Source organism: Zalophus californianus, chromosome 12, assembly GCF_009762305.2.
Source record: "Zalophus californianus isolate mZalCal1 chromosome 12, mZalCal1.pri.v2, whole genome shotgun sequence".
NCBI lineage: Eukaryota > Metazoa > Chordata > Mammalia > Carnivora > Otariidae > Zalophus > Zalophus californianus.
This window is the reverse complement of record NC_045606.1, coordinates 4233506-4377684: the sequence shown is the minus strand read 5'-3', so window position 1 is coordinate 4377684 and position 144179 is coordinate 4233506. Positions and strand designations below refer to the sequence as shown.

At 49.2% G+C, this 144179-nt stretch overlaps 1 protein-coding gene across 12 annotated transcripts; it reads right to left on the bottom strand.

The window, feature by feature from the left end:
* Nucleotides 1-24359: 24359 nt before the first annotated feature.
* On the bottom strand, nucleotides 24360-127584 carry IKZF1 (IKAROS family zinc finger 1). Of its 12 annotated transcripts, none has more exons than XM_027573846.2 (8): nucleotides 127566-127584; nucleotides 112454-112507; nucleotides 104982-105101; nucleotides 59118-59378; nucleotides 53793-53960; nucleotides 49495-49620; nucleotides 44953-45087; nucleotides 24360-27632 (listed from the first exon to the last, which is right to left on the bottom strand). In XM_027573846.2, the coding sequence occupies exons 2-8, from the start codon at nucleotides 112491-112493 to the stop codon at nucleotides 26923-26925; spliced, it is 1560 nt and encodes a 519-aa protein (XP_027429647.1). In that variant the 5' UTR covers nucleotides 112494-112507; nucleotides 127566-127584; the 3' UTR covers nucleotides 24360-26922. The 12 variants fall into 12 exon arrangements, with proteins under 12 accessions (XP_027429647.1, XP_027429648.1, XP_027429645.1 ...); XM_027573847.2 differs by lacking the exon at nucleotides 127566-127584 and adding an exon at nucleotides 126655-126994 and having other exon boundaries at nucleotides 44983-45087; XM_027573844.2 differs by lacking the exon at nucleotides 127566-127584 and adding an exon at nucleotides 126655-126993.
* Between the last annotated feature and the right edge of the window lie 16595 nt (nucleotides 127585-144179).

Genomic DNA, 144179 nt, shown 5'->3' with positions numbered 1-144179 from the left:
TCTCTGAGAACTAAACCGAAGGAAGGCAGCCACTGTTTTGCCAGGAAACCGTCACAGTACTGCTTGTCTCAGTACAGACGGGAGACTGGTCTCCTGTGTTCTCAGAGAATCTGCCGCATCTAGGCAGGCTTGGAGCACTCATGGGGGCTGTCAACAATTTTCCAGCCTTTCATCTCCTGTGTGGGTGCAGGAATTGTAGAACAGAGCTGCCCAATAGACATACATAATGACAACCACATACAGGACTGTGAATGTCCTCGTAGCAACCTTACAAAAAAATGAAAAAGAACCAAGTGAAATGAACACCCAATTATGTCATTCCAGCATGCAATCAAGGTAAGGATTATTTATGAGATATTTTATGTGTTTTTTTTCTCATACTGAGTCTCTGAAGTCCGGTGAGCATTGGTCATTCATAGCACTTCCCAGCAGAAGTGACCACACTTGCATGCTCGCCGGTCAGCCGTGGCTAGTGGCCGCCACATGGAGGGGCAGGGCCGAAGCGTCATAGCATCAACCTACGCTTGTAATTAAGCTAAGCAGTTTCCCTTAAAACCCTGTGTGGCGTATACACAGGCAGCCTTTTGCAGTAGGAAATCATTTCATTTCCACACCTTTAGAGTGAACATTGAGAATCTAGCTTCTAAAATTAGTGAGCTTCATGGAACCTGGTTTCTGATCTAACACTCTCCTAACCATGCTACTTGAGCATTGCTGCGAGTCTTGATGTTGATCTTTAAACACACCTGGTTGAGGCTCCTGGGTGGCTCAGTAGGGGGAAGCGTCTGCCTTCCGCTTAGGTCATGATCTCAGGGTCCCTGGATTGAGTCCCGCATCGGGCTCCCTGCTCAGCATGTAGCCGGCTTCTCCCTCTCTCTCTGCCCCTCCCCACCCCACCACCCCACATGCACGCTCTCTCTCTAATAAATAAATAAGAAGTCTTATAAAAAATAAATAAACACACCTGGTCTTTGTTGTCAGGCATTTTGCTTCAGCCCAAGCTCACTCTGTCACCTAAAATCATGTGGTGAGAATTACATGATAGAAATTATTGTCAGAGGAAAAGGTAAGTAGTGTTTTATCTCTGAGTAATTTAGAAGTATTTACTGTATACTGAGGGAGCAAAAAAAAAGAGAGAGAGAGAGAGAGAGAGAAGGTATATGAAAATAGAAATGCTTGAAATTAAAAAATGTCTTTAAAATTGATCTTGTAGTTTGAAACTCACAGTATTGTTTAACATTGCATTTAGCTTACTGTATCGCGCCCTTACATTCTGCTTAACTTGGGACAGATGGCTGCATGTTAATGCATGATCATCAACCGTTTCTCATGAAATCAGTCCTCGAGAATAAATAAAAAATTAGTGTTCAATCTACATTGATTAAACATCTAACTAAATATGTAATATATGAATATATGTATATTTAATTATACATATATACATTTTAAATATACATGTGTCCCATTTAAATTAGGGTAACAACAAAATGCATATGTGTGATACATAAGTATGTATGTATGTGTATATATGTTTCATGAACTATGTCAGTGCAAAATGTGAATGCAAATGTTAGTAAAGTAGAAACAGGGCATAGGTCAGAAATGAGACATGGGACTTTCACATCATAAGAGAAAAGTAAAATTCAAATGAAAGAGGAAAAAAGATTTTAAAAAAGGCTATTTTATTAATAATAACAGAAAACTTGAGGTGTCAGGAACAGGATGAAACATTGTGGTGTTCACAAGAGATGGGAAGAACGCCTCAGTTAATAAACAGAGGCTCATAGATTGTGTAAAAAGGCAAAGTTCAGTTATCTCTAGAGAAGGAACAGAGATGTTGGAAAGAAAGGGATGGCGTGGGATGGAAGCGGGAAGGGATAACAGTTCGAGAGTAGGCGCAACACCGTTAATCCCAGATTCAGGGTAAAACGCAATCAACTGGACTGGGAAAAACATTTTATGTGGATAAAATTTACTACCTTTCATGCCAGTCATGAACCTTTACATACTGAGCCCAAAGCATCAAAATGAAAAACTAAAAGCTAGAAGTTATTAAAACACTAGCAAAATTCTAAAACCCTGATGAGCGCCCAGTGCCGCAAGAGTTTGGGGGGCAGGGCACTCCACACACTGCTGGGGGCGAATCAGAAGTCTGGCCCTCCTGGGAGGCAGTTTGACCAAACCAAACGGTGATTCCACTGAGAGGCATCTATGCTACATGAAGAAGTTCGTGGAAACCTTCTAATGTATGAAAAAAATGGCCAGCCTAAATATCCAGCCATGGAGAATCGTTAAATCCCCTCCGTGGGGTTGTATGCAGGGGTCTGAAAGTCTCAAGCAGCTATATGTTTATACACTGATGGGGGAACTGCTCCAGGCACTGTTGGTCACCGAAACATGCAAACTTCATGATAATTCATACATGATTATGTGTAAGTACAGGAATGAGAAAAGGCCCCACCAGGATAGACAAATAGCAATTAAGGGGGCTCACCCTCTGGGGGTGGGAGTTGGGGGGTGAGGGGTCTCCAGGTCTGACGTGACATGCACAACACAGTTGTTCTGATTGTTTTACTCTTTCCATATTTTTTAAAACTCAGTGAAATCGTATTTTTAAAGTACCGAACATAGCTTTGTCCACTAACTAAAGCTTTTTTTTTTTAAAGATTATTCCAGCTGCCATCGGGTTTGTTCGCAGGTACTGGAGAGACAAGGAAAGAGTCCCGAGAGCCCTGATTATTAATTCCTCTTAGAAAACGTTTCACATCGCATATGGAAAACAGGGCTGAAAAATAATGAACGGACTGAAAATAAGTCTTTAAAAAAATCGTTTGAGAGTGTTGATGTTTTGCACATATATAAGATGGTATTTAGAACTAAACCTTTCAGGATCAGAATCCATAGCAAATAGCCATTCATTCAACTCCAAATTGAGCAAAGCTGTCAAAATTGCTTCAAAAAGTAGCTGTGAGGCCAATAGAGATTTCATCTGCATTTTAAGAAACTGAATGTTCAGAAACCCACTTTATGCAGAAGTCTGGGAGCAAGCAACATGTATGAATAACATTACACCTGTGACCACAGAAGTGGATAAATTCTATTTATCAGAGTTTCGGGTGCAGATAATGTCGAGCTCTCACATCTGGAAGAAATGGTGCAGCCACACACATGCTTCTGACCCAGTGCAACACCACAACCCCCAAGGTGTGATAGGCTTCTGGAGACATCATTTCACAAAATACAGAAAATTGCTGTGGAGCTAGGGCATGATTGCAATTTAAGGGAAATGGTGCAGATAAATCTATTTTAATGGATAAGCTTAGTAGATGCAAAATAAATATGTCAGTACTTCATTATTTATTCCTTTCAACTGGTCTAAATTAGAGTGGAAAATGCACACGGTATCCAATCTGCAGTTATATACATAGAAATGAAAAAAATAATTGTTTCTCCTAAGCCATTTAAGTATTTTGGAAAAAACTTCCCACTGTATAATTAATTTCAAAGGCTCTTTCTGACTCTTTCAATTCCATCCCATGATCTATTGTACACTTCTTGGATGTCACACATTCCCTAGGCCATCAAGCTGCTCACCACTGAATGGAGTTCACAAATTCTCTTTTGATTAAGTGTGTCTCTTTGGACTCTGAGGGCCAGTATTTCTATTCAGCCAAAAATAGGTTAATGAGATAAGACAGAGCTATCTGCCTGGCGTCGCTGCCAGACAAAAGGGCGGTTGGTGGTGGACCCAACCCAAGGACCCCCAGAGGCTATGACACCCCCAACTTGGTAACTCCTGGTTTATTGAGCAATGTTATTAAGTAATGAGCAAGCCTCGCCTTTCTTGCTGTCTACACAACAGATAGGTTAAGAAGGGGAACTAAAAGTTTTACTACTTAAGACGCTCCTAAAACTTTACTCCATTGGAGGGATCAAGTCAAAGATATATACTCTAGAAATGGGGAATTCCATATAGCATTTCCTTTCTTGGATTCAATGTGCTAATTTATATAAGACACAGTACACACTTTATAATATGCTAGAGAAAATATGACATTTAAAAATATCAGGGAAACAGGTTCCTGATAACTTGATACATGATGTTATCAGCTTAAGATAAACGAGCTCTAAGATTAGCTATCAACTTGAAACAGGAGAAACTGTTCAGATAAAGCTGAATTTTGCGAAAGAAAATAAACCAACACACTTTCTGACGTAACCATAAAGGTAGGTATGGGCGCAGGGTCAAAAAGTAAAACTAAAACTGGCTCTGTTGAGCATAAAACTCTAGCAATTAAAATTGCGGGGGCTCGGGCATCTGGGTGGCTCAGATGGTTAAGCATCTGCCTTCGGCTCAAGTCATGATCTCCAGGTCCTGGGATCGAGCCCCACGTCAGGCTCCCAGCTTGGTGGGGAGTCTGCTTTTCACTCTCCCTTCTCTCTGCCTCTCCCACTGCTTGTGCTCTCTGTGTCTCTCTCACTCTAAGTGAATAAATAAAATCTAATAAAATAAAATAAAATATAAAATAAAATTGCAGGTGCTAGAATTTAAGAATCTTTGTGTTTCTCATCTCTTTTAATGTTCTCTGTGTTTTATCTTGTGAGGATAATGTTTCCCACATTAAGTATTATGATAAGGAGTAAATGAGAAATATGTATTTGGAGCTATCAAGGACATGTCAAAACATTGCTTCTTATCTTCCTTCTGACTGAGCCAGCCAGGGGCCCCAGAAATAAAGTCTTTAAACTCAGAAAACAGCTTCGCAAACATCCTGAGACTAGAGTTGGTTTTCCTTAAGGACACCTGGGATAAATTCCCAGCTGGAATTCCCAACAGATTTGCCCACTTCCAACCATTAGGACAATTTACAATAGTAAATTAAAACTGAAAGGTGGATATCAGTCTCCCAAAGTCCTTCTGGGAAGAAACAGGAAGAACAAATGACTCACCTGCCATCACTATTCATGGAAAAGGAAGAATGGCTCAGAAGGCAAAGCCAAGAGCCAGAGGAACTTATTCTCAGGCCTTGAAATTTAAAACACTCCCAATATTTGACTGACAGAGTCTCAGAGCCACTGTGGATCAGTGACCCTGCGTGCCTCTCATGTCTCCCATATTTGAATGAGAATGTACTCAGCTGCTGTCCTGTGCTTATCCTGCCATTTATGTGGGAGGTGAAGGGGCAGATCCCTCACTGGTCCACACATCAAGAGTAGTTGTGCCCTGGGAACTGCATTTAATGAACCATCCTTAAGGGCTTTATCTGAACCTGGGCTTGACAAAGATGATAAGATTTGGGACTTGAGTTGTTGCATGAATGGGATAAGGCACACAGGAGGTGAATATATCTTACAGGTGTCAGGATAGAACCACTGGGGCCAGAGGGCGGCTGCTGGTGGACAGACACCAGGATCCTGATTTGTTTTGTTCATGGTTTCCTGGAGTGTGAATTGCTTCTAATGAACCAAATATAGAAGGAGATGGGATGTCATGTCCAAAGTTGGTTCACGGAAAGATCGCAGTTTCCCCTTTTATTCTCCTTCCCTTGCTCTCTCACTTGCTCATTCTGATGGTGTCCAGTGGCCGTGTCGTGAGCTGCCCTATGGAGAGGCCCACATGGCAAGGACAGAGGGAGATCTCTGGTCCATAAGGAACCGGAGTCCTTCACCCAACTTCCCAAGAGGAACTAAATCTTGGCAGGCATGTGAATGAGCTTGGAAGTGCATCCTCCCCCAGCTGAGCCTTCACATAAGACGCCGGCTCAACAAACTTGAATGTGTTCTTGAGGGACACCTTGAGCCAGAAAACCCAGCTGAGCTGCATTTGGATTCCTGACCCCCAGAAACTGTTGGATAACAAGTGTTTCCTGTGTGAGGCTGCTAGGTCTGGCGATCAGTTGCATGTAGCACTAGATAACAAATAAGAACAGTAAAATGGCATTTCACACAGGACCCAGGGCCTTTGGGGCAAGACATGCTAATCACATTAAAAACAGCATCGGAAGCAACAATGAGAAAATACAAAATGGAGAGTACAGGGAAGAAGGGAGGCACTATTTCAGGTCAAGCTGTAACAAGTGTCATCTCAACGCGCTGGAGGACGTCCCAGGCGTGTGACTTTGTGTGAGTATGGGCAAAGTTCTTTCCACTAAATTATGGATTTGCTCTCGACTCACACCTCTCAGGATGGGCAAGAACCCTTGTCTACAATTTCCAAATTCAAAATTCTGTAAGGATGTTTCATTTAAGACGAAGCATATAGTCAAACCAGCGCAGACCAGCTTTTGGGCAAAACTCAGACAATGTTAACGTGATAGAGCAAGCATGGTAGGTACCATGTAGGAAATCTGCTTGGGATACAGGATACCGGACTCTTTTTCCAGTGGTGTATTTAGCCGCCATTCACCTGTGGTGATACAGCTTTAAATTAATTATAAGATGAAATGAAATAAAACATTCAGTTCTTTCGTTGTGGTAGCCACATGTCAGTTGCTGAATAGCACCATGCCTGTGGGTTCTACCCTGGACAGGGCAGAAGTAGAACATTTTCATCGTCACAGAAAGTTCTATGGCACAGTGCTGGTCTAGATAATGTGGAGTCTGAGAGGGGTAAAGAGGAAGGGGCTATAACACGTATGTGAAATGAGATATTACATGGTGTGGGAAATGCAGCAGGGTCCTCTCAATGTTGTTAAAGGTGACAATGGTATTTATATGGATTTTTTCAAATAACTCACCAATTCTCTAGGCAAAATTTTTTGGACACTCTTTCTATGCCACTGATAATTTCTAATTCCTCCTTTATTAGTCTTGGGGGACTTTGGGCAATCCCGACCTTTTAGCACCTGGATCCCTGGCCATTCACCATGGGGATGGTTTTCTTTCTTGAAGACCAGCTGGATTTGAAATGCTGCCCCGGGAAAGCATGGACCTGCAAGCTTGGGTGGTTCTCTGCACGAGAAGAATGTTGTAGAGCAAAGATTAGGTAAGGTAAAATAAAATAAAATGTAAGACAAAGCATGAGATGATCTTAGCTTTTCCATCCTGCTCTCCAAGGACAGAAGACTTTGCGTGCTCCCACCTTGCGATGCCCCTCTGAGTGTAGACCAGATGGCCCAATGTTGGAAATTCCCTAGGATTTGGCCTAATGTAAGGCGTGCCTAGAGGCATTCATTCGCATCAATCTTTGGAATCATCTGTTAAATACAGTGGAAAATGATGCTGGCCTCTCTCCAGAGGGAAGGCAGCCCACACGACCAGGTTAGTGTGGAGTTGTGCCTGATGCCTGGAGCCTCTTTCCCTGAAGACAGACGGTGGGCAATTTGAGGAAGTGGTAGTACCCTCAATCCCCACCTAGTGTGTGGGCTCAGGTCTCTACCCTAGGACCCCATGGCACCTGAAGACCCAGCTGTGGAGTTTGACTGGGCTTTGTGTAAAATGTGGGGCCAACAGAGAGAAGTAATGGAACGGAACAATATATGCAATGTGAGTGCTCCTGGAGTTCACTGGCCGTGGGCTCCATGGGGCTCTTCAGATGGCCCCTTCTCCTCACATCCCACCTGTCTCCATGGTGCAGACACTGCTGACCTCAAAGCACAGGATGCTTTCCCCTGATCCCCGATCCAGAAGCTCCTGGCCCCCAAAGAACTCTTTCCTGTGCTGTAGAAGTTCTTCCTCCTCTGCCTGGGTTGGCTATGGAGGGAACTGTAGCTCCCTTTAGGGCAAGTCTGCCCCCACCCCAGGCCCCTGGCCAGGCTGTGCTGAAGGCTGAGGAGTGACTAGTCTCCTGTCATTTCAGGGTGCAGGTAGGGTGGGTGCTCCCACTGCTCACAGAGCAAAAGAAGGGTCTGCCTCAGTCGACAGGCACTGCTGGTGTTTTCCCGCCTCACCAATGTCAGTGTAGAAACTCTACTAAGCATCCCACTACATTTTCATAATAGCAATCATAATAGCTGATTGAGATATTTCCTATTTTCTAAAATTTTGGCTCCCCCATTCCCCTCTTCAAGGACTTCACTTGAACATGTAATAAGTTGCTGAAGTTTGGACCCTCTTTCTTCTATGTACTTTATTTTGCATAGTTTCTATTGCTATACTTTTAGTCCACTAATCCTTTCTCAGGCAATGCGTAATCTGCCCTTATTCCTAGCTAAATTTTTGTCATCCCACACATTGTAGTTGTCACCTATGGAATTTTTATTTGCACCTTTTATTTTTTTTAATGTTGACATTTTTTTAAAGTTTTTACTTGTTTTTTAAGTAATCTCTGCACCCAATGTGGGGCTCGATCTCATGACTCTGAGATCGAAAGTCTGTTGTATGCTCTTCCTATTGAGCCAATCCAGGTGCACCTGTTTGCATTTTTTATATCAACTATGTCACTTTGTCATCTTTTGAACATATGGAATAATGTGTTCTTATATGTTCCGCATACTAATGGAATAAATGATGGGTAATGTATTACCTGGTTATTCTAACACCTATGTCAGTTCTTGGCTTCCATTGATCTTTATGGATCATGTTTTCCTGCTTCTTTCCATCCCTGATAATATTTGATTGGACGCCAGACATTGCAAATCTTACTTTGCTGAGTGCTGGGTATTTTTCTCTTCTTATAACTCTTCTTGAGTTTTGTTCTAGGTTAATTTAATTTACTCAGAAATAGTTTAATTCTTCCAGGTCTTGCTTTTAAGACTTGCCAGGTGGGAAGGGAACAGGGATCAGTGGAGGGTTAATCATTCCTCACTTCTGAGGCAAGGGTATTTTGTATACTCTTCCCTGATTCCTTGTAAACCCTGCCTAGCAGGAAAGGCCTATTCCCAGCCCGGTGTGATTGGTTAGGGAGTGCTCCTTCTGATCCTTTTGGATGGTTCTCTTTCCACCTTCAGATGGTTTCCTCCCATGGATGACCAGTCAGGGAAAGCCTCTGTAAATCTCTGGGATTTCTGTCTCTACGTAGCCCTCTCTTGTCTGGCACTCTATCCTGAGTCCTACACCTGCCTTGCCTTCATAAGAACCTTCACTCCACTCCCCTCAACTCAGGGGTCTGCCAGTGTCCCAATCTGTGCTGCTACCTGGATGCTCTGTCCAGCCAGTGAGTTGAGTCAGTTATAAGACTCGACTCACTGGTTGTCCCTCTTGCAGGGATTACTGATAGTCACAGCTTTATGTGTATTTTCTTGAAAACTATTGTTTCCTGTGTTTTGACCACAGTCCCTTGTTGTTTTTGTTGTTGTTTGTTTGTTTGTTTTTCCAGACAGGGAGGTAAATCTGGTCCCTGATAATCTATCTTGGCCACGGATAGGCATTTAGATACCTTAATTTTTCACTCTTCAAACTAATTGAAGTGGTACTGGATGATTCATATCAATTTAGTTGCCATTCAAAAATACAAGAGATTAGTCATGAGGGAAGTGAAGGCTTTCAGTGGACTGATGCCTTTCTTCCTAGAGATGTCATAGTGGAAAACGCTTACGGAAGTTGAGTGAGGACGTCGGTACTCTCCACGGTGTGCCCATGTCCCTCCCTGTCTGAAGGCTGAGGCTGACCCAGTGCTAGGCCAATCTTGATAATTAGGTGACGGGATATAAATACCTCAGAGGGTGTGAAACAGAATAGAGGTTGAAAATGGTTGGACTCTCTGAGTGTCTCCAATGTGCTGGGCACCATACCTTTCCCATGCTGTCTTCATAACAACCTTTTAAGGCAGGGACTGTTCTCATCCCATCTTCACAGATGAACACATGGAGGTCTGTAGACAGCAAATAACATGCCCGAGCTACCCTAAGTCCGGAACAAGAGCCCAGATGGCCTAGCCCCAGTGCCTACTCATTCACCCACACTGTAGGGGGTCCTCTCTGGTTGTGGTCAGTGGACACTGGAGTGGTGGCAGAACAACCAGGGTTCCTGAGATCAGAGTGCACCGCCCCCAAATATGCCACTCTGGGGTAAGGATTATTTGGAGCCGAAGGCAATTGAGAAAAAGTAGTTACAGGATGAGCTCTCTGCCCTTCCCCACCCTCCTGAGAGCAGAGCATAAATTCTCCCTGTGAAGGCGTCTTCCCCCTGCCCAGAGAGTCCTCATCTGCCACCAGCTTCCCGTCATATTTTCCATCTTACAAATCACTGCCCCTGCAAGTTCAGTCTCTTTTCTTTGTCTTTCATCTTCCTTTGTCCAAGAAGCACAAACTCCTCCAAGCCTAGGTATTTATTTCTTTATTCCATGCCATACAAAACTTTTTACCCCAAATAAAATCGTAAACCTTTTCTCCTGTTGATCTGTCTACTGCCACTTTACTCCTCAGACCCAGCCAATGAATTTCAGAAGGCAGAGAGAAATGTTTCCTCCCCTGCAAGACATCAGAGATCTCAGCTCCAGGAATCTGGAGGCCAAAGGGTAAAAAGGGCCAGCAGTAAGAAGAATCATCGTCTGGGCTACATTCTTTTTTTAAAATTTAATTTAATTTTATTATGTTATGTTAGTCATCATTAGTTTTGATGCAGTGTTCCATGATTCATTGTTTTCGTGTAACACCCAGTGCTCCATGCAGAATGTGCCCTCTTTAATACCCATCACCGGGCTCACCCATCCCCCCACCCCCCTCCCCTCTAGAACCCTCAGTTTGTTTCTCGGAGTCCATAGTCTCTCATGGTTCATCTCTCCCTCCGATTTCCCTCCCTTCATTTTTCCCTTCCTTCTCCTAATGTCCTCCATGCTGTTCCTTAGGTTCCACAAATAAGTGAAACCATCTGATAATTGACTTTCTCTGCTTGACTTCTTTCACTTAGCATCATCACCTCCAGTCCCATCCTTGCTGATGTGAAAGTTGGGTATTCATCCTTTCTGATGTCTGGGCTACATTCTTATTGCAAGTGAGCTCCGTATGCTCCTTGCCTGGCTCAGGGCAAAGCTCAACAGAGGTCAAGGTGGCTCCCCAGGTAGACACAGATTAAGAGCATCCATCAAGGCTAGCGGGGTTCTGGACCAGAGTGAGGATGAGGGAGATCCCTACTCTTGGTGTTAACAGAGTTTATGCAAGAGTTGATTTCAGGAGGCATCATGGCTGAATGAGATTTAAAAGAGTCATTTGAAAATCAACTCATAACCAAATGATTCTGATATTTACCTGGTTGCAAGCCAGTTTCCACACTTACCTGGCTGAGCAACCGGGGTATGTTTTTACTGTCCCAGGGCTCAGCTTCTCCCTCCTGCAGTCAGGGAGCCGGGCTGGGTGTGGAGTGGCTCACCCCTAGCCCCCAGCAGGTGCAGCACGGCCTCTGGGAAACAGAAGGTTGGTTGTCAAAGGCCTTGATTGTGTTCAAGCCCACATTTGTTCACCACTAGATGGAGAGCTTCTCCCACCTTTCCCCCAGGGCTCCCGGAAGGCCCTGGAGGCTGCAGGACATATCCCTTTCAGTGTGGATACAATTTAAAGGAATTCCAGCTCGGATATTAAAAAATATTCCGGTAGTTAATGGGCTAAAACCTCAAATTTTGGGTTTCTTCACTTTTATCTTTTTTAATGTACTGCACTTAAAAAATGCTTCATTAATCGGACTTTCAACAGGCTCTGGCCTGTATTTTTCACAGGAGATTTCCAGCAGAACCTTCACCAGTGCTTGTTTTCTATATAAGTTGGAAGTGGCTGAATTCCTTTTCAGTAAGCTGTTCTTCCCTGGGTCAACCACACATGATAAATGGTGAGGCTGGGGGAGGTGAGCGCCCGGCTTCCTTTCAGCCAGCGTGCTTTTGAAATTTCTGTTACCCATGAAATTCCTATTCTCGAGTCCTCAGCGCAGAGACAAGCACACACAAATTGGCTGATTGATCTTGTGTAGGTACCTTCTTCACATATAGTTTCTCACTCTGGGTCGAAGAGGAGGTTGGTCGGACTGAGTTATTAACCAGAAGGTCCCACTCCAGCCCAGTACACAAAGCCTGGGATTAGGAAGGGCTTTGATGTCCTTCTCGTGGCCCCGAGTGTGTAACTGTCTGGCACACACAGCCTTGTGTTTTGTAGCCTGATGTCTGGTGGAATCTTCCAGAGCTGTCCCGGCCCTGGGGTCCAGCGGGGACCAGCACAGTCTGCTGAAGGAAGAAGCAGAGGATCTGAGCTGGCACTTGTCTTCAAGCCCAGACGCAAGGAGCAAGGACGGCTGGAGCTCCAGGGATGGGGGTGGGGGACCTGGCGAGGGGAGGGTCCCGAAATGCAAATGCCTCCCGGAGCCCTGCTGTGTGAATGTGTGGAAACAGTGGCTTTCACAAGGAACATTGCTCTAAGTGCAAAGGAAATTAGGCAAGCAGTTTATTTAGGAGAAGCAGAAGCAAAGAGGAAAGTGATTTGCCTTCTTTTCCTCTTTTTCTCCTGGGAGGAGAATGATCCTGCAAGACTGTACCAGCAGGGTATAATGAGCCGTTCCCTATTTTGCTGGAAACCCCACCCTCCCACCACGGGCTCCTCAGTTTCTGTTTTGCAGCTTGCTGCTCCAGGAAGGGGACTGGAGGTCACAGAAGCAGCCAGCCAGGGCTCTGACGTAGCACAGGGAACGGGGTGGAAGTCAGGCAGGTCCCCGGGTTCCAAGGCACTGGGTGGAGGGGGAAGCAGTCCCCACTTAGCCAACACCATGAAGGCCCCAGTGAGTCAATGCCATCTCCCTGGCTGGCAGAGTGGAAACCCTGGTCTCCAAAGGGGAAATGAAAGTTGCTGCATAATTTGAATATTGAAGGGAGCCTTTAGGATTCGTATCCCAGGGCAGGCTTCACGGAGAACAAGCTCGTTTACTTGGGGAGGGAATCAGTGTTTGTCGGGTACTACCTTTTCTGGGCACCGGGCTGGATGCTGGGGGGCTCATCAGCAGTCCATGATGTGGATAGCGTTCATATCTGCGCTGTCCAATATGGTAGCTGTGGCCACGTGTGGCTTACCGAGCACGTGGAATGTGGCTGCTGCCACTGAATTTTCTATTTCTTTACATTTCAATGAATTTAAATGTAAGTAACCATGTGCGCCACTAGGCTACTACTGTACGCAACAGTGATGTTCTATGTCGAACCACTGTTCGGGGACCGACACAGGTGGGCTGTGATGTAGGCCCCCAGCATCTCTGTGCTACAGGGAAGGAAAGGGAAGCTCTGTTCCTCCATGCAAACAGTCAAGAAATCAGATTTGCTCTTTGCTTCTGTAAGACATGCCTTTTCAGCTACTCTATGTTCACACCCTCAATGCCGCCTAAATGGGGGTGTGCATGCACTCAGAGTGCCTGCTGCTGACCAAGTCATCCTAACGCAGAGGAATTATTCTCCTTCTGTTTGCTTCACATGATTCTGTACATGAGTCCCAGCCCCGGTGACCATGGTGTGGTGACAAGTGTGGCTCCCACCATCTGGGGGAACTCAGGGGAGCGAGGTCCAGGACTCTCTTTCCCATGGTCTCTAAGATAGGAGATAATGGCGCCTTTGTCCCAGGCTTGATGTCCACATTGCTCCTGCCATATTCCTTGCTCTCTGTGTCCGACCCATCGAATATTCATCCAGTGATGGTGTCTCTGGGTCTGCTGGAGGAGGGCTGCATTCAGCCACCCAGTGGGAGGGCTGTTCTCGTCCTTCATGAGGAAGGCCTGGCATTGAGCACCATGGGAGGTGCTGGTGGGGGCTGTGGGCTCTGGCATGGTGGTTTCCTCCCCCCTCGGATAGCAGGGCAGAGTGGAAGGCTACACCTTTTTTTCTTTTTTCCTGTGCAGTTTTTTTCCCCACTCAGCTTTCTACTACTTCTGATTCTCTTTCTGAATCATTAGTCTTTCTCAACACATGTCTTCATCCCATCATTCAAATTCAGGCACGCCCCGTGGATGTAAATTTTCAAGTTTCTTTATCCTGTTTTTTCCCAAAACGATTCTCTCTGACTGCCTCCCCCCCAGCCTCTGAACATAAAGTGTTGTAAGCAAGAGTTACATCACTCAAGTGAAACAATTTTGAGGGCTCTTCCTCATAATTGCTGGTTGCCAGAGGTGGGGTGTAGCATGGGAAAAATGAGTGAAGGGGATCGAAAGGTACAAAATTCCAGTTATAAAATAAGTAAGTCACATGGGTGTCATGTGCAGCTTGGTAACGATACTTAACACTGTATTGCATAGCTGAGAGTTTCCAAGAGGGTAGATCTTAAAAGTTCTTGCGACAAGAAAAGAAATTCTGTGTGTGGCGATGGATAAAAAATGTGACCAGGTCTGAACTGAAAAGTCTAGGTACTGAAAACCAGAAATGTGAATAATACCTAACAGCAACCTGTCGTGGGGAACTGTTTGGAAAACAAAGAATAATTTATTAGCATAACTGATACCTTTCCTTTTCCCTTACATGCAACATGACGTAGTAGATATATTATTAAGAAGTTGTATTACCTCCATGTTGGTGTATTGCTTTTATTTTGTTATTAAATTGAGATATCCTGGGTATCAGGGGTCCATGAACGCTGTGTGAGTTGGGGGAAATGACGCAACCTGTCTGAGACGTAAGGTGTGATGGGAGCTTGCAAGGATCACAAGGGCACCGTGCCTGGTATCTGAGACCGACTCAGCACATTTCTTTCTTTCTTTTGTTTTCCCCACGTGTTTTATGGTTGGTCTAATGGTGTTTTTCACCAAGGCCTGAACCAGAAAACAAATATGGAAATGGTGTGCTGCTCCATTTCAAATGTCAGCACAGGTGTACAGGACCTCAACCTGTTCTGAATCATCCAGGCCCTACATCAGGTCCTATGTCTCAATGTCGAGTGGAGGCATAGGCTGAGGATGTGAGCATCCTGCCTCTTTTTCTCCTTGCCATAAAGAGAATGAGACACCCCCAAATTCACCTCTGAAATGCTCCAGCTACACCCCTGCTGGCAGCAAAAGACATGTTCCTGAAACAATTCTTTTTTTTTAAATTTTTTATTGTTATGTTAATCACCATACATTATTACATCATTAGTTTTGGATTCCTCCTGAAACAATTCTACTCTCATGGAAAGACCGACTTGCAGAAGGCAGGAGACAGCCCATCCAAGCACCCTTCTGTGGCAAAGGCACCCATCAGTTCCACTGGGGGCTAGGGGGGCACTGTCTGGGGCCGGGAGCCTGTGTTCTCACCCTGGCTTCACTGCCGGATGGGGACATCCGCCAAGTCATGGAGCCACGCTTAGGTCTTCATCCACAGCCCAGGATGCTAAGGACCACCCAGCAGGGTGATGGGAGCAGTAATAGAAGCACACAGAGTCCCCAGCACAGGGCCTGGCGCTGCAGGAATAGCCTTGCTGGGCAGTGGTCCAGACCTCAGTGCTGGGGCATGGCCGGGGGCGCTGCTCCTAGAGCAGGGACATGCTAGGTGCTGTTCACCATGCCCTCCCAGAGCAACATGCATGTTGACAATAAAAAAGGGGTGGTGGGGATTTGGGGGAGTTAAATCCATTTATGGGAATCTGGATTAAAGAACCTCTATTCCATTCTTCTTGGAGCCTTACATTTTTTTTTTAAAGATTTTATTTATTTATTTGAGACAGAGAGAGTGTGTGAGCATGAGCAGGGGGAGGGGCAGGTAGAGGGAGAAGCAGACTCCCCACTGATCAGGGAGCCCGATGTGGGACTCGATCCCAGGACCCTGGGATCATGACCTGAGCTGAAGGCAGATGCTTCACCGACTGAGCCCCCCAGGCACCCCTCTTGGAGCCTTTCAAATGCTACCATACAGTGTTACTCTCTGAGAAGGGGCAGGAGTGTGTGCCTTTTCCCAAAACACTCTGTCCCATTCTTCTTTTTGTATTATGCATAATGAGCTTTAGGAAGTATGGCTCAAGGGTGGCTCTCTGTGACCTTGAAAAAGTCACTCTGCTTCCCTGGCCTTAGTTTCACTACCTGAAACTGATGCCCACACCCATCTCTGCCCTTCCTCCCAAGCAGCCTGGCAGCTCCAGGACCAGAACAGGGCTTATTTTCCACCCCTCTCTGGCCCCTGCTTAGTTTTGGTGCTGAGAAGACACTTCTGGGGCTAAACATGGTCCCCCTCCTCATGCTTATCCCCCACCCCACAGGGGGATGGCCAGAGGCCACAGGCCCAGAAAGCCGTCCCAGGACACTCTAGCCAAACTCTGGACCAAAGCCTTCCTCAAACACTGTTTCCATGTTCGAGCCTCTGCAGCTGTACACATACTGTCCCTTTGCCTTGAATTTCCTCACCATCTTCCTTTACCCCAATAACCCCTTCTTTCTTGCAGGTTCTCTGTGTCCTTGCTGATTTTCGGCCTGCTGGATCTGTCTGGTTCTGAGAGCCTCTGACCGCAAGCATGGGTTCATCTCTTCTCCCCGGCATTTCTGTCAGTTTGGCCTCACATATTTGGACGCTCTGTCATTAGGCACCTACATACACATTCAGGCTTGTTACATCTTCTTGGAGAACAGACCCCTTTATCATTAGGTAAGGCTCCTCTTTGTCCCCGATAAGTGTCCTTGCTCTGAAGTCAGTTCTGTCTGAAAGTTTAATATGTTACTCCTGTTTTCTTTGGATTAGTGCTAACAAGGTGTCTTTCTCCACGTCTTTCCTTTTAGCTTACATGTCTTTATAGTTAAAGGGGTTTTCTTGCAGACAACATATAGTTGGGGCTTGTTTGTGGATCCACTCTGATAATCTCTGTGCTTTAATTGGCGCATTTAGTTATTTTTTAAAGCTTTTATTTATTTATTTAGAGAGTGAAAGAGCTCACATGTTGGGGGAGGGGCAGAGGGAGGAGAATCTCAAGCAGACTCCCTGCTGAGCGTGGGGCCTGATGTAGGGCTTGATCCCAGGACCCTGAGATCAAGACCTGAGCTGAAATCAAGAGTCAGATGCTTAACCGACTGAGGCACCCAGGTGTCCCTTTAATTGGTGCATTTAGACCAATGGTACACAATTGGATTAGTGTCTACTACATTCTTATGCTTTCCATTTATTGGCTTCCTTTCTTCCTTTCACCTTCCTTTCTTCCTTCCTTCCTTCTGCCTTCCTCTGGTTTTAACTGGATATTTTGCATGATTCTGCTTCTTCTCCTCTCTACGTCTATCTCTCAAGATTTGACTGAGATGCACTTGGTCCAGGGGACCCCAGCAGGCTTGCCTTCCCTGACTCTCAGCCCCTCTTGCTCTATATCAGCAGCTTCCCCTCAGGACCACTCAGTCTGTCCCCTGGATGGGAACCCCTGTGAGGGCCCAAATGCCAGGATGCAGACAGGACCCTCCTGGAGAGGCTCAGGGAACCCAGGAGCCTGGGCCCTGGGTCCCATTGCCTCATGCTTGTCTCTGGGGAGAGTGACCCTGGCCCTGAAGCAAGTGGGAAGATGGGAGGGGGCTTCAGAAGGAGGAGTCATGAGGTGGGGTCCAGGTCATCATTTAGGGCAAGATAAGACCTCAGGAGTCCAGGGAGTAGAAGTGAAGGTCCATTTCACATACCACACAACATTCCTAGAGCTGTGAATGCCTGACTTTGCTTGCTGTTGGAGATTTGGGGGTGATGGAGGCAAGATGTCTGCCCTCCAGAGGCTCACAGTCTGATGGAGGAGGTGGACACCTGACACACAGAATCCTGAGAGCTCCCAGCATGGACTTATTCAAGGATTCCAGGAACACAGAGACCTGGTCTTGAGAAAGTTCCAAAAACCAGGTCAGTACAGTGAGCTCAGCCTTGTTGCATGACTAGTTCAGCAGTGGCGAGGCTGGAGGGACCACATGGTGAGGTAGTGGTCAGGCTGGATGCCATTCTGGAGAAAGGGGACTTGAAGCCTAGACCAGCCTCCCTGACCTCTCAGGGTTGCAGTCATCGTGGCGGACTTCCCGAACTCACAGTGGATATAAACACGCAACCGATTTCCCGCTGGGTGGCACACCGCAGTTTTGAAACGGCATCCTGATGCTTTCAGGGATAGGATCTGGGTGTGGGCAAGGGGGCCACAGTGGGTCTTGGGAGGGGCAGGGCCCAGAGGGAGGAGGCCCTGAAAGGGGAATCAGATGAAGGCCCCAAAACCACAGACCCTCCTTGCTATGGGGCCCGGCCCGCCCTCGCCCACAGGAAGCGGGAGGGAGATGTGATGAGGAAGCTGCCACAGGTGCCGGGTGGGCTGAGATGCCCCGGAGGTGATGCCGCCACAGTGTAGCAGCCAGCAGGCCTCTGGAGAGCCTGGGCCCACCCTGCTGGGCGTAGGCGTGGGTGCATGTGCCCGGGGACACCCGGGGAGGGGACCCCTGCGTGAGAGGCCCAGGGATGGGCAGCGCAGAAGGGAGGCCTAGAGCTGACACACGGAGAGGCAGATAGAGTATCTTGGGACAGTTCACATGCTCAATGTCACATCTAGTTGGTTTGACAAAACATGGGAAAGAAGAAGTGAAATTTGTTAGCTGTACCGAGATCCATGTAGTTCACTTCAGGGGACAGTTTTGGTACCAAATTATCCTTGTTATGCAAATTTCCTCCCCAACTGGCTGGTTCCCAGTTGTGCACGGGGACCTTGGTGGCTACATCTGCTTCCCGTTGTGCCGATTCACCGGGTAGCCACAGCCCATCTGCTCCGCGGGCCAGCACCCCGCTGCCAGGGAGGAGGGACACTTGGGATGGCTCTTGAGCAGGGAGGGAACATCAGCCTGCTCCCCGGGGCGACCACTGGCCCCAGAGGAGGGCAGCCAGGAGACTGAGCTCAGGGATGTCAGCCTTGCTCCTGTCCTTGACCTTGCCAAAAAGTGAAAATATCAAGGGGACTTCACCATGATATCTGTACCTGTGTCCCTGGGAAAATACTGCCCAGAACTTGGCATTTTTAAAGCAGCAGGTCCAAGCTAAGGCCTGAGGCCCGCAGTTTACAGGGCTCCTGGTTTCTTCTCTGCCACCCCTTCGTGGGGGTGCTCCCCGAATGTCCCTGTGAGTGTCCTGGACCCTCAGCCAGCAGCTCCTTCTCTGCCCCTCCTCATTTTCACTGCTTCCCTATACCCAGTTGTGGCCTCTCTTCCTGCACAGAGAAAATCTGGGGTGCTGTACACAGCTGGTTTTCCTTTTGTGGGCTCTTCAAAGCCGCTGCCCTGCCCCCCCGGTCTCCCTCCTCAGGCACATGGCTCATCTGTCACTTTCCTTACAGCCAGCCATCCACATCCTGGTGACTCTCAGGTCTTGGACCTCTCCCTACAGCTCACCTGTTCTCGTCATCCGGTCGCTTAGAGAAGACCAAACCTCGCTCCCCTCTTCAAACCGTCTGTGGTCTTAATGGCTTCTCTAGGATCTGAGACTGTTATTCCTTCAATGAGCAACGGATCAAATCATCTTAAATAGGGGATTGTGTAGCCTATGTTCATGGAGCACCGCCTTCACCCAAGGGGCTGTGGTAACAAAAAGCCACAGACTTGCGGGGATTAGAAACAACAGAAACTACTTCCCAGAGTTCTGGAAGCTGCAAGTGTGAGATCAGGGTCAGACTCAGGGCCCTCTTTTGTGTGATGGCTTCATGCTGTGTCCTCACATGGGGACAGGAATCTCTTTGGGGCCCCTTTTATGAGGGCACTAATCCCTTTCCTGAAGGCTCTACTGGGATTTCAGCACACGGACTTGAGGGGACACAAACTTTCAGACCAGTGCAGACACCTAGGCTATTCCAGGTAATCTTGTTGACCCTGAGGATGTGGCAGTTAGTACATTAAAAAACAAACAAACAAACAAACAAACAAAAAACAAACCCAGGGGCGCCTGGGTGGCTCGGTGGGTTAGGCATCTGACTCTTGATTTCGGCTCTGGTCATGATCTTGGGGTCGTGGGATTGAGCCTCTCATCGGGCTCCACATTCAGTGGAGAGTTTGCTTGAGATTCGCTTTCCCTTTCCCTCTGCCCCTCCCCACTCTCGTGTTCTCTTTCTCTCTCTAAAATAAATAAATAAATCTTAAAAAAATAAAATCCCAAACCACCCCGTTCATGGAAATCGCATTCTAGTGGCAAGAATCCAAGCCCTCCCATCTTTGCTTCCCTCTTATCTGGATCCCTTCCAAGGTCAGCAGCTTGACCCCTGCTGGAAGGACCGCCTGGGTCCTCCCTGGTTCCCACTACATCTCCCCTCCATGCCTCCATGGCTCCCTATCACCTGGTTGGTCACCTTGTCACACTCTTCTGGAGGCAGGAGCTGAGCACGCTTCTTTTGGCTTTGCTGGGCTCTGCTGCCTACTGGGTCTCCTGTCCCCCATCCTCCACAGGGTTAGGGCTCAGTCTTCCGGGGGGGTGCATGAACTTAAATGCTGCCTGAGTCCAGGGGAGCACGTTGGTCTAATTCAGGTCAAGGGAGTTAGCAAGACTGCTATGCTCACACCCTGAAGCTATGTCCTTTAATCTAGGTTTTATGTGTAACATAGCAATTTATTTTGGTTTTCCACTCTCTAATCCTCTTGTCTCTGAGTTGTTTCAGACTCAAGAGGGGAAGAGAGAGTCATTATTAATTAGTCTTCCTCACTAAAAAAAAAATAGGTTTGGGTGGAGGAAGAGGGTTAAGCTGTAAATTGTGTTGGGGAGAAATGGGTTGGGGAGTCAGCTTCTCTGGTCTGGGGGAGCTGGTCTCACGCCTGGTGGGTGGACTCCATGCAGACCTCCAGCTCCAGAATGATCAGGAGCGGGTCTCTGGAAACTGCGTTTTTAATGACCACCCAGGTGATTCTGAGCTGCATTTGAGAACTAGGGTCACAGGGGATCTCTGGAAGCCCTGGCACCAGGGTGGGGATAGGGTGGGTGAGCGAGGAAGGCTTGAGGCAGCTGGGGATTGGGAATTTGGGTTCAGGGCAGGAGGGGCCAACGAGAGGACAGGAGCCTGGCTGTGAGACAGCAATGCTATCCTCAGAGCCAAGGGACTCCATTTCCTCCTGTTGCAGAGGGCTTGGGAGGCAGGGTGTTTGGGGAAAGGCAGGTAAGACTGTCAGGAAGCAAGCAGAGCAGGGAGTGGTGATGCTTTGGCAGCATCCCTGAGCAGGTGGGGCCGAGCCACCTCCTGCTTCTCCAGGTTCTGGTGCAGAGGAAACCCAGAGACATCAAGCAGATTCTGGTCTGCGGAGGAACTCACCGTCCCACCCCTAGTCTTGTACCAATCGCTGGGTGCCCCTGAGTTTCCTCTTGTGCCTTGCTCTCTGTTTGGAGTTGAGAAGCCATACCAAAAAAAAAAAAAAAAAAAAAAAAAAGCACAGGACTTTTAGAAACTGCCGAAGGGATTCTGTTCCTTGAGAATCTGTATGATTTTGATGACAACGCACGCTTCCACCAAGGAGTCACAAAACCTCCAAGACATTCGATTTTGATAGAAAATATGACTAACTAATTAGCAATGGGAACGGGGATCTTCGCCTTCTGGACCCACAATCCTGATCTTCAGCTCCCCCAATTTCACACTAACATTTAAAAAATAGGGCAACTTTTGGGGCACCTGGGTGGCTCAGTTGGTTAAGCGTCTGACCTGGGCTCAGATCATGATCTCAGAGTCCTGGGATTGAGCCCTGCTTCAGCTCAGCAGGAGTCTGCTTGTTCCTACGCCCCTCCCCTGCTCACGCTCTCTCTCTTTTTCAAATAAATAAAATCTTTAAAAAATATATATATAGTGCGACTGTACATTCATGGCACTCATCGGGAACAGAAGTGAAGTGCGCAAGAGCAGCAGTTTCCAGTGGGAACGGTAAAATGCATGCAGGAAACCTCAGGAGCAGCCCTGGGGCTCCCCAGGGGAGATAGAGAGGGTGGGGGCGCTCAGGGGCTGCTGCGGGTGGGCTCGGAACAGTGGCAGGTCATCAGGAATGCATCACTTCCACTCAGCCTCTTCTGGGTCCTTTGCACCTGCGGCCAACTCTTCGCACCTTGCTGCATCCCACCTGGAATCCGGTGCTGTCCTCCTGGGGCCCACCAGGCACACCTCACTGCCACCCCACAAAGGGGGCACCCCCTCCGGGTCAGCCTTCCCAGAGTGGGTCTCATCATTTGGGCCTATCGAGTGGAGGCACCGCTGACTCGCAGTGCGCAGGGACCAGGGAAGGCACAGGGACACTACAGGTTCAGTATCAGAAGGATGTGCTGAGAATAAAGGATAATGAAAACCAAGAAATGGAGTCTCTCGTCCTACTGGTGGCTCTTGGAATCGAGATTTGAAACCTCCCTGTCACCTATTGGCCACATCTGGGGCTCCAGGATGAGCCTCCAACGTGTGCAGCTGAGAGCCGGGGACGTCTGGGAGGGATCAGCGCCAGCTTTCCTCTCGATTCCTTCAGGTTTTATTTATTAAGCTTCATAAGGATGTGAGCTGCCAGGATGCACACAAACACGTTCCTCACGCTCACCATTAAATGTATCCTTTTGAGTGACTTTTTTCCCCTGAGGCTGGGCTCAGCTTATCTGTAAGTAAGTACATATTCGTTATTCTCTGGATCTATGATCCCTGTGAAATAACAAGGCAAAGCTGTAAAATGGTGGACCGGATTTCTAAATGGGCATCCGGTCACATCAATCTGAGCAACACACTCCAGCAGTGAGCTCACCTAAGGAGGCTGAACACTCCCTCAAAAGATGCTGCCTTGTCCAGGGCTGGTTTTGAAAGTCTCCTTTGGGAATTGGTGGCAGGCAGGGGCTGATGGGGAAAGAGTACGACCGTTTATTTCACTGGAGTTTCACCTTGCTCGGATCAAATGTTGCACCATGTAGACCCGGTTACCCCATCTCGTTCACTAGGTCTGAAGCCGTCTGATGTCTGGCTCTCTCTCCAAAAGGGAGATGAGCCTTCTGGCACTGCCCGGCCCTGACCTAAGTGTGCAGCTTTGCAGGGTCAGGACCCTGACAGGTGGACACTGTGGTTAGCCACTGTCTCCCGCGCCCCCCACCCATGGACTCGCCTCCCGTGGGATTATGCAGCGGGCTGTAAAGAGCATGGGGTGCACTGATTGATGCTCGCCACCTCCACCTGCCTCAAATCCACATTTTGAAACCAAAGACCGAGACTCAGCACCCCAAGCCCAGGGCAGCCGGGGACGGAAGGCGGTCAGTGTGCCGTGCTGAGCGCTACAAACACTTCTGAGGCCCACGGTCACGTGGTTCCCAGCTGCGGCTCAGCCGCCCCCAAGGCCCGCCCACCTCTGCTGGAGGGGAGGAGTCGGCAGCAGGTGGCTGCGCCTCAGGGCCCCGGACTTCACCGGACGGGACAGACAAAGTATTTGTTGCATTTATTTGTTCTATCACTACAGAAGAAGCATTTCCAAATGTGTACAAAAGGATCCTCTATTCCTCCAGGGGTACACTACCCCTTGTTCACAGCTAAACAGAAATAATTTAACATCACCAGAGAAGGCCAATGGGAAATACAAGGGCATTTTCTCATTTACAATCCTGTACACGTATTTTCCAGAATGGCAGACAAAGACCTAAAGCTGCACCGGGATACAAGCAAATTGTACCTTGACGATCCCCACGGACAACATTGTAAAAAAGTGTATTAGAAAGTATTTGAGACAATATTGCATATTAATACCTGGTTACATCTGTTCACAGTGAATGAGACCATACCCACGGGTGGATGTGCTTCTTTCTTCTGATGCCTATACACCTTAAATAGATCTGACAGTGGTTCATTTTAAAGTTAAAAAATACACAAAACACAACACACTGAACTGAATGAAAGCTATCTGGATTTTAAGTAGAGTTGACCCTTCCTTATTGCTGAAACTCAAGAAGTGCAGGTAAAGAGAAATATATTTGCTTCATGATTTGTCTCTGCAAGTCCATCTCCTCCCACTTCTGTTTTGGCAAGAATACCACATTGTAAGAGCTACATGGTAATCAAAACAAAACAAGAAAAAAAACCCCACAAAAATAGAAAGAAACCCACCCCCCAAAAAAAACCCCAAACTCACATCTCCATAACAGTAGCTTCCTTTTTCAATGAAGATTCTAAGATTTCTTTATGTGGAGGATTCTCGATTGGGAATGGAACATGCTGGTCTCTGAAGTGACTGGTGCTGCGATACACCCTTTGGTGACAAAGCAATGACAGTGCAAATCTTTTTAGTGATTCTTCCGATAGGACAGCCCATGCTCTCGGGTCCACGTCACAGAAGGGACCTGGGTAGTAAGGAGCAGGTGTCCAGGTTTTCTGTCGAGGGAAGCTCAGTGACTCAGTGACGAGGACAGGAGGGGCGGGGCAGCAATTTCTTACTGCAATCAACACATGGACCCACGACTAGCGACCCTCCTGTCTCCGGTGTTCATTTTAAAGACCAGTGCATAAAGCCTAGGTACCCTTCAGGACACAGCGTTCCCAAGACGCACACTCACACCATCCAACAACAGAACAGACCACAGAACAAAAAGGGGGTGAAGTCATGCAAAATCCTACTTTAACCAGCTAGAAGAGAAAACGTTAACAGCTTTTGGTACAGAATAGGACCACCTTTCTAACATAATTTAATTACTTGTTGCCATTCCATGGGACCTTACCTTAAGCACAATAATCTCAAAGAAAAATGGTGTTACAATATAAAACCACAAGAAAAGGTGTGTAAATAGATGGTTACATTGGCTGGAAAAGGCAGTGGAAGGGGGGGGAGGGGATGGGGAGCATTTTAGGAAAGAACATCTGTGGCCACTATTTACAGTTCTGGGTTAAGCTTTGTTTGAAGCCACGGGGGTGGGGAAAAGTAACTCCTTTCAACCAACTGGCTGTGTGGGATGGATGGAAAAGAACAGGGCAGGTTCACCTGGCCGGCAAACTGGAAATCTCAGAAGTCTTTCACCTCGAGCATGTTCATATGGCTGAAGCGTAGCTTTCTCTGTGATTGTGTGTGGAATTACTGCTGTCAGCCGCCCTATCTGTCTCTACCGGACTCAGTGCATCCGGGTGCCCGAGTCTCAGTCACTGCGACTATGTTTCCAGTTTCAAAACACCATAAGCAAAGAAACCCGTGCCTCAGGTATGACATGTGTGGACTCCATCCTTTCAACAAAACTCATGAGAAGATTTGCTTCTGAAGAATGAAAGGTACTCATTCACTTATAGGATTTACAGTGAAGACAAAGGAACACGGGTCAGGAGCTAGACTCCCAATGGGGACAGTGCCTTTGCTCTTTGGGAGGCTTCCCAGACCTTTGACTGGTTTAGAAGTTGAGCAGTGGTTCTCAACTCGGGGTGACTTGCCCCCCAGGGGACATTTGGCAACATCTGGGGAGATTTTTGGTTGTCAAATGAGGGTGCTACTGGCATCTACCAGGGATGATGCTAAATATTCTGGAAGGTGCAGGGGAATCCCCCACCCCAAAGAATTATCCAGCCCCAAATGTCAAGAGAACCGTGACTAAGAAACCCAGATTTAGACTGCATGCAGAGGTGCTTATGGACAATTTTTCTTTTTTTTTTTTTCATGTTCACATTGGTTCAGTTTTGGCAAAAACACGTAAACATTGGAAATGGTACGCTCTTCCTTGCCTAGGTGGTTGGGATTATTATACTTAAAGACAGAATTAACCTTGAGGGCTACCCCTTCCAGTGGGGCCCGGAGTCACCAAACATCTCAGGGGAGTTCCCGGCAGCGTGGCTGAGGAAGGTTCTACCTCCAGCACCATCTGCCTCTTTCCCGGCAGACCTCGCTGGCAGGTTATGCGGTCGCTCTGCACGTTCCAAGCCCCCCCCCCCCCCCCCCCAGTGAGAAAGGATGGCTCCTATATATGGGTGGGCACATAGGGGCTGCTCTGTCCTTCTGGGGAGAGTTTCAGACTGTTGCAAAGTTTAGTTTCTAACAGGTAGGTTCTGCGTGCTAGGCACAGGTCCTGGGCTTTGCTCATCATAGTTCCTTGCTCTAAAAATGACTGATCATTCTGCACGCTTCCTTTATGGATTTTAAGACAAGAATAATGTAGAGTGAGGGCAGGGAACGAAATGTACCGACAAACAAAACAGTGACGTCGTTGAAATGGGGTCTAGGTTGGGCCTCTGAGGGGAAACAGGCTTCTGGCTGTCGGTGGAACCAGCCGAGGAAGGAAGGAGTGTGGCATTTGGAATGAAGTCTTGGAATGTTACCATTTGAGAGGTTCAAAGGAATTAAGGTCGGCATTTCAGGATGGACGTTAAAACTGCAGTGCCAGACTCTGGGCCTTGAGAGGCACAGACGCCAGAAGGCAGAGGACAGAGGTCTCCAGATCGGCCTCTGTGAGTTTGGAGTTGGGGGTTCCTTCCACCTGCCGGCAAGCCGGAGAAGGCTGAGCATTTCTACAGTGGTTTGGAAACTGAGACGGAGACTACCAGGTCCTCTGACCCCTCCCCACGCCCTTTGCCCGGGGAGTCCAACATTTCTCCAACAATGTACTTTTTGTGCAGGCTGTGACTTATATATAATCACATCTTTTAGAAACTGCAGCCTTCCAGACCGAGATGCATGCGGTCAGAGGCTGTGGTTTGGGTTTCTCAGCCCTGCTGTGTTGGGGGGCACCTGCCAGGCTGACCCGGGGGGCTGTGCTCACTGGGTCTGGGGCCGTGGATGCTCAGCCCAGAAACCAGCTCATTCCTTCCCAGGCTCTGACCTGTTTTGACGCAACTTTCTCTGGAAATGAGCACTTCTTTAGAGGAGGGGAATTCTAGGAAGCACCAGGGGAGGGGGATTTCCGCGAGCAGTCTCTGAGCACATCTAGTAAGTAACACAGCAGTTTGGGGGGGGGGGGGGCGCGGGGCGGGGGGCTCCCCATGTAACCCTGCATCTAACAATAAAAATCTCCTTGTTTTCAAAAGCAAATCAAACCCCAGCCAAACGACCGACTTAAAAAAAAAAAAAAAAAAACCAAACTAAATGAAAAACCACCTAGAAATCAAAGCACAACGTTCTGGTCCAGTCCGGGGCTACTGGCAGGAGGGGAGGGCCCGGGGGCCCGCGTGCCTCGCTCGGCCCGGCTTAGCTCATGTGGAAGCGGTGCTCGCCCCGCGTGATGTGGGACGAGAACTCGTACCGGTCCTGGCTGTGGTAGCCGCACATGTTGCACTCAAAAGGATCACGGAAGCCGTGACAGCCCATGTGGATGGTGTACATGACGTGGTCCAGGAAGAGCACCCGGCAGTGTTCGCACTTGTACACCTTCATGGGCTCCCCGCTCGTGCCGATCACCCGGAAGGCGTCCTGGGAGCTCTCGGAGGCCGCCCGCAGCACGTCGTAGGCGGGGTGCTCCTCCTTGATGGACAGGCCGTTGCGGGCGTGCGGGTTGATGTGGTTGGTCAGGTAGATGAGACTGCTCCGCTGCTCCTCGTTATTGCTCTCCGTGTCCGTCGAGTCTTGGCAACTGTTGCTTGGGGACGCCTCCCGCTCGGAGGACACCGACTTGGCCTTGGAAAGCAGCAGCAGGTTCTCCACGGCGCTGTCCTGGGCTGAGTGGTTGGACCGCGGGGGCCCCTCCGCGTGGGGCTTGTGGAGCTGGTACATGGGGTTGATGACTGGCACTACCTCCGAGCTGCCGGGGGGCGTCTGCACCAGCGGGCGCAGGGACTCGGCCCCCAGGTAGCTGATGGCGTTGTTGATGGCCTGGTCCATCACGTGGGTCTGCATCATCTCATTCTCTTTCTCGTAGCTGGCGCTGTTGTCATAGGGCATGTCCGACAGGCACTTGTCCCCTGTGGGGGGGGGGCAGGTGACAGTCAGTGAGGCCGCAGTAGCTCTGCGCATGACAGCGACAGCTGAAGTCTACACGCGTGCGGGAAGGGGCGGGGGACATCCCCACCTCAGGCTGTCCCAGTGCTCCGGCAGACACGCCACACAAACGCCTCCCAAATGGGGCAGGTGGAGATATCTCTGCCTATGGTCACCTAGCACAGGGACCTGCCTGGAGTCTGCACTTAAACAGAAATGACGGGACAAATGAATCCGTGAACCAGAGTCAGGGCGGGTCAATATAAACAGCACACCTTCTACCTAAATACTCACCCACCACCTGTGTCTTTTCCTCTGGACGGTATAATCGAACATTACTATATTTAATTTAAGATTAAGATTTAAGTGATGCATTTTCAATAGAGCCTTCTAAGTGATTTCCAGTAACTAGTGAACTTCTCATGAATTTAATTAAAGTACATCAGTATACAATTACTCATGATAGTATGCAATATACTTATTTAAAATAGTATTAGATGGGGGGTGCCTGGGTGATCAGTCGGTTGAGCCTCTGACTCTTGATTTTGGCTCAGGTCAGGAGCCCAGGGTCCTGGGATAGAGCCCCATGTTGGGCTCCACGGTGGGTGTGGAGCCTGCTTGGGATTCTTTCTCTCCCTCTCCACCCCTGCATGCAATCCCTCTTCCTCTCTCTTAAATAAATAAATACATATTTAAATAAATAAATAAAATAGTATTACATGATGGAATTTCAAATTCAGAACTTTAATACTCAGAATAAAATTTAATCAAAAGATACAACTGGAAGGTTTATTGAAAGCTGACTTTGGGCTCTGAAAGTAAAAAGATGCTCAGGGGCCACATGCCACAGAGGTATGTGCGGGGAGGCTGGGGGCAAACCAAGGAAGCTCAGGGGAGAAGGTGTGCCATTCATCCGATCTTTCCAAAAATTGAACGGTGCTCAAGGAACCACTACTGAGGACTCTCAGCTCACAAGCTTCACCTCAAGAAACTTCTGGTCTAAGAGCAGGGTTGGCAGCAGTAGGCAAGCTTGTTGCTCCCTGGGAATGGTGAACCCTGAGACCAGCTCTGGCTTCTGAGTAAAGATTTGCATCAAGATGCACCTTCTCAGAATACCGGTTATAGGTCCAGTATGAACAGGGCTGCACAAATAGCAGGTCCCAGGCTGGGAAGTCTGATGAAGAAAAGCTTGTGTCACACGGGCTTCTGACCTAGAAGAGTCAGCCAGGCAAGTGGGGCTTGTGTCCCACACTGGGAGCAGCAAGGGGGAAAGCAAGGGGAGAAGGAGTCCCCACACCCTCCACACTGACACCTGACCTCAAGGTCTCCTGCTAGCTCTTAGCCACAGGAGGACAGACTCCCTGGTAGTTCAAAACTTATGAACTAATTCTTTTAGAAAAATGTTTCTGACCACTGATAGTTGTTCAGGGATCAGACCCATCATACTATAAAAGTATCTTTAGGCCTCATTTCTTGCTTGCAGAGGAGATTTATCACGAAACGGCTCAGCCTGCATTCATTCTAATCTACTGGTGGTCAGGAGGGGCACATGCCCTGATAGTGGAACAGTGTGATCCTCAGATTACAGAAAGGAAAACTGGCTGGTGACCAGTCACACCCTCTTCAGAAACGGAACATATGGATGGAATCTCTCCACGAGGTGGTCGGCAGGGAACACAGAGGTGGTGTTTCTCTCCCTTAAAAGTTCAAAGAAGTAATTCAATAGCGTTACTAACACCACACAGTTTTCCTCATTTTTGTGTTGAGGTGCTAAATATCTTGTTGCTCTAACCCCAGAACAGAAGGTTTGTAGGGACCCTGGTAGGGACAAGATGAGGCACAGATATTGAGGCTGATTTAGGTATGTATCAAAGTGTTTATAGCACCACCAAAAATGGTGCTTTCCCACCTCATCATCCTGCTTCTTCTCAAAGTCATGATTCTCTGGTTTTCCAAGCAACCATTAAAATCCATTGTTTTTAGAACTTGGTCTCAAAAACAAAATGGACAGAAGAAAAAATCCATATATTGCAGACTACTGTGGCATATTGAAACTACCCACAGAATTTCCCTTCCCTAATACTCCACAAAGTGAGAAGAAAAAAAAAAAAACACACCATTCACTTTGGCAACCAACTAAATAAAAGAACGCTTTCTAACAAAATAGTTAAAAAAAAAAAAATCAAGGACCAAGGAAAGACAATTCTGTCCTAAGACATACAGTAAAGGGTGTCTGCTGATCTGACTTCTAAAAAACCTTAAGTATGAGTCAACAAAATCCTCAGCACTTTCCCTAATATCCTCATATCTGTAGAGCACCATTTAAAATAAGCATCTTCTTCCACTTCTGACCCAAAAGCAGTGAAAACCTCTGCTAGCAAGAACCAGGTGGCACTGGACAGGTGAGCAGTGAAGTGGGCTCTCCTGACAGGAGTCAGGTCCTCTATGGGAGGAAAACAGCCTGAAGCCCCTGGTGTCCCCCTGTGGGGCTGGGAAGCACTCTCCAACCAGGTACAGTGATAACTGGTTTAGGACATTTAAACAAATCTCAGAATGGGAGAGAGAGCAAGGAGAAAGTTTTTTAACAAAGACTGCACTTTGCCTCACCTGAACTACCCACTCCACCCCATCCTTGGCATTCTTTCAGGATTTAGAAAAGTCGATAGCTCTCACAGGAAAAAAAAAAAAAAGTCTCACATACAGTGGGAAGGATGTCAAAACGTCAATCAGGCTATATTAGCCCAAGTAGAAGAGCAAGATGAAAAGAAATGTCATGGTTACAGTGAAAATATTTTCTAGCAATACAAGGGAGGAAAGGAAGTAAAACAGACCAATAAGCCCATCCTAGGAAAAAAGCTTAACTCAAGGAATAGAGGAAATATCTCGTAATTACTTTGTGACATGGGCTCCATAAAAAAAAGTACTGAAAGACAGCATGGTAAAACAACAGAATGAGATGAGAAAAGATGTCAGATCTCAGGACACAAAATGAGGTCCCAAACAGTTTTATTACAGAATGAATCCATGGATTTAGAAGCATCAAGTAATAGAACATAAGCTACTAAAAACGGAATGATTGACACAGAGGAAAAACACAAGATAATAAGTGTGAATGAATGTGAAAAAAGACACAAAAATTAACAAGGAAATGCTAACAGATATGGAAGACAAATTATCCAACACAAGGACAACTGGTATCCCTGATAGAGATCAGAAAGATGGAACAAAGGATGTCTCTATAAGGAAGAGAATTTCTCAGAAATAGAAAAAATGGGATTCCCCAACTTAAAATGGCAGGAAATTTTTATTCAGAATACAAAATACCAAAACACATCCTAGTGAGGCTATTTAACTCTAAGGTTACAGAAAGAACTCTTCAAGCATTCAGGAAGAAAATGGAAATCACCTTGCAGAAAAAAATATCAGATTGGCCTTAGACATCTGCACGGCAACATTCAACAAGCAATGCCATCATGGCACCACACACTCTGTCAAGATAGAAAGGCAACAGGTAGACGTCCTTGAACACAAAACAACTGTGGAACTAGAACACCTATAGCACCTTTTTTTTTTTTAAGAATATCTTTATTTATTTGTCAGAGAGAGTGAGAGAGCACAAGCGGGGGGGGGTGGCAGAGGGAGAAGCAGGCTCCTCACTGAGTGCAGAGCCCAACATGGGGCTCGATTCCAGGACCCTGAGATCATAGCCTGAGCCAAAGGAAGATGCTTAATTGACTGAGCCACCCAGAGGCCCCCTATAGCACCTTTAATGTTAAGTCCAATCAGTTAAGAGAGTAATCAAAATAAATAGAAATAGCAGTAAAAGGACTGAGTCTGAGCCTTGAATCTATTTAAATATAGAGTTAACAGTAAGCAGCTAGACTTCTGGGAGAATTAGGATTATGAAATAGAATGTGAATATTAGGAAGCAGGACGATGTAAAAATAATATAACTGAAAACAGGGGAATAAAATCATGTCCTTATTTCCCAAAGCTACAAGTCAGTAGATACTGCCTAAATTGAAACAAATGGATTAAAACATTGATTTGAAGGTCTTCATGTTTTAAATAATGCAGTGCATCTTTCTAATCTTAGAAAAATCCTTTAAAAATAATATCTTTTTGTGAGAAAATATTTACTTGAAGATCAGCGATGCCTCCAGTTTTATTTGTTTTTTTGTTCGCCTCTTAATTTTAAGACAGCTATAAAAGTGATACTTTCATTTTGAAATAGCATCTGTAATATGACAGAATCTTTATAGAAGTATTTATTTCACACCTGTCTGTCAATCCACCTGTTCATCATAGTAGCCCCTCACATGCGTATATATGGATAGAAAGATACTTAGAATAATGCTCAGCTACTCTTAATATTGGCAATTTCTGGATGTTGGGGTTTTTGGGTAATTCTAGAACAATCATCTTTCCATTAAAATTCCTTATATTAACAGTGTGTCATTTTAATAATGCAACAGGGTAGTGTTTTTCTTTTCAAAAAAAAAAAAAAGAAATACTCCAAGATAATTATAATGGATAGCAGGAATATTAATCATTGTTATTTTCCCCCTTTCTCCTCTTTTGTATTTAAAAAGCTTTCTCAGGGCACTTGGGTGGCTCAGTTGGTTAAGCATCCAACTCTTGATTTCAGTGCAGGTCACGATCTCAGGGTTGTGAGATCGAGCCCCACATCCGGCTCTGTGCTCAGCGTGGAGTCTGCTTGCGATTCTCTCTCCCCCTCTCCCTCTGCCCCTCCCCTCCTCTCTCTCTCTAACAACAACAACAACAAGAAACAACACTTTCTCCCCGTAACTGCCCCTCCCCTCCTCTCTCTCTCACAACAACAACAACAAGAAACAACACTTTCTCCCCGCAACTGCCCCTCCCCTCCTCTCTCTCTCACAACAACAACAACAAGAAACAACACTTTCTCCCCGCAATTGCCCAGCAGACTAAGAACAATGAGTAGCATTGCTATGTAACATTATTATCCCTTTTCTGTTGGGCTTCACTGATCCTGTTGACCTCTATCTGATGATCTTGAGGATGAGATCTTTGATGACATAATTGGTGAGGAATGTTGCCGGCAGAATCAATACTTACTTACAGTCAAGCCAACGTGCAAGGTAAAAATTTTAATCATAGATCATGTATCAATTAAGCAAAATTATAGGCCATTCTGAGCAATATACCACAGGAAAATAATGTCACCTTACATTTTTAAGGTGCTTTCTCAAGTGGAAAGCAGTGCCACACCCATTCTCCCTTTTGATCTTCAGAATAGCCCTAGGAAGGATGCAGGGCAGGAGGCATCACACCCATTTCACAGATGGGGACACTGAGTCCAGTGACGTGCTCCAGGTCACCAGCCAATCATAGCTGGAGCTGGACCTGAACTCAGGTCTCTTGAATGCAGACCTGGAGCTCTTTCAATGGCTCCACCCGTGTGTATGATCATGTATGGTAACAGCTGCATTCCTACACACTTTCTGAATTTATATAAAGGATAAAGTCAGCATCTAGAAGTTAAGAGGGACCTTAAGAGATCCATCTTTTCCCCTTCTTTCCTTCCCTCTTTCTTTCCACCCTCCCTTCCTTTTTTTTTTTTTTTTTTTTTTTTTTTTAATTTTAGTGATGGAGAAGCTGTGACAAGTCAGGAGTGGTTGACTGAAATCCCATCACATTGAAGTGAGGACAAGCTAGGCATTTGGGGGTAGAAAGAGGCATTATTTTAGAAATAACTTATCAATCACCAAACTCTTGGGAAAACACCTAACAGAATACACAGCTGTTCCAATCTCCGTGCTGCTGTCCTTGTCATACTGTTGCCATCACACTTCTCCTGTGCCCCCCTCTCCCCCGGGGACTTCTTTCTAACCTTGGCTTGGCTTGATTAGAGGTGTGGTGTTTTTGTTTTTTTTGTTTGTTTGTTTATTTGTTTAAACACAGAAGCATCCAAATCTGAAGACAATACCTAACTCGTGGCCTCCTCCCAGGTGGCTATAGGAGACGTTCACAGGTAGTCTCATTTGGTTGGAAGCCTCAAAAAGCTAATATGGGCTGCAAAGTTTCATTGAAAAGAGTCCTCAGCAGGACTTGTCCAATTTCCCAACGTGAAAGAGAAGTCGTGCCCAGCTTCCCAAAATCGGTGACCACTAACGACCTCGGGCACACTTGCTATTGGGTCTTTGCTCCATCTCCCCTCCTGGTTACCTGGCAACTGCCCTCCGCCTCACCTGCCGCCTGCTGACCACCGCCCACTGTGCACCGCATCCGCCCACTGCACCCCGAGCCCCACCCACTGCGCACCGCACGTTGCCCATTGCGCCCCAAGCCCCGCCCACTGCGCCCCGAGCCCCGCCCTCTGCACACCGCCTGTCAGCGCTGTGTTCTCACCTAGCCCACTGCGACTTGAAATCCCATCACAACAGCCTATTCTGGGCTCAGGACCTTGCTCCCACTCTCCTCAGGAAATGCAGGGTCTCCTCATTCCCACAGTCTAAGAGCTCACATTTATGTGGGTGACTCCCCACAGGGCGTCTCCAGCCAGTGCCCTGCAAAAGTGTTTTAAACTGGATCCTTCTTTCCCCCAACTCTCCCATCCCCAACATGCGAAAAGCCTCTAAAATCTAATCAAAATGGAGGCTTAAGTGCAAGAGGGAGGCTGGAGCCTCAAGAACTTGGCCTCTCCTTTGTCCTACCCCCTTCCTGCTGTCCCATCTGTCCTCTGAAACCCCAAGCCTCATTAACCATTAACCCCATTCTAGACCTATGCTCTGCCAACACACATTTTCCAGGCTCCCATGTGGCCTCTACACTGGAAAGCCCTAGAAGATGAGCAGATCAAAACCAGAACTCTCTTTTTCCAGAAACTGGCATTATCGTTTCTGTAAATGGCATCCTCCTCTACCAGCACCACCTGACTCACGGCTTCCACCCCCCAGTCCCTGCCCTGACCCACACGCACGTCACCAAACCCCTCTGCTCTCTGCTCCATTTCCCACTCCTTCCCTGCCACCACTGGCCCTCTTCTTTTCCAGTCACCTTCTGGTACTTGTGGTCTGATTTTCTAGCAGGTGGCTCCCATCAAAACTATGCCAGTGCTTTTTCCTGCCTCCTGAGTTAAGGAGACGTTTCCCACCTCGGCATTCAAAGGCCATTGACTCTGTGGCCGGAGCTTACTGGGACTTCATTTTTCTTGCTTCCCCGAGGGCACATGAGGTAGCCGGGAATACTCCCTGCTCCTCGGTCAGGTCCCACACGTCTGCTCCCCGCTCCAGCCCCTACAACCGGCGCCACCATTTCCCTGTACTTTTATGTCTGTTTAGAACCCTGTCCCTTTCTTCCACTTTTAATAATGTGCTGAAACCCTAGTCCCCTGTCAAGGTCACTATCAGCTTCAAGAAGCTTTCACTTTTCATCATCTTTCCTGACCATGACCCTCCCCCACGGTCCTCTTCTGACCATGACCCTCCCCCAGGGTCCTCTCTCCTGACCATGACCCTCCCCCAGGGTCCTCTCTTCTGACCATGACCCTCCCCCACGGTCCTCTCTCCTGACCATGACCCTCCCCCACGGTCCTCTCTCCTGACCATGACCCTCCCCCACGGTCCTCTTTCATGACCATGACCCTCCCCCAGGGTCCTCTCTTCTGACCATGACCCTCCCCCACGGTCCTCTCTCCTGACCATGACCCTCCCCCAGGGTCCTCTCTCCTGACCATGACCCTCCCCCACGGTCCTCTCTCCTGACCATGACCCTCCCCCAGGGTCCTCTCTCCTGACCATGACCCTCCCCCACGGTCCTCTCTCCTGACCATGACCCTCCCCCACGGTCCTCTCTCCTGACCATGACCCTCCCCCACGGTCCTCTCTCCTGACCATGACCCTCCCCCACGGTCCTCTCTCCTGACCATGACCCTCCCCCACGGTCCTCTCTCCTGACCATGACCCTCCCCCAGGGTCCTCTCTCCTGACCATGACCCTCCCCCACGGTCCTCTTTCCTGACCATGACCCTCCCCCAGGGTCCTCTCTCCTGACCATGACCCTCCCCCACGGTCCTCTTTCCTGACCATGACCCTCCCCCACGGTCCTCTCTCCTGACCATGACCCTCCCCCACGGTCCTCTTTCCTGACCATGACCCTCCCCCACGGTCCTCTCTTCTGACCATGACCCTCCCCCACGGTCCTCTCTTCTGACCATGACCCTCCCCCACGGTCCTCTCTCCAGACCATGACCCTCCCCCACGGTCCTCTCTCCTGACCATGACCCTCCCCCACGGTCCTCTCTTCTGACCATGACCCTCCCCCACGGTCCTCTTTCCTGACCATGACCCTCCCCCACGGTCCTCTCTTCTGACCATGACCCTCCCCCACGGTCCTCTCTTCTGACCATGACCCTCCCCCACGGTCCTCTCTCCTGACCATGACCCTCCCCCCCGGTCCTCTCTCCTGACCAGGACCCTCCCCCAGGGTCCTCTCTTCTGACCATGACCCTCCCCCACGGTCCTCTTTCCTGACCATGACCCTCCCCCACGGTCCTCTCTTCTGACCATGACCCTCCCCCACGGTCCTCTCTTCTGACCATGACCCTCCCCCACGGTCCTCTTTCCTGACCATGACCCTCCCCCACGGTCCTCTCGCCTGACCATGACCCTCCCCCACGGTCCTCTCTTCTGACCATGACCCTCACCCACGGTCCTCTTTCCTGACCATGACCCTCCCCCAGGGTCCTCTCTCCTGACCATGACCCTCCCCCACGGTCCTCTTTCCTGACCATGACCCTCCCCCACGGTCCTCTCTCCTGACCATGACCCTCCCCCACGGTCCTCTCTCCAGACCATGACCCTCCCCCACGGTCCTCTCTCCTGACCATGACCCTCCCCCAGGGTCCTCTCTCCTGACCATGACCCTCCCCCAGGGTCCTCTTTCCTGACCATGTCCCTCCCCCACGGTCCTCTCTTCTGACCATGACCCTCCCCCACGGTCCTCTCTTCTGACCATGACCCTCCCCCACGGTCCTCTCTTCTGACCATGACCCTCCCCCACGGTCCTCTTTCCTGACCATGACCCTCCCCCACGGTCCTCTCTTCTGACCATGACCCTCCCCCACGGTCCTCTCTCCAGACCATGACCCTCCCCCACGGTCCTCTCTCCTGACCATGACCCTCCCCCACGGTCCTCTCTCCTGACCATGACCCTCCCCCAGGGTCCTCTCTCCTGACCATGACCCTCCCCCAGGGTCCTCTCTTCTGACCATGACCCTCCCCCACGGTCCTCTCTTCTGACCATGACCCTCCCCCACGGTCCTCTTTCCTGACCATGACCCTCCCCCACGGTCCTCTCTTCTGACCATGACCCTCCCCCACGGTCCTCTCTCCTGACCATGACCCTCCCCCACGGTCCTCTCTCCTGACCATGACCCTCCCCCACGGTCCTCTCTCCTGACCATGACCCTCCCCCAGGGTCCTCTCTTCTGACCATGACCCTTCCCCACGGTCCTCTCTTCTGACCATGACCCTCCCCCACGGTCCTCTTTCCTGACAATGACCCTCCCCCAGGGTCCTCTTTCCTGACCATGACCCTCCCCCAGGGTCCTCTCTTCTGACCATGACCCTCCCCCACGGTCCTCTTTCCTGACCATGACCCTCCCCCAGGGTCCTCTCTTCTGACCATGACCCTCCCCCAGGGTCCTCTCTCCTGACCATGACCCTCCCCCACGGTCCTCTCTCCTGACCATGACCCTCCCCCACGGTCCTCTTTCCTGACCATGACCCTCCCCCACGGTCCTCTTTCCTGACCATGACCCTCCCCCACGGTCCTCTGTCCTGACCATGACCCTCCCCCAGGGTCCTCTTCTGACCATGACCCTCCCCCACAGTCCTCTCTTCTGACCATGACCCTCCCCCAGGGTCCTCTTTCCTGACCATGACCCTCCCCCAGGGTCCTCTTCTGACCATGACCCTCCCCCACGGTCCTCTTTCCTGACCATGACCCTCCCCCAGGGTCCTCTCTTCTGACCATGACCCTCCCCCATGGTCCTCTCTTCTGACCATGACCCTCCCCCAGGGTCCTCTCTTCTGACCATGACCCTCCCCCACGGTCCTCTCTTCTGACCATGACCCTCCCCCACGGTCCTCTCTCCTGACCATGACCCTCCCCCACGGTCCTCTCTCCTGACCATGACCCTCCCCCACGGTCTTCTCTCCTGACCATGACCCTCCCCCACGGTCCTCTCTCCTGACCATGACCCTCCCCCACGGTCCTCTCTCCTGACCATGACCCTCCCCCAGGGTCCTCTTTCCTGACCATGACCCTCCCCCACGGTCCTCTCTTCTGACCATGACCCTCCACCACGGTCCTCTTTCCTGACAATGACCCTCCCCCAGGGTCCTCTTCTGACCATGACCCTCCCCCACGGTCCTCTCTTCTGACCATGACCCTCCCCCACGGTCCTCTTTCCTGACCATGACCCTCCCCCAGGGTCCTCTCTCCTGACAATGACCCTCCCCCACGGTCCTCTTTCCTGACCATGACCCTCCCCCACGGTCCTCTTTCCTGACCATGACCCTCCCCCAGGGTCCTCTTCTGACCATGACCCTCCCCCACGGTCCTCTCTTCTGACCATGACCCTCCCCCAGGGTCCTCTCTTCTGACCATGACCCTCCCCCACGGTCCTCTCTTCTGACCATGACCCTCCCCCACGGTCCTCTGTTCTGACCATGACCCTCCCCCAGGGTCCTCTCTTCTGACCATGACCCTCCCCCACGGTCCTCTCTTCTGACCATGACCCTCCCCCAGGGTCCTCTCTTCTGACCATGACCCTCCCCCACGGTCCTCTCTTCTGACCATGACCCTCCCCCAGGGTCCTCTCTCCTGACCATGACCCTCCCCCAGGGTCCTCTTTCCTGACCATGACCCTCCCCCACGGTCCTCTTTCCTGACCATGACCCTCCCCCACGGTCCTCTTTCCTGACCATGACCCTCCCCCAGGGTCCTCTCTTCTGACCATGACCCTCCCCCACGGTCCTCTCTTCTGACCATGACCCTCCCCCACGGTCCTCTTTCCTGACCATGACCCTCCCCCACGGTCCTCTCTTCTGACCATGACCCTCCCCCAGGGTCCTCTCTTCTGACCATGACCCGCCCCCACGGTCCTCTCTTCTGACCATGACCCTCCCCCACGGTCCTCTCTCCTGACCATGACCCTCCCCCACGGTCCTCTCTCCTGACCATGACCCTCCCCCACGGTCCTCTCTCCTGACCATGACCCTCCCCCAGGGTCCTCTCTCCTGACCATGACCCTCCCCCAGGGTCCTCTTTCCTGACCATGACCCTCCCCCACGGTCCTCTCTTCTGACCATGACCCTCCCCCACGGTCCTCTTTCCTGACAATGACCCTCCCCCAGGGTCCTCTTCTGACCATGACCCTCCCCCACGGTCCTCTCTTCTGACCATGACCCTCCCCCACGGTCCTCTTTCCTGACCATGACCCTCCCCCATGGTCCTCTCTTCTGACCATGACCCTCCCCCAGGGTCCTCTCTTCTGACCATGACCCTCCCCCACGGTCCTCTCTTCTGACCATGACCCTCCCCCACGGTCCTCTCTCCTGACCATGACCCTCCCCCACGGTCCTCTCTCCTGACCATGACCCTCCCCCACGGTCTTCTCTCCTGACCATGACCCTCCCCCACGGTCCTCTCTCCTGACCATGACCCTCCCCCACGGTCCTCTCTCCTGACCATGACCCTCCCCCAGGGTCCTCTTTCCTGACCATGACCCTCCCCCACGGTCCTCTCTTCTGACCATGACCCTCCACCACGGTCCTCTTTCCTGACAATGACCCTCCCCCAGGGTCCTCTTCTGACCATGACCCTCCCCCACGGTCCTCTCTTCTGACCATGACCCTCCCCCACGGTCCTCTTTCCTGACCATGACCCTCCCCCAGGGTCCTCTCTCCTGACAATGACCCTCCCCCACGGTCCTCTTTCCTGACCATGACCCTCCCCCACGGTCCTCTTTCCTGACCATGACCCTCCCCCAGGGTCCTCTTCTGACCATGACCCTCCCCCACGGTCCTCTCTTCTGACCATGACCCTCCCCCAGGGTCCTCTCTTCTGACCATGACCCTCCCCCACGGTCCTCTCTTCTGACCATGACCCTCCCCCACGGTCCTCTCTTCTGACCATGACCCTCCCCCAGGGTCCTCTCTTCTGACCATGACCCTCCCCCACGGTCCTCTCTTCTGACCATGACCCTCCCCCAGGGTCCTCTCTTCTGACCATGACCCTCCCCCACGGTCCTCTCTTCTGACCATGACCCTCCCCCAGGGTCCTCTCTCCTGACCATGACCCTCCCCCAGGGTCCTCTTTCCTGACCATGACCCTCCCCCACGGTCCTCTTTCCTGACCATGACCCTCCCCCACGGTCCTCTTTCCTGACCATGACCCTCCCCCAGGGTCCTCTGTGCTGACCATGACCCTCCCCCACGGTCCTCTCTTCTGACCATGACCCTCCCCCACGGTCCTCTCTTCTGACCATGACCCTCCCCCACGGTCCTCTTTCCTGACCATGACCCTCCCCCACGGTCCTCTCTTCTGACCATGACCCTCCCCCAGGGTCCTCTCTTCTGACCATGACCCTCCCCCACGGTCCTCTCTTCTGACCATGACCCTCCCCCACGGTCCTCTCTCCTGACCATGACCCTCCCCCACGGTCCTCTCTCCTGACCATGACCCTCCCCCACGGTCCTCTCTCCTGACCATGACCCTCCCCCAGGGTCCTCTCTCCTGACCATGACCCTTCCCCACGGTCCTCTCTTCTGACCATGACCCTCCCCCACGGTCCTCTTTCCTGACAATGACCCTCCCCCAGGGTCCTCTTTCCTGACCATGACCCTCCCCCAGGGTCCTCTCTTCTGACCATGACCCTCCCCCACGGTCCTCTTTCCTGACCATGACCCTCCCCCAGGGTCCTCTCTTCTGACCATGACCCTCCCCCAGGGTCCTCTCTCCTGACCATGACCCTCCCCCACGGTCCTCTCTCCTGACCATGACCCTCCCCCACGGTCCTCTTTCCTGACCATGACCCTCCCCCACGGTCCTCTTTCCTGACCATGACCCTCCCCCACGGTCCTCTTTCCTGACCATGACCCTCCCCCAGGGTCCTCTTCTGACCATGACCCTCCCCCACGGTCCTCTCTTCTGACCATGACCCTCCCCCAGGGTCCTCTTTCCTGACCATGACCCTCCCCCAGGGTCCTCTTCTGACCATGACCCTCCCCCACGGTCCTCTTTCCTGACCATGACCCTCCCCCAGGGTCCTCTCTTCTGACCATGACCCTCCCCCATGGTCCTCTCTTCTGACCATGACCCTCCCCCAGGGTCCTCTCTTCTGACCATGACCCTCCCCCACGGTCCTCTCTTCTGACCATGACCCTCCCCCACGGTCCTCTCTTCTGACCATGACCCTCCCCCACGGTCCTCTCTTCTGACCATGACCCTCCCCCACGGTCCTCTCTCCTGACCATGACCCTCCCCCACGGTCTTCTCTCCTGACCATGACCCTCCCCCACGGTCCTCTCTCCTGACCATGACCCTCCCCCACGGTCCTCTCTCCTGACCATGACCCTCCCCCACGGTCCTCTCTCCTGACCATGACCCTCCCCCACGGTCCTCTCTTCTGACCATGACCCTCCCCCAGGGTCCTCTCTACTGACCATGACCCTCCCCCAGGGTCCTCTCTCCTGACCATGACCCTCCCCCACGGTCCTCTCTTCTGACCATGACCCTCCCCCACGGTCCTCTTTCCTGACAATGACCCTCCCCCAGGGTCCTCTCTCCTGACAATGACCCTCCCCCAGGGTCCTCTTTCCTGACAATGACCCTCCCCCACGGTCCTCTTTCCTGACAATGACCCTCCCCCACGGTCCTCTTTCCTGACCATGACCCTCCCCCACGGTCCTCTCTTCTGACCATGACCCTCCCCCACGGTCCTCTCTTCTGACCATGACCCTCCCCCACGGTCCTCTTTCCTGACCATGACCCTCCCCCAGGGTCCTCTTCTGACCATGACCCTCCCCCACGGTCCTCTTTCCTGACCATGACCCTCCCCCCGGGTCCTCTCTTCTGACCATGACCCTCCCCCAGGGTCCTCTCTTCTGACCATGACCCTCCCCCACGGTCCTCTCTCCAGACCATGACCCTCCCCCACGGTCCTCTCTCCTGACCATGACCCTCCCCCACGGTCCTCTCTCCTGACCATGACCCTCCCCCACGGTCCTCTCTCCTGACCATGACCCTCCCCCACGGTCCTCTCTCCTGACCATGACCCTCCCCCAGGGTCCTCTCTCCTGACCATGACCCTCCCCCAGGGTCCTCTTTCCTGACCATGACCCTCCCCCACGGTCCTCTCTTCTGACCATGACCCTCCCCCACGGTCCTCTTTCCTGACAATGACCCTCCCCCAGGGTCCTCTCTCCTGACAATGACCCTCCCCCAGGGTCCTCTTTCCTGACAATGACCCTCCCCCACGGTCCTCTTTCCTGACAATGACCCTCCCCCACGGTCCTCTTTCCTGACCATGACCCTCCCCCACGGTCCTCTCTTCTGACCATGACCCTCCCCCACGGTCCTCTCTTCTGACCATGACCCTCCCCCAGGGTCCTCTTTCCTGACCATGACCCTCCCCCAGGGTCCTCTTCTGACCATGACCCTCCCCCACGGTCCTCTTTCCTGACCATGACCCTCCCCCAGGGTCCTCTCTTCTGACCATGACCCTCCCCCAGGGTCCTCTCTTCTGACCATGACCCTCCCCCACGGTCCTCTCTCCAGACCATGACCCTCCCCCACGGTCCTCTCTCCTGACCATGACCCTCCCCCACGGTCCTCTCTCCTGACCATGACCCTCCCCCAGGGTCCTCTCTCCTGACCATGACCCTCCCCCAGGGTCCTCTTTCCTGACCATGACCCTCCCCCACGGTCCTCTCTTCTGACCATGACCCTCCCCCACGGTCCTCTTTCCTGACAATGACCCTCCCCCAGGGTCCTCTTCTGACCATGACCCTCCCCCACGGTCCTCTCTCCTGACCATGACCCTCCCCCACGGTCCTCTCTCCTGACCATGACCCTCCCCCACGGTCCTCTTTCCTGACCATGACCCTCCCCCACGGTCCTCTTTCCTGACCATGACCCTCCCCCACGGTCCTCTTTCCTGACCATGACCCTCCCCCAGGGTCCTCTTCTGACCATGACCCTCCCCCACAGTCCTCTCTTCTGACCATGACCCTCCCCCAGGGTCCTCTTTCCTGACCATGACCCTCCCCCAGGGTCCTCTTCTGACCATGACCCTCCCCCACGGTCCTCTTTCCTGACCATGACCCTCCCCCAGGGTCCTCTCTTCTGACCATGACCCTCCCCCATGGTCCTCTCTTCTGACCATGACCCTCCCCCAGGGTCCTCTCTTCTGACCATGACCCTCCCCCACGGTCCTCTCTTCTGACCATGACCCTCCCCCACGGTCCTCTCTTCTGACCATGACCCTCCCCCACGGTCCTGTCTTCTGACCATGACCCTCCCCCACGGTCCTCTCTCCTGACCATGACCCTCCCCCACGGTCTTCTCTCCTGACCATGACCCTCCCCCACGGTCCTCTCTCCTGACTATGACCCTCCCCCACGGTCCTCTCTCCTGACCATGACCCTCCCCCACGGTCCTCTCTCCTGACCATGACCCTCCCCCACGGTCCTCTCTCCTGACCATGACCCTCCCCCAGGGTCCTCTCTCCTGACCATGACCCTCCCCCAGGGTCCTCTTTCCTGACCATGACCCTCCCCCACGGTCCTCTCTTCTGACCATGACCCTCCCCCACGGTCCTCTTTCCTGACAATGACCCTCCCCCAGGGTCCTCTCTCCTGACCATGACCCTCCCCCAGGGTCCTCTTTCCTGACAATGACCCTCCCCCACGGTCCTCTTTCCTGACCATGACCCTCCCCCACGGTCCTCTCTTCTGACCATGACCCTCCCCCATGGTCCTCTCTTCTGACCATGACCCTCCCCCAGGGTCCTCTTTCCTGACCATGACCCTCCCCCAGGGTCCTCTTCTGACCATGACCCTCCCCCACGGTCCTCTTTCCTGACCATGACCCTCCCCCAGGGTCCTCTCTTCTGACCATGACCCTCCCCCAGGGTCCTCTCTTCTGACCATGACCCTCCCCCACGGTCCTCTCTTCCGACCATGACCCTCCCCCACGGTCCTCTTTCCTGACAATGACCCTCCCCCACGGTCCTCTTTCCTGACAATGACCCTCCCCCAGGGTCCTCTTTCCTGACAATGACCCTCCCCCACGGTCCTCTTTCCTGACCATGACCCTCCCCCAGGGTCCTCTTTCCTGACCATGACCTTTTCCCCAGCGTTCTCTTTCCACGTTATCCTATTGATAATAGTTGACCTTTATACTGAGGATTTCTAAATGTTCTCACATCCTTGATGTTAATTTATGTTCACAGAGCCCTGTGAGGTACATAAAGAATGGAACCAAGGCTTGGAGAGGTCAAGTAATGTCACCCAGTTGATAGCATTAACACGTGGCTGTGTGCTGACACCCTCAGGTTGGTACCCAAGCCCAGGGCATTTCCACTCTTACACTGAGCTAACTAGGTATCATTCTTCCTGCATTCGCAGTGTGTGGCCTGATGAGGGCTGCTGGTGTACCTGTCTACCATCTACACTGGACAGTGAGCTCCTAGAGGAAAGGGCCACCTTGCTCTTCCCTTTATCCCTCAAAGCACCTGGCACGGGCAGAGCTTCCATGGTGAGCACAGTGATCATGGCTGTGCTCCCTCTTCCCTGGGCACTTCTCAGGGGCCAGTTGCTGTGCGATTCGAGGTAGCCCATGCAGGGGGTATTATGAACTTCTGAGCATCTGCAGCTCAGCGGGGCTGCTCAGGCAGCAGGTGAATCAGCTGTGTGGGGAGCTCCCCCAGCCACGCTGGGCCAATGTTCTCAGCCCTGAGCACACTGACCCGGCCACCCCTGGAAGCACACAGGTGTCCACAGGCAGATCTCCCGGATGCCCAGGACTCTGTAAGCCCACGTCTAGGAAAAATTGCCCAGATAAGACTTCTTATGTGCAAGAAGTCTATTAGAAAAAAAATCCAAAATATTTAAGACATGGTAAGCCTGCCGATGTTTGCTTTTTAAAAAAATGAGATGCTTTTTCTTTCTCCTACTCTCAACTAATGGCCACCCGAGTCTAAAGCACCCGCGTAGTTGTTTTTTTAAGAGACAGCAAACATTGGACTCTTACCAACAAATTTCTGAGGCATAGAGCTCTTACGTTTGGCGACGTTACTTGCTAGTCTGTCCAGCACGAGGGATCTCTCTGATCCTATCTTGCACAGATCTTCTGCCATCCCACTCTGATTAGCTTCTTCTTTAATGACTAAAGTCAAAGACAGTTAGAGAGGCCAGTTTAGAAACGCTTACAGTTGAAAGAATTTGGTCGCATCCCGCGCTAAATCTGACATTTGTTAAGCACCTACGAGAGCCAGGCCCTTCGTAGGGATGATGATGATGATGATGATGATGATGATGATGATTTCTAATCTCCCCGGCAACTCTGCCAGGCAGACAGAGTCTGCCCACAGCCACCTGCTAATGACACCCGGGGACTGCACATTATCTCCCACAACCAAAGAAAACAAGCACTGTCACCAGAAGCTGGATGTGATTAAGCACTTGTGTCCCTCTGATGAGTCCTCCTAACTTTTCAAGGGCTCCCAAATCCACTACTCATCAACCTGCTGAGAATCCAAGAATTGTCAGAGCTGGAAATGATCTAAGGGTCCAATGCCATCGGCTGGCACAGTGAAGTGAGATGCAGAAATGCAACAGAGAATCCCGGCAACACGGGGGTCGGGGGGAGAATCCAGAGCTCCTGATCCCCAAACACACAGCAAACGCTGGAAAATCAACACCTTCTAACTGCAGAACACCTAGACCCTGCGAGGGTAAGTGTTGATGTAGGGAGTATTTCTAGCCCTGTCTTTCTCTACGTTGTTTCTTTCCATAATTGAAGAGACAACTTTGTATCTTGTGGAATCCATCCATATTCTAGTTTTTATGTTGGATGTTTGGAAATAGAACTCTTTCACGTGCCTGCAATTTATCCTAATGTACGAGGAGCTGAAAATGTCAATTATGTTCCAAATAGCTACTCAAACTTCCCAGCACCATTTCTGAATGGTCCACCTCAATCCCACTGCCCGATACCTCCTCCTCCTGCTTTCTCAGATACGACACGCTGATTTAGCACAGGACCTGTAGGCTTATCCACTCCTATTCTTGATTTCTGTCTATTCTTCAAAGAGCTCCGCATTAGCTGCATGTGAATACAGCACTAGACATTACTCTTCCTTTTTGAAAATGCCAATCCCCTCCTCTGTTCCTCTAGATACGCATCACGATATTCCAATACGATTTACAGACACATTTTATGTGAAAACCATGCCTTGATTTGGGAAGACACATGCCTGCCCCTCCCCCTCTCCACGTCCCACCTTTGCTTTCTGGCCCCAGCACGGTGGGGCAGCGGTCCTCATTATGTCCTGAGCATTGCCTGCAAAGATGATTTCTAAGTGTTTCAGGTCTTCATTGCTATTATGAAGACCATTTTGGAAACATATATTTCAAATTGGTTATTATCGCTGGTATATGCAATTTTTTAACATTGGAAATGTGTGTTTGCTATTCGATGGGCAAACATGATAGTCTACACCCTGATTTAGATGAAGGCTACATACAAAACCCACACAGCCCAATTCCAGTGGTTGTACGTTTGACCTATCAAGCTCATATTTTCCTCACATGTCCCTGCTTCTCCGCCAAGCCCCGCCCAGGGCACCTGCAGCACTTCAAGTGGGGTTACGTCCCCAACAGGCCACAGGGCCTCCTGAGAGCAGAGATGCTCAGAGTCATCACAGTGAGGGACAAAGGAGTCCAAAGCTCCCAGGTCAATGGCTACCCGTCTTCGATGCTTTTTCCCCTAAGAGCTTGTAACACAATTTGTGTACCTGATGGATCATCTTCCAAACGCTCAAGAGAAACTTACTTTTTCCATGAGGGAAATTACAACAGAGGACCAACAAGCCTTTAACTAAATACAGTTATATTCAGAAAAATTAAACTTTCCCACCTCCTAGCTAAGCTAGGCTTTGTTTTTACCAAATCCCAAAGAATGGCCCCAACCTACGGGGATTGAAGAGGGGGGAGGCTGTCTGGGTGTCCATCTGAGCACTGAGGGGGCTGGTCTCGGGTGCCGTGGGAAGGACAGGGCACGGGAAGGCACAGGTTCAGCCAGACCTAACACAGCAAAGCTAAGTGAGCAAGGACCACCCGCCACCCCTACCCACACCCCAGCAGCCCACTGCCTGCCCTCTGAATCCATGTCAGCTTGTACGACTAGCACTGAAGTGCTTTTATGGATTCCCTCCGCACCCCGAGTTCCTTCACTGCACACAGGAAGGCTTCTTTATCTCCTGAACACAGGAACATAAGGACACATCATTGTGGTATTCCTAATGATCTGGTCACCGAAGGGAAAAAATTAGCATTTCAACACGGACGTGATTCTGGCAAGAGGGTAAGATATATCGCAGACATATAAGCTCACTGACACAGACAGCCAAGGGAGGAGACCAGTCCGGTGTCAATACTTCAGTGACTGACATTTGTATGTTCACGTGAGTGCGTGATGCATGTCGACGCTCCCTAAGGCTCTCTCCTCTTTCTCCCAGAGGCTTTCTGCGACGTTGGCCAGGCCAGAATTATCACTCCTGCTTGAGGGCCCAGGGTTGCATTCACAAACAGATTCAGAGATGCAACTTGAACCCAGGTCTCAGGGACACAAAAGCTGCTCTCCCCTGGATCAGCCTGGTCTGACTTCCTAACGTGTTCCTTCAGTAACAAAATGGCAGAGAAAACCAATGTGCTCTGTCTGTGTCTCTTGTCCATTTTGTCCTCGAAATTCCATATGTATGGTTTTAAAGGAAATTCAGATCACTATGCTCAAAGAGGGCTCAGTATTATAGATAATAAATTGCAGCAAATATCTGTTGGGTAGATAAATGGCTTATTTAAACATGGATCAGTCCATTTTGGAAATATATATTTCAAATTGGTTATTATAGCTGGTATACGCAATTTTTCAACATTGGAAATGTCTGTTTTTCATTAAATGGGCAAACATAAAAGCTCACACCCTGATTTATATGAAGGATACACACAAAATCCATAAAAACCTAATCCCATTGGTCGTATGTTTGACCTATCGAGCTAATATGCTTCCTCACATGTCCCTCCTTCTCGGCAAAGCAGGGCACGGTGGCACTTACTTCCAAGATCCATTAATTTATTTTTGGCAGGAAAACACAATGTCTGAATGTTTAGATTTTATTCTAAAAGAGCATCCTCCTCTCATCTTCTAGACACCACCCTGGGGTTTGGCCACAAATTGATGACTATTAACATTGTTACTACTGTTTTACTACCTAATTTCCTGTCTTCTAGTAACCCTCAATACCTTTCCATTCTAGAAACAGACCTCAGACTTTGGAGAAGGCTAACTGAAAATATAACGGGATCTCCTGATTTTACAGGTGAGAAGAGTAAGGCCCAGAGAGATCAACGGTCAGTCCCCAGATCAACAGCTGATGGGCGGGGAAGGCAGCCCTAGAACCAGGGAGCTCTGGCCACGTAACACGCTGCCCGTGAGTGCCAAAACTATTCGGCTCTTAGAACTCCTTTCTGACCATTTGTCTCTCCTGCTCTCACCTGTACTTAATCTGAGTGCTCTTGAACTTACTCGGTGCCGCTCAAACATACACTCAAAAATGGTTAAGATCCTAAGTTGTCTGCTATGTGTATTCCACCCTAATAAAAATCCAGTAAGTGATCACATAAAATTTAAAATGATAAAAGTGATCTTCCTGTTCCCTGGTCGATTTCTTTTACGAGCCATTCGTTCAAGTCAGAGAGCTGAACGAGGTTTTAAAAAATTTTCAACTCTTAATTTAACTTCTGCTCCTGGGTCCAAAGATGAGCTTTCCCTTGGTGGCACCAAGCAAGTGGTGTTTTGAAAGAGGTTAGCTTCACTTGATCTATTCATAAATTTATTATGTTTTAAAAAGTTAGAAAGGTGCCTTTTATTCCACCGCCGTCCCTCTGAGTAAATTCAGCCTCCTGCAAATTCAGGCGTCTGTTTACATCCTTCACTTTACATTATCTAAGATCAGAGTCAAACGCTACCTCACGATGGGGTGCTGCAAGCATCAAGGCTCATAAGAAAAAAAGCAGCCTTTCCTCGAAACCTGTGACAGCTGCAATCCTCTGGGCTGTCAGGGTTTTCCAAGGAGCTCACCTGCTCCGGGCAGGTGCCAAAGCCTGAAAGCTTTTATTCGATCAACTTCATGAAAAAAAAAATAGTTTTTTGAACAAGACTTCACATCTTATTTTGATTACTAAGCACAAGGAAGCAATCGATACTCCAATTTTTTTTAAAAAATTACCAAAAACCAAGAAAACCCTCCAAAATTTCAGGGGTCACTCTTGTCTTAGACGCTTCCCCAGCTTTCAAGAGGGAGGGGTTCAAGGTCAGGCTCTCTCTGGTGAGATGAGAGCTTCAAAAGTCGGGAAGCACGGCTAGCTCCGGGTGAAACCGTGCCATGTTAGTGGCCAAAAACTTCTGTCTGTCCCGGCCGTGGTGGTGCGCGCGCCTGCGCGTTCTGCACCCGGAGCTATGTGCCCGGGGCCCTTCTTCCCCGCGGGCTGGGGAGGGAACGCCAGCGCTTACCTGGGTACAGCGTGCCTGGAAGACCCATGCTTTGCAAGTAGTTGTGGCAACGCTCTTTATGTTCCTCTAAAGAGCTTCGCTGTTTATAGCTTCGGCCACAATATCCACATTTGTGAGGTTTACCAACTGCAGAAAACACAATTGAGTTCAAGACCCCAATTAAATATTGGCCTTATGTGTAATGGGAATGCATGCAATACAATTATTATCAAAAATCCAAAAAAAAAAAAAAATACCCCTCTACTCTTGAGAGCTAAAAGCCTTATGGACTCAAGTCAAAATTGCTAAATTTAAAAATGTGAATGCCCACGGGTTTCTTTGTACCAAGAACTCCTGTGAGTCTTGTTTCATCTTAATTTGCCCACAGTCCTAACTACCAAATTCTCTTGGACTTCAATCACTTTTTCAACTGGAGGAAATGGGCCACCGCCGTTTGATCAGGTAGTTGCCCAACAACTGGGTGGAGACGTGAGGAATGCATCTACACTGTGGGCCAGGTCTGGCATGACACTGGGGACAGATCCAAATGCAGCCAAAGTGGATTAAGTTCCAGGATACTAAACTGGATAATTTGAGGTCTCTAAGAAACCACAGTGGATAGATATACATTAATAAAATGAGCATTCATTTCCAAGATGTATTTCCTTGTTCTAGTTTAGAGAAAGCTCCGCATTCTCCCCAAAAAGTTAAGGATGACGTGGTTTCGAGATCAGCCCTCACCAACAGAACTTACTATGAAGATGCAAGTGTTCTCCATCTTCGCCGTCCAATGTGACAGCCACTGTGCTGTTCAATATGGCGGCCACCAGCTCCACATGACTACTGAGCTTTCAAAGTATGGCTAGAGTCCCCGAGGACTGAAGTTTTGATTTTGTTTAAGTTCAGTTGACTAGACTTACAATTTAAATACCATATATGGCTAGTGGCTACCCTATTAAGCAGTGCAGTTCTGTATGATGGGTTTGGTTCTTCCCGAACTTTATTGAGCCGTATTTTAGAAAAAGAAGACTGGCACAAACAAGTTCATATCATGCCTAAGCTTAAAGACTTTAATACACAGCAACTTAAGAGATGAAATAAGTGAAGTCTCTTTATTTAAATGGCAAATATAAATGTCTATCCTCAGACCAGAATCTTCTCTGACTTCCTTCTTATGTTGTTAGATTTCACAGATTTTGAAAGCATTGTATAAAAATCAATACCATCCAAATAGGAATGTTTGGTAAAATGGTTTAACCAAAGCTTGTACTGGTTCAGTCTCTTCCTTAGGTGAATAGAAGCAATGGCTTAAGAAGACTAAGAAAAAAAAAAAAATTTGACTTCTGGGACATTTAACAAAGGAAGAAAAGGATGGATCTTTATCCAGAGAGAACGTTATATCACTAATGTCAGGAAAGTAATGTTGAAATATACAATGTTGCCTAAAATTGCCCATTTTATTGAGTGCTACCTTTAGAAATTAACAGGATGTAGATAACCCGTCAGTGTCCTTTCCTAGAAAAGCGATCACTTAAGCAAATTCGTGTACATATGGCATGGTGTCTGAATATCCATTTTTCTAACTATATGATTGCTTTTAACTCTGGAACATAAGAAATATGTTCACAGTAAGAAACCGAACTAAAGTATACCTTGCATCATAGCCCAATGTTCTGAAGGAAAGACTCTAGCTCAGCTCTCAACTCCCAAAGAAAGCAGTGAGGAACAGAGGGGGGATGTCTTCCCTACCTTGCCAGACCACTTGAACCCTCCTCTTATCAGTATAGGACACATTCTATGCCTATATCACTACGAATGTGTTGGTCTTTGGCACCTCAGGCCTCCACCAGTGGCCAGGGAAAGCTATGAGGCTGATCATGGCTTCCGTGGAATGGGGGGAGTGGCTCCATTTGGGTATTTTCTAAGAGTTGTGTGTCAATGGCACTCTTCGATGCCAGAATCACCAGCAGCCCTGGGTCAAGGGTACAGTGCTAGCTACTTGCTCATCACTGCATCCGTAGCAGATGCATCCGTAGCGGATGCGGATATATATAAGAGTCTACCACTCTTATATATAGTTCCTCAAGTCATTGGCCATGCTTGGAGCAGGATACCATCATCACACCTTGGAGGAAATAAGCAGGCATGGGGCCAGAATAACCAAAAGTACTGTATTAGATGTTCCAAACTTCACAAGAGGTAGGAGAGCAAAGCGGGCAGCATCTCTTTGAGTTTTAAGGACCGATATGCAGGAGAGATTTCTGCTGCAAATCAGAGTCACTGGGGTTGACGATGACGTGGTTGGTGTCACCTAGGGATGAGTCTTTGTGTTTTCCACCTGCATGGAGTTGTGCTTCCTACCAACCCCGATGCAGTCCTGTTGTCAAGTGTGCTGATGTCCACTTGACCTGCATGAATAGTATGTGTGAAGTTCCTTGGTCCCAGATCACCTGTTCGGCTCTGCACACCACCAGTATCATGGTCATATGTGAAGCCTTGCATTTGGTTCCCCAGACACCTTCACTTCTAGGGGGCAACACACATGCTCCTCATTACTGACACACTGTAAACACTGTAAGATGCTCACTGTCATCCTCCCATGTTGGGGGAGCCATCGGTTCAATCTGTCCCCCGCAGCAAAGCCCTCCCCAGCCCTCGGCATGGACCCCTGTGGGGAAAGGGGTAGCATTTGGGAGTTTCCTACATGTTGACGACCAGGAAGGAGATCAGCATGAGGAGGAGATGGCTTGGCTGGATCCCGACAGGGTACTGGCACTCCCAGGGCACCTGCGACCACTCCCCTAGCCTCCTCCTGAGCTCCTGCAGGCACCGCTCCAGGAGAAAGACTATGTTCCCCACAACACTGGCTAAAATGCGTACCACGCCTCCTTCTGGGGTCACTTACAGAATTACACATTCACGTGGAACTTCTCTGAAGGTAAACCTCAGAAACTCCCCTTTTGGTGTGGACTCAAGCCCCTCCATCTATTGGAAGTCTCTCCTGAAGCCTCCCACCCTACCCTGGAGGCTGACTGTCCCTTCCCTGTGCCCCCCACCGGCTCCTCAGACACTGTGTCAGCACACCGGTAACACGTTGGCACTTGGCTGCTTCCCACTAGCCTCCTCCATGGAGAGAGGGGCCCCTGGGTGCTCCGTAAATGCTCAGTGACAAAGGAAGAGGCACAGGGAGAGGCCACTAGAACCTCGCCACTAACTACACTCACCACATTTGGGAAGGAGACGGCCTGATTCTAGGCACGCATTCCCAGGGACGCAGTATCGCTGCCCCTGGGGGACAGCGAGGCCCTGGGGATGTCGGGGGGCGGGGGGGAGCTGGTCTGAAGTCTCTTCCTCCCCAGACAGCGCCCCGCTCCAGGGAAGTCGCTGACCAGCCGATGGTCTGGATGATGAGCTCTGGGAGGGCAGGGGTGAAGCATCCCTGCTGGACCGAGGGCCCCTCTCTGTTCCTCTGACCTGCAGGACCATGGGGCCCCTTGATGGGATAGCCAGGAAGATTCCTCAGGAGGCAGAGACTGAACCCAGTCAAAGGTGGATGTGTGCTTCGCAGGCTGGGGGTATTTTGGGAACTGTCAAGCGTTTGTGGTAATCATGCTCCGAGACTCCGGATTATTCGACGAGCGTTTGCTAAAATCTGGTAAGAGCCCCAAAGTGGCCTGTCTGCTGAGGCCTGCCTGGCTTCTAGCATGAGTTAGGCTGGGGCACGGAAAGGGGGGGCGTGTGCCCAGTCAGGACGGATGGCGGCAGGCCTTGCTCACCTTCTCAGCTTTGCAAAGAAACTACGCCAGCGACAATGACCGCTACCGGAGTCCTCTGTCTAAAGCAGTTATACGTGCGGCCTGACCATTAATGTTAAGAAATGTACCTGGGAATTTTCTGGGTGTTAGCAGCGCGCCGGGTGAAAGGAGAGCTGGAAGAATCCTGCAGAAGGGCCCCACTTACCTGAGGACCCCGGGAAGACGAGGTCTCTCTGGAATGAGTCTCTATAAAGCGGGACTTTGTGTGCGTGTGTGTGTGTGTGTGTGTGTGTGTGCGTGTGCGTGTGTGTGTGTGTGTGTGCGTGCGCGTTCCCACCCACATCCTCTGCCCCGCGGGGGAGTCAGAACTGGGGGACCAGGGCAGTGCTGCCACAGTCCCGGGCGGGTGTGTGGGGAGGCCCGGATTGAGGGGGGCGGTGCTGTGCTGGGGATCAGGCCCAGCCCTTGGGGTGGGGTGGCGGGCTCCCGCGCATGCGCGCACACACAACACGCCGCGCGGAACCCGGGCCGGGACGCCTGGCACCTGCGCCCGGAGGACCTTACCGGAGTGCGTCCTCAGGTGGCCCGTGAGGGCGTCCCGCCGGCGGCACGCGTAGTTGCAAAGGTGGCACTTGAAGGGCTTCTCCCCGGAGTGCAGCTTGATGTGCCGGAGCAGGTTGCCCTTCTGCGTGAAGGAGGCCCCGCACTGGTTGCACTGGAAAGGCCGCTCCCCTGGGAGGAGGAGAGGGATGAGTGAGAACAGAACCCGGCGCGGGGACGAGAGGAGGACCCGGCGAGGAACTTGTTTCCCACGGGGCCCGGTGACTTCCACCGGCTGCAGGTTTGATAGAACATGAGGCTTTCAGACTAAACCTGCCAGCTCCTTAACGCTTCACTGGTTGGGTCAATTTGATCTGAAAATCTAATTTTTTTTCCCTAAATCAGAATGGCACATCACAATGCAAATTCAAACTCATTTAAATAAAGTGACTGCAACATTTTGTGATGAAGAGCCACTCTTCCTGATCAGCAGTTTTGGAATAAACCAATATCCAATTTTGCGTGTTGTGGCATTTGGTGGGGTTTTTAATGTGGCTTTTTTCAAAGGGTCTTTAAAATATGCCACTGAAGCAGCAAAATAAAAAGGAAACTCATTAAAAATGCATTTCAGGATCACAAGTTCATTTCAGCGTTACATTCTTATATTTAAATGAAAGGCACTTCATTATAACAGTTATAATAACTTCTTTTCATTTACATTTTTCCTGTATTTTGCCTTTCAATTTCTTCTCCATTACCTGTCTGTCCCTACGCAGGCAAATCAGGAAGGAGACAGACAGAAGAGAGTGTGAGGCTCAGAGAGAGAGAGAGAGAGAGAGAGAGAGAGAGAGAGAGAGAGAAGGAGAAAGATTGAATAAAATGAGAAGTTAAGGAACTGTGAAGGATGCTCCACATGGTCCAAAGAGAAGTCCCAGATCCCCCGTGGTGGGGCGTCCCAGCCTGAGGCTCACAGAGCCCTTCTGGCTTTTTCCTTCTCCCAAATCCTGAAACCACTAAAGCTATTACTGGCCTATCGCCACAGAAGATCGGTCATATTCTCAGTACAAATCATTTAAGAGAGGCAATTTAGCTGTTATTAGGAATTCTTTTAGGGGTGTTCCGGCTGGAGTGGTGGCTAAGCAGGCAGGGGAGCCCCGGATGTGTGCAGCGGTGCCTGTCCCGTGTGTCTGGGATCCAACAGAGGGACGCACAGACATCTGTGAGAAATACGCCACTGAGCAGTCCCGGGTCTTGGACTCCGAATCAGTGACCATTTTATACTTAGCTCTCGGGTAGAAAGGATGATACACTTGTCAGGTTTAAATAAACACTAAAGCTCTTTTGAAAACAACTTTTTTTTCCCTTTCTTTCTTTTTTTTTTTTTAAGAAGAGTTTTCTGTGCCCACAATAGCTGGTGTTGAGATACCATGAAAAAAAAAAAACAAAAAAACCAAAAAACAAAAAACCCCAAAACAACATACTTCCTGGTAACTGTTTTTTCTTAGGAAAAAAGAATGTGTGAAAATGTATATTTAACAATTTTCTCAATTGCTTAATGTGGTTTTGGTGAACAAGGCGGTACTTACTAAAAGCAACTAGCAGAAGCATGTCCGGGACTAGTCAAACCTACACCGGCTTAAATGGAAAAGTTTACACTGGCCCCTGGATGTTGTGATTATCATCACTTTTATTTTTCAGTGGGCCGGACAGATGTGCTGCCGTAAGGATGGAGTGATACTTAATTATAGGCCAGTTGGAGGGATCCTGATACCAACCAGGACGTATTCGGTATTGTCCCAAATCTGCATCTGGGTCGGACGTGGCTGGGCAGAGTCAGGCAGGTGGGAAGGTGACAGCGACCCTGACTAGCTGGAGCTAAATCTCAAAGAGTCAGTGGCTGGGCGGCCCCCAGGAACATCCAGTAGCGAGAGATCATTATCTGTTACAAACACTTCTGGGCCTTCGTTACACACACGTGCGTGAATGTGCATATTTTAACTCTAAGTAGATGCAAGGGAGAAGAGAAGTAATTGGTCCCCGGGGGCAGGTGCAGGGCGATCAGGGTGCGATGGATCTTGGCAGAGTGGATCTTTGGCTGAATGTTCCGGGAAGGTCGTCAGTCGGGAGAGCTCACGCCACCCAAAATGCATACAGGAAGGGTGGAGGACACGCCTGATGACACAGGTGTGTTGTGGCGTGACCCAAAGCTAGCTAGCTCCACGCTGACGAGGCACTGGGGATCCGAAGGGCTGGGGTTGGCGGGGGGGGGGGGGACGCAGGTCGGACCCTGCCGTGGGGCCATTGTGAAGAAGTAACAACAGTGGGCCCAGGTGGGACCTCGCAGGCAAGCCACGCTCCCCACCCGCTCGACAGGGCGGGAAGGAAAGAAAGGCGGCTGTTGCTTCAAGAGTGAAATCTGTCTTCTAATTTGAGTCAACGGTTCTCATGTCTCTTGCTGTGCCCGGCATCTTAATCCTACTGGCAAGCTTTCCTGGAAATCTATTTGTTTCTGATTGTCTGTGCTGGCATGAATATGTAACACGGGACATGGAGACTCCCGAAGACGGCGTTCTCCGAAGTGACAACCCAGGGCTCAGCTCAAGGTGGTCTCCCTCTGGAGGTGTTAGCAGGACAGGGGGCACGGCCCCGCTGCGGGATGACAGAACGCAGCCCGCATTACCTGCTGAGGCTCCATCATCAACCGCTTGCCTCCTCTGGGTCCCTAGCTTGCTTCTTGTGGCTAAGTGACATCAAGCGCTCCGAGGCTGGACGGCTGTTACTTGGCGGGACGAAGGCTTTATCGTCATCACTAACTCAACATTAAGGTTTTACTCTCAGGGTCTACAGATGTACCACTCGAGGGACTCTCCGTAAGAAGGTCCGAGTCCCTCTGAAGAGCTTATTTGGGTACAAAAGAGAGGCTTCACGGGTGTCTCCATCATAAAATTTAAGAGGGGATCTACGTTAAGTAGAGGGATCAATACACAGTTCCGAGTGGCGCCCACGGCACCTGCCCCAGGTGGGGCTCGGGCAGAGGGAAGGGGGCAGCCTGCCCCCGGGAGCTGTCGGGTACCAGGCAGGGAAACCCTGGTGTGATTTATATGGCCTTTGAGGTTGAGAAGAAACTGCTCTAGAAACACTGGAAACTCAGAGAATTCGGGGTGGGACTGATGGTTAGCAAAGCGTGCCTTTTCCAGCACTCTCCACTCAGATCCCAGAGAAGTGGAAACCTCCCTAGCACCATCTACCTATTCAAACCTCGTTTGGCTCCACCTGCAACCCTCCACATTTATGCAAGTGCGGACACACCGTGAAGACAATCCACGAGTTTACTGTTTCAGGGGTTGGTTGGTTTGTTTAATAAAAGCCAGGCCAGGAACCACAACACTGACGGGCGGCACGTCCCTATTTCTGGAATAAACTTGTCCTGCAGGTGAAAGAATCAGCATGTTGCTATGTGCTTGGCACTTAGCCGCGATCTGTGGGGAGAAGTGGGCAGCAAACAGCAGGGGCTACTCTGCATATCTATACTTGGCAGGTTTATTCATTAAATGCAATTATTCTTTTTATCGGGGCAGGCAGTCATTATGTTTTGACAGTTTAGTATGCCGGAATTTGATTCATTTATCAAATATTTATTTAAGCAAATTTTCACAGTACAGTCAGGCTTTACATGAATTAGCAAGGAAAGTAATTCACTTGTGAGGTCTATTCCTCCGTCAGGAATGTATTAACACGGGTCCCAGCGTCTTCTGTTAAGTGTCCATCACAAAGTAACTTACCTTCGCTTTAATTTCCAAGTCATTACAAAAGGGGAGAACCTGACTACTCTCACGCAAGCTTGACTTAGGGCTTGATGTGAGGGGTCTATTTCACGGGATAATTGGAAGATTAAGGGACGCATTAGGAAAAGCAAAGTTTGCTTAATTTTACGTTTTTATTGAAAACGCACATTTACCGAAAGTAAACAGGTTTTTAGGATTCTCCCGATGTATTGCAAATGGAAGGCATCATTTTGGAGACTGCCCCAAATCAGACATAAAAAATCACAACTCCACTGAGGCCTGTGTGTCCTGACAAGCTAGCTGTTTCGCTCAACGATTTTTCTGAATTCCTGCTTAATTTCTGATAATCATCGGATTTGTTTGGCCCCGGGTGAGAGTCACACGAAGCTGTGATTTTCAAGTCTTCTTCCTACTTCCCCGTCTTATAAAATCCTTTGTGCCTCCAGAGTAAACATTTCAACTGGTTTTTTTGTTGTTGTTGTTGTTGTTTTTTGTTTTTTTTTAAATCCCCTTGCGGAGGGCGGTGGCAGATGCTGGTTCCGTGATGACCCACCGACACCAGCCCCTAGGCAGCTACGACTCGGGGTTCCTGCGTTTTACGTTTAAACTTTCAGTGACCACTATAGGTGGTGAGTTTATTGCATTTTGCACGCCTTTAGGGCAAAAGAGTCAGGGTTCTCTTCAATTCGGAGGACACCTCCTACGTACAGGTAACAGGTACTATGGGGCCCCATTCATGTCTCGAAGACTGTCTGGGGCCATTCGAGGTGACCCCACAGTGCTGGTGGGAGAGTATGGGGCTGATCCTTTGCCACGGCCGAGCACATGGAGGGACAGAACTGGTCCCCCCACCCCCGATGTGAGAACACCTCGTGAGCCTGGGCACAGCCGTGGGACGCTACGCTGTTCTCGCCCCTTCCTGTTTGGACGCAGGCTACCTCCTTCTCTGAGGCTTCCAGAGCCTCCAAAAAAAAAGAGGCTCTGATGGGAAATTCTGTGCCCGTGTGAGATGGAAACTAAGCAGCCATCAGCAGTCTTGTTCTGAGGCTCACCTGTTGGCGGGGAAGCCGCCTGAAACTGAGCTGGACTTGGTGATACACTGGATTTTACAGCTTTTCCACTGCTCACTCACGTTTCTAAAAACCGAGCTCTGGGAGCCTGGATTTCAAAAAGGCACATTTTACTCATGGTTTCTCAGGGGAAACCTGGAGGAGGAGTGCATGTCAGCAGCTCGCTCTGTTTTTGTTTGGTTTCGTCTTGTGTTTGGGGGGGCGGTTGGAGTTACAGGTGCCCTAACCGCACAGCTGCCGCTCGTTAGTGGGCGGCGAGACCCTGGGGCCCTTGGCAGGACTGGGGAGGCTGTGAACGGTCCCTGTCTGGCGGCTTTAAGTCTAGGTTTGAACCGGTGCGTGTTTAGAAGTCCCTCTCGATGCTGATCGGCAAGAACAAGGCTCCCCCCTGCTACGACTTGGAGCCAATGCTACGAGACAGGGTATTATTCTCATCCCACTACACCCCACGGACCTTCCCAGGCCACCAAAGGAGGAACTACGCCAGGCCTTACCAGTGTGGCTTCTCTTGTGGACCATGAGCACATTGGGGCCGATGCAAATTATCCCACAGACATCACACTTTAGTTTGCCGTTAGGAAGTCGAATGCCTCCGGTTCCCGACAGAGCTCTGTTGCCTTGGCCACTGTGGGAGCCATTCATTTTCTCTCCCGTGGCATCAAGCACTCGTAAATCCTCCGCACATTCTTCCCCATTCAGCTCACAGGCACGCGCATTCTCTTCATCACTCTGAGCCTCTACTTTAACATTACTGGCTGAAAGACACAATACAGGGGCCACTCAGTGTCATCACAAAAAAAAAAAAACAAAAAACAAAAAACAAAAACAAACAAAAAAAACCCGACACAGCAGCAAAAAGACAGCACATCGAAGCAGAGAAGGTTCTCAGCGGCTTGTACCAGCAGGGACGGCGGCCCCGAGCCGGGCTCCGGCGGCAGGTGCCAGGGAGCCAACCGGGGCCGGGCCGGCAGGTGAGTACCGACCACGTGCCGTGCCTCCTGCCTGGGGCGACATCCCTGCTAAGGGGTCATCAAGCCTGAAAAATTTCTCCTCCTCGTGAGGCGCCCTTTCCCTGTTTCATGGGTTAATACACCCTGGGACAAAGCTCAGCAAAAGCACATGTTCCCGTTTCTGGCCACAGACTCCCGAAGGGTTTCCGCAAGAGTTCTGTTTGTTTCTTTGGTACAGGATCCTCCAAATTCCTTTTCAGTGCCTCAGGATAACAGAGCCTGTGCCCTGGAGTGGAGCTACGATTTCCTACAGGGTCTCGAGCTGCTGAAGGGCGGATGGGCAGAGTTTGTGGAGGTGACAGATCTTGTTAGCTTCTCGAGGGGCCAGCCCCACGCGTGAGGGCGCGGAGCTGATGTTAAGGAACACACCAGCTCCTGTTCACTCTGCATTCCTGATTCCGCTAAAGTCACACTGAGGGCAGTTATTTCTGCCATTTGCATATTTTTGTTGGCAAGGGAAATCAGAGACATTCCATGTGCATCGTTCTGAAACACAGCCCGGTGATGAACTGATGAGTCCCACCCCATAATCAGTAGGACAAACTACAACAACCCTGAAAGCTATCACTTCTCTCATGGCCTCATAGATTAAGAAGGGCAGGGAGGTGAATTTTGCCAAGTACAAGAAATAGTGACATAGACAGTTGTTCTGACTATGAAATCTCTGACCGATGTTTTCAATCAGTGGGTCTCCAGGCTTGGTCCTTGGACCAGCAGCATCATCGTCAACTGAGAACTTGTCAGAAGAGCAAATTCTCCGGTCTGCCCCAGACGCGCTGAGCTAGAAGCTCTGGGGGTGGACCCAGTGCCCTGTGTTGTCATGAGACCCTCCAGGGGATTCCGACGTACAGGCTTGTCTGAGACCACGGTTTTAAGTAATCAACCTAGTGAGTCACCCTCCAGGGTCATTTTATGCAACGCTTTGATTATAAAAGTCGAGAGCCCAGATTCTGAAATCGACATTCATGGCTGGGAACGTTAGCTGCACTCGTCACGAGCGCCGAGATCTCGGGGGCCAGTCACACACCTTCTCTGTGCCTTGGTTTTCACATCTGTCAAGGCTGGAAGGATCCGCAGTGGCCAGGCAGGGGCGCTGTGGGGACTCAGTGACAGATGGATGACGAGTCAGCTTAGCACAGGGGCTGCCCATTCCCCACATAGCTGTCCGTGGAGGGGCCCCCCTCACCCCCATGACATCTGCGACACTGACTCTGTGCTAGGCACACAGCACTTTATTTGCCCTGAGGTATTTAGCTCTCACAGCAACCTGCTGAGGGAGGTCATGCTGTCATCCTATTTCACGGTTGAAGACGCTCAGGCACAGAGAGGTTGAATGATGTGCGAAGGTCACACAGCCTGGCTCTGGCACCCACATTCCTAGCTGCTGACCCGCCAAGACTTTCCCATTAGCTCTCTGCGGAGGCAAATAAATAAATAAATGGGACAGTGAGTTGGAACACGGGCCAGAGCCCAGGAGGGAGTATCTCCTCTCAACAGATCCCTATGTTACATCCAGAAAGAGGGAGTCCCCACCCATGCTTTCCTACTAGATTCTGAAGACCAGACACCCTGGAGCGCCCCAGAGAGGCCCCCTGCTGACCTCTCCCAGCTGCCCGAGAAAGGGACCAAGTCCCATTGACACGGGGAGTACAGGACGTGAGGCAGGCCAGGCGGTGGGGTGCCGTCAGGCTTTCTGACCTCGGGGTGCTCTAGAACCCTTATTCCCAGGTACACGCCCTGTACCTTTCCAGGTGCAAGTTCATTCTCTAGGGTCTCATTATCCCCGGGCTCTGTGCTAGAACGCTCTGGAAACACGACCGTCCAGTTACAAAGACTTCTAAACGCCTTCACCTGGGATTATTTGTAACCATCCGACTGGTGGCTTGTTTTTTTCTCAAACGAGACTGGGGCATTCCAGAGCACAGCAGGGCACATGGTTGTTGGCATGGCAGGCTCTTCAGCCAGTGGCGCTGAGACAAGGGGTGTAGGTCTGCGCACCCGTGGCTGGGGAGGTGTGGGGACGTGGAGAGAACTGACCCTCGCCAGAAACCGTCACTTGTTGCACATGGTTAAGGCAGACAGGTATGGCTTTCACCCTGCGGTGTGCTGTGTGGCGTGCCTTGTTGGGGATGTGTGGGCCCTTCCTGGTGATGGGCAGGAGAGTGGGAAAGCAGCGGGCTGAACTTCTGGGTGACATGGGCCACAGCAGGCCACCTGCAGCGTGGAAGGAAGGAGGCGAGGGTGGCCTGGGGGGCGACCCGGCCCGGGTGTCACCTTAGGTAGCACGGAAGTCCTCAAACCAGACCCGATTCCTGTCATAATCCGGCTTTCTCGTTACTACGACGTCATGTGATAGTCAAGAACTGTAACAGAACCAAAATAGGAGGCTCAAAAGGCATGAGAGCCTATGAGAAGCGACCCCACGATTCTGTGGACCCCCAGGTACGGGTTGAGGTCGAGATGGTCCATGCCGGAGGAGGCAAAGCTCACAGACTGGAATTCGGGGTGCCTTAATGCTGCGGGTCTCTGAAGGAAAGGGCTCAGACAGCATCCCAGGTCACCGGAGGGCCAGGTTGGGCGACCGTGACGGGCGGGAGCGTGACAGGGGCCCTTGGAAGCAGACGCCACCCACGTTCCAGGTCAGAGCCAGGTGGCAGATGCAGAGAGTTTTAGGGCTGGGAGCTGGGTAGCACCTCGGGGACAGATTCCAGGCCACCTTAGGACAGGAAAGGTCTGCAGGGACCAAGGGAGAAAGGATGACAGGGAGGGGCCGGGAGAGGGCCGGGAGATCACAGTAGGCAACACGGTCCCCACGGGCACGCCAGAGTCAAGCACGAGCGACAGTTCTCTAAATATGGGCAAAACGCATTCCTATCTCTCTGTTTTTTAAAGACTTATTTTTTTTTTTTGGAGAGAGAGCGGTGGGAGGGGCAGAGGGAGAGGGAGAACCTCCAGCAGACCCCCTAAAGCATTCCTATCTCTGCGGACAAATGCAAAGTGGGTGTTGGCCACACAGAAGAGATGGACGGGCTCCTGCCCTCCGAGGAGGGCGTCCCTGGAAAAGGGGTGTCCCCTCTGGCTACGAGGAGAACACAGGCCAAGGGTTATTATTTTCAGGGGTTCAGGGTACGAACCTATCGTAATAAGTCACAAACATACCAGTCTCCAAAACTGTGATCTAAGGGACATAAATGTCAAGTCCCCTTAAGTTAAAAAACACCTTTTATAGAAACACAAACTCAGGAGTGGGGGAGGTGTCGGCCCCACTTGTCTAAGTGTGAAAAAGGTTTTGGGGGTTTGGGCTCAATTAGTGACGTGGCTGGAAAAAGGAGAAACAGAAGATGCAGTCTTGGGGTCCTGCACGGGGTGAGATCTGGAGTCCCTGCCCCGGGCCCGGCCGTGTGCCTCCGTTAAAAGGACAAGCCCAGCCTGAAGGGGTCAGAAGGAAGGAAGTCAGTGGGGGCTGAACACACTGGGGGCGTCCACGGGGCTGGGCCAGCTCGGAGAAATAACTTGCAGGGCCAAGAGGCTGGAAGCAACAGGAGAGCGGGCAGCCTGGGCGGCCCGGGCACAGCGCGGCTTGGAGGTGGCGCCCGGGTGGCGGGCTCCTTTTGCGGCTGGGCAGGCGGCCTCTAGCTCATGGAGCAGAGGGGACACTTGGGTGGATCACCTCCTCCTGCATCTCCATGTACAAGGGTGACGGAGGACTCGGGAGGCCTGTCTGACTGCTGAGTTTGTGGGCCCATTATTTTTGCATTTCCCAACCCCGCAGAAGTCAAAGTCTCCGGGGGTTGCTTCACCTAATGAAGAGTTCACAGGACAGGTGACTGGCATTGATTTAAGCTGTCCACCTGTTGGCTGGGAGCCCAGCCAGGGGAGGGTGCAAGGTTCCTACTCTACTCCCTTGAGAAAAGTCGAACGGGGCAGGACAGGTCCTCATCACTGGTGTCCCTTGAATGACACAGGTCGACCCGACCAGTCACTTCCATGAAACAGAGGGTCTCCCCTCGTTTGTGTTTATTGTGCTTTAGTCCACCCCTCGGATGATGTCTCTGAGCTCACCGGGGCTCGTGTTGACTGGCCGTCCCTTCCCCGGACTCCTAAACCACTCTTCTGCCCCATTTTCTTGGAGCCGGAACTGCTTAGGTGCACTATGGTGTCAGTGAAACGCCAGACTCTCCCTCGATGTGGGAATTACACTTATAAATATTTTGCAACTCCATCCCACCCCCCCCCTTAGAAAAATGTCGAACTCAGTATGGCACTGAATCGAACTGATCAAATATAGAATATGACGTAAGACTCACGCACTTCTTTACCCCAGAACGCTCTGGCTTAGGTCTAACCCTGTAGCTCTTCCCGAGAGCACATGGACAGGGGCCTGATTTTATTATTTAATAAACGTGGCTTATATTAAGAGGGGATGTCTTCAAATCTGGAGTCAAAGCTACTTTCCTTCTCAGATGCTGCCTTACATTAGGAAAAATTAAAATATTATTGTTACATAATTTAGAGGCCTTCTATGTTATTAGTGACACAGCAGACCTAAGAGAGACCCAAGACCCTTAAGAAGGCAAGGTGGACCTCAGCTCATACACAAGTTCAGCACTGAACAGTCTGGAGAATCCAGGGAACTCAGGGTCAACGGGGCCAGGAGGCCTCTGCGTGCCGCCAAGCACTGCACGTACTCATGAATGATTAAAATGTTTTAATGCATAGATATAACGTGCCCTGCCAGTCCCCACCTGACAAATGGGTTGTGTTTCCTCCCTGTTTTCCTTGCCCTTCTGGAATGTGTCTTTCTATTTACTGGTAACGTAAATGTTTGGTCCTCACACTGTGCTTTTCCACGGAGAAGACGTTCCAAAATCGTCCCTCTGGTCTGAGTTTAGGCCACGTGAGTCTCAAGTGCTCCATATTTTAAATGAAAAAAAAAAGGGGGGGGAGACAGAAATATCCCTGCAACCGGTGACTAGCAAGCAAAATGCAGAGGGAATAAAAATATTTACGAGAGATCCTGAATGAGCATAATTAAAATGTGAGATGAAGACGAAATATGTCGATGTTTTAGTGCTGCCTCTAAAAGAGATTTGGGAGAACTTTTAAGCATTTTTAAGCTAATAGAACCACTCATTCTAAGTTTTATCATTTAAAACATAGGGGTTTGGGGACGCTTGGGTGGTTTAGTCCGTTAGCTGTCCGACTCTTGATTTTGGCTTAGGTCATGGTCTCAGGGCCATGAGTTCAAGACACGTGTTGGGTTACACAGCCAACAACGACAACAACAACCTCCCCCCAAAACCCCAATAAAATGTAGGGGTATTTTTCTTGTCAAGATGCATGATTAGACGCATTTTTATCCTTATTTGATACTTTAGGACTTTAAATGAAATAAAGTCAAGGACAGAGGTGTCTGACAAAGGAATGATTTACAAGCACATTTACATTTTCCTCAGGTTACTGGGAACACAAACTGGGATAGAGAAGGTATCGGGGGTCAAACAGGTTATATATTTTTAATTTTCAAGCAGGAAAACAAAGAGGTGAGGTCAGGCGAGTGGGGCAATTCTCCACCCTGCCCACCAGGTGGCGATGTTGGCCCAGAACAGCTGGGTTGCTGTTGGGGTGGGGAAGTCCTCCAGGTCATCAGCCATCTGTGCGGGGGAGGAGGAGGATATTTACAGTCTGGGGATGGGGGAGGGGGAGGGGAGGAAAGAGAGAGTTACGAGTACCTTGTGAATCATTTGCATAAATATACAGACAAGCACATATCAAAACATGCATCAGCCATCTTACAAAATCTGCAGGTAGCATGTATCTTTATATGAGCACATGACAATATGCTTGCCCCCAGACCTCCCTCAGACTTCGTGAAAACGTCTCAGAACATCTTTTCTTACTCTTCGATGCATTTGACTTCTCAACATTTCAGCAATGTGATTGTTCATCTCAAAATTAACTTGACTTCTCTGTCCTAGCACCTCCATGTTTTCTATAATCATAGGAGTGCACACACCCATCTATATATACACACACACACACACACACATAAGTACATATACATACATCCATATCTCCCAGAAATACATCTCAAGCTATTGTTTTCAAGTTGAATCAAAGGAAGATTGATAAGAGAAAGATCTCGATAACTTTTATAACCTGGGAAAGTGGTCAGTTTCCAATCTGGGTTGTTGCTATACCCTTTAGATAGCAGAGTTTTGATGACTAGGATGTCAGAATCTTACCTTTACCACTACTGACACCTTTCAGATTGTGCCTGGATCAATAACTGTTACAGTATTAACAAGCACACCCTGTTTGCTGAGGTTGCTTTACAACAGGAGAGAATTTACTAATGCAGGCTCTGAAGGCTTTGGTCCTAAGGGGATGACCAATTTGTGCTACTTTAAATATTTTAAAGCATTTTAAAAAGCACACTCCATTCCTTAAAATACTCCTTCAAAGGTGCTGCCCTGATCTATCTATGGTTTATCATCTCTCAATACCTAAAAATGAAATTAACATCTGCTTTTGGTTTAACAGCTCAGATCAGGACTGTCCTGAGCACAAAAAGCACTCAGTGTGTCTGCTTGGGCAGTGAGGCACCGCACCGCAGACTAACGGTCCCAAAGCCCTGCGATGTTTCTCTTCTCGGTTCTGAAATTAATACTTCAGAGCAACAGAGGGAGAGTCTGTCTCTTCCTCCTGTCCCACAAATTTGTAAAAGTCATCATGCACACACGTTGGTCTGTCTCATGGTGACAGGAAGTCTGGCCATTTTATCATCCTACTCACTCGAAGGGAGATACTCCTCACATTAATGGCAGAACTGTTGACCAACATTAGTAGAGTAACAATTCAATGCTGGTGTTACTTCTACCCCTATTACTCCACCAAAAGGCATGTTCCACAGTCTAATCTTCCAATGGTCTGAAATGTTACATACGCACTTTATTGTATCAGTGATGCCCCAGATGGTAGATGTGTAATGAACAGGATGGGCAATATTTACCTCATTTTTTTTCAAGTACGAAGGCGGGAGATGAAGAATCATGCATTTACACTATGGAAACTGAGTATGAAATGAATACATGTTTCTGTTTTCTAGAAGCAAGGCATATACTTACGAGAGAAAGATTTGGGAATTAGTGCATGAAAATCCCTAAAGCCATCGGCCCCATATACAACTGCAATAAAGAAGGAGAAAAGAAAGCTGGCTTTTGATAGTGTTCATGAGGCACAGCAAATGTTTAAAAGAAAGGTTACTCTTTTTAAAAAAGAAGTATTACTGCTCAAAATCATTTGTTAGCTACTAATCAGCTACTCTCAGCCTTCATACAGGCAACTGAAAGGTAACCCAGTGATGCTCAGAAACAGGACTGTGACATCCAGGGGTCAGAGCTCCTGGTACATTATCTACAACCCCTGCTGTGCTAAGCACCTTGGGGGTCGTAACCAAGAACACATTCTAGAACCATGAGGAACTTTTCAGCAGAAGTGGTACACACGGACCCCAGATCTGAGCATCGAGGCAGAGGTTGTCCCGGGAGAGCACATATCTTCACAAAAGCCATGTGTTTCTTATCGGGCTGAATGCATAGCAAATGTTCTTCATTCACCTTTTCAACATTTCTTAGAAAGTGTTCACAGAAAATTAGAAATGTTCACATGACCCACTGAGTGGGGAAAATTAGTATTTTCCCCTACCTCAAAAAGAGCTATCAATTTCTGTAGGTATTCCTTATTAGCTGCTTTCATAAATGTTATCAGCGCCTCAAATCTTCAAGTTTTTGATCTGTCTTTATAGGTCAGAGCTTCCCACCCTGTGTCTGTGTCTGAAGGCTTAGTAGATACCACCCACGTGCACACACAGAGCACGATGCAGATGTGTGCGTGCGCACGCACACACACACACGGTTTTCTCTCCAACGGTGGCATCCTAACGTCTATTGGAGTTGCGAGCACAGCGCAGCTGCTAAATTAAACTTGTTGGATCACCCACTGAATTAACAGAGGAAAGACCCCACGGTGTCCTGCAGGAAAGACACTCACTGAACCTTGCTGAAACTGTTCTAGCTTCCAAATTTACCTGACCACAGACCCTCCTGGTTTTCCCAGGAAATATTTGTTAGAATATTGGGATAATGGGCAACGCTGTTCGTTGAAGTGACCACCTTAATTATTTCCCAACAAACCCTCAGTCTTCCTTACAGTGTCTCTTGACAGTCTGAATCTAACAGAGACGGTTACTATCGTGTGTCCCATCAAACAGGCAGGTCAGCGGCGGCTTGCCCGGGTGCACCTGTGCTCAATGTCGGCAGCCGGCCAGCAAAATGATGCCAATTTTACAGTGACCTTTGCACTGAGCTCCAACCCCAGTCTCTCTGTGCACGAGAGTGCGCGCATCTCAGATGATGGGAGAAAAGGCAGAGTCTTACCTTTTAAAAACGGGGGCATTACAATCCGCGATCTAAGACTCTGATTAAATGTTTAATCAGACACTGCCACACACCCTGAGATGCTGCTCAGATGGCCCTGGGTACCCCCTCAGCTCCGCAGGCCACAGTCTGTGTGCATCGTGACGAACATGGTGACGAGAGGTGTTCACGGTCACCAGTAACTTACGGGTACAGGAGCAAAGGGATTTTGAAAGGTACGCTAAATACAAACTGTCTGATAGTGGAAAATGTAGACTTGCATAGGGCTTGGGTCATCCAAGTGTAAGCCCTGAAATACAGAACACCATCGCGGTACCTCATTAGACATTAAATGTTCATCCTTTTCAAGAGAATCCATTCCTTGCCTATTGTAATTCAAAGTTTTTGAGTTTTGTCCTTCATCTTTGATTCCCTAAAATGGGCAAAAAGCTTAAAAAACCAAACACGGCTATTGCTATAGAGTTGTTCTACTTCCCCGTAAGGAAGCTGAGCCGTTAGGAATTCACTCTTGGTGATGCACCACACACGTTCGTGCACGACCAACTTCTCAGTCCGGAAGAAGAACGTGGCATTCCTGTGGACGGCAATTATGCACAACAGGAAAACGGGAAACTCACCCTAACCTGTTCCGTCCCGTTCTGTCTGCTTCTGTCCTGTCCAGTTCTGGGGTCCTGCCCTGCCCAGGTCTGCCTGTCTGGTCTACCCCTCACGGAGGGCGTTCACAGGGAGTTTTGTAAATGCCAGGTACTTGCAAAGAACCTTCCATAAGCTGCCTTCAATCTTCGCCATGGCCCCACGAGGCAGGAACTACCACCAGTTTACCAGGGTGGAGACCGGGACTCCACGGAAGTTCTGGAGTTTGTCCTCCGGGTGGTTACCATGGGAAGGTGCAAATCTGAGACTATATCTAACTAACACATTACATTCGTGCGTAACATGTTAGTTCCAAACACACATTCTCCCGTGCAGGAAGGGCCTTCGAGGAGCTGTTTTCTCTGTCATGTGGCTCGAAAGGTGTCAGGAGGGGTGTTAGTCCAGCTACGCACACACACACACACTTAGGTGTGCAAGCACACACACGCTCCCCCACACACGGGGGCCACGGCGCATTTACCAATAGTCCCCCGCAAGATGAAACGATTTGGCCACCATCAATTCAGAAAGTGTGTCCCCACTGGCTCTGCCCTCCACGCAGCTATCCCCACCCCAGCTCACCTGGGCCCTCTGGGACACCGGGTGAGCGTGCACAGTGTCTCCCAAGTCCCTGTCTCTCCCTGAGACAGCTGGTCAGGGGCTCAAGCAGTCTGACGGTGCTCACATGCTTCTGGTGAGCCCTCAGGTGGGCCACAAAACCCTTCTTCTCACTCATGTGTGGAGAGGTTTGCAGGTATAGACCTGTGCCTTCCCTTAGCCTAATCCTGCCCGTAAGCCTGAGACTCGAAGCAAAGCAGCTCCTCTCGCTGGGGCTAGACGCCGACCTGTGGGAGCAGGGAAGTGAGGCTTCCATGAGGGGCGTTCAGGCGTGTGTTCCATTCTCTAATAAATCCCACCCCAAATTTTAGCCCATTGTTTTCAAAAGGGTACAGACAAGAAGAAGATTCAATGTATCTTAAGTTTTCTGAATGTCATGAAATGCATTCTTCTTCTCAAGACCAAATTTAGTTCATTTGGTGGAATTTTTATTTACCACATTGTCACAAATATTTTCAAAGAAAATGCTGTCAGTGGCTCAGGTTCTAAGTTCTATTCAGACTACTACTTTGACGAACATTCTGGAAAAAAGATGAAATGCCCACAAACCGCACTTGCCAGTTTGCATTCTGTCATGCATGTGAATCTCTCATGCTGTTGTCACCCTTAGGGAGACACGAAAACAGACCTGAGATTTTCAAAACAGGAGGAGGAAGTCTGTCTCTCTTTCAAGTCAAAGAAGGACCCTGACGATTTTCTGGGGAGAGTCAACACGTATAGATTCGTATTCAGGAGAAGTCAGAAATACGCTGGGGTCTGACTTTTATACATATTCTTCAAATCATAGTAGCCTGTTGGGCACGGTCAGATCATTCGTGTCCTATTAACTTGAGTTAGTATGGTTTGCAGTGACCTTTGCAAGGCGTACAGGTCTGGCATTTCACGATTGGCAGCCTACCCCTGCCCATGCACCAGCGACAGGGTCCCCCGATTGGGATGGTAAGGAGAGGCCAAGAACAGGACAGGTGACCCTCGCCAGAGCCAAAACACCATGGCTGCACTCCTGCTCGGGAGTGAGTTAACCTGCACATCCGGACTCTCGTGGAATTCTTCCATACCTACACATTCCTGGGATGGGTATTTGTTCTTAACCCGTCCTCGACGTTGGGGAGCTCCGGGTTCTGCCTAGGAGAGAGAGCGCTAGCTAACGTCTCCTGACGGCTCATTTCAGGGAGGCACTGATGTTCCAGCCTCACTGAAGAGGAGGCTGCGCTACAGACACAGAGCCGGGGAGTGCTGGTGTGAGGTCTCATACCTACACTGAGTTGGTCCCAAGCTGCTCCTTCCAGGACACACTGAGCTTCTCATCCCACCTCCTTTTCAGGCTTTCGGGGGCCCTGGCATACAGGTTACGGTGTCTCACTCAGCCCTGCACCCTGCATGGCCCCAGCCAAACGCCACGCCCTGAGGGGCGCCCAAAATGTCTGTAAAAAGAGGCAGTGGACGTATGCCAGGGCTTCCTGGCCGTGGGAACTCACCCGGGCCCTGTCACCACCCAGCTCCCCCAAATCTGAACTCAAGCTCTTTCTCCAGACCCAGCTATCTTTCCTCCACCCCACCTGTGCCAATGGCACTCCTGTCTGGATTCCCAGAGCTCGAACGCACATGGGTCCCCCCTGCACCCTGGACTCCCACCGCCTACCTCTGATCCTGCAGATCTTCTTGAGCTTCCTGCTTCCCAGTCACATCACTCCCCAGCAGCACCACCCAGCCGAGGCTGCCTTGGCCTGTGCCACATCCTGCCAGTGCTTCCTGGCCACCAACCCCCCTCCCCCCCGGCACGATGGTGGAGATGCATCCTGTGGACCTTGCCTTCGGGCTCCCCTTCATTATTGATCTTACCCGCTGCCCTAAGATGGTCATGCCAAAGGCTGCCTTCCTCAGCCCACATCCACTCCCAAAGTTCCCACTGGCTGGCACTCTTACTGCGAGCCCCAAATCCCAAGACCTGGGTCTGAGTCCCTCCAGGACTGGTCCACAAGGACGGTGACTCTCTCAGCAAGCCATGCCGCTCAGATAATCAAGTGCATGAGCCTTATGGAAAAATGTAAGAAAAAGCAAACTCACCAACTGCACCTTACTTGTGGATGCCCTGCACGTTTCATTCAGCTGTGCAGATCCTTATTTCCTAACTATGCCTCCTCCACCACAGGAACGTGGTCCCCTCCTGGAGCCCTGTCCACCCCCACCCTCCACAGGGCTGGCTGTCACCCCTCCCCCCTCCCATCCTCTTGACGCCCACCCCAAAGCTGGCTCTCTCTCAGGCCAGCTCCAGCCCAGAATCCTCGGGGCACATGCCCAGTTCTGGACTTGACGTGGTCCAGAGCCCAATTCTGTGCTCAGATGAAGAGGTTACACGTATTGGCTTCCCTCTTCCCCCGTTCCTCTCCTCCCGCACATTGCCTAGAACATGCAAGGTGCTCAGGATAGAACTGCTGAGTCAACAGCCTTTACTACTACTTTCTGAAGACAACTATCAGATCTGAACATTTTCAGACGTTCATTCACATCCAATGAGAAGTTGCAAAATATGCAGCAGAAAGCACTTTAATTTCCTACGTCGGTGGAGAGTGAGGGTCCCAAGAAACTGGGGGCATCCGGAGCCAGTTAGGAAACAGGGAGAATCGCTCTTGCTGGTTTCTGCTCAGGGCTGGACTTGACTGCAGTGTGTATACACTGAGCACACATGGACTGGCTTTCAGTTTGGACGTGTCCCCTGGCCTGTGTCTCGTCCCCTTATGGGAAGGCAGGGGCAGCTTCTAGATAGCGGGGTGCAGAGCAGGTTTTGGGTCAGAGGTGCGTTTGGCATTCGGCTCTACCTCCCATCAGCTGTGTGGACTGAGTGGTCCAGGGCCACCTGCACTGAGCCTCAGTTTCCCGCCCCACCAAGTGAGAATAATCACATCTATCCTCGTCAGGTTTATGTGAAGACTCAGGCCTTCGGCATGCTGAAGCTTTTTTTCTTAGTGGAAAAGCACAGGCAGATAAACACCCATCTTGTCAACGAAGACTCAGGGCCTATGGGATCAGCTACAGCCCACTAACATTAACCGAGTTTTCTAAATGGGAGAAGAAACAGAGAGAATGCTTTGTGGGATCGCTGGCTGTAACAAGCAAAGACACATGTCCTCAGGGAAACTGCTGTTGGCACCGTGACCCCCTGGGTCCATGCAGGCTTCCCTCTGGCCCCGAATGCTCCTGCTTGGTGCTCCTCTCCATTTGAGAATTATGCAGATGGTGTTTCAGGCAAACGGCCAAGGTCATGGGACAATTTTGGTTGCTTGGACTGGGCCCGGACAAAGATGGCTAAAGTCAACTTTGCTTTACTTTAAACTCCAGCTGTCAGATCTGCCTTCCAGAGCAGACAGGGCGCAAAGCTAACTGAGAGCCCAGGGAACAGATGAAAACCCGGTTCTGAACCTCTCTCTCTCTCTCTCGATGCAGCACAGCTGGGCACCTATCCTATTTTTGTTTATGTTTTATTGATACACCTGTCATGTCTCACAGTGAACTAAGGGGCAGAGCAAAAGCTCTGATGCGCAGACCTGTAATTTAGAAAGGGAAAAACAGTACGTGAAGAAGAGTTTCCTTCTGAAGGGTACAAGTAAGAAAAAAGCAGGTTCAAAAATGATGATTCTATTTATGGGATTATCCTTGAAAGTCATTTGTGGTCATTTGGTGTCATTTGTGGCCTCCTGTCACCAACCCCCTCCCCAAGACACAGTTCATCACAACTTGGGGGTGAGACATCCCACAGATTAAAGAACAGGGTGAGGCTTAGTTTCTGACTGTTATGTCCTTCTTGCTCTTTCATTTTTTTAATGAAAAAGTACCTTTGTGTGTGTGTGTGTTGGGGGGGGTAAAATAACATCTGCCTGTGCTAAAGATCACAAGTGTACAAAAGTAGCAAGATGAGATTTTCAGAAATTCACCTCCAAACGACTGTACATCTAAAGAAATCATGCGAGGGAGAACATGGGAAATAAAACTAAAATAAATAATAAAAACAGAGTGACAGAGCTTAATCCAAGCTTTAAAAAGCGAGAAGGGATATTTTCAGGCACCGAATCAGGCCTGGGGAAATGCAGCTGGCTGGAGAAACAGTGACGAGACAACGCGAGGTCCCGTCTGGCGTCAAGGGAGGACGAGCCCTGGGCAGAAGCGACAACGTGAATGTCTTCCTCCATTGCACATCTCATCCCAGGGAGGGACGTTTGTGCTGAGGCCCACGGGCCCGCACAGTAAGGGAGGGACATTCCACAAAGCGACTATGCCAGTGGGCAGGGGTGGCCGCCCAGGTGTGTCGGCGGCGGTGGGCCGTGGATGCAGGGCCACGTGGCCAGCAGGCCCCGCAAGGGCAGGGACAGCGCCGTGCTCCGCCTGCGCACAGGGCAGGGCTCACTCCCAACCCCGAGAGCGAGGGACGCGGGACGCGCAGCTCGCCAGCCGCCTAGGCCTCCGCCGCGTGGGCCGCGAAGCCAGGAGTCCGCCGCGTGGGCCGCGAAGCCAGGCGTCCGCCGCGTGGGCCGCAAAGCCAGATGCCCGTCTGCTGTTTGTGCATGCGCTCCCGCTGAGGTCGCTGCATGCATGTTTCCGATGTGGTTTTCCCGCAGGCACATTCGCACTCAAACAACAGGCTGAACCCTTGCTGCCCCGGGGAAGGGAGTGTGGCAAAACGCGGCACAGAAGAGGAAAGGAAATCTTGCAACCGGTTGTTACACCTGCGAGTGTGGGGGCCGCGCGGGCCTGGAACCCATGGGGGGCGGGGCGCAGAAGACGGGGCTCCTGATGGAAACCCGGGAAGGGCTGAGGATGGCAAACCCAACTGTCGCCAGCCTCCGGGCTCAGGGGCGGAGCGGACACAGCTCGTCCAGGCTCGGCAAACGGGTCATTCCCTCCCTTCCCCACAGCTGGCACCATGTCAAGCCCCGAAGATTCCAGGAGCCCAGGCCCGGCTTCGGGGAGGCCGCAGATAAAGTAATCTCCCCCAGGACACACAGAGGGTGGCTCCCCTGCTGTCCCTCCCTTCCAGAAGCTCTGAGGGGTCCCTGCCAGCATTCCAAGCAAAAGGTGACTCAGCAAAGGCTGAGCAGGGTCAGGAAGAACAGCTCGGGCACTGGCCCCAGGGGCCCAGAGCCCAGAGGGGGCAGGAGTGGGCTCTCTGGCTTCACATGGTCACGGATCCTTGAGGGAGGTGTTGACCCTGCTCATCCTCTGAGGCCGCTGGGGCGCTCAGCAGGCCTCCGGATGCTTTCCCAAGCTGCAGGGGCCACGAGGCCCCCATTCCTGCCTTTCCTGTTTCTTCCTGTTCTCTGCCCCAAAAGCATACTTCGCAGGCACCAGCTCAGCCAGTGAGCCGGGGTTCGCGGGGTGTGGGCAGGAAAGAGCAGGAAGTGCAAGACACCTGCGTCATGCGCAGAGGAAGACAGGGCCGAGGGTGGGAGCGGTGGCCGGGACTGAAGCATGTGGGGGGGGGGGGAGCAGGTGGGTGCATCTGGCCTGGGTGCTGGAGCGCACATGCATGTGTGTGCACGCCTGTGCACATGTAAATGGCACAAAGATCACTCTTCCTGCACATGTATTTCACAAAGGCAGCTCAGGAAAAGAGGCTCGAAGCTAGAGAGCCTGGCACTCACAGTGACTTTTACATTCAAGACAACAATGCGGGATGGGGAGACAGGACTCCCCTCGCTCTGAGCACCAGATGAGCCCCGCATTCCTGGGGGCACCTTCACCGCCCCAGCCCAGTGAGCGGGCTGCAGACAGGAGCCCAGGCATCAGACTCAGGCCCCCACTGTGCTGGGAAGCCACAAAGCTCCTGCTCCCTCCTGTTAAGTGGCAAGCTAAGCATCCCTGTAGAGATTTCTGGGGAAGGAACAGTGGCCCATGGCAGGACTCCCCTGTCCCCAGCTGACACCGAGGCTGTGGGACACATGGGTACTTTAAGCTCTTTAGTAACTAGCGTTAACGAACTGCTCACCTCGAAATGCTCCTAAGGGATTCTTCAACACACCCCCCCCTTCTTCTTCCCCTTCTTGATCTCTCTCTCTCTCTCTCATGATTTCCAAACTTCACTCTACCTTCTAACCGCTAAGCATATGGTGTTTTGTCAACACTCCCAAGGAAGCTCTGGGATGGGGCTCGGACCACCAAATGGGATGACGGAACAGGGGTTTAGGGAAGGACCCGCCCATGCCCTCCCTCTCCCTCTGAGAGGCTCCGGGTTTTGAGGGACCCTCACAGCCTCAGCAGGTCTCAGTCCCCTCCCATGTGACACTGGGACCCAATGCCCGTCCTAACCCCACACATCTGGAGGGTGGAAGGGCAGCGCAGCCCCTGGGCAGAGGTGCCCACCCGCAGTACCAGCCTCTCTGCTGACGGCCCCACAGCCTCCGACTGGGACTCACTCATTACTCAGCAGCCTCCCACTGCCCGGCACCTCAGTCAAAACTGCACATCTCTTGGGAAGAACCTTCAAATATCATGCTTTTTTTTTTTTCTGGTAGATGTCAGCTACTTCTCAGGATTCGAGAAGCTCAAAAGTTCCTGTCCTTCACTTCAGCACCGTTTCTTTGAAATGAGGGAGGTTCTCCTCTTCCTTTTCCCATCTCCGTCGTTTCATGATTCAACACTGTTTACTGGGAAGCATGGGAGAAGAACCAGGGCAGCCCATGCCCTCCTCCATCTAGAATCCAGCAGATGCCAAACAAGCAGGGTCAACGTCAAAGGTTGGACCTGGCCCCAGCAGCTGGCTGCCCGTCGTCCACGGGGGGGCGATGAGGGAAAGGACTCAGAAGCCTCGGGGATGAGGTCCGAGGCCCCTGCCCCGAGGGTCCCGTGGTGGGAACGGGGCTCAGGTGTCAGGACAGGGGGCGGGGTCTGGCTGAGGAGATGCTGAGGACACTCCTCCCCGACCCCACACCCCACAGACAGAAACTGGAAAGCTGGGGGCCAGCAGAGTGGCCTGGGGGAGAGGAGGCTCGCGGCCCTGGGCTGAGGCCCGAAGCCGACAGCCACCTCCCCACGGCTCCCCTCAGCCCTGCGGGTCTCGCGCGCATCTGGAATCGGGCCGCGGATGGGAAACTCCAGGCTTCTGAGGAAAACCATCCCAGCTATTGCCAGCTCTCGGGTTTCCAGAGGCCCCAACTTCTGCATTCTGTCCCCGCTCCACGCCACCTACCCTCCTGCTGCCCTATCCAGATGCTGCCAGGAGGCAGGGCCCAGAGCACGATTGTGACACGGCGGCATGTGTCATATTGTAACTGGGTGTCCACATCCTCCTGCCCAAATTGTTTAACAGCCTAGAAGAGGAACCAGGGCAAGGAGTGAAATGTAGGAATGCAGGGAAAGAGGAAGCCGCCGCCAGACACCAGCCCAACCGAAATGCGGAGAATTATGGAGAAGTGACAGAAAGGGAAGCAAGAGCAGGGAATTGCATTTGGTGGCTCAGCCAAGTGCACATGCATGCACAGATACACACTCACAGACACAGACTCTCACACTCCCACACGCTCCCACACGCACCGATACATGCTCTCTCTCTCACACACACACACACACACACACACTCACATATACACATACACATACAAAGACACCCCTCCACACAGACACACGATGGACACACTCACAGACTCACACACACTGATACATGTTCACACACACACGGACACACACAGACTCACACTCCCACATGCACCGATACATGCTCACACACACACTCACACATACACACACACTCAGACTCACACTCACACACTGATACATGCTCACACACAGACATGCACATGGGCACACAGACTCACACCCACACTCCCACACGCACTGAAACATGCTCATACACACAGACATGCACACACACACACACTTATACAGACACCACACACACACGGACACACACTCACAGATTTACACTCACTCACACACTGATACATGCTCACACACAAAGACACCCCTCCACAGACACACAGACTCCCACTCCCACACACAATGATACATGCTCACACACACGGACACACACAGATACAGACTCACACACACACTCCCACATGCACTGATACATGCTCACACACACAGACACACACGGATACACAAAGACACCCCCCCACACGGACACACTCCCTTACGCATAGATACATGCTCTCACACGGACACACACTCACACTCACACATAAATACCCACACAGACACAGTCCCATATGCCCAGATACATGCTCACATGTATCTCATATATACACACATACTTATACACAGACACACAGAGACTCATACACACGCTCATATACACACTCACACTCCCATACATACACACATGCTCTCACACACATAAACACATTCACAGATTTACACAGACACACACATACCTTTACAGAGAGACAGACTCTAACACAGTCACATGCCCACACTCACACATGCATATACACACTCACACAGACCTACCCCCCATACACACTTATACACAGGCACCAACAGAAACACACCCACACAGACTCACACAAGGCACATTCACATATACATACTCACATACACTCACACAGAGAGAGATTCCTACACACACACACACACACAGATATAAGCTCTCACACACATAGCCACTCACTACAGACACATCACACATACACATACACACACACCCACACAGTCTCACATACACACACACTTATATACACACTCAGATACACACACATACTCAGAGACACACACATATATACACTTATGCATAGACACATGCACACTCGCACACACACATACACGCACACACACACTCACATGCTATCTCATATACAGAGACACAGTCACCCTCACATACACTCATACACACACGCAATCACGCACAGACACACACACTCTTACACATGCTATCATATACAGAGACACATAGTCACCCTCTCACACACTCTCATACACACACGCACACTCACACACACACTCATACACATGCTATCTCATATACAGAGATACATAGTCACCCTCTCACATACTCTCATGCACACGCACACACACGCACACACTCATACACATGCTATCTCATATAGACGCATAGTCACCCTCTCACACACACTCATACACACACGCACACACACGCACACTCACACACTCATACACATGCTATCTCATATACAGAGACACACAGTCACCCTCTCACACACTCTCATACACACATGTACACTCACACACACTCACAAGCCTTTCCCGCACCTAAACCAGCCTTCTAAAAGACGAGGCTCTCCTAGTGCTTAGCCCCAGAGGAGAGGGACCAGTCAGCTCTGCAGTCCAGCTGTCTGAGGACACCTGGTCCAAGCTTCCTCTGTGTGTCTGTCCTACATGGTCCGAGACGCAAAAATTCCTAGTAATTCTAGGACACCGTTCTATCGTTTTCCTCTTATATTTAAAAAGAGTAAAACAGGGTAAATTTCCTTACATCATGGTCAAAAATTTAATTTTGGAGCTGAGACCCTCCCCCCCCCGCCAAAAAATGGAATATTGAACAGAAAGCGTAAGTACATTCAGGCAGATCCCCTTTGGGACAAAAAAAAAAATACCACTGTAAGAAATGAGAACAGGTCACGAGGAAAAACCTGAAATCTAGGGAAAAATGAGAAAGAAGTTGTGAATTAACCTGTTTGCGGCATTTTCTGTGTGTTCGAGATAAGCAGAGCTCTGAGTCAAAGGCATTCCCACCAGAGGGGTGAGGAGGTTGCCTAGAAAAATCCTTATCTACCGTTTTCACAGGCGTGTGGTGGAGGGTGGAGGGCCCAGCCAAGGGGGCCTCCCTGCCTGTCCTGGTCCCAGGATTTCTGAATTCACACTGGAAGCTCCCTCCAGGTGCGGGCTTTAAAATGAATGCATCTTTTCCCTCCTCTGATTTTCCAGGAGAAACATGGGTTACCCCAGGCACTATTACCGTTCTTGTAGAAAACTACTGAATATCTCTTGAAACTTGGCATGTGTGGGGGACCTTCCCGGGAGCGGTCCTTCCGATTCAGGCTCTGCAAGCTAGCGTGTGAAAGTTGCCATGAATTTAAGACAGGAGAACCTGCATCCCTAGAAGACTTGAGGTAAACCTTCAGCCTGTGGGCAGAGCTCAGACGTGTGGGCAGCTCAGGACTTCCCCGTGTGCCCACCTCCAGGCTTCCTGGGTGAGTGTTCTAGATGACCTTCTATGCATCACACATTGTTCCTACCCCAGCGTGATGTCCTGGACAATGCAGTGTGACACCCAGGCACTGCCACGTAAAACCAAGACGCCTGATGTCTTCCTTCACAGGTAAACCTGGGTCTACTCAACAAGCTCTCACCAAGCACTGGTACCACAGAGGCTGTGACATCTACCCCATGGCCACAGGCCTGCAACCAAGGGCACTGACTGTTGACTCGTGAGACCCTTCCCAATATTACAAAAATGAAGACCACCCATGCTCGCAGGGGACACACAGCTGGTGATCCCAAAATGCCTGAGTTCTTTTTTTCCCTTCCGATTGGCAATTTGGTTTCTCATCTCTGATTCTTGTTTGTTTTTTTTTTTCTGTTTTGTTTTTTCTCTATCTAAAAAAAAAAAAAAAAAAACAGTAACGGCAGCGGAGACCTCTCCTTGGCACCACCCTACCTGAAGCCTGTCAGCCTCCCTTCCAGCCCACCGTGGGCAGGTGCACCCCCACACACCTCGTGTCAGCTGCTCAGCTGTTCTGTCTTTCTGCCCGGGGCATCTGAGGCTTCAGGAAATTCTGTGCTGCTCAGGAGCAGCCCCAAACCAGGACCCTCACTCTCCATGGGGCAGCTGTTGGCCAGTGGGGGGCACTATGCCTGCCTCGTCCTGCATTCTGCCTGGTGGCTTGGGTGGGATGGAAGCCTGGTCCCCCATAGCACTGGGGGGCACATCTGCATTGGTTTCCCCCTTTTCTTTCTTCCCTATCCCTTGGTCTGGCCTCCCATCAGGCTGGGAGAACCACCCAGTTCTTCCAAGTGACAGAGAATTGATCAAGGAGCATCTCGCACACACAGAAGGCAAACCTGGGGTTTTTAAACCCCGAGTTATGGATAAAGACAGGCAGCACCCATAAACCAGTGCCACCCACAGCAGATACTGGGGGGATGCTGCCTCCTCTGGACCCTGTCACTGAGTTTTAATATGATTCCTGCATCCCGGCTCTGGGACAGTCTGGTCCCCACACAAACTGATCTCCTACCTTGTAACAGAGATGCTGAGAGAAGCACATGTAAAAGGGTTGACACTATTTAATAGAGGAAAGTTTTAGTAACTTGCTAGTAGACTTCAAGATTCACTAACAAGAAATGCCCTTTAATAAAAACGACACCGGTGAAGACCTACCATGGAGCCAAAGCTGCATCTACTGGGCCCTTGGCATTCACGACTCTCCCAGCCCCAGCCTCAGTCTCCCCACCCGAGGACTGGCTCTCATGGCCAGTCACTCCCTTTTGGTGACTTTGGAGAGCCCCTAATGCCATGGCTGGGCGGACACGTGTAGGAAAGGGGCAAACTTCTTTCCCTCTTGTCCCTTACAAGCCTTCGCGCAAACACTGCAGAAATGAAACTTCAAGTTCAACACCAAGGAACAGGGAAAAAGCAGGAGACATGTGCCTGGCGGGAAGCGGGCATCAGGCCCAATCTGGGGAGGCATGGTGACGCACCAGAGCTCTGGATCTAATCAAGGAAGAGAGATTTGGGAAACTATAGCCTTGCTTATTTAAAGGCAATACTTATTTTCAGAACACCAAGTATCAAAAAAATTCTAAAACTATATGAGGGAAAAATGCATAGCATGTGGAATTCACAGAGAATTTTTACCCTCTGCAATGACAAAATATTCATATTTAGGTCACCAATTATTCCAAGGTCTGTCATGGTTGAGGGTCAAGTGAAATAAAATGTCTAATAGGGGTGCCTGGGTGGTTCAGTTGGTTGAGCGTCTGACTCTTGGCTTCGGCTCAGGTCATGATCTCAGGGTCCTGGGATTGAGCCCTGCGTCGGGCTCTGCGCTCAGTGGGGCGTCTGCTGGAGATTCTCTCTCTCCCTCTTCCTCTGCCCCTCCCCTATTCATGCCTTATCTCTAAATAAATAAATAAACAAGCAAACAAATAAAATCTTTTTAAAAATGTCTAATAAAGTAACAACAAGACATATTTGCACAGTAGATCCAGAATTGTCATTAGACTTCCCCATCTCAACTTGAGGCTTTGGGTTCAAGGGACAGAAGGAAGTATCACAAAAACTTAAATTGGAAGGATCTGTATAAAGATCAAAGAAATTGAAAATGCAATGCCTTTGGCTCATTCAGAGCTGCTAAACTGAAAAATATAGACTGGGGGAAATCAAAAGCATCACTAGCTGACCTCATCCCGTTGACATTACACTTACTCAGAAGTTGGACATCTCATCTGCACCAACTGGTGACAACAGGTCAACAATGAGAAAGTAAAACTAGCCTCTGAGCCAACCATCAAAAAGAGAAGTAAGAAGCCTCTGAACCAAATTCACGCGTTTACTCATGGGTGAGTCCCTCTGACGCTCACTGGACCGTCTGTACCCTCACCTTATGCAGTGTTGAAGATGATTAAATATTCTTTCTTATCTTAATACCAAGCAGATTAGAAGTTGCAATTTAGAAAGTCGAGAAAGACACTCAAAACATCCAAACAGATAAGAGCGTTCAAAGCCAGGGTCATCTAGGGAACAGAGATAAGCTCTACAGGAACGTGACTTTTTGTGAAGTGAAGTTCAGGACCTCTACCATCCGACAAATGCCGCTGTTCTTTCTGGCCGCAAGAGAACTACCTCTTTGCAATGTGGACAGCTTTGGAAAATCTGAAAGTCAGGACCCCACTACCCTGGAGGCATGAAACATGTCTGCTGAAGAAAGGAATGAATGCATGAGCAAGTGAATGAACGGACAGTACAGTCCTGCCTGCTCACGGGGTTTACACGTGGCCAAATGTGTGCACACAAATGACCTCTCCATAATGCTAGAATTCGCATTTACAACAGTAAACCCGAGTTCAGAAGAAGAGGTTCAAGTAATTTTAAGATATTCTTGAAAGAATCGCATGGGGGTTCTAGAAAGATCCCTCATCCAAAAGGGTTAAAATACAGCAAAAATAAAACAGGGTAGGTTTGAGTAGTTTGGAAATTTTCATCGTGAAGAATGCTCCCTCCTTGCAAATACTAGATGAATGAGAAGTGGCTGGAGGTTCCTCTGAACGTGAACAGAGAGCACGCATGGCAGACCCAGTATCAGGTCCAGATCCGCAGAGATGAGGGGCTCACTGACCAGCCCACTGAATGACTTCCCGTGGGACTGGGACAGGGAATTCTGCCTCCCGTATCCACTTCTGAGCAGAGAAACTGCAGATTTTGATTGCAACCATGTGCCAGGTGCATACATCTTAGGTAGGGGTAAAAGAGTTCAGTGTTGATCGCTTCCAGGGTTTTGCTGCTGGGAAAGTAGATATGGAGGAAATGCAGAACATTCTGAGATTAAAAACAGGAAATGGGTGAATTCATTGCCCCTTCTGGGAAATGATGAAATGAAATGTGTTTCAACCTTAAGGTGTAATCATGCAAAACTTAGTTTATCAAGGTTATTAAGACATACGATTCCTCATCAAGATAAATGACTTTTTTAAAATTTAAAAACCCAGTGAATATAAGGGTTAAATCCACCCTCTTTCCCCTATCATAAAACTACAAAAAGCTACACGCTTGAGTATCTTCTACAATAAAAAGAGAGAGAAAGTACCTAATGAACAATTGTGATGTGAATATTTTCATGGTCTCAAATCAGAACCTATAATAAAGTTAGTAACCGGTTGTTTCTGTTCAGAGGTGTGCTACGTGACCTGAATTAAACAACAAGAGTCCTTGCGTTAAAACGCCAGCCCCTTGTGCTAGAAAGCACAACCAGCACGTTCAAAAACAGGTCTTCAGCAGCAAGCGGGTCAACCAGAAGCCCAGTCCGTTGTCTGTTCGCGGATCCCCGGCGGCACAGGCAGGACCCACTGTGACACCACCACCTTGGAGCCAACCATCGCAACCCAGCACACAGGGATAAAGTGGCACCACCGAGCTCAGTGTGCCCACAGATTTCTTCTCACAGACCGACGCACAGAGCAGTTGTACTCATCACACCAAAGATCTACATGTATGAGTAACCAATGCAAATAAGAGGGAATGAAAGACCAGAAAATGATGGGAAATCGAACAGCGTAAATATTTTCACACTTCAATGACACATTTCTAACGGTTAGGAGCGAGGCAGTTATCTGTGCGTGATGTAAGGCCCTCGTCAGAGTCCGTTGGTGTAACCTGCTAGCACAGCCCGATGTCTCCTCCCATCTGCCTGCCTCCAAGTCCTGTCAGAAGGTTATCTACTCAGCTGCCAAATCTGCTGCGGGCAAACTCTGTCTCGGGACTGGGGAGAAGGACCATGGAATGGGTTGCTGGTGGAGCCACTCCTTCCCAAACATGGCACCTGCGCCGTGACCAACAGGGGTGACAGGTTTCGCCACCTTCTTGAGACACACAGACCAGCCATCATGGCTGCGCCCTGCACCAAGAAGGCCTGACCCCCACGCACCCCAGGATTTCCCTCCATGCTCCTCTGAGTTGACAGCATCGGTGTGTGGCCACATGGTCACCGATGGTGATTCAAACCGAGGCCTGCAGATCCCCCCAGGGGCTGCTTGGGATACCTCTTCTCAGACACACCTCAACTGACCTGGGGGTCACTTCATTTGTTTCTTATGTGGCTTCTCGCACCTAACCTCAGTGTTTTCAAGTCTGCAGCTTTCCATATGAATGTGTAAAATAAATAAGATACACTGTCTTGGTTCCCAAGCCTTGACTCAAGCTTTGCATGGAAGGTCCCTATCTGCCCCCAACCTATCTCTTACTGATCCTATAACATGACTTAAAATAGAAGCATGAATGCCCTAAACGCGACAGGGTTTCAGCGGGGGTGACATGTGCTATAAGACTTCTTGATGAAAGGCAAGTGATGGTCCAAGATGGTGTCCGTTTTGCAGGGAGAGCTATGGGAATGACTCCCCTGCTCCCCATCAGCCCCACGACTGTGACTGCCTAGGGAATGCATCTCCTGAAGGCCAGCCCTCCTCCCAGAATCCCCCAAGCCCCATGCAGAAAACCAAAGATCCCAGTGTGTTTCCTCAGCACCCCCGCAACCTGCTCCTTTTTCCTACCCACCTCTAAATATTCTACCCATTCTTGAAGGGATAGAATATATGTCATGTCTTCTGAAATCCTACATACATTCCATCAAAACTGATTTTGCTCCTTGCCTGTTTGTGGGTTTTGATACCTCCACTGCAGCATTTCATGTATCCTGCTCCCTGAGGAAGGCCCTGGGCATGCGTCCCTCGCCCTCTGAGTTCCTTGCTACTTGCCCAACAAGTGCAGCCACAGATGGAGGTAGCCTGGCCCGTGGATATCACAACCGAATTTTCCTACCAGTTTCCCGACGCCATTTAGAATACCAGTATTTTTCATTACATCATCCAGCTAATACTTACTCTTGGGATGGTAACAAAGATCATAAACACATAGGCTTAACATTAAAAAAAAAAATGGTAGCAAGAGAGAGTCGAAAGAACACAAGATTTAGAATCAGAAAACTTGTGTCCGCATGGGTTGCGTGACTCAGAGATCGGTTAATGACCTCATTAAGTTTATAACCAACCGTGAACCCAAGATGAAGGCCCAACGACACCCAGTACCAACTGCCATTCCAGGCGGTCTGGGCACGGGGACCCTTCTCATCTGTAAAGCAGAGAGAAAGAGAGAGCAACGTGAGGACTAAGTGAAACCATGTCACCAAAACCAGTGTACTCGATCTCCCACCGATCAGTTATAAGAGCAGATGCCCTTAGCATGTGTAGCACATGCATCTGTGCATTTTGTTCCATGGGTGGGTACCATCACTGCACAAAAGGGCCATTCCCTTGTTGGAATCGCTTTGTACTGACTGTCTCCAGGTCTGTTTTGTTTGCTTTTGTGTACTTCTTTCCGTGTCTGTGTTCGGAAGACTTGCCAGCCTCACACCACATCTGGCACAGTGGTTCATTCAATTTGCTCATTCCTGAAACAAAATGGTGCCTGGGCTCCGTTTTCAAGTGGGCCGAGCATCTGTAGTTGGTATGAGTGACGCCCATGGTTTCAAACCCACCACATTCTTGTTCTGATCTTGGTGCCACGGTCGTGAGGAAGCAACACTTTACAGAGGTGTTTTACCTCAAAGAATGGGGCCAAAAATAACTGTTTCTCAATGTATGTAACCCACTCTCATTTTTCTTTTTGAGGTGAGGATCTTGCTAATAGCCAATTTGTAGAGCATCTCATGAAACCCCTTTCCAGCAATTCTTTTTCTTTTGTGGCTGGGACTCACATGCTCTTTCTCATGGATTCTGAAAAGTAAGCTGTGTTGTTTCCAGTAACAGCCATTGAAAACTCCGGAGAATTCACTTTCCTGACAAACTAAGATAATGAATTTCTGTCCCTGTTTACTAATTCAAAAGCTGTGGCCCACCGATGGGAACTCAACAGATAATGGCTCTCTGAAATGGGAATTCTCTTGAAAATGCCCCTGGCATATCATAGGAAAATCTTGGGGTTTTCTTTGTTCTTCCTAAATAAAGAACACACTCTATACTTTGATCACAGTAAAGTGTCCCTTCCTTCGCTCTTGGATCTCCTGTCTCTCTGTGGATCTTGGAATGTGAGCGTTCCTGACCCCAAGAGTTGGCAAACTGGGAAGGAAAATGCATTCACAACAGCAGGACGATGTTGTCGGACACAACACTGGAGAATCATCCACATCACTGTCGTTGTAAAGCCCACTTTCTACTAATTTCCCTTTCACTTAAACTTTCGAAGAAATCTTTCCGTATCTACAAGCGGCCACCTGCAACCTGAAAGATTCACGAGATTGTGACACAGCACCGGACATTTACACTGAGCTATGGAAACTCTGGATTGAAGATTTGTTTTGTTTAAAGACTGATTTGTTTAGAGTCACCTGGGTGGCTCAGCTGGTTAAGTGTCTGCCTTCGGCTCAGGTCATGATCCCAGGGTCCTGGGATCGAGTCCCGCGTCGGGCTCCCTGCTCCGCGGGGAGTGCTTCTCCCTCTCCTGCCCCTCCCGCCATCTTGTGCACACTCTCTCTCTCTCTCTGTCTCTGATAGATAGATAAATAAATAAATAAATAAATAAATAAATAAAATCTTTAAAGACTGATTTGTGTAAAGATAACATTTCCAGGAGTAAAAATTAAACTCAATTAACAATCTGACGGACACAGCCACATGCAAGTCTGGCTTCGCCTGGAACAAAGGATTAAAGGAGCGTCCCGTTGGGAATGGTGACATATTTTTCTGCTTTGATGCCCGGGTGTGACTTTTGCTCCTTTTAAGGAACTTGCAAAAACTGAGTTGTCCATGGTTTAAAAAGCTTTGACCTTTGATCCGAATCACTGATAACCTACAACAAACTCATTCCTTTTACGTGTGTTTCAGGGACTGCGAGGCCAGGGGTCCCAGACGAGTCTGAGATCAGCAGCCCACCTGCGCCAATTTCATCTTTTTAAAGAACAGATTACCTAAACGTTCCTAGAAAGAAAAGAAAAAAGGCAACGTTTTCCGCTATGCTTCTCACAGAGTAGCTGTGGAAATGAGCATCGTAAAGGGAAGGAGTTCTCGTATTCACCCCTGTCCCTATGTCTGGGACACACAGCTGTTCCAGAGAGATCTCACCAGGCTGACGTGAGCCACACGCCCCCAAACACGACAGCGAAGCACGCCAGATCTGCGTCTGAGGTCCACGTATCGGATGCACTGGACAAGGGGAGGGAGAGATGCGTGTTTCTGGGAAAACTGACGCCCGCCTTCTGAGCGAACAGTTAACGTGGGCTGAGGCTGCACAAACCGACCACAACCGCCTGCATGTGCCCGAGCTGCATGGGGGGGGGGGGGGAGGGAGCTGGTGCCCTGGGCAAGGCTCTGCCCTCCAGAACCAGAATATTACAGCTCACAAACACGGAAAATGGGTTTAATACCCACGTTTCTATAGACGAAGAGCGGCGAGTCCCCCAGTACTACAAAATCAGCATTGGCTCGCTATCTTCCATCTCGTCCTGAGGGCGAAGGTGGACCTGGACAAAGGGGAGCTCACCAGGCGCACTGACTGGGTTTTCTCTTCTATCTGCGCCCCGGCCCAGGGCCAGCAGGGTCCCCGGGATGCCATGTCTGGGGAGGGACTTGGGCGGGCTGCCAATGGCCAGGGGAGGGTGGGGCCAGTGAGGGGAAGCAACGCAAATGGAGATTCCTGTTGATTTCATCGGCCCCGGGTGTTCAGAGGGCTTAGCATGGCTGTCTTCATGGCCTGGAAGGGTTCTCACAGTTTAGGGAAAGTACAGGGCAGCTGGCTGCCCACACGGCTCTCGAAACAAGCGGATTTGATTCAAGACTTTGCTCATAATCATTGTCTCCCAAAGCCTAGACCCGGCTGTCCCCAGGAGACCTCCAGACACATGGGCCCTTATCCAGCAACGATGCTGAAGGACACATGCACGGGGCTCATGGTAGCTCAGGGGTCTTCCATTGGGAGTGTCTTATGGGAGGGAGACTCACTGCACAGCAACAGGATGGCGGTGATCAAACTGTGTGCAGCTGGTTCAGTGGGTGTTGTGGGCAGAGGGAGGCTTAGCATCAGAAGCTTTCCTACATTTTCCTTGTTGTTGTTGTTATTTTAGTTGTTGCTGTTTTAAAAGGGCTCCACGCCCGGCCTGGAGCCCAATGTGGGGCTTGAACTCACGACCCTGAGATCAAGACCTGAGCTGAGATCTAGAGTCGGATGTTTAACTGACTGAGCCACCCAGGCACCCCGACATTTTCCTTGTTTCATTCACAGGCAGACAGAAGCTCTGAACCACCTTTCCACCAGGGAAATGCTGATACTGCAGTGAGTACATTTGCTAAAAGCAGCCAGGAACTTGAGTGCATCATGCTGGATATTTTCATTTAAACCAGCAGATGTTCAAAACCAGGCAGAACTATCTGTGAGACACGAAGACAGTTTATTCTATGTTTAATTTCTATATTTTTTTTTTACTACTTTTCTCTCTCTGCTCAACTGTGTCCTTTTTGGAACAGAAGGTAAGCTCTTTGAGCCCCTGAGTCTTCTATTCTCTGTCTTGGTCACCCCTGTGCCTGGCAGGGTACCTGGGACAAAGTGGGTACTTAGGAAGCATTTGTCTTATGAACTGATGCTCGAAGCTACCCAACCCCACCTCCAGCTTGCTCCCCTGAATTCTGGAATGCTGACGCCCCTTGACCCCTGTGCTTGTCTTCTAGCTTCAAACCTACCAGTGTCTGGCACCTGGAGCTCCCTGCGGGTATAGACGTGTATTTAACTCCTTGAGGGAGCTAGTGCTCCTACAGCCTGATGCCCCATGACATCTAGCCTAGCAGCTCGGAATGCGTTCAGGGATCGCACTTGGATGACACTAGGGTACTGAGGAACATGTCAATAAGCATTCAGATTTCTTTTCAATTGTCAAGGCTGCACAGGACAAATTAAATTCATAGTACATATCCACAAACATGTTGATAAGAGGATAATTCAATATAGGACACAGTAATAACTTCTAATTTCCTGGGATGCTGCTAATTCGGATTATGTGTCCCCTTAAGGGTCGGCAGATGGCCAGAGGGGGTGACCTTCGCAGGCTCTAGACTGCAAAGTAAATTCTAATTACACAGCAAAACTGAAAATACTCATTTCCCTCATCTTTTCCCATCTCTCTGTGACTTAAATGTTTAGATGACACATCTTATTTTTCTCTCGGCTGTAATGCCCTGCTCCTTGCCCTACTGCATTAACTGTGTTCACTTGATGGGCTCAAAAGTCGGTTCTGACTTCAACTCCCTCCTGAGATGATTTTCAATTTCTACAGCCGGTCTCATAAAGAGGCTTTTCACCACGTGCTGAACTGACTTGTTTCTGTAAGGTGGGACGTTCACTCTGTTTCCGCTTTCCCCCATGGTGTGTTCTGTGATGGATAAGCGACAGAAGGAGAAATGTGACTGGCCTGTGAGGGTCTTGCAATCTAGCTGAATGCAGAGAGCAGGTGCAAAATACCCGGGTACCCCACCCCCCGGGGGGGAGGCAGCTTACACCTGAATGCTAGGCACGGCACCATGGGCATCTCTACGCTGTTTGCACTTCTTGCATCCAAACAGTGGAAGAATTCTAGGTGTGCTCATAGAAACTTAGGTAAATAGTTGGTAAGTTATAAAATACATTTCCTAGAGGGCAAGCAGTGTAAAGGTGAGGGGGACGACAGGCCCTTTGGGTTGGCCGTGTGCAAAGAGAGGGAGCTTCTGAGTGTGGCCCCATGACTTCATCAAGGAAGGGACAGAGACAGGAACACAGAGGTTGGCAAAGGGCGTGGCCTATCTGTCCATCCATCCCTGAGAGACGCATACCATAAACACAGGGCAAATTTTATCCTTTCTAACCCAGTCAGGCAGGTTAACAGACTTTTAAAGCAGCACTTTATACACTCTACATTTAGGAGAAATGCCAGATTCATCCAGTGTATTCTGCACACGAAGGCAGTGGTCTGCCCCACGTCACAACTGTAGTGTGGCTGAGAGCCGAGACTTAACCCAGACCTTCTGCTTCAAAACCTTCTACAACCAGTGCAACTCATCTTCTAGAGGAATTCTTTTTTTTTTTTCTTTTTAAGATTTTATTTATTTGTTTGACAGCGAGAGACACAGTGAGAGAGGGAACACAAGCAGGGGGAGTGTGAGAGGGAGAAGCAGGCTTCCCGCCGAGCAGGGAGCCCGATGCGGGGCTTGATCCCAGGACCCTGGCTGGGATTATGACCTGAGCCAAAGGCAGACGCTTAATGACTGAGCCACCCAGGATCCCCTAGAGGAATTCTTTTAGGGTGAACATTTACGCCAGCCCCAAAAAACAGTTTTCACGACTTTACAGTTAAACCTTGTGTGGAACAGAACCATAGGATTGCCCAGGTTAATTCAACAATGTATTCAAAAATCTAGATTCCAAACAGACTTTTGAAGATTTCTGAAAGAAAAAGGAAACCCAGCCTCAAATATCCAACACTGTGGGCTTGGGGCTCTGTCTGCAGGAGCTGTTGGAGGGCCTGGGCGTGGAGCCGTGTGGATGCTGGGGCACAAGCCCCGTCTCTGGCCTGAAGCCCAGCATCGTGCCGCATGTCCACTCAGCTAAGGGAGGTGTGCTGTTCACGCCTACAGACTGCTACCTGTCCAGCACAGTGGTCTTTTTCTGGTTCAACCCTTTTGGACAAAGCAGCAGGTCTGGTTGTCAATAACTGATGTCAGGCAGTCCCTGCCTAATTCATGTAACCAGAAGCGAAAAGCAAGAGCCTCTGACCTTGAGCCTCATGGGGTTTGGACTCTAGGTGACCTATCACACAGGGGCACAGGACCCCAGGGTATGGCGGCAGCCTTGACTCCAGCCTCTTGCAATGGTTTATTCCTGGGAAAAGGGGTTCTGTCACTGGTCCCTGGACCCAAGTACTAGAATTCTGATGAAACTGTATCAAGAGCAGGGTGAAGAGAAAGTAAAAGCCTCCAAAGACAGGAATAAGCGCAATCAGAGCCACAGGGCTGAATCTGTGAGTCTGTGGATCGGGGTGTGCTCAGGAAACCCAAAGCCACATGAGTACACACTGTCTCCTGAAGTGCAGGAAGGGCAGCAATTAGCACACGGCACCCTCACACAGGAAGGCTGGGGTCTGGGCTGCATGCAGCTGGGTGGGGTCGAGCGCCAGAGCGCCCCATGCCCAGGCTCCCGGGATAGAGGTGCCAAGGTGGGGACACCAGGCTTGTCTTCTCTGGCTGCCCTAAGCAGGCAGACTGCTGCTTCCCTTTCCTCTTAGTAAAAAGAAAAAACAAAGCCTCTCTCCTTGACCACCTCTGCTGCATTGCTTCATCAGGTTGCGGCAGACTGTTTTACAAAGTTATCGAGAAGCTTCATTCAACACATTTTTTGCAAACCATTTCACGGATGTAATGGCATCTGTCTTTGAAGCCGGCTTCTCTTAGCGCCTGTCCTTAGTGGCATGCTCGTGGAATGTGCTTCACGTCTATAAGGCAACTGCCCGCCTGGGCTTCAAAAAACTCAAGAGGATTTACCAACCCCCCAAATTACCATAAAGAGTGCACGAGAAGAGAATGAATGGATGAAAATCACAACTAAAAGTACTGTATTTCTGCACTGATCTCAGCCACTCTGCTTTGGAAAACTGCTTTGTTTTTACATGTTTACATTTGGCCTTATTAATAATAGTTTTTACTATTAATAAATTGCCTTCTCATTATTTTGCGCTTAATCCAATGTCTACAAGATGTCTGGTTAAAACAGAGCTGTGTAAAACAAACCCAACTGATGTTAAAAATTGGGCTGGACCTAGATTTTTCTCTAGATCAAATTTGGCCAAAAATGGAAGAACGAAAGGAAGCAAATTTTCACCTTCATTGGTGAGGACAACTGAGAAAATGTTTTGAAGAGGAAACGGATTTAAACACTACCTTGGAGAGGTGATAAGTGACTAGCTTTTGGCTAAATTTCAGCCAAGGTGGATCTGAAAAGGTTTTCTGTAAACGGGGGAAATGGTTCCTCTCCAGAACTCTGCATCTGCCCCATCCAGCAAGTGGCCCCCGGCCGAGGAGGCTTCTGAGGACTTGAAACACGGGCACTCTGAATTGAGATGTGCTGTACGCATAACCTATACTGGTTTTCAAGGACTACAAGTAGAAAGGAGTAGAGTACTCATTAATGATCGCTTATATCAAGTGCATGTTCAAATAATAGTATTTAGGGTATGCCCTGTTAAATAAAGTCTATTAAAATTAATCTAGCCTGGGCCAATTCTCTTTTTGAATGTGTCTACTGGAAAACTGAGAATCACAGATGCAGGTCTCATGCTATTTTCATTGGACAGTGCTGACCTAGAACATCTGATTCCTACATATCTTTTCTTTTTTTTTTTTAGATTTTATTTATTTATTTGTCAGAGAGAGAGAGAGCATGAGCAGGGGGAGGAACAGGAAGAGGGAGAGGCAGACTCCCTGCTGAGCAAGGAGCCCCATATGGGGCTCGATCCCAGGACCCTGGAATCATGACCTGAGCCCAAGGCAGATGCTCAACTGACTGAGCCACCCAGGTGTCCCTGATTTCCTGCACTTCACAAATATGTTGCAGGGATGCCGGTTATTACTCATCTATGAAATCTCTGTCCCTAGACAAGGACTGAATGCTGCCCCATGCGTCATAAGGCATAGAGCCCCTGCTGCTTGCCTGCCCAGGACCCTTCTGGAAAGACCCACACATAACACCTAGAGAGTGTGCCTGAGTGTGCTGTGTGCGTGCACAGGGCCGCCTGACCTTAAGGATAAGTTTTTAGGACACACTCCATCAGTAATAAAAAACAGCTACTGAGGGGCCCCTGGCTGGCTCAGTCAGTAGAACACGTGACTCTTGATCTCAGGGTTGTGAGTTTGAGCCCCACGCTGGGTGGGGAGCCTACTTAAAAAAAATTGTAAAAAAACCCACAAATGGACACACACAAACCATCAACAGGATTTTTAACACTCACAGCTCCAAAGTCAACAATAAAGTTCAGTCTATCAGTAATAATAGTACTGCTTTGAAACTGGGAGTAAATGCAGTGTTTATAATGACAAGTTAACTCTGTTATCTTCTCAGGAATAAAACCACTTCACTCAAAACCACAGCCTTCTCTACCGAACCCGAATTTCACCGACGACAGATGCAGCTGTATGCAACACCAGGACGAGTGAGGTGGTGGCCACCCCAGGTAATAGTTAATGGTCCCTCTTGTCCTGATGGCGGGAACGGAGGCCTTCAGAGAGATGTATTCTACTTCTGGCTACCTCTGCCTTCCACGGAGTGGCGTGGACACCGTGACAGCAGGAAAATTCCGCTGGGTCCCAAGAAGGATAATAAAAAGCATCATGTAGCTGCCCCCAGGGCTGCCATCAGAGGTCTTGTCCGATCACAGGTCTTGTCGGTTTCGCCTCTGCTGTGACAGCCCCGCGTTCTGCAAGACGGAGCGGTCACCTCTGCCACACACTCTGGAACGGCTCGAGCAGCCGGCTGGAGGCCGCCCGTCAGTCACCCCCACCCGGTCGGGAAAGACACCGGATGTTCAGGGCTTCACCGGCATCCTGCCCGGGTGATTTCAGTGGAAATCGGCAGCATGCAGCCACATCCCCCGTGGGGGAAGTACTCTCCCAGCAGGCAGCCTTGTAGAGACACACCCAAGACATGTGGCTCAAAGGCCCCTGCAGCTCACTCGCTCCCCAAAGTAGGGCACATGACGGCGCGTTGCTTCATGGGGTTGCATCCAGCATCGGCGGCTTCGAGGCAGGCATGTGGAAAGGGCCCCCGTGGCCCGTGGCCCATCGGGGTGGCTTCTGATAGTGTCCCCAGCTGCCTGCCCAGACACCAGGCCCTTGCCGAGAAACAGGCCCATTGAGGCCACCGCATGCACAGGGACAAGCAGCGGGGCCATCCCCTAGATCTGTACACACACCGCACGGTTGTATTTCATCCGACAAACTCAGTCACAGAAACTTTTCCAGAAGACCAAGTCCAATCCCACATTTCGAAGGATATTGGGAGGCTAATGCTTTCCCGGAGAAATCATCGTTACTGATTCATGCATGTAATGCACACAAGTGTCGCTTTGCAAGTCCAGGCTCTTCAAGCCCAAATAACCAGCCAGAGCCATAAAAATAACATCTCATCAGTAAGACCCAGAATGCTTTTCTAGTCATGCTTCCCCCAGTCACAAAGCCAGTGTGCCTGCCCTCCCCACCAAGAAAACCAGAGAAGCATTCTATTTATTAAGACCACGAGTACAGCTGGTGTGACGTTTCCAGCTTGTGACCTCAACGGCAGAGTCACCTGGAATTAACCCTCTGGTTGGACGCACCGCGTTTCCCCGTACGGCCACCCCCCTTCCCTAACCTGCTCTACAAATACCCACTCCCGCTTGCACAGCCACCCACCAAAGTGTCCCCTGCCCCTGTGAACACCGTGAAAATAGTACGGCAGCCCGTGGTGTGCACATATACCAGTTCTAAAAAAAAAAAAAAAAAAAAAAAAAAAAGCTCTAAATTGTAGCATTTGCCAATTTCTGTGGTGTCAATCCTTCCAGCACTGGGGAGCTTCAAGCTCCCATTGGCTGGTCCCGAGCAAGCCTGGAAGCTTCTCTGAGTCTGTACCGGTTGGCATATTCCCGCGGGCTCTAGCAGTGGACGGGAACGTACTTTCTGAGCTCCCTACAGGTTTCTGGCCACCCCCCTGCACCCCTAAATCCCAACAGGCAAAGGGTTTGAGCAGATCTGTGGTAATGTGCGAACTGTAGTTCCTGCTAAGACTTTGAAGAGCGCCCGGCTTATCTGGCGGGTACAGTAGCCCGGCCCCAACCACTGTAGAGCAGCAAGGCGGCTTCCTGGGGCCGCCAGCCCCACTGCGAGAAAGCCTTTTCATCTCATTGAACGGGTCTGTGGAAACTTTGCAGGGCAATGATTTGGGCTCTGCTCTGCGCATAAAGCTTGCTGCTTTTGCATAAAAGGAGGGGAAGCTTGTTTTTTCTTTTCTTTTTTTTTTTTTTCTGGGTTATATTTACACTTCCCAAATCAGAAAATGTCCTAACCAGATAGGACAGGTGGCAACTGGCAACCACAACTCAAAACCTTTTTTTTTTTTTTTCCATTTCTTTTCTGAAACCCCATGTAGAAGGAAAGGAAAGTTAACGAAATGTCAGTTGGCTGTTTTAGACCCAGAGCTAACTATGCTTTCAGCACAGACGGAACAGAGCAGGACATAAAATCGGGACCAACAACCTAGCACAGAAAATGCTGTTGAACTATTTACTCTGGTAGAGAAGAACCCATCTGGATTTCCTTTAGTAAATCGATAGGGTACGATGTGAGCCTGGTATCTAAGTTGTGAGAATAAAATGAATTTAAGTTGTCAGAAAAAATGCAAACACTCACATCTGCTTGTACAAATAAACAACTTTTCAAAGGGAACGTGCAGTTTTGGAGACGTGAACATGGTAGGAAGCGCCAGGATCAGAGTTTGTCAACCTTCTGTGGCCCAGTTTTTTGGCAGGGATTCCTTTTTTTTTTTTTTTTTTAAGATTTTATTTTCTGACAGAGAGAGAGAGAGAGACAGCGAGAGAGGGAACACAAGCAAGGGGAGCGGCAGAGGCAAAGGGAGAAACAGGCTTCCCGCCGAGCAGGGAGCCCGATGCAGGGCTGGATCCCAGGACCCTGGGATCATGACCTGAGCCGAAGGCAGACGCTCAACGACTGAGCCACCCAGGCGCCCCAGGTATTCCTTTTTAAAAAGAAATCCACTATCAGGTTCCAGAACACCACTGACTCTATGAATCAGCCCAAAGCTGACTGTGTGGGGATGAGGTGCTAGGGCTCGATGGCAGGACGTCAATCCAGGGGCTCACCTGGGAAACGTGTGGGGACATTTGGGGTGAGGTGTGACACACATGGCTAATATCCTCCAGTGGGAGGGACGGTGTCAGCCAAGGAAGGCTTCTATGCCCCAAATACCAACTGTGCCCACTGAGAAACAGTGACCTAAAATAATCCACACGATGAACCTTAAATTCAGACCCAGCCTTCGATTCCTTCCCCTTCACTTCCTCTCTCTGGGGTCCTACCTGAGGGAGCAACGGCGCCCCCATTCTGTGCTCTCATTCGGTACATGCCCTGCACTCCTACTCAGTGCACAGAAGGCCCAGGCGCTGGGGCTGCAGACTGAGCAAATCCCAGAGGAGTGCTTTCCCCCTGCATGGTGGCAGACCCTGCAGTGAACAACAGCAGGGTAAGGACCGGCGATGCCATTGCGGGTGGGCTCAAGGGTGGCCCCCTGAGGGCAGTGAGGGAGAAGGCCGTGAGGACGTCTGGGGGATATGCTGCAGGCCTGCACATGGCCGAGGAGGAGCCCAAGCCCAGCTCCCGGATGGCCTTGTCTGCCTCCCCTGGGCCTTCACTCAGGCAGCTATCACATAATTCATGCTCTTCACCTGCTCCTTCCTGTTGGCCTTCAAACACACTTTCATATTCTCCTCTCACAAGTCAACCCGTAGGCGGGGCTGCCTTCCTACCCTCCGCCCACTCTCTGGTGCTCCCTGACATTTTCACGTGGGCCTCCACCCCCGCTGAGCTGCTTCTGGGGACCCACCACTGATCTCCCAAAGGGCCCCTTCTCCAGCACTCCTCACCCTTCTCACCCTCAGTGTCATTGCTCCTCATGGTGGCCCCTCCGCCATATTTCTTTCTAGAATTTTTGTCCGAGTCAAACAGCTTATTCTCTGCCTCCTTCCTTGCCTTCTCTCCTAGACAACTATACACGTTTATTTCCCAAGGCTCTTGGTGCTCCGCCGTCCCTCCCGCAGACCCCAGAGCCAGAACTAGCCCCCTCCCGCAGATCCCAGAGCCAGAACTAGCCCCCTCCCGCAGACCCCAGAGCCAGAACTAGCCCCCTCCCGCAGACCCCAGAGCCAGAACTAGCCCCCTCCCGCAGACCCCAGAGCCAGAACTAGCCCCCTCCCGCAGACCCCAGAGCCAGAACTCGCCCCCTCCCGCAGACCCCAGAGCCAGAACGAGCCCCCTCCCGCAGACCCCAGAGCCAGAACTAGCCCCCTCCCGCAGACCCCAGAGCCAGAACTAGCCCCCTCCCGCAGACCCTAGAGCCAGAACTAGCCCCCTCCCGCAGACCCCAGAGCCAGAACTAGCCCCCTCCCGCAGACCGTAGAAATAGAACTAGCTCTTTCTCCACCTCTCACCCAACCTGCCTTCCGGAAGGCTCCTCGGCTACCGATTGCCAGCAGATGTCAAGTCAACCCCAACTCCCACCGTGTTCCCATTCTGTTCAGGAGAATCACTGCCATCACCAAGGTGGAGGCTGAGCCACCTCACACATGTTCCCACATTGAGTAAGTAGACAAATATGGTGGCCACGGAGGAGAGACATCCCCAGCGCCCTGGCTCTTCCCGCCACAGCCCCCGAGCTCAGGCACAAGTCACGCCACCCTGAGGACTGTCACCAGTGATCTTCCCAGCACACAGGTCGGGCAGGGTCATTCCCCACGGGCCCACCAAGAGGGCTCCCATTTGAGTACCACACCTCATGCCCCAGAGCAGGTCGCTTTGTACCTCTCCTTGTGCACCCTCCTCCCTTCACCCAGCCGCCACCGTTCCTAAAGTCCAACCTGGCTCCCCTTGGCCACCTGCTCAAACGTCAACCCTGGGAGTCCTCCCCAGCTCTCCTCTCCCCTCTGCCCGGCCCAGTGAGGAGCACCTCTTCCTTTGCTACACCCCTGTCCGTGAGCTCTGCTAAGCACGACTGCAGGGCGTCGGGTCACCACTCCCGGTGCATTTGGCACTAAAGCCTCAGCCTGGCACGAAGAAGGGCTCTATCTGTATGAATGGGCTCGAATGGACTTTCCTAAGAGTTGGAGAAGCTGAGGTTGGAGCAAACACTAAGCCAACAGAAACGGTAACTGCACAAATCCCCAAGTAAGCTCAGCAGGGGAAGCCTTCCGTGGTGGCCCTGCTCTGGGTCTGACCTCGAGAACTTCCAGGGCGTCGTGGTCATTAACATCCAGGCACAAGCAGGCAAGGATACGCTGGCCCTCGTGGGACAGAATGGAACAGAGCCGTGCACCAGTCCCTCCAGATGGGTGTGCCTTCATGGGGTGTGGGGGGCATAATGACATCGTCCAGTCCGGCTGGCCTTTTCCTCATCCCCTGCTCTCTCCTGAGACTCGGAGGGTCTGGCTACACTGACCGTGTCCTGCTCTCTCTGTATGCTCCCTCATTTCTGAGGGATGCTGGCTTTTCATGCAGTCACCATATCAGGGCTTGTCCCTGAAGTCACCTGCCAGCACGTGTCACAGGCACACATCCGCCCAGGTCCTGCAGAACATCTCACAGCGAGTCCACCGGACAGAGGTACTGATTACACTGCAGCAGCCCCCGTGGAGGACCGTCTCCCACGGGAACCCCTGCCTGGGCTTCCACAGGACAGCAGTGGGCAGTGACCCCCGTCAGCACATGGGGACAGAAATGATGGGAAGCCACCTGCCAGGGCCGCCAGCAAGCTTGAAATGAGCGGAGCCAGGGACAGAATCCCAGGCCCGGAGATGCTCCTCCAGGGAAACGACTGTGAGCTCCTCCGATACCACCCAGAACACACACACACCACACACTGCACGCATGAACACACACCACACAAAGTGTACACATACACACCACAGAGACACACACCGCATGCAAAAACACAAACCACACACAATACACACATACACACCACATGCATACCCACCACACGTCACACCCTCCTACAGACACATACTACAGACAATATACACACAGCACATGCAGAAACACACACCACACACATATGCACGCGTGCACACACACACACACACACACAGCGGTTTCCGTTTTCTCCAAGGAATGTTCTGAATGCTGTGCTGTTGGGTCCCACCCATCTACACCAAAACCTGGGACAAGATGGTACTGGTGCAGCGCCTGGTCGCTTGCTTTTCCCTCAGGGACCCCACACGCCATGCTGCTCTGCAGGGCCCAGACTCCCACATGCTCTGGTTGGCCATCAAAAGTGGAGACGATTAAAACAAAACAAAACAAAATTTAATTTTAAATAGGAAGCAACACACGTGCTACCTAACAACCTCTCTTTCCAAAACCTGCCAGTCTCAGGGAAAATCGTTGTTTTAAAGCTATGTCTCATGTTTGGGGAGATGCAGGAAAATGAGAGTCTTTCCAACTGGAATCATCTTGGTTTGCAAATGTCCTGGTGACAACACCTCCCCTCTCCATGAGGCGTTCCAAGATAGGGTGAACCGCAAGATGAGTAATGGAGAATTTTACAAATTTCTCCACTCTTGCACAACACCTCAGCTATGAACAGGAGCAAGGAACTAACACAGCAAGGTGAACAAGGATCCGAGGGATACTTTGCTTTTAGCTGTTCCTCCAAGGAAAACAAAAAAAAAACCCCAAACCCAAGAGAGCCAGCCAGTTGAAGTCTGGCAAACAGTTTTCCCCTTTGCGCCTGCTTTCACAAGGGCACATCCCATCCGAGGGTGCTTGAGCTCGCTGCAGCTAATGCTCAGGAGATGCTGGGAGATAATATTTCTCCCTAGCTACAATGGGGTTTATCGGTTCAGAAGAGATGCATTTCACAGATAAAAACAACTTCCTCTAACTGCTGATTAGATAAGCATGCTTAGCATCCGTCCTCAGTGCCGGCTGCCCAATCTCCAATTAGACCAAAGCTTGCTTTCTCTTTCCATTGGGAAAAACTCTCTGCACCTTACCCGCCTCCCCACCACCACCGCCCAGCAGCCGAGAAACATTTCAGCCACAGGTCTGCCCCCTGCGCCATCTTGGGATTCTGCCTAAACTTGAAAATGAAGGTGAGATTAGGCACCAGAATAACTGATTAACAATACGTTACTCTTCTGACAAATCTGTCCTCGAGCTCACGACGTGGTAAAGGGATTTTTACTTTGGTCGAATAAATTAAAAAAAATTAATGTTTTCATGTACTTAATCATTTTCCTGGATTCCAGGGAAAGAAAAAAAAAAGTAGAAACAAAAATCTAGATTTTTTTTTTTCTTTCCATTTCTGCCAGGGTGACTCTAACCCTGGCCAAAAGATTCAAGAGAAAGGCCCCAAAGGCCGTGCCAGTTTAGCTTCAAGAAGGCCACAGAGCTTCGCTCCAAACACCACTCCATGACACGCGACCTCCGAGCGTGAAGTCCTAAAACAAACCACAGACAAAACCGTGGTGATCACCTCCCAGCTCTGGGGGTAGGTCACACGAGTGAACAGAGGCAAGCAGGGCCTGTAGATGTGCATGCTGCCATCCCACGCCCAAGCCCTGGGTAACTGAAGAGTAACCAGGGACAACCCAGTGACAAGTAAGTCTGTAGTAAAAGCTGTGCAAGCTCATCCTGAGTATCTGCTCCGGCACACCCTGGTCAGCCCCGGGGCAGCCTCCAGTCTTTGGCCTGCTGGTCAACTGGGCTGTGCTTGGGGGACTGTGCTTGGGGGAGCCATGTGCCCATCAGTCCCACAGCACTGCTGCGCCTCTGCTCAAGGTCAGGACATGGAGACCTACACTCACAGGGAGCTCAGAAGGAAGACGGCGGGGGCGGGGGGGGGGCACTGAATAAAGGAAGGAAATAACAAAGCTTTTAGTTTCTTTACATGCAATGCTCATCTGCTCCCCTGGATGCCAAGCCTGCCGTCATTCCTGCAGGAGACCCCTTCCAAAGCCGCCGGCCAATGGAAGAAAGCCCAAGCCACTCTCCACTTCCCCAGCCCGGCTGCCGTGGTGGGGCGCCTCAGTGCGGGGTTGCCTGAAGAGGTCACTGAGTACACGGTCTGCGTTCAGCAGTTTCATACACAACCACTTCAGAGAGGTGAGATTTCTCTCATTTTTAAAGCGACCACTTCAGAAGCACGAGCTCCCATCCCATTAAGTAGACTGAATCCCTCCCCGCCCGGAAGTTCTCTGATTCCTCTAACTTCAGGGCTTCAAGCTGTACTTCCAATCTGTTTCCTCTTACTCAGGTGCGGAATCAAATGGAGGCCACCCAAGGTTGCTCTGACATCTGTTCCCCATCTCTCTCTCTTAATCCAGGAGACCATATTTCCACACGGTCCTCCAGCATCCCCTCAACACGGGGTGAAGGCCACCCTGGGAAGAGCTCACTGTCCGTATGAACACAACCACGCATCACAGGGGGCTCATTTCTACCACTCCCCACCGGTGTGTTGGGTAGTAAGGTTGAGATTTGATGTGTCTACACCTGGTCGTAAGGATTCATGGCTTTTCCAAAGCATCCCCTGTCTCCTTCTAAAGCGGACACCCTAGGGGTCTGTTATTGCTGAAGACTTCCCACTGTCTGGCGTCTGGCCATTTGTCCTTCCTCTTGGGTCTGGCAATGGCCAGCACCCCTGAGCTCTCTATTCTGTTTTCTTTTTAAAGATTTTATTTATTTATTTGACAGAGAAAGAGCACAAGCAGGGGAAACAGCAGAGGGAGAAGGAGACTCCCGCTGAGCGAGGAGCCCAATGGAGGGCTCGATCCCAGGACCCTGGGATCATGACCTGAGCCGAAGGCAGATGCTTAACCGACTGAGCCACCCAGGCGCCCCCCGAGCTCTCTATTCTAACCCCTCTCTTGTGGTTTGCCCATCCCTGGGATCAATTTCTTTATTATTGTTATTATTATTAATAAACTGCTCTTCCACATTAATAAATGTGCTCCAAACATTACCTGTTTCCTCTCTCCCTTCCCTCCAGCGAAGCCCCAACAGGTGTCCTCACCCCTTATCTCCTGTATCTCTAAAAGACCTGCTGTGCACAAATTGCTTCCTTTTTCTGCCCTTTACTGTCCTTTTCACTGCAAGTCTTTGCTGCTTTGTCTTCAGCAAAGTGTGTTTGTCTGTTTTCACGTGACCCCGGAAGCCCTTCCGTGAGAGGAGTTTCACTGCTGTTGTGAAAATGAGGAAACGGGCTCCGCAGTAAAAGTCTGGCCAGAGGCGCCCGGCTGGGAGCAGGGCTCGGATGGACGTGGCCCTCCGGAGTCTGAGATGCGTCTTTTCTGCGCCGCCACCTCCCCCTGCGCCACCCACCCTCTCCACCCCTTGACTACTTCAGTGCAGGGAGGGGCTGCTTATGGTTTCCTGTTGTCTGTCCTCCGAAGCAGCTCCCCTGCTCTTCTGGCTCCTTCCCGCTGAGCTGAGGACATGTAGCTTCAAACGTACCTCCCTGTCCTCCCCTGGGAGGACTCCCCTGCCTTTGCCCACTGTCTCCCATTGCTGTGTGTGTACCGAACTGGTTTAACGCTCACTTCAGTCAACCAGCGACCACTGCACACTAATGGTAGCTGGTTGCCTTCGAAAATCCCAAAGGATGGTTTCTAAAACTTTGTCCCCGGGAAGCACAAGTAAGGTCCTTGATGGCTCTTTGGACGTGGTCTTTCGGGATTCTCTGTCTCACTACCCGCTCCTCAAACCCCTCCCCTCTGGCGTGCGTGACTGTCCTAGGTGCTTTTGCATTTCTGGGCCTCCTGGCAGAGATCCATCGCCCCTTTGGCCCCCGGCCCCTCCTAAGGAGTGCTGGCTCCCTGAAACCGTGTCTCGCCACCCACTTCAAAGGGCTTTCGCCACGTGGCCCTACGGCCGCGGCAGCGGCTCTTTACAAACCCAGCAAAGAGGTTTTTCGGGTGCTTTAAATTTTACAATTCTGGAATTCATTTGGCACAAACTCCATCCTACAAGGAGAAGTGGCATGCAAATCCTGTCACATGCAGCCGTGAGGGAGCACCGGCGGGGGGCTGCAGGGAGTCATGGGCCAGGCCCCAGCTTCACGCCCACCTGCCCTGGCCGCGCTGGCACCTGCAGCTCAAGCCTCAGCCAAGAGACTCAGCCTGGGAAGCAGGCAGGAGCGCCCACCAGGAGCCTGGCGACCTTGTCCCAGCAGGAACTTCCAGTCCCTGGCAGCTGACCGGGGGCCGTGTATCGAGAACACTGTGAAGGCATCTGTAGGGAGCGTGTATTGACCTCTACCAAGTGCACTGAGTGCTGTCCTCTGCTCTCCAGGAATCAGTTCTCTTCTTTAGAGAACTTTCAGTTCTCTAAAGGACACCCATCACAACCAGGGCTCACGGGCTGCAGGGCCGCTCTGGGGATTTTGGGGAGTGCTCCCTGATTTCCCCCGCAATGACCCCAGAGTCCTAACGCTGATGTCTGGGCTCTCGGGTCACTCGAATGCTTAGTGGCTACATATCCACGTAATTTCTTCTGAGCCCCTCCCCATCCCGGGTCCCAGGTGGGTCATGAGCCCATGCTTGCTGCAACCCGAAGTGCAGAGGACAGTACCCGCCTCACTGGTTGCTTCAAGGACAGACAAAGGAGACAAAGCAAGGTCGCCCTGACATTAGCCATCCATGTGCCACCTTTGCAAACCTTTACCATATACGTGCACCCTCACTGGCTTAAGAGTTTTACTGAAATTTGACTTTCTACTTCACGTAAACGTGTCTTGAATGGAAGTGTTGTAGTAGCATGGTATATGATATACCAGTACCACTCGCAACAAATGCAAGGCAATCTTAAAAATAAATGCATCGATGACAAAGAAGCATGCTCTCCTGTGTCCCAACTCTGGGAACCCCCGAAATGATGCATATAGAGCGGAGCGGAAAATCCAGAAATGCTTTGCTTCCCACCCACTCTCCCACATCCAGGAGCTATGCTCTAATAGGGGAAAATAAGTCATAAAGGTACTTGTTTTCTTGGTTCATTTGCATCAAATGGCTTTAACCACTATCCTTGTCTGTTGGTAGAATTCATTGCATAGCTATTTTTTAAAAGAACCCTTATACCCAAAGTCTCATTGGTTTCTAAGACACGTGAAAATACCCAAAGACTCACTGGTTTCTAAGACACATGAAAACACACAAAACACATCTCTTAGTTACTATATCAGGATGTCCTATAGGGAGAGAGCTAGGGTGGTTTTTATAACCCTGAGAACTTTACACACATTGTCCTCCTTAGCTGTGGAGTTGCCCCACGTGGGATTCAACCCACCTCGTGTGACCGGCTCACCCTTCGTGATATCCTTTTGTGCACACAGGTGAATCTCAATATCACAGTTTTTTTTTTTTTTACTTTAAAAAAAAAAAGAAAGAGAAAATAGGTATTCTAAGGAATTGCTGACTCATTGTCTCATGAGAACAGGGTATAAAGGTGTGAAAACTAGTCTTTAAGTTAGAAATCGAGTCTCACGTTGACTCTGTACGTGACCTCGGTTATTTCGCTGAATTTCTTGGGGCCTCCGTAATAAAGAGGGGAGACCAGGTTTTGCGAACATGACCTGCGCTGTGTATGTTAACAGCAGGGAGAGACTGCAGAAACTTACACACCTACCTCTTTATGGAAAAAGGTGTGCGAGAAACGGCATTTTTGACATTTAACCATTTTTCTCTCTCGAATTTTGTATTTGGGGCTGCATTTGGCATTTGAGAAACACAGCTGAGAGGGACCACATAACATGGACAGATTTGGCTTCTTCTAAAGCAAAGCTCAAACTAACTCGCCCGACTGCCTTAGCACATCAAATGTATAATTTTCACTACCTACCATCCATAAAATCAGATGTTCCCGAAGCACCCAGAGGATAGGAGAACGGGCTAGGGACGTGCCCCCCTGGCGGGAAGCTCTTCCTCTCTGCCCCGTGGTCCCCGTGTGGGGGTGTCACAGCCTCAGTGACTTGTGTGTATCCTCCTGCACACACCAGGGCCCCTCCCGCTGATCTTTCTCCCACATCTTCTTAACACGGCCGTTGAAGGGAAACAGCAGGTACAATGATCCCACCACCCAACCACTGACTTTGGAAGAATATGGAGGAACCGAGGTGTTACGGGAACAGAGCATGCGAAAGCCCACCAACAGGACACACGGACGGTCGACTCACCCACTCCTCTGTCACTCTTGGAGCTCTGCTGTCCCCCAGACGTGGTGGAAAGGTCTTCGGGGACCGGCATGGGCTCATCCCCATCATCTGGAGTGTCGCTCACTGGAGGGCTTTCCTTCCCTGAGGAGACAAGTAGCAGCTTGAGTTACTGGGGCTGTGGTCGCCACCGAGGGTGGAGGTCACTGCAGTGCGGCCAGCAAGGATGCTGCACACGTACGTATGTATTTATATGTTAAGGGTAATAGTCGGGGATCTATTTTATCAAAAGGAACGGTGGTCGTCAGACATTCCCATGGTCACTTTTCCACGCCAGTGGCCAAACTCCCACAACTTTGTTTATGACGTCTGTGTGATGCCCCATTGCACGGCTACACCAGGATTTATTTAAATCCTTCTTCTATTTTCGAATTTATAGTTTCCAATCTCTTTCCCTATTAAGCAACACCGTGGCGAACAGCCTAGTAGTGAGCCTTTGCACGTGTTCTTGGTAAGTGTTCCAGAAGTTTCATGAGTGGGTCAAAAGGCATCTACATTTTTTTAAAAGATTTTATTTATTTATTTGTCAGAGAGAGAGGGAGAGCACACAAGCAGGGGGAGAAGCAGAATCCCCGCTAAGCAGGGAGCCCGATGCAGAACTTGATCCCAGGACCCTGAGATCATGACCTAAGCGAAGGCAGACGCTTAACCGACTGAGCCACCCAGGCGTCCCAGGCATCTTGCGTTTGTAAGGCTTGCCACACATTATCCCATAATTTTTCCTGCAAGGTAGCTCCAGTACACCCTCCTGGATGTGGGCTTCATTCCACCTTCAGATTAATTTGTTTTTAAGGTCACCTGACTGGTTATCTTGGTCAGACCTATACATTCTGGGTCTGCTCACTGGCTTTTAAAGAGTCAGGGAATATTCTCCCAGCAGCCTAGTTTGATCCAGCTGGGCGGGGTGGCAGGGCAGGGAAGCAAGCTTGCAAAAGGCAGGAAGAGGGAATCTGAGGCCTCCTGGGGCCAGGATTCCTTCTGTGGAATTCTTATCTTTGAAACACAAAAATAGAATCCACACAACTCAGAAGTGGCTTATCCTTCACAAAGTGATATTTACCAAATGAAACAGGGTTTTCCAGGATGGCTGTATCTATTGTGACCGCATCAGAATTCCGTGCAACCACAGGCTCCAGCAATGGGGAACCCACCCCTCCCCACCCCCACCCCACTCCCAGAAATCCAGCACTGGAAAGCCAGGACTGGCGGAAAATGTGTGTGTGTGTGTGTGTTTTTTTTTCCTTTGAAACTGAAACACCTGTATCTCCCAACCTAGACATCGCTTAAAATTAGGTTAGGAGACACAAACCACATGCAAGGAACAGATGGTAAGGCCTGAAGCTGATGCAAAATAACCTATCAGAGCTGCTCTAGAAGATGGGCGGAGATGCTGGTCCTAAAGGAGGTTAACAGAGAAGTGGAAGGCGGGGGTCACACGCTTGCTGGCTGGGCTGGCAACTTGGCTTCCCAGGCGGAGGACATCCCCGCACAGACGAGCCCAGACTTTTTGCAAGGACGGTGTTGAAGGACCTAGAAAACACGGCCAGGAAGACAGGAGTGTGCCTGCCTATTTGAATAACCATCTGGACGAGCAATACCAACACTTCAGGGGATGGGCAAGACGAATGCAAGCGTCCCTGGCAGAGGACGAGACCTCGCGGGCGTAGGTAGCTGAACAGGCATTGCGCAGGCAGGCACCAAGACGATGCTCTGGGGGACAGCGGTGCATTCTCCAGGAAGGAGACTTCACAGTGGAGTATTCGCAGCTTAGCTGCAATCACCACAGCCAGTAGGTTTTCAGAAAGAGCATTATTGGGTGTATTTGGACAGCCAATGCAAGACACATCGTTAAAGGAGGGGCGGGATTGTAAGAATTTCCCAAGAAAAAACAAAAACCCAGAGAGGAATTGAGCGAAAGGGCTCGTGTGATGGGAAAGCCTCGTCGATGTGTGTTAGGTCAGTGATACTTCCAGGGCTCTAACTCATGAGGAGTAATAGTGGCTAAAAGTTTCGGTGTTCTCGTATACCGATTCCACAGATGTGGAAAAGCTGAACGGGAGAATGCAGGAGGTATATGGACCATCTGATAACTGGGTTTTCCTTACCATTGCCTAGAGCAACGGTTCTCAAACTTAGAGGACTTCAGGGAGGTGGTCAGAGGAATCTTCATTTTTTTGTTTGAAGACTAACCTTACACAGAACTTCAATACATAAAACCAGACTTCTGTGTCAAGTGGGGATATTACGGGGGGGGGGGGCGGGGAGGAGGGGAGACTGGGAGACCCAGGCCACCGGCCTTCTCAAAGACCTCCTTGAGGACCCCCCTCCTCCAGAAGAGACAGTGGAGACCCCTGGATGAGCCAACGGACCCCAAGATTAGAGGAATATAGAGCAAGGTGGCGTGCACATGTGTCTTTGTAATCAACCAGGTGCCGTTATTATGGGTGGGCGTGGGAGGCTGAGCAACTAAGCTTTATGAGCGTATTTTACCTTCCCGGTGACACTTCCCTTCGGAGTACTCCATGGTCATCCTGGGTAAAGAATCAGGACTTATCCGGTGAAGGGACGTTGTCTCTGCTCCACTGAGCTAAAGCGTGTCCAAGTAACTCTTGATTGCTCTTTTGGTAATTTAACTGCTCTGTGTGTTAGAGAATAAGGGCAACTACACATTGTTGAGGATGCTTACATGACAGATCTGCCCGCTAAGGGTTCTGTGGGTCCGGCCGGGCTCCCGCACTGAGTGCAGTGCCAGGTCTCCAGCACCCATCAGCCTGTGCCTCAGGTCTCCCACTGCTTCCTGCATGGGGGGAAAAAAGAGGAACGAAGGAAGCAGGAAGGATGATGATTCCAAGATGCATGGGTCAGACTGATCAACAGGAGCTCCCTACATGGGAGAAGCACAGAGGGAGAAGGGAGAGCAAACAGTCGCCCCTGGTGTATACAGTGGTGTCCAGGAAAATGTCAGACCTGGAGGAGAGCAGAAGGAGATATAGGGCACAGCCTTGGCTCACCTTCACTCGGTGAGAGATTTTAAGAGGTGGCCTGATTTGCCTAAAAGCCCCCAAAGTCTGGGTGGTGCCGAGACATGACTCACTCCCATGAGCCCGTGTGCCCCGTGGCCCCCAGATTCTCTCACTGTTGGGAGATTTCTACGGTGAATATGTACCACTTTGTGAAAACATTGTCAAGTGAAGATTATTTGCGTGTTGATTTTAAAAAAATATGCCCCGTGAACCACTGAAAATGCAAAACCTTGGAAAGATCATAAAAGATACAAAAGTAAGGTTATTAAGTCAACACATCCCAAACATTAACACATGGTTGACCTGGGATATGGTTCGGACAGAAACATGGAGGAAGTCACCCCTTGAAGATGGTTTCCTCAACAGACAAATGAGGCTAAAAACCGTGATTTTGGTCTAACTCACAGGGCTTCTGTGAAGATAAAATAATAACATGTGTGAATGCTTATATGCTGAAGAAGCCTATAGGGTTGTTTCTAAATGGCAGCAAACCACAAAAGCATGAGGTCTGCGTAGCATCAAGTGCCCGCATTTCCCCCAAGTTCATGTACAAAGACAGACGACATGTGGAGCTGAAGACAGCAAGAGATCAAGTACTTCTCATGGAATAATTCAGGAAGTGCAATGTAATTTCCCTTATTTAGAAAAATGAAAGAAACTTCTTAGCAACTTATATTTAATCTTACTACTTGCCTTTGCTTCAAATAAAGCATTACCTATGAGGAGTGTTTGGGGCAAATTAGATGAGAAAACTATATAATGAGCTTATCAAAAGCAAGCAAGTTAATTTCTCAAGTAGATTATAATTCATCCAACAAAGTTCTAAGATTCCCCCATCTCCCAAGTGCATGAGTGTTTTTGTATGCAATTACCCAGGGGAACATAATTCCTGGGGGTAAAGAAAAAGTCAGAGTACAGACTCCCCACTCTAGAAGAGTGGGAAAACTTGCACTCCAGTGCCATGTCTGGCTCCCTGTGGGGCTTCTGGCCCATTCCTGAAGTTTCCCAAATCTCAGCTCCACGCAAACTGAAAATGGTAACTGTATCTTCTTCACTGGGTGCTTGTAAAGTTGAAAAGAGACAACACTCAGGGCAGTGTTTGGTAAATGTACGCTTTCAATCAGTGTGATTTCCTAGGATGAACATTTCCACTCCTATTTCCCTAGAGATGAGCTTCATTTCCCTAAGCAGACTATGTCTGTCTACAGAGCATACTTCTCGTTTCTATGTCCTAACAAACATCACAAATACCGTTGAGAACACATCCAGTACACCTTTAGGATCACAGGAACCAAATGATCCTTAAATATCAACTGGCTCACATCCCTCTTCTTGCAGATGACACTACAGTGGTCCTTCCAGGAGGCGAGAAACCTGTCTCAGGGCCCATAGTTGGGGACAAAGATGGGAGACGGATACTGGCCTCACAATCCCCCATGAGCTGTCTCTTCCCTTAAAAACCAAAACAAAAAATAATGCACAGGAATAAAAATATTTTGGAAAGGCTGACAAAGAAGAAAGAGACAAACACACACACACACACACAACTTTACCCAAAGAATGAATGAGATATGCCCTATAGGAAAAACCCTCAGAAAGAAAGAATCAGGTGATTTGAAAAAAAAAAAAAAGTCAGATATTATTTCTTTTTCAAGTGAATATTTCACAGATACTGATGGAACTGTTCATGCTGGGGCATTTTTGAACCCAGGAAAGTGGCAACTTCCTGGTTCAACTTAGAAAGTTTATTGTTTTCTTTCCTGTGGGTAGAACATGACAGTGAAGAATTTTCTGGGGACAGAGGGGTATTGAGTAATATATTCCTCCACAGATCAAGAATGCCAACTTCTGTTTGACTAAATGTATGTCCTTATTCTTTTTTTTTAAGATTTTATTTATTTATTTGAGAGAGAGAGAGAGCGCATGAGCAGGGGTGGGCAGAGAGAGAGGGAGAAGCAGCCTCCCCACCGGGCAGGGAGCCCGACATGGGGCTCGATCCCAGGACCCTGAGATCATGACCTGAGCCGAAGGCAGACGCTTAACCGACTGAGCCACCCGGGCGCCCCTGGACATTCTTATTCTGTAACTGTCACTACCCTCAATTTTCAGAAATGGAAAAGACAAAGGGATGTGATTAGGTTTTAGTTCTAGAAGCAGCAAGAAGTAGAAGAAGAATCCTTCAAATCTTTAGGAACAATGGCAGGACCCTTCAGATGCTCTGCTCGCTGTTTAGAATGCTTCAAGTTACATGGACCAAGAGAGCTCTTCGAGTTTTGGAAGTAGCATTTCCTCTGCTAAGTGTACACAAAGTGAATTTCAGATCGAGTCTTGAACCTTCTCAACCACAGGAGAGTTTCCTTTTTCAGGCAGTCTTGGGCCACGGGTCTCCCTTCATTCTTGCTCCCCCAAATCCCACTTTCAAAAGCCAGTGTCCCGGAAAAATGGAGCGTTTAGCCTCATGTTAAGGGCAAGAAAACTATGAGGGAAAAAAGGAGGCTTTTGTTCTGGTGGTGAACAAGATAGGAGATGGGGACACAGACTTGCTCATAAGAAACATTCTGGAGATGTCTGCCTGGGCCGGGGGCTTTCAGCTCTGGCTCTGGGACAGGAGAGGACAGATGGACAGATGCTTCTTGCAAGTGTCACCTCAGAAACTCCTCAAGAGACAGCAAAAACAATGAAAGGGTTTCTTGGCATTTGGAAATTGTTGACATCCTGTGTTTTTGAACTGCTAATCCCCTCTAGCCAAGGCCTGAAACCCCGGGCGGGGCGGGGGGGGGGGGGGGCGGGGGGGGCGGGGGGGCACTAACCCAGAGAGGGACACACACCTTCTCCCCCCTCCTCCACCTCCCTGCAGGCCTGTTGCCCAACAGCCACCAGACCTCTCCCCCCCAGGCCAGTGAGAGGCTTCAAAGAGCCAATCTTTTTTTTTTTTTCATTGAAATCATATTTTGTTGTTGGTGTACTTCCGGTTCAGGGTTCAGAATCAAAGAATGTGCTCAAGGGAAACCAATGCAAATAGAACTTAAAGACAGTAGATACTAGATGTAAAGCGAAAGACCCCCCGTCTTCCATAGCCCATCACCAAACTCCCCAGGGGAAGTCTAGGTCAGTAAATCTCTCTCATGGGCAAGCATGTAGGAAGTGTGTGTGCGTGCGCATGTGCATGTGTGCGTGCGATGTGTGTTTATCCTACAGAACGGATCACACTGTGCACCCTCCCGGACACCGCCGGCACGTTGGCATAGGTCTTGGACGTGTTCCGCTATGAAGGTATTCAGGCCATCCTTGTTCGGAAGAGCGGGATGAACAAGGGAAATGCCCCGGTTTTCGGACATTAGCGTCAATACTGTGGTGAGCATCTGCTCGAAACGCTCCGCGCACTTGTGGGCGCGGCCCTAGGGTGAACTCCTTTTTGCAGCCCAGAGAGTTCAGGTCCACACTTGCCAAATGACCGGAGTAGCTGGCCCAGGGGAGGCGGGAGACGTCTGGGATTGTGGCAAGTACTTGAATCTCCTCCCCTGCACACTCGCCAGTGAGTGAGCTGCCACACGTGTGGCCCCGGTCTCTGTCATGAGGACTGACTTAGACCGGGGCGCAGAATTCAATAAAAACTTAGAAACAGGTGGGGGGGCAGGTCAGCCAGGCCCAGATGACCAGGCCAGGCCATTCTCCAACAGACGCCCACCCGGGATTGGCCAGGAGCCTGGGAGGCTCTGAAAGGTAAAATAATGAAAACCCACAGGCCACAGAGGTTGCTTCTGCAGCCGGACACCTCTGGGTACGGGGCCAGACGGAAGGTGGGCTTCCTATGCTTAGGAACACAGGAGCTATGCTGGGCTTTGCTGGACGGGCTCAGCCCTGCCTAGTGGGACAGTCTGTGACCTGCCCTTAGGCCTCATGTCACATTACCCACAGCTCCACTTCCTGGGTCTCCCAAAATGACAAGAGCCACGTCCAATACGGCTTGAAAAAAAAATGTATGTGGGTGGGGAGCTTACCAGATATTCTGACTTGTGCCTCAAAACTATGCTTTTCAATTTCTTTCTCCCGCTCCCCTCCCTCACTCTTCCTCCCTCTTAAACACCACCATCGGCACCTGTTTGAGGTCCAGAGCAGATCCATCAGTCATTTCCCCCCAAGAGTATCCACATTTATTGGACCTTCTCTGGGGTGCTCTCGGATTTCCCAGCAAAACCCATTTTATGCTTGGAGATTATTCTGCTCAGGTTCTCAACCTGGGATGAGCTTAAGAGTTGCCATAAAACATTGACACGAATTCCATCTTGGTCTTCCCTTTTGCAGGACAGCCTGTCTTCCTCCCTCGGGAACACAGTGAGCGCCGCGGCTCCTGGCACCCCAGGGAGGGGTCCTCATGGGGCCCCCCATACAGGTACCCCACAAGGGTCTCACCTGAAACTCGGGACATGTCTTGACCCTCATCAGCGTCCATTGTCCTCAGGTTATCTGAGAAAGAGAGGAACGGATTTTAGTTTAAAGCAAATTACTAATAAGATACGAAAGAGAGAAAGAGAGAGAAAGAAAGAGAGAGAGAGACATTCTATGTATTTAACGGCAAGGTTATCTACCAAGAATAATGCATTTTCCTCCTCACATACTTGCTGGAGTATCAGACTGGCACAGACCTTGATCCTTTTAAAAACAGCATTACAAAGATTTATAAAAATATCATTACAAGCACAGGAGGACCAAATTTGTTATTTATTGTTAATTTCCTACCGCATAATAACCCAAAATGCAAACTGACTGCAACAAAATTAAGCAGAAAATTAAATGGCCCTGGGTCATTGTAGGCACAGAATTCATTCTCTTGGCTGATCCATAGTTATGTTCTTTCTAATTTACTGAGCATGCATCGATGAACCTTGAGTCAGCTTGGTGACACGCGTACAATCAGCAATCAAAAAACGAAGCAATTTGCTGAAGAATGTCTCATTTACCCAGGCAGGGCTGCATATGTGAGCAGCTCTCGCACTCCCTCCATCAATAATGAATACACCTCCAGCCTGGCAGATGGGCAACATGGGCGCTTCCGTCTTTGTCCCCCACTCTTTCAGGGACTCTGCCTCAGACGTCGCTAGTGCACTCACGCAGGGAGAAGGGAAGCTCATGATGGCAGCAAAGCGAGGCCGGGAGAGCACCCAAACCTTCCTGTTTGCTGACACATGGCTTGGCTCCTCACATTGGTTTAAAAACAGAAAACCCACTGGGAAGAGCCGCCCTTGGTGGTGAGAGCGAATGTCCTGCCCCGAGGGACCAGCCGCTGCATGTGCCGGTGGGTGCCCTCGGGGTCCTGGCCCGGCCTCAGAGGTCGTGGGTGCCCTAGCGGATGACCTCTGGGAGCCCCGTGGACAGGGAAATCTGTGGCCTCAGCAGCAGGTGACCTCAACGAAATCTGCTCATTTATGCTCTGCTGGACAACCTGGCAAGACAGACCTTCTCTAAGCAACAAACTGAGTCCATCTGTTGAATTGAACTCAGGTCACCTCTGTTTCAGTGTTGGTAGGGAGGTGCACCTCTGTCTCTTTGGTTCAGGTGTGTGGATCTGAGCTGTGAGGCCAGTTTGCAGCAGACCCGGCGACAGATGGTGGGGGTGGGGGTTCAGGGGACCGAACTATGTAGTCAGGGGCAAATACATGCATATATATAATAGCCTTTACGGTGCCTGTGGACTCCGTATCTTCAATTTCTGTAGTATCAGTACTAGTCACGAAGAAGACAAGAATGACTGTCACTTCTTCTGGATGGGGAGGGGTTTTCTTCTATTTCTGAAAGCCACTGAACAGGTCTGAAGTGTGACCTGAATTTTCCAGGCTGCTGTGCGGCGCAGGGCTACGGCCGCTGACCACAGAAGGGAAAAAGGCCCGTGGCCCCACCTGTGTGTCTGCCCTGAGACTGAGGGTCCACAAGTCGGCCAAAGCTGAACTAAGCAGCCCCTGGAGCCAGCTCGAAACCGGCCGTATGCCCAGCGTCTCATAGACCCCCAGGTACAAAAGGCAAAAAAAAAATCCATGAGTCTTCTGAAACCGTCCAAACAATTATAAAGAGACAGGATGGACTCCAATGAGAAAAATCTTTGTCATCTTTGGATGGTATGAATGTGAGATTCACTACTCCCTGAAGGCAGGTACAGTGTTTTATTGTGGTGTCACAGACCTGTCTTGAAACGTCCCTGTGTTGAGTGGTGAGACGGATGGCAGAACTCGAATCTTGGCTGTAACCAATCCTGGGCTAACACAGAATTTGTAGAATGTTGACTTGGATTCTTCTAGCCATGCGGGTGATAACGTTTTTTACAACTTTTTTTTTTTTTTTTTACAAAGACCCATAACTTCCACACACACAGAGATTTTTACAAAAACAGGATGCTAAATGCATTCCAAGTGGTCTCTTGTAAACTATTTGTTTCATTTAATCCACCACGTCTTTTTGTTTTGCACATCTACGTCAAGGTCCTCATTTCAGTGGCTATCAACTTCTCAGCTGTAGGGCTGATTTATCCAGTTCCCCAGTGTAGATCGGAGCTATTCCCAAGTAGAGGACAGACTGTTTCCTAAGGCCCCACAGATGGCTCCCCACCTTGGCTCTAAGGGAGAAGGTGTGCTCCCTCGAGGCACGGAGGGGACCCTCTGTGTTCGAGACCAGGGGCACAATCCATCCTTCCCAGGTTGCCCATCATGCATCCATCCACTCAGGTGGGAGATGCGACAAGTGCCACAAAGCAGAACACAGATGGTCTGAGGTCCAGACCAGGCTCTGCTGGGCGGGAGAGCCCTTGCCCTGGGCAGTCACCTGGCTTGTGTGTCTTGTGTGTCCCTTCCTGGAAGCAGCCCCACCTCAGCAGCCACCTGTACAATCCGGACAGTGGGTGTGCTGGGGGCCGGCCACACCGAGCAGAGGACCATGAACTGGTGTCAACACGCCAGTTCCCATTTTCACGAAACGTCCACTCCCACCCCGCCACCCCCACCCTGTGGAACTCCACTGGGTAATCAGCACCACTGAGATTTTCAAACACACTCCCAACCAACCCTACTGCATGTGGGTGTGCAGCCATGCTGGGAGGGCCCCCTTGCTTGGGCTAATGGATGTTTGTCACCACTGTTCTGACCTTCTTGATAATTTGGGGGCAGGGCCCAACTTTCCAGGCTGCGCTGGGTCCTGTGGATGCTGTGGCCCCGGTCCTGCCTGCCTGTCATGCAGGGGTGCAGGACTTGACAAGCTCCCGAATCTGCATCTCTTGGGATGGAACAGTCGTGACTTTTTTTGTAAAAGTGATGGCTTTTGGGCAAAGACCAAACAAATAAATCGATGATGGGAAACGGACTGAGGGAGAGGAAATTTCACCCCCTCCAAGACCAGAGGTTACAGAGGGGCAGCTGTGGGGGGCCTGGGAAGGGGCAGTGGGACACCACCCCCATCCCAGCTACTGCATGCACGACCCAGGCTCTGTGCTTACTCTCACACAGTACTGACTAAGCCCTCTTTTCCTACATGGAAGCTGTGTCCAATGCCAAGTGGAAAACAGAGTGTGGGCTGGATATGGTGTCTGCTGTCAATGAGTTTATGATCAGAAAGATGAGTTCATCACACAAGTGGACTCATGACCTGTTTTTGGAAACTGGCCCCTAAACAAAACCCAGGACCACAAGCCTGGAAAGGGAGATGCCAGAGGCAAGGAGTATTTCACAGATGTGAACTGTGATTTTCTCCCCCGCACGGGAAACCCAAACAACTGAAGGCCAGAGCTCCACTGATTGACACGGCAGAAAACACAACACCAGCAAACACCGGGCACCTGGGCAGTTCCTACAGCCCTGAAGGCTCTCATTGTTTCTCTGGAGCAAGCAGTTCTGAATCTCGCACATGGGGAAACAGATGCAGAGATAAGTGAAGCCCAATGTGACAGTGGCTGTAGCTGGCCATCCCTCTAGGGGAGCACAGCCAGCTGTCGCAAGCCACTGCCCACCTTCTCCTCCCACTCTGGAGTGGTCCCGGAGTTGAACGTCTCTTCCTGTCTTTCCTTCTGTCTCCTTCATCCCTCCTCCCTTCCTCTCCGTGTCTCTGTCTCTGTGTCTGTCTGGTCCTTCTGCTCCAACGAGACTTTCCTGGTGTCAGCTCAAGGGGGTTGGCATATCAGTGACTCCAGAAAGTGGGGGGATGCAGAGGATCGAGCAAAAGACGTGAGAGACAGGAGCAAAGCTGGCCCGGAACATCTGTGCTTTGCCAGCGGCCTCGCCAGGGAAACAGGGTCTTATTGCCAGTGCTGGCCCCGTGGAGGAGCTTCCCTCGGGGACAGGGAGACTCTGGAAACATCCCCCCACCTCACCAACCCTGTCCTTCTTTCCTTCTTCCATGCCCACGAGGGACTGGGACCTGGCTGTCTCCTGGGAAGAAGCGCCCTGGGCAGTCGTGGCTCCCGAGTCAAGGGGTGGGCAAGTCTCCAGGAGCGTCCTCACTTGTACCTGTGAGTGAGCAGGCGGCCCCAAGAACAGCCCCGAGAGCCGAAGGGAGCCCCGAGGGCCACTGGCAGGTACGCAGGGCTGGTGGTGGTCCTCGGCCCCTCCTCACAGGCCCCCTCTTTGCCCTAAGATGAACACCTCTCTTCACAGCACTCTCCCATATACTTCTGAAAAGGCGAGTCAGAATTAATGAAGTCGAAATGAAAAGCCAGATGCCCGTCAAGAACCACAACTTGATTCCTTTTCGAGCGACCGACATCATGGCTATCCCAGCACCGCCAAGTGCACAGCGGGCCCGACCGGCTGTGAGGACCGCCGGTGGTCACTCAGAACGAGCCATTCCCTGGGAGGACCTAGCACCTCCATAAGCTTTACAGATCCTCAGTTCTCTGCGGTTTAAATTACGCACGCACGCGCACACACACACACACACACACACACACACACACACACACACACACAAAGTCATGTCCGTACAGAGAATACTGGTAATGATGCTGTCCTGCCTGTTTGAAAGTTGCTAACAGAGCAAATCTTAAAAGCACCCATCACACACGTGTTTTTGTGACCGTGTGTGGTGACAGCTCCGAGACTCATCGTGGGGATCACTTTGCAACGCACACAAATACTGAATCATCGTGCTGTACACCCGACGCTAATATAATGTTACATATCGATTATGCTTCAATCAAAACAAATACATAAATACCTAAAAACAGTGCCTTTCCTCTCCCCTAAGACACATGGGTCCAACGCTATCTCATTTCTTAAGTACTTTTTATGTGCCAGAAGAAGATGGTGAAGGAATGGATACTGGTCTTAGCAGGCTTTACTTAAGCAACTGACTATGGCATTTAACCGCAAAGAACCACAAGACTGTCCATGTCGTCCACCTCGCCCACCATTTTATGTGAGTGCCTGGTACAGCATCTAACATGGATCTAGTATTCAAGACTCATTTGCTAAATGTGTATCTTTAATCTTCACAATTAAGCCATATGATTACGATTATTGTACATAATCCATATTATTTCCATTCGATGGGTGAGAAAGATAGAGGCTAACCATACAGCAGCCCCCCAAGGGCGCACAACTAGACAACAACAGAGTGAACTTGAACCCACAACTGCTCGACGGAGACGTGTTCTTCACTCCACCACTCCTGCCTGTGTGAACCTCACAGCCCAGCACCGTGGTCCCAAATTTCAAATGGGCAATGGACAAGGAGTGGATGTTACCTGTATCCTGACAGAAAAGGGGTGTGCCCTTTGTAATACTCTACAGGTAAGGCAACCTTCATCACAAAACTTCTCCAATAAAGTTAAATTCTCCTTATTTGATAAGATGTGCACTATTGATTTTTTTTCCTCCCTGACGAGTGAAGTTGCACTAGCGGTTCCAATTCGGGGTTATTTCCTTATACGCTCAATGATGCTTATTTAGAAGGGGCTAGGCATGCGGGGAAAACACAGTCCAAGCCTATAATCTATTTAAAATGCCTTAGGTCGGGCGCCTGGGTGGCTCAGATGGTTAAGTGTCTGCCTTTGGCTCAGGTCATGATCCCAGAGTCCTGGGATCAAGTCCCGCATCGGGCTCCCTGCTCCTTGGGAGCCTGCTTCTCCCTCTGCCTCTCTCTCTCTCTCTCTCTCTCTGTCTCTCATGAATAAATAAATAAAAAAAAGTTTAAAAAAATAAATAAAATAAAATGCCTTAGGTCACAGACCTCTTTAATGAAACCCATTATTCCTGCCCAGGGAGAGCTCTTTCATTTTCAGATTGGTAGATTTTATTTTTGCAAATCCATCATATCACTGTGAATTACAGTGTATCTTAAAAAAAAAAGAAATGTTCCAAGAGAAAGCTAAGGCAATCTGCCAGGTCTTTGTGTCTGGTGAGGGGGACCTTATAGGTTTTCCTAACAACTTGACAAAACAGGTCAGGAGAACATAGAAACTTCTGGGCACTCTTATTTCATTTCTGATTCTTTCCATTTTTCAAAAATTAGCTGCCAATCTACACATTTTCATGATTATTCCACAGAGTATTGCGGCGCAAATAACAATGAAAAACAAGATTTCAACAGGACAGCAGGGAATCCAATTTGGCTTTCAGACTGCGCCCCCTCCCCCTTATTTAACTGAGCCACAGAAAACGCCTCCAGTGGTTTGTTCTACTTGGAACCTGCTTTTTGAGGGCAAATTAGCTCAGATGTGCAATTCTGTCCTCACAATTTTTTTTTCCTAGGGGCAGGAACTGATATGCAAAAGAGGAAGGGTCTGGGGACTTGAGGAAGCCTTTTCAAAATACAGCTAAAAACCACGCTGCTTGAAAACAGTCTCAGCAAAGAGAGATTTAATATAGAAGGGAAAGATCACGCGAATATTGCAAAATGGCATCATGGAGCCACCTGTCTCAAAGTGAGGTATAAAAAAAGATGGGAGATATTGTATTCGACATTTTTTTTTTTTTAAACAGAGAAAGCAGAGTTAGAGACATTTACCCTCAGCACAGGTCCAGAGCAGGACTTCCAGGGGCCTGGGAAGGTCCTGGCACTGCACTTCTCCTATGCAGAGAAGTGACTTCTCGGTAAAGACCGCTCTGCCCCTAGACCACAGGCTCTCAAACTACAAGTAAGGACTATATAGACAGCAACCGTAGCAGAAACATACACACTCAAAAATTTACATATGCATTTATAGGACTTTTCCTGATTTTGACTGTCATCATGGGCCACTTCCTAAGCAGCTTCCTCAAATATAAATGGCTTTTTACACTTCACTTAATCACTTAAGTCAAAATATCTAAGTTTAGAATCATTTCCTTCTACCCTCTTCCCAGTTTTAGAAGACCTTCATGCATGGCCAGCAACTGTGCAACAAAAATGAGACTTAAACGTCTTGAAAAAAATATGTATAAAAACTGCCTCCTAAATAATGATTGACATGGATATATTCCCAAAAGTGCTGATGGTTTTGTCATTTATTATTATAAAGTGAGGAGACAGGAGCCCAGGCACAATTTTGTGTTCCTATTTTTTTTCAAAGTTTTGTTTGCACTTTAAAAAAAGTGGATAAATACAAAGTTACCATATTCACTAAGTGTTTTACTCAGCAAGGCAATGGGCCATCCTCACAAAGGATACAGTATCTTATCCTGCCCTCTTAGCAGCGACTTTACTTACCATATTAGCAGCAGATACTTTCATGGGGACACGTGAAAGCTCAAAATTAAAACTGAGCATGCAAATCCACTTGTATTGTATACCCGTAACATTCCAAAAAAAAAAAAAAAGCACTTGTAATGCTGGGACTTCTATAAGGCCACTGGGTTTTGTTTTGTTTTGTTTTTTTAATGCATGTCTTCTGTAAGCTTTCCTGGCAAAAGATTTAATTTATTTAGACCCCAAGAAGTAAAATTATCCAAGTCTTGACAAGCATGTCTAGTTGTTCACAAATCCATACAAATACGTTTATCTCCAATAACTGAAAAGTCACGGCCGATTCGCCCACCAAGAACACTCTCCTAGGTACTGTAACCCGTTTTTCTTTTTTTTTCCATTTTAGATAAGTCTCTGTTGTCTGGCTGGTAGTGAGACAAGACAAGATCTATAAATCCAGATACACACACACACACACACACACACACACACACACACACACACAGAGAGAGAGAGAGAGAGAGAGAAAATGTGTTCCAGAGCAAACATGTCCCAGGATTCATTGTTACCCAGATATCTACCTTTTATTCCTTGCAATGGAAAAGGCTGTTTGGGGAGGGGCACCTCTAAGAGAAGAGGTCTCATCTTGGCTCTAGAGAGGGGGCTGCAGACACCCTGATGACGGGATCCCCCCCACATGAAGGCCACATGGCTTCTGGGCCAACAGGAAATTCTCCCTGCAAGATGTGAGTTCTGAGCTCCCCAGTTCTACTGGCAACACGGATCACCAACTCAAATCACTTGAAATAAGGTAACCTCATGAAAATGATTAAAAATCCTATGGCCACAGTTTTAAACTACGTTCACAGAACATAGGAATGTGGATCCGCAAATCAGGTTCTTTGAATCCTAGCCCGAGCTCTTAGTAGCTGGAGAACTCTGGAATTCACCTTGTTCACCCAACCTCAAATGGTCCCACTGAAGTCAAATCAAGCTGTTTCGAGAAGAGTAAAAGGGAGAAGAAATGCATTCGGTAAGTTATCTGGTCAGAACGATTCCTCTGGCAATACACCAAATGATCATGGAAGAGAATACCACTTGGTAGTCTCAGCTGCCTCTTTAAGTTGGAGCAAATTAGCAAGAAAAGTTCTAGCTTTCCATTTTATTCTGCGACAGAGAGCTCAGTCCCAGCTGCGCTATCACCCCAACCTGGAGGGCTCCTGAAAACAAAATGCCCAACACCACAGAACAAATGACAAGGTCCATATGAGTGCGAGATCCTAGTGGCTATGCACCCCCCACCCCCAGCATGCTTGGAGCCCATTCTCTAATCTACAACCTTTAGCCTATAAGGTCCTCATGCAGACCCAGCAGGGAAGTGGGGAGGGGGGCGGGCGGAGGGAGTCATCAGTAGAACTTCACAGAAGCCTACAACTTCCTCATTTGTAGGGCCACAAAAATCGGCCTGTCTTTATTTGTAACCTAGCAGAGAAATGCTCTTGTCCGTCAGACAGCAAAATAGAGGAAAACTCATTTTAAACACTACCGTCCGATTCTCCTGCAGCCCTTAAATGAGCCTAAATTATTTACTTTCAATGCTTCGCTTTAAGTATTTTGCTGTTGCTGTTCAGCAAGTTTCATTTCTTTCACAAGAGCCTGGTCTGCTCTAAACAGAGCTGGAAATTCTTTAAATTCAGGGAAACACATACAACTCCAGGCAGAAGCAGGAAAACATGTGCAGAAAAGCACTAGAAATTTCCAAACCATTTTTAAATGGTAATTAATGGCCTTATCTCTAACAACCTCAGATAATTAGCAGTGTGATTTTGGTTTAATGAAGTGGGATACACAATTTATCAATATGTTTTCACTGTGGATCTCTTTGAATATCATTTTAATTTTCCGCCCTCCACAAAACTCACCACAAAGGAGGAGGAAAAGGTCACTTTTTCAGGCTGGAAAGTGGGGCTCGCACCAGGGGGTCGCTGGCTCGCTCTCTCTGCTTGCATTAAAAGCACGGGAGGACGTTTCAGAGTGTCTCACAAGCAAGCTCATAAAAGATCAATTCCTCATTTTCATTTCTCCTAAAGATTCTAAAGTAAACATTTTCCCCCTGGGGGCCAAGGAGGTGTCTTATGTGCTCTTTCATGTGCTCCAGGCTGACCAGTGAAAATCGGATTCCACGAGAAAAATTCACCCCAAACGGAGGAATCAATATCCCTAGTGGAACTCTTAGCTTCAGTAAAGGACTCTGAGCCATATTGTTCCATTTTAAATCGTTTCAAACTAACAGAAAACGCTTTAGAGGGCTGGTATCAGTATGATCTCCAAAATGGAGCCTGAAACTCTATGTCGGGATGCATAAGAGCACTTAAAAATACTTTATGCTGTTCTTTCTCCGTTGTTTCCATAGACTACCATGGCACCCCCCCCCAAAAGAAAGAAGGAAGAGGGAGAGAGAGGGAGGGAGAAGAAAGGGCAGGGAAGGAGGGTGGAGGGACATTGCTCGGTGCCCCCTTCCCATCCCATTGCGCCCCCCCCCCCCCCGCCCCGCAATCCCCAGCCGGGGAGCCCTGCACCCTGTCCAGGACTGCTAACTTTTGGCGCCAAAACAGCAGGAAGAGTCAGATTTCCTTCAGCAGTGAGCTGATTGCCAGAGAAAAATGAATCATTGCACACTTGAGTGAGAAAATATGAAGAAGGCACTTTTCCACTAATTAGGCCCCATTTTAGGCAATTCGTTAAGCGGTGGCCCCGCGCCACCAGCCATCAGGAGGTGGAGCACGGGACAACCCGAAAGCAGAGCGTGCAAATGGTGCATAATGATGCTCTCCATCACCCCAGACAGGCGGCGGAGGGGTGCCGGGCAGGGGCCAGGCGCAGGCCACCGGGAAGAGAGGCCACACCGGCTGGCCCCCGGCCATGCAAGCACAGCAGAGAGGAGAGAAAGTGCGTGGCACTCACCAGTCTACCCGAGCCTCCCCGACACCGAGGGGGTGCTGCCTTCCCACACCAATCCCGCCTTTGGAAGATGGGGGTCTTCGGGCCCTGGGCCGCGCGTGGAGTCCCCTCCACTCAGCCACCTGGGAGGGACCCTGCTGCCCCAGGGTGGCAGGCCGGGAGGCCCTCTCCTCCGCCACCGCCTTCACACTCCACTAGGGCGGAAAGAAAGGTGGAACCATTTGCCAAATATGCAAAAAAGGAGGGAAGATAGTTTTCTCTCAGGAAAACATGGGCAGGAAGGGAGCGTGAGCTTCCTGTGCCGACCAAAACGGGTTCAGAGATTATTAGGACGTCTGATTTGACAGGCTTGTGGTGGAGGCTGGCGCTCTTTTAGTCAACAGGAATTGCGAGTTCCCCAAAGGCCGAAGTGGCGGCGGGAGAAGGGAAGCAGGGCCAGGCCTGCGCTGGGGAAGACAACGGGCCCCACGCCTGGGACTTGGGGTTTTTACCACTTTTACCAGTTTATCGCCAGGCGGGTCACTGAAGGCACCTGTGGGTCCCGCCTGTTGATCACAGGACACAAAGCCAACGGAAGCCAGGAGGCCGTCGGCCTGTAGGGGAGATCTCAGCTGGTGCCCCGCGGGCCCTTCTCAGGAGTGACCCCCAGCGACACACACACACACACACACACACACACACACACACACACACACACACACACGGAAGCCGGGGAGGCCTTGCCTCCTCCCCGCTCAGGAACGCGTGCACAGCGCCCTTTGTCTGGCTGGGTTTTACGCTGCACGTTTTGTCACGTCCGAGAGATATTTGTCAGAAGAGCATCACATGTTTAAAAACGATGTCAAACAAAAGCCCTTACGGGAACAGCGCAGAAGATGCAAAGACAGGGGCGTGTATCACAGGAGCTGCAGAGAGAGACCGGGCGTGAAGGCGTTTCTGGAACTGCCAAGAACACAGTAACACCTTGGGGGTCTCCAAGATGAAACCGGTGGGAGTGTCCAGAAGTCCCCACGGGAAAGACCAGTCATGTCGCTGCTGCTGAGTCTGGTCTGGGGTGTGTACCAGCCCCATTTCTATTTCCCTCCCCATCTGAACTTTGTGTGTGTGTGTGTTTCACACCACTATTTTGCAATGCAACCTCCCCAACATCTAGATCACACATGTACCTGTGCCCAGTGTGAGCAAAACAATGATCCGTCTCAAGGTGTAAACAAGATCAATGGTTCTCCTTTTATAAGCCTGCGAGGATGGGTCACTTGTCACTTTTACATCTCTTGTTTTCACCTGAGAAATGGCATGATTACACACACATGCCTGAGGGCTCCAAAAAACACCAGCGTACAGACCCAGGGCAGGGAGAAACCTTCACGACCAGGGTGAGACGTACAGCATCTTGTGGCCAGAAGAAGGAGTCACAATCCCCGAAAAAGCTTGTCAGGCTGACAAATCACAAGGGTTGCCAGAGAACCTTAAGGGGACTTGGTCTGCTCTCTGTGAGTGTGATCCCCTGAACGAATCTCCATCAGAATAAGGCAACGAAAACCAGTAGTTATTTCATAGTGAAATTATTTCATAATTGCAAAGATTAGAGGAGGGGGAAAAACACACAAATGCCACGAAATGGTGCTATCCTTGACAGATTCTGGGTTAATAGTGTTAGGCAGACACCCAAAGTATCACATCATTTACGTCTACACTCAACAGTATAAATAGGAAAATCCATCCTGCTTTAGTGAAAGGTAAAAACCAACCAAACACACAGAACCTAAAAGGAGGGGTTTTATTACTCAGGTCAGGTCTGTGCGATATGAAGACTCTTTCTCACCCTGCCCCCATGCCTCTCTCTCTGTGCCGTGTGCATGCTGTGTGTGTGTGTGTGTGTGTGCACTCATTGAATTTCTTTATTTTCTATATCTATCCATGCACACATAATCTTGAAATAAACACAGAACACCTGTACGTGTGGGGGCGGGGGTGTTTTGTCGCAGGGCCCGCAGAAGACAGCGTTGCTTCACATTTGCAAAGTTTGACATTTAAGTTGACAATAAGCTACCATATGACCCAAACACGAAACACACCAATTCAAATCAAGGGGGAAATATCCCCCCAAAAGAACCATCATCCATCCTCAAACTCTTAAGTCTCTAGCCAAGTGAGAAGACTCAGTGGCCTCCAGCACCGTGGGGCTTCAGACCTCTTGGCCAGGAAATTCACTAGGATTGTAATTTTTCAACAAAGGAAATGGCGCCAAGGACAGTCACCGTGTATCCTCTCTCAGGAGACCACGGACCAAGTTCTCAAAAGGGTACACAAGCACACTTTTTCTTACAGACCCACAGGCTCACCCTTTGAGACCGAGCTGATGGGCTGCTCTTGTTACCATGCTTCTGAATTCGGAGGATGTGTAATGTTGCAAGATGCAGCCCTTCAATTAAAGCCCTGGTGAATTACACAAACAAGCAAGCATGCTGGAGTTTCTAGAGCTCCTGCCTTTGACTATCACCATGAAACAAAAGGGGAGGAAAGCACGACCATTTAACTCAATAATCTATTCTGGCATCAGCTCTGGTGGACTCCAAGACCGGGAAGCACCTTTTTTTTTTTTTTTTTTTGTCGCATAAAAAAAGGTATAAACGCGTATGTTCCTGGAAAGTTTTGAAATCGGATATATTCTATCAAACCAGAAGTGTACAGGGTTTTAAAATGTGACATCACTATTTACATCTGTGCATACAAGTTATTTTTTTAACATGTTCTGCATATTCTATGATGGAAGCAGGTAATCTTCCCGTCACAGATATCTGGCACCGTTTAATTTTTTTTTGCCACATACCAAATAACCTGATTTGCCACTGAAACAATTCTGACATTGAATCTGAAAAAATACTTAAATTGGTACTTTTAAAATTCCATATAAAAGATGGGTCCAATGAGCCTCATCAAACACCTTCAAACAAAGAAACAAATTCACGAGGCTCCTACCATTTCCTGCAGTTTTCTGTCTCCTCTCAACTCAGAACCAAGTGAACCAATCCTTGCAACCCTTTCAATTTCTATGAAAGTTTAACTATTGTCCAGATGAAATATTTTCAACCTCCATACATTTTGTCCCCTTAACAGAAGTTGATTTGGCTACCAAGCAGGTATTCCTTCAACAGCAGTTTGTGTCTCCAAGTTTAAAACAAGATACCTGGGAGCTGAGATGCATGGGCCGGAGCAGGATGGGAAAGGAGCAGTTGGGCAAGCTTGCCTTGAATTCGCTCCTGCCGGTGCAGCCCAGAGCCGGGAGGGAGGGGGGGAGGGGGGGAGGACTGCATTTGAAAGCTGTGCTTGTCCAGTCTCTCGGTCTCTACATGCCATATTCTGTCCCTCCAAATTAAAAGAAAAAACAATCTCACCTTCTCTCCCCCCCCCCATTCCTTAGGAATCACCCGGGATCCTTGATGATTTTTTTTTTTAAATACATTGCAAATCGAGTCGCAAGTAACCCGACGCCTTATTACCAGGGAGTTTCGAAACCTGAGAGCCAAAATCGCAGCCAGCAGAAGTCCTACTAACTTTTCAAACCGGGATAATTCTTCATTTTGCAGAAAGCGAGTTCAGACACGATCTAATTATTTTACAGTAGAAGCAAAATGCTCTCACCTCAGAAATAAAAGAAAGCTCTTTACGAATGACTTTGTAAAGCCTGACTTCCGTGATCTAGAGGCATGTATCAGTTTAAATATAACTGGAGCTAGAACGTCCTCCTCATGGTAACAGCGGGGCGGCTCACAAGCGTCCCACTGCCGGCCTGGCCCTGTGCCTGTGGTCACAGCACAAGTTGGCGGAGGCTCTGACAAAAGTCAGGGCTCTCTCCGTCCCCAGAAAGGGGAGGCGGACCTGAGCGAAACCAGGGGTTACAATCTTACTGCCTTGTCTGGTCCTCTCGTTCTTTCCTTCTCTCTCTCTCTTTTTTTAAACCACCAGCTACTCGGAGTTTTCCTATTGAAATTCAATTTGAAAACACTCACGTGGATTTGTGCGTCGCACTTTGGGGGCCAAGACTGATCCTCGGGCGCGAAGAGCAACCTCGGGGCCGGGGCTCCCTCTGCCCTGCCGGGCTCGCCCGGGGCCGACCGCCTCGCCACCTCCAAGGTCCCGCCCGGGCTCGGCGGCTCTCCGCGGGGACCCAGGGGCTGTCGCCGCAGTCGCCGCCCCGGGCGCGGGCGGCGCATGCACTTGTTAGAATGCCCTGCTAACTTGGCCGCCGAGCTCTTCCCAGCTTTCTTTCACAATGACTTCCTGAAGTTGCTCACTCGCATTGTTCCCCATTTCTCCGCCACCCTCCCCACCCCCCGCGGGCTCCGACCCGGCTTTCGCGCTCGCGGCCGGCCGGCTTGCCCCGAGCGCACAGCGCCGCCCACGGGCCGCGCACCTGGGCTCCCTCCGCGCCGCGCCCCGCGGGCCGGCGCCTCGCCACCTGCGGCCGCCCAGATTGGCGGCGGCCCGAGCGCGCGCCCGCCGCCCGCGCTCCGCAAACTTTGGGGAGGTGCACACCTCCGGCCGCCGCCCGACCGGCCCGCAGCCGCCCCGCCCCGCGCGCACGGCCCTGCCCTCGCCCGGCTCGCCGCTCCGCAACACGGAGCGGCGACCCGGGCGCGGTGCGGCGCGGCGCGGGACTCGGAGCGGGGCGCTCAGCCGGGAGCGGAGGGGGGACTCGGAGCGGGGCGCAGAGACGGGCGCGGGGCGGAACAGGGATCCGGGCGCGGAGCGGGGCGCAGAGCGGGGTGCGCCGCCTCCGCCCCCGCCCCGCCGCGGAGTGGCCGGCTCCCGCGGTGCCGTCTGCCCGCAACTCGGGGACCGCGCGCACAAACTTTGCCAGGGCGCGCGGCTGGCTCCCGGCCCCCGGGGCCGCTGGGGCGGCGGCGGGCGCGGGCCGTACCTGCTGGCGCCGCCGCCGGCTGCAGCCCGCTCGCCCGCGCCAGGCCCGCTCGGCGCGCCGCCGCCACCCCCGCGCGCAGCGCGCCCGGGCCCTCCCCTCGCCGCCGCGCTTCCTCATTCCAGCGCCGCATCGCGCCGCGGCCCCGCGCGGCAGGTGGCGGCCGGCTGTCTGCGCCCCGGACCCGGTGGCGGGATCGGCCGCGGCGCCGCGGGGCCCGCGCTTAACCCTTGGGGGCCCGGCGCGGGCGGGGCAGCTGGAGGCGGGGGCCGCTGGCCGCGCCGCGAGGACCCTCGGGACGCGGGACATCGTGAAGCACTTTCCCCAGTGGCTCGGGGCGTCCACTGCCCGCCCAGCTCCACTTCCCTCGAACTGGGGCCACTGGGCTCCCAGGTTCTGGCTGCGACCCCGGGTGACGAGTGCCCACCCGAGGGGGTGGGAAAAGTTGATCCTCCGCAAGTGAGGGGAAGGTGCAATTCATTTTCCCAGACAACCAATGGAATACCTCTCGTCTCTCTTCCCTCCCACCTGCTCAGGCAGCAGCTAGGATCGCGCCTTCCATCTGGCCCGTGTGCACACGCAAGTGTGAAGGGACGCCTGCGGGAGGAGGTGACACCAAAGGCAGTCCTGCAGCCTGGCTCCGCGGCTCTTGGCACCTCAGACCCCTCCCTCCCTGTGTGGGTCTCCGTTGAAAGAGGAATGTCGCTCACACAGAGCACCTCTTCACACTCTGCCGGGAGCCCATCATTCCGATTAGCCAGGCCCCACCCGAGCCAGAGCCAGGCGAGAGTGCTCAGTGTGAGCAGAAGCGGGAGAATTGTGAATTCAGTTGATTTGCCCTGATCCCCCTTGGGCGTTAAGGGAGGGACAGAGGTGAGTGAGGCCCCAGCCCTGCCCTTCAAGACTTGTGCAGGCCTCCCAGGTGGAGACAGGTAAGGTGTGTAAAATGTCATTTCGGGCCCTTGAGTGTGGCAGGGAATGGTGGCCACCGGGGAAGGCTGTGGCCCCACTGAGGAGGCTGCTGGTGGCACTCTTGTGGACCGGCTTTGCCTGGTGCCATCCTTGGGAGAAGTCTCTTCTACCTTGCGTGAACCACAGGCAGCATCCGGACAAATTCTTCCTGGACCACTTGTACAACAACTACTGCTCACTTCGTGCTGAGAGACGTTTTGATGTTCTGAGCCCTGAGCCCATTGACTCCCCCTGTTTGGAGCCCAGAGGAAAAGAACTAGTGAAAGGTTCATGGCTTCAATCCTTAGTCCACCCCTTGCCTCTATGACCTTAGGCAAGATGCTAAACCTCTCCATGCCTCATTCTCCTTACCTGCAAAAGAAGCCAGTGCTACTTTATTCATCCGAAAAGTCCTTGTCGGGACTAAATGGGGCAATACACACAAGATTCAAGGCCGTGGGGGCCAAAAGTACTGTACTGGAGGGGTTTTGGGACACCTCTGGTTCTTGGATGCACACCACACCCTTAGCCCCCAGATGTGTCTCTTTAAATGTGTGCTGTGGTCTCCAGGAGTGGGAATCAAGGACCCAGACATAGTCTTCAGTCCAAGGCATTTCCTCCCGAGGCGGAGGAATATGAGGTAAAGGACCCAGATAGTTTAGGCTGTGTGGTCCTGACCAAGCTCCTAAAGCTCTCTGAGACTCAACATCCCTATCTATAGGTTGGTGGTAATAATGTAAGCCACCTCATGGGGTTGTTTACAGATTGTGTATTTTACACAGGAAAGCTCTTGCCATGGATTGGCCCTGCAAGAGGAGGACTCTGTGAGTGGTGACTAGTGTTTATCATGAACCCCGCTCACTACCAGTGTCCTGTTGAGATGGGGAGCAAGCTGAGAAAAACCAGGCTTCATGGGCGGCTCCCCCCGCCCCACTCCCAAACAGGTGGAGCAGAAGGAACTCGGGCTATAACCTGGGGTCTGTGGGTGGACACCATGGCCCCGAGAGGATGCTTAAATCAACAATAAAAGCACATTGGAGGGGAAAATCTATCAGGAGAGATTGAAACGTGATACTTTAAAAAAAAAAAAATCATAGGTGTAAAGTCATTTTGTTTCTTTAGAATATATACATAAAATATTACAGTGTTTAATGAAGGATGGCCTCGTTTATTCAGACAATAACTGCCAAATTATCAGTTTTTCTTCTTTTGAGATATTATCAAAATCACAAAGAGCCCCTACAGAATGAATCACAGTCGACTTATTCGGAGCTTACTGTAATAAGGGAAGCAGCTATCGGCACTTTCGTTCTGGGAGAGACTGGAAAAGATTTTAAAGGAGAGTTGAGTTTTATGGAGTAAAAGAATGGTTGAAGTGATAGGGTAGGATCCATAGTTTCATTTCTTACTCCCCGTGTGCGTCTTGGGAAGTTACTCAGCCTCTCTGGGCTTGCTTTGTCATCTGCACAGCACACCTACATTACAATGGTGCTGGTAAGATTAGGGGAAGTTAAATGAGCTGATGGATGCAATTTACTATGATTAAAACTGTATCTTTCTTCAATTTAAAAATATCTGCTAAAAGGCAACAAATGAGCCGCAGTTGGGAGACAGCAGGAATAATTTTTAAGTAACAGGAAAAGATTTTTGTAAAAAAAAAAAAATTCTCTTGTCTTTCTACGGTGTTGAAGGAATACAGAACTCATGCAGTTTCGTCTGAAAAGGAACAGGAACAGGAGGAAAAATACAAGGACATGGATGAAACTTTTGCAACAAGGACTCTGCTTCTTTGGTTTCTTTTCCCCAGTTTTCAAGATCTCCAGCTTCTGCTTCTGCTGGTTTTGAAAATTAACGGTTGCTAGCCTGGGGCAAGGTTCTTGACCATTCCCCTCCACCCCCCACCCCCAAGCGCTGGAAGCTCACTCCTCAGGTTTGGCTTTTTTCTGAGCCCAGTGGCTGCCACTACATCTGGAAGGGAAGGAACATGGCACAGGGAGGAGTGGGGAGGTTCCAAGGAGCCAGGACTGCCCAGCGGGCGTGCTGGGTGGGAAGTGCCCAGCCAACTGCAAGGAGACCCCCAGGATGCTCCCTTTCCTGACGTGTTTCCAAGGCCCTGTCCGGAGGCTCAGTTGCTCCTGGTTTTGAAACCCACAAAAACTCAACAGCTCTGTTCATCATGCACGTTTCCGCCTCTAGATTTGAATCGAGCGTGTGCCACCGCTGACAACCAAATTCTTCCCACTTGATGTTAGTTCTTTTGCTTTTATTCCCCTGGGATTTTGTCAGAATACACTTGTAGTCTCAAAAATGGTGACTTTTTATCAATATCGTTTGGTTGGAAGAGATTGAAAAGCAAACCAGGCCAGATATAGTGACTTGGAGAAGATAGATTTACCCAGAGAGCTTTCTGATGAAAAGTTTTTGAACGTGTTTTGGCTGAGTAAAGGAAAAGTAGATCTTGATCTGACCTGAACAGATCAGAATAAAGACAAACAGAGAGGTGGGGGTCATCCTCCAGTTGATGCCACTGGATGGGAACAAGATTAGAACATGATTTGTGGGGTTATAAGTCCTATGGTGGCATGGATTCAGTGAGAGCCTCCCCTTGCAGGTGGTACTTGAGAGACAGGAAGTCCCAATAAGGCATAACATGTGATGTTACAGGAAGGGGCTCCAACCTAGTAAAGTAGAAACAATCGCACTTCCATGCAAAACATGTCATGGTAAATTCCAACACAAAGCCTGTGGACCCACAAAAGGGTGAAGCCACTAAGTGGTTGCTCGATTGGGAAGGGCTTTGTGGATGCACGGAGGGAAGGAGGGAAACAGAGGAGGTGTAAGGAAATGCTTGTCTTCCCCACATGGTGGGGGCGCTTGAAAAATTCTCCTCCGAAGGAAATTAACCAAAGACTGGAGGTGATATTCTAATGACCGCCCTACTGAGCCCAGCTCTGTGAAGGACATTTCCAGACGTTATTTCCCACCTAACAATGCAGCAAGGCCAGCATGGCCTTCCCCCATCCCACGTAAGGACACAAAGCTCAGAGACGGTGACAAGCCTGGGGTCAAAGTTTAAGTGACAGACTGCAGACAAACCATTTGGGTTTGGTAGCTTGGGAATCACTAGGCCTCCCTGCACCTCAGTTTCCATTTCTGAAAAATGGGAATAATGGCAATAGCAACAGCAACCCTCAGGAGGATTCACGGTCTGAAGGAGTTCCTGTGTGGTAAGCATGCTTAGATGGATCCCCTGACACATAGTCAGCACTGAATATTTTGGTGTACCCCGTTTCTTTCTTTCTTTCTTTCTTTCTTTCTTTCTTTCTTTCTTTCTTTCTTTCTTTCTTTCTTTCTTTCTTTCTTTCTTTCTTTCTTTCTTTCTTTCTTTCCTTCCTTCCTTCCTTCCTTCCTTCCTTCCTTTCTTCTTTCTTTCTTTCTTTCTTTCTTTCTTTCTTTCTTTCTTTCTTTCTTTCTTTCTTTCTTTCTTTCTTTCTTTCTTTCTTTCTTTCTTTCTTTCTTTCTTTCTTTCTTTCTTTCTTTCGAGAGAGCAAAGGGAGGGACAGAGGGAGAGGGGGAGAGAATCCCAAGCAGGCTCCATGCCCAGCACGGAGCCCAACGTGGGGCTCCATCTCACCACTCTGTGATCACCACCTGAGCTGAAATCAAGAGTCACACACTCAACAGACTGAGCCACCCAGGCACCCCTGATGTACTCAATTTCTAAGTGGTTGGGCTGGGATGCACATCTTGGTCAGGTTTTTTAGCTATGCCCCATACCTGCCCCTCCAAGGACCAATTCCTTAAAGATATCCTTCTCCAATTGGAGGGAAGTATTTCTTTCCCTCTGGTCCTCTTTCAATTTTTTATTTCCCGTATGGCCAAATCACCCATCTTGACAGCACCAGCCTTGATAAAGGGATCAGATGGGCACGTCCAGGAAAGATTAAGGTTTACAAGTGGACTTTCTGATCTGCACAGTACACAGACATGGAGTCGAGTTATTTCTGTGTTGGTATAGCAACTTTCTCTTTCCAGTATTAATAAATCACAAATCTTTCCTGTCCAGGCTTGAAATGAAGTGGGATAGCTTTGGAAAGGGGGTTGAGCAGGGGGACTCTACAGTGGAAAATGTCCTAAAAATGTCAGTGTCTCTCCCCTCCTCGCACAGGTCACTGTAGGAATTTATCTGAGTCACCCTACTTCTCTGAGTATCGCATTCTCTTCTCCACAACAGGAAAAATAAATCCTGCTGCATGGAGATGGCATGAAGTTTGGCTGAGAGCATGAACGTAGATCTTTCATCGTAATACCTGGTAATGAGTGTTAGCCCCCCCCCCCCCCCCGCATTTCCATGAAGATTCTTAAGGTGACATCCAGTGGAAAGCAGGTGTGGAAAAGGCAAAGCACCTGAAAGATGTTCCCACATTCAGCGTTGGGACAGACCTTGATCTGGTTGCAAATAGATTGTTTCTTTACATGAGAAGAGCTGTGAAGAATTATCTAAGAGTGGTTGGTGCCAAGTCTGGCTGGTTCAGGAGCAGTAAGCGAGCATCTATCTGGCACTCTCAAGTGTATACAAACTTCCACAAGCATTTCATTTGAACTTGTTGATATCAGTGAGGTAGATATTCAGGGAGCCACGTTTGCCTGGTTTCCCCCGTGTCATGGGCTTCTCAGTCTCCTGCCTAAAATGGGGGAGCTCCCTGGACATAGTTTTTAATGTCATCTCTGTACTGATACCTGCAGTTCCGACCTTCCCCTGAAATCAAGACTCATGCGTCTTACTGCCTCCTCGACAGGTTTACCTGGACACCTAGCTGTCCCCACACCACATCCCTGATCTTTCCCCTCAAACCTGTGTCCTTACAGCCTTCTTCACCGGATCAAATAGCAACTGGGAATTTCTGAGGCCAGGAGCCTTGGAGGCATTCTTGATGGCTCCCTTCCTCCTACCATCCCTTCATCAGGACTTTCTGCTGGCTCTGCCTCCAACAGGCATCCATCACCCAACCTCCTCCACCTCCATTGCAACAACACTGGTCCAAACTATGTCACCTTTTATCTGCAGATGGTGGGGGCTCCTAATGGCTCTCTACTCCTGTCCTTGCCCCTCACAGCACTCAAGGAGGGCCTGATGAAAAGCTCATCAGATCGTGCACTACTTCACGGGATAGCGTGCTAGCTCTCTGGGGCTAATAGCTGAAGTCCAAAGGGCAAGTGCTTCTCCCCTCCTCCATCATCTCTCTCCCCTACCACTCTTGTCCCGCCACTTACTGTCCCTCTTGCGCACTGGTCCAGCCACTTGGCTCTGCTTTGCTGTTCCTCAAGCACTGGGACCAGCTCACTGCACCTACCTTTCTCTGGATACCTGCCTGCCTGCCCTCTTACCTGTCTTAAGTCTCTGCTCAGATGTTCATCTCAGCTCTGGGACAGTCACGGCCCACCCTCCAAGAAGTGCAACAACCCCTACCCCCACACAAACCTCCCCTAATCTCTCTTCTTTACATTTTTACACAACGCTGATCTTCTAACGCTTATCTTCCAACATTTACTTTGTTTACTCTCTATGAATATATAGAGGGGTTTCTTTGGTCTGTTTTGTTTCCTTGATGCCTAGAACCAGAACACTCAGTGGATATTTCCATTTATCGGCACTACTTTTGAAGGGTTCATCTGACTTTTTTCTAACTCAGACGAAACGATCTCCTTTAAATTATATGATGAGGAGTTGTCATATTGTTTTTCTAATCTGCAAAGGAACTGTGGTTTCCTAGTCTTACAGCTGGAAGAAGCCACCTTCCCTTTCTGTCCTTCTGTCTGTCTGGGGCTCTCAGCTCAGGCACATAGTCGGGCTTCTTGTTGACCTATTGAATGCTGTCTTGGCAGTGATGAATTCAGAACAGAATGTTCTGCATTTCATTCCTTCCTTGGTCTGTAGAAAAGCTGACAGTGTAGCTCACCCTATCCTCATTCACACACTCTTCTGTAGACTTTCAAGTTCTTTTTCAGAAGGAAGCAAGGAATAATTAAAAAATAAAAACCTTCGGCTTCATAAAGAAGGTTCCCTAATCCTGTTCTGGTTGTGTGAAGCAGTTATCCCGAGGGAGTTGATGCTTCTTTATTTCTGTAGGATAAGAACACAGATAATAATTTAGTAAGGCCAGGAGTTGTTTTTTTTTTTTCTAAATGGGTGATTTAGAAATTATTTAAAGATATAATGCATTCTGTACCTACTCACAGCCTAATGGCTATGTATTCTTTTAATATTTACTCATAATATTCTTATTACTTACAGATATGTTTTTCTAATGAAGAAAAAGAACTCATTTTTCTATAATAGGCATCTCAGAAACTGGCAACTTTATTTCCACTCCAGAGCTCAAATACACAATTTCCTTTAGCTTAAACAGTGTTTTGCAATTAAACCGAAGGGTTGCCTTCACATTATAATATCCCTTTATTTTCTATGATGGTACCTCATGAACATATTCTGCCAAGCAGCATGGTTTCAATATGTTGTACCCAATGATCCTGCATTTTGGGAGAAGGAATCATGTTGTCTTAATTTACGGATGATAGCAAAGCCTATGTTGGAAAGAGAATACGCAAAATGAAGACCTCATCCTTTGGTACAAGTTGAGATATGGGATTTGTATATGTTTGTGAGACAGTTGGCTATGGTTGGGGACACATTCTTTGGCCATCAAAGGGTAACAAGCCAAGTGATTAACCCGGTGGCAGAACCAAGGAATTTGGCTTCCCTGGCCAAGTGTAGAGTGCAGATGTGCACTTATCGATCATTCAATCAATATTATAGATCAGGAGAACCTGTATGCTAGTTTAATTACCTTATTATTAGATTGTAATTGGTGAAGGGAAAGTCAGTTCTGTCTGCTCTTACCCCTTCTGCCCTTGTTGGCTTCTCAGGGCAGCTTTTGGCCCTTTGGATTCCAATGCCATTAAGCCCGCAAGACAGAGTGTTGCGCCACATGATTGATGCCGTTTGAGCCAGGCTACCTGATAGAGCAGAGTTCTTAGAGCAGATCCAAATGCAGCGGTCGATAATCATACACTTAGCAGTTGCCACTCCACTACAACAGTGCTTCAGTAATCATCACCAAAATACCCCGGACCCATCTCTCCCAGCACATCTTTCTTATGTATTCCTGGAGCTCCTGTTGATTTCAACAAGAGCTCCAGGAACCCAGGGTAGCAGCGCGGCAGCATATGCAGTACTGGGTGATTTATATTTGCATGGCTTTTGAGCTAATCAGCAAAAAGCGCTCATCAATCTTCTCCTCCCTAGGAAGTTGGATCACGTTATTATTCTGATTTTGTGGATGAGGACACTGAGGGATAAGAGGCTCCCAAAGTGAGGAGATTAGGGAAAAAAAGAAATAAAGCTGTTTCTTGATGACCCAAAGTCATGTTTGACATCTGATCTTCTACCAGATGGCACGGAGCATTTGGATTACTCAACAAAATAGTGTTTTATAAAGACACCCATGCCAAGGGAAAACACTGCTACTTCACTCTGATGGTTCTATTTTACTCCCTGAAAAAAAAATTTTTTTTTTCAGGTAAGGCTTGACCAGCTAATTGATGTGGAAAGGCCAATGGGATCAATTTGTTGCTTGGCCCCCTCTTGATCAAATCAGAGAAGTGCCCACGGTCACTGCCCATGGGGTGGCCAAGACTCAGCCTCCATAGCCTTGTAGTAATAACTGACATCACATGTACAAGAGTGCAGTGCATGCCTTGCTTCTTTGCTTCTTCCAGGATAGGTTTGCACTAGAATCATTTCCTAGGTATAATAAATTTAGGAGCCTCCCACAGTGGAACTGACAGCAAAGGCAAAAACTGTCAACCCACCTCCCCCCCGTGATGGAAAACGTTTCAAGGTTTTCCCAGCAGTGCATTAGGCAGCTCTGTAAGAACCCACTGTTGTGCGCGTTTTGAGATTTCACGTCTTCCATTAACCAATTCTGAGACAGAAGACCAGTGTCTGTATTTCCCATGTTGTTGAAGTACCTTTACATAGACTTTAACCCAGTTGCTAAATTGCTTGAATTTGTTAAATGTACAAAAGGGCCTACTCCCCGTTGATGGAGTAAAAGTAGATGTTTGATTAAGTAGATAGCTAGATATGCTTTTTTTTCTCCCCATCTGGATGTGTTAAGGGGGTATGTTTCAAACTTAGCACTCAGTTCATGCCTTTCATAAGGGGAGGGAAGAGGGTATTTAACAAGGTTAATAATGACAGAGAGAGGAATTGACACCACAAAAGAAAAAGAATCATTCTAGCATTTCATGACAGTTCAAAGACAGATGTCGTTGGCTAAGTGAGAATCTCGTAGACGTGGGGGTAATATACACCTTATATGCATATGGATTAGTGAAAGCAGACTGTCAAATCGGTGAGTGTAAGATTGTCAAATATGAGACATAGCTGCAGAAAACCTGGGGAACTACTTACTATTTATTTCTTCTCTTAAAGACCCAATCCTGTTGTTTTTTCACAGACAAAAGACCATGTCCTTTAGGAACTGAGGACCAATGCAGGCCAAGTGTAGGATGGGATGGAAGCTTTGGATTGGGACCTCCTGAGGAGAGTGGGGTTGGCGATCTGTTATCTTTTGAAGTCTGTTTTTCATCTTACTTATATGCACACTGTTCTCTTTTGTTTCCGTAGACTTTAGCTCACCCAACAGGGCCACATCTAATTCCATCTTCCTGGTGTTCGTGATGAGAAATTCTAGAATTGCAATTGATGAGACCTCATATTGAGGAAGTTATATCCCAAGTCTCTTGGAATTAATTTAATAATGACAGTCAAACCCGCGGGGGTGATTTTTGCAGCTGCCCTAGTACAAGGTGCTTCAGAGAGACATCACTGGCCTTCTGAGCTTTGGTAGAGGTTGGGTAGATGCAGAGCATCACTAGCCACAGACGGATTGGCTTGGTTTGGCTGGGTAGATGAAAGGTGTCACTAGTATGAGTCAGGAGACCTGGACTGGGTCACGCATCTCTCTTTAAGCTTGGGCAGGTTGATCAGACAACCCTCCTAAGCTTCGGTGTCTTTATTTATGAGATGAGAATGGTTGCTGAGATCGTCTCTATGACCTCTCCTAAGTGCTATCCCATGACTTGCCTTTGGCTTTGGCAGTGTGTTTCTGTGGGCTGGCAAGGAGCTGGAAACAGCCTTGGGGAAAAGCTTTGCTGGCGACTGCCCATTGTCTCTAAGTTGACCCTACCTCTATCTTTCAGTGCCATGCCATCCCAGAAGTCCCCAAGCACTGAGGGCCAGCTCTGCTGATGGTGGTCACACTTATTACAGGCTCAAACACCCACAAATACAACCACTAACTCCATCACCTACTAACCCGTGGTGACTAACCCTCTTTGGCCAACCTGGATGGTATGACTTCAGGACTTTGTGAATGGGATGAAGAAGGTAGGGATTCACCTAACCTGAAGCAAGAATAAAACAGATGTGTGCTGGAGATGAAGACCCACCCGACTGATCTGTGTGGTGCCCTCACAGAGAAGTCTCCTGTTTCTTGCCAGTGGCAGGATTGTCCTTGGAAAGGCCTTCCGAGTATAAGAAGATGGGTGTCTAGTGAAGACCAGGGCTCTTGGGAAAGGCTACTCGCTGCATAATCAAGGGAGAATTAGGGAAGATGAGTTAATATAGACTAAAATAAGTGTATTGATCTGGGGGAAATCCTGAACTCTGCTGTGAGTTAAATGGTTGTGGTAAGTGGGAAATGCTTTGGGGAAAAACCCATGACTTCCCCAAATGCCTATGTAAATGCGTACAACATGGAAAATTAGCAGGAAGACCTTGGGGTTTCAGCTCACACTGTCACTTACATTGGAAATATTGAGCTGCTCCTCAGGAGAAACAGTGAAAAATAAGAACCACAGCCACCTTTAGGTTCAAAGGCCTACAACCATCAGATGCTCAGAAAGGAGAATGTGAGACGTGCATAGGGAACAGCTGAGTGAGGCAAAAATCTTCTGTAGGAAAAAAGAATCTGATAAGAATTATAGAAATGTGGTTAGGAAGCTATGCAAAGTAAATAGATGAAATTATCTCTGGTTAAATAGGCAAAAAGGCCTAAGTAAAATGACCGGGGTGGGGTGGTGTCTATTTTGAAATGGATATATATTATCCAAAGGAGTTTTACATGGTAGGTGACATTTTCTTAGCATTAAAGGTGGGTATGTCAGGAAAATAGCATGTAGTTCTGTCAAAATGTCCTTAGTAATAGAGATGCACCCAGATGTATTTATGGGTAAAACGAGCTTTGCTTTAAAATATTCCAGCAAGGGGTGCCTGGGTGGCTCAGTTGGTTGAGCATCTGACCCTTGGTCTCAGGTCAGGGTCATGATTTCAGGGCCATGAGGTCAAGTTCCACACTGGGCTCCATGCTCAGCATGGAGTCTGCTTGTGGATTCTCTCTCTCCCTCTCCCCGTTTGCCCCTCCCCCAGCCCCTCCCCCGCTCTCTTTCTCTCTCAAAATAAATAAATAAATCTTTAAAAAATAAAAGATAAAATACTCCAGCAAAACAACAACGAAAACAATGATATAAATAAAAAGAACAGTTGAGAGATGGAAGCAGGTTGGCAATATCTTTGATAATTATTGGCTCTGGGTGGTGGCTCTATGGGTATTTGTTATATGATTATCTCTGCTTTTATATATATTCGAAAATATCTGTGATTGTGTTTTTTGAGAAAGAAGGAAAACAAATACCGTCATTTAAATATCAATGATATTTTGAGATAATATTTGCAATGACCATGAAAGAAGGGTTGCATTTGCTCATATACAAAGAGCTTTACAAATTTATAAAAACTTAAAAAGAAATAACTCAGTAACGGGCAATGCACAAAGGACCCCACTATACAATTTACAAAAGAAATACAAGAGGCCACTGAATGTGAGGAAAGTATTCAACTTCAGTAATGGTTACAAACTGAAAATTAAAATAAAATGTGAGATATAACTTTTTATTTATTACATCTGAGGGACTGTCATGAAGGGGGTAGAGAACTTGGAGCCCATCAGCGGCATTCACAGGGCAGTTCTGAGAACTGTTAAGCCTTACATGTTGATATAAATCAAAGTAAATGTGCAACTTTTCCCATGTAACTTCAAGGAATACATGCTCAAGCACTAGGGGTGTGTGTGTGTGTGTGTGTGTGTGTGTGTGTGTGTGGTGTATTGTTGTTCATTAGAATTGAGTTTTTAGAAACAAATATTAAAAACAAACTAAATGTTCATCACAAGATAAAACAATATTTGGCATATTCACAAAAATGAGTATTTGGGAGCTGTAAAAGTTGGTGATGTATGTTTATTTTCTGAGATGAAAAGTTATCAGCTATGCCCATTTGAGTCACAATTCAAGCTGCAGGATAGTTTTAAGCATTTTGCAGGTCTTTGGAAGGGGCAAGAAATGTATAATAAAGAAAGACTATTTTGGAAAATTCATTTAAATCTAAGAGAGCAATGAATCTAAAAGTGTCGGATGCAGATATTTTGAAAGCTTATTTTTTAACTTTATTGGAAAAGTGAAAGACTGGGTTTATTGCACACTGGTAAATAAAACCCAGATCTATAGAGTTTAGCAAGGCCCATGAATATGTCTCCAGAACATTTATGAAGAATCTATCACATGTCTCAAGCCCCAAGATTTACCACACACGTGTGGAGACCAAATTAACTGAAAAACAAAGTAGATGTACTCTTCCAACCACTATAACAAACAAAATGTCTTTCCGTACCATGAGGTTGAAGATGAGGAACATCGCAACTCCCTGTTCCCATACAGAAGCTTAAAACACAGAACGGTTCTATTTTCAAACAACGGAAGCTTTAGTTTCTGAAATATCATTGACCTGTGAAGCAAATTTAAATAATGCTTTTGAAGCATTTGTCCTTTTTATTGTCGTAAAGTACACAAAACATAAAATTTACCATGCAACCAACTTGAAGTGTACAATTCAGTGGCATTAAGGACATTCACCTTGTTGAGCAACCATCACCACCATCTACTTCCAGAACATTTTCATCATCCCAATGGAACCCCACACCCATTAGCTGTGGCTGCCATTTGCTCCTTCCCCCAGCCCACTACTTAGTGACAATCACTAATCTGCTTTCTATCTCTAATGATTTGCTTATTCTGGATATTCCTCATAAAGGAAATCAGACAGTGCGTGCCTGGTATCTTTCAATTAGCACAATGTTTCTGAGCATAATGGTCATCCATGTCATAGTATGTATCAGTATTTCATTGCTGTTTTTTTATAGCTGAACAATATTCTACCAAATGGATATTTTGCTTACCCGATTGTCTATTGATGAACATTTGGATCATATCTACCTTTTGGCTAGTGTGAACAGAGCTATAGTAGCTCTATGTTTACGTACAAGTTTCCATTTGAACACCTGCTTTGAATTCTTTTGGGTAGATTTCTCAGTGTGGAATTGCTAAGTTATATGGTAATTCTTTGCTTAATCTCTTGAGGAACTGCTAACCCATTTTCCATAGCAGCTGCACCATTTTATTTTATTTATTTGTTTAAATAATTTTTTATTGTTGTGTTAATCACCATACATGACATCATTAGTTTTGGATGTAGTGTTCCATGATTCATTGTTTGTGCATAACACCCAGTGCTCCATGCAGAACGTGCCCTCTTTAATACCTATCACCAGGCTAACCCATCCCCCCACCCCCCTCCCCTCTAGAACCCTCAGTTTGTTTCCTGAGATTAAGAATTCCTCATATCAGTGAGGTCATATGATACATGTCTTTCTCTGATTGACTTATTTCACTCAGCATAACACCCTCCAGTTCCATCCACGTCATTGCAAATGGCAAGATCTCATTCCTTTTGATGGCTGCATAATATTCCATTGTGTATATATACCACCTCTTCTTTATCCATTCATCTGTCGATGGACATCTTGGTTCTTTCCACAGTTTGGCTATTGTGGACATTGCTGCTATAAACATTGGGGTGCACGTACCCCTTCGGATCCCTACATTGGTATCTTTGTGGTAAATACCCAGTAGTGCAATTGCTGGATCGTATGGTAGCTCTATTTTCAACTGTTTGAGGAACCTCCATACTGTTTTCCAGAGGGGTTGCACCAGCTTGCATTCCCACCAACAGTGTACGAGGGTTCCCCTTTCTCCACATCCCCGCCAAAATCTGTCATTTCCTGACTTGCTAATTTTAGCCATTCAGACTGGTGTGAGGTGGTATCTCGTGGAGGTTTTGATTTAGATTTCCCTGATGCCGAGCGATGTTGAGCACTTTTTCATGTGTCTGTTGGCCATTTGGATGTCTTCTTTGGAAAAATGTCTGTTCAGGTCTTCTGCCCATTTCTTGATTGGATTGTTTGTTCTTTGGGTGTTGAGTTGGATAAGTTCTTTATAGATTTTGGATACTAGCCCTTTATCTGATATGTCATTTGCAAATATTTTCTCCCATTCTGTCGGTTGTCTTTTGGTTTTGTGGACTGTTTCTTTTGCTGTGCAAAAGCTTTTGATCTTGATGAAATCCCAATAGTTCATTTTTGCCCTGGCTTCCCTTGCCTTTGGTGATGTTTCTAGGAAGAAGTTGCTGTGGCTGAGGTCGAAGAGGTTGCTGCCTGTGTTCTCCTTTAGGATTTTGATGGACTCCTGTCTCACGTTTAGGTATTTCAACCATTTGGTGTCTAATTTTGTGTGTGGTGTAAGGAAATGGTCCAGTTTCATTCTTCTGCATGTGGCTGTCCAATTTTCCCAACACCATTTGTTGAAGAGACTGTCTTTTTTCCATTGGACGTTCTTTCCTGCTTTGTCAAAGATGAGTTGACCATAGAGTTGAGGGTCCCTTTCTGGGCTCTCTATTCTGTTCCATTGATCTATGTGTCTGTTTTTGTGCCAGTACCATACTGACTTGATGATGACAGCTTTGTAATAGAGCTGGAAGTCCGGAATTGCGATGCCGCCAGCTTTGCTTTTCTTTTTCAATATTCCTCTGGCTATTCGGGGTCTCTTCTGGTTCCATACAAATTTTAGGATTATTTGTTCCATTTCCTTGAAAAAAGTGGATGGTATTTTGATGGGGATTGCATTGAATGTGTAGATTGCTCTAGGTAGCATTGACATCTTCACAATGTTTGTTCTTCCAATCCATGAGCATGGAACGTTTTTCCATTTCTTTGTGTCTTCCTCAATATCTTTCATGAGTATTTTATAGTTTTCTGAGTACAGATCCTTTGCCTCTGGTTAAATTTATGCAGCTGCACCATTTTAAATTCCCACTAGCAATGTATGAGTGTTCTGATTTCTCCACATTCTCACCAATACTCATTATCTGGCATTTTTTTGGTTTACAACTATTCTAGGGGTTGTACAATGATATCTCATTGTGGTTTTAATTTGCATTTCCCTGATGACTAATAATTTTGAGCATCCTTTCATAAGTTTTTGCCATTTGGATGTCTTCTTTGGAGAAAGGTCTATTCAAGTAACTTACTCATTTTTTTAATTGGGTTGTATGTCTTTTTGTTGTTGAGTTGTAAGAGTTTTTGATATATTCTGGATACTTTATATATCCTGAGTATATACTAGACTTTTTATATTCCAGTATCCAGAATTTTTTCATATACTTGATTTGTAAATATTTTGGCCCATTCTGTGGTTGTTTTTTCAATCTCTGTGTAGTATTCTTGATGCCCAAAATTTTGAATTTTGATGAAATACAACTTACCTATTTCTTTTATTGGTTGTACTTTGGTGTCATATCTTAATGTCGTTTTCATTGCATTTTGAGATATCAAATTTATCCATAAGAGGAATGCTTTATAATTCATAATTAATTATTTAAATTTATTTTCTTTCCCCCAAACAATTTCATATTAAATGTCTGTTTCTATTTTGTTGTTGCTGTTTTAAAAAAATGCATGCTTTTCATCCATTTGGTGAAAATAGAAATTTAGTATAAAATTAAGAATTTGGGAACTTTTCATAAGTTTTATTTGTTTTCTTAAAAAAAACTGTAAGCTAAAACTAAAGGTTTCTATGTTAGGAAGATGAAGGATGTACTAGAATTGGAAAGAAAGTGACTAAAAAGTACTTTTGAAAGTGGACATTGATTTTATTCAGTGCAATTAGATCTGATGGTTTGTATTTTCTGATACTTAAGGAATTGGAAGGGGTTACATGCTGCACTATTACTTATTTGTTGAGGAAAAGAAATAAAAACATAGTTTCCAACTTTTAAAATGGATTCAGGATGATTCCAGAAGTGATAATGTGCTGAACAATATCAATTCTTGGGCTAGAAGAATGGTGACTAGCTGTATTACTAATGGCAAGTCAAATATTTGAGCTCATTTTGATTTAGTTTTATAAAATGGGGATGCAATTTTGTTTTGGAGAAAGTTGATCCCAAATTAAAAACTAACAAAGGAGCAATGCAATAATATTATGCAGAAACATGCTGACAGTGTTTGCTATAAGAAACTTCATTGCCAGTAGAATAAAAAGGATGGAAGTGACATGAAAAGATAACTCAATATCACATGTCATTAAGGAAATGCAAATTAAGACAACAATGAGATACCCCTCCACACCTATATTTGAATGGCCAAAATC

Bases quoted from the DNA above. Each gene is read 5' to 3' on its own strand.
- IKZF1 (XM_027573846.2), bottom strand. From the start codon at position 112,493: ATGGACGCTGATGAGGGTCAAGACATGTCCCGAGTTTCAG. The intron at 59,379-104,981 runs GTGAGTCGACCG...TGTGTCTTTCAG, and splicing joins CAAGAGTGACAGAGGAGTGG to CCAGTAATGTTAAAGTAGAG. The intron at 53,961-59,117 runs GTAAGGCCTGGC...TCCTCCTCCCAG, and splicing joins CCACAAGAGAAGCCACACTG to GGGAGCGGCCTTTCCAGTGC.